Source organism: Nansenia antarctica (assembly GCF_963989245.1).
Source record: "Nansenia antarctica genome assembly, chromosome: 1".
In the NCBI taxonomy this organism is placed as follows: Eukaryota; Metazoa; Chordata; class Actinopteri; order Argentiniformes; family Microstomatidae; genus Nansenia; species Nansenia antarctica.
The window spans coordinates 56,822,084-56,947,083 of NC_137674.1; the positions used below are offsets into that span (position 1 = coordinate 56,822,084).

A 125,000-nucleotide genomic window follows, 5' to 3' on the forward strand; every position below is an offset into this window, starting at 1 on the left:
CACTGAATTATCCCAACTTGACTTGTAATGCATGCGCATAATTATCTCAAATCTATGTAAAACTATGCATTTATGTTGACAGGAGACAGTAACAGTCCCAGGCTTGTGTGTATCTCAAGGTAGGATTCTCGGTTTCTACCCCCCATGAGACAGGATTCAGTGTTCTGTAATGGGTCTAACATAAATCTGTCTGTGTAACAGGAACTCACCAGGATGGTCAGCACAATGTTCTGGAAGTGATCCCTCAGGTCCACAGCGTATGTGCAGAACAGGACAAAGTTGCTCTGCACCAACTGGAGATAAGATATCATATTCAGAAATATGCCGTCTATGCAACACCATCCCTATTTCTTTGTCTTCTGTGCCAAATCATTGTAGAAGCTGCTGACAGAATTCTGCCCAGTGTCACTGTGGCTACATTCGTAAATTCGCTCTGGAAATCTGGTCAGCACTCATGCTTCTTGTCCAATCAAATTACTTGGTCCCTTTATGACGTTGAACCAAATGTGCACTCCCGCGCTCTCAGAGCGAATTTACGAACGCAGCCATTATCTATGAAATAGAGCACACTCACTCTTTCTGATGAAAAGTGCAAAGTAAGGAAAGGTACGACCTTGGATTTAAAACGGTTTAAGTGTGTAGAGGTGATGAATAAAAAAACTAAAACAAGGATGGTGTGTCACTAAATGAGCAGAAGTAAATTCTGGGAGAATTCTTGATGAAGTCCCATGAAGGATATGTTATTGTTTGATGTATTATGTATTATAGACAATAATAGCATATCCTAATTCCTGTAATAATGTACTTTCGCTGCATCATCATGAGTGGGAGTCAGACTTGAGAGGTGCTCTGAACATATGGCGTCCAACACATTGAGTGCTCTGCTGGCCACCCTCTGATTAAATCAAGATTGAGCGGCAGCTATTCTGGAGCATTTCTGATCGAGACAGGGCCCACTTACGCTGGGAGTGTGATTGTGTAATTGTGTAAAAAGTTATGAGTACCTGAATAGCCACGGAGATGAAGAGGAAGGCAGCGGTTAGGGTGAGGTACGGCCCGTGTCTCATCACCAGGATGAAGCCCTTGTGGAAGGGGATCTGCTTCTCTGTCTTTGATGTGTAGGGATCTGAAAGGATATATACATCTACGGCATAAGGATAGGGATAATATACAGAGACTCATTCCCAAACTATATGGCCGATCTTTGCTGATAGGCTGGATTTCCCTGTCAATCTGGCAACGTTGCTGCATTGCAGGGTATGCTCTCTCCCTCTGTGTTCCACAGGGGGTTGCCAGTTGCCAGTTGCCTTAGCTTAGCTGACCCTGACAGATTCTAGGGGAGGGAGGTCAGCAGTACAGTGACACCCATCCCTGTGCTGGGAGAAACACAGGAGATGTAGGGCATTGACTTGGTATCATCCTCCTTGTTTTAGCAGGCAGCAGAATCACATTAGATCATTGTGTATAAGCAGAAGCTCAAGGAGTGAGTCTTTAACAGAAATAATGTTCAAAAACAACAGAGACTGAGTGCTGCTTAATCTACCGTTCCTTTTCTAATGAAGTTAGTGTGAAACAGGAGAGTGGAGAGAGAGCACATTTCCAATTACAGAAAGCACACGCACGCGCACACACACACACGCACGCATGCACGCACACACACACACACACACACACGCGCGCACACACACACACACTCACACACACACACACACACACACACACACACACACACACACACAAACACACATAGCATAAGCACACACTCACCATCTCGTTCTTTGACTCCCATGAACATCACCACAGTGCAGATCAGGAACACTCCTCCTATGATGCCAGCAGCAATCATATACACCTCTTTCTACATGAGGAGAGGTAAAACAGTCAACACCTCCGTTTGCATGTTGACAGGCTGAACATTGCAAAATCAGCAAATATGTGACAGCAGCTGGTGAAAGCGGGAACAAGTCGGCAACCAATCAAAATGACTTTTATTCCGAAAAATGTAAATAAATGTCAACGTTGTTGAATTTATAAAAACATTTCTGAATAAAATTCGGAACATTGTTCCCGCTTTCACCAGCTGCTGTCACATATGTTACAAGCCTCCCTTTGTCTCCATGTTGAATTCCATCCATATCTAAACTCTATCTGACTGACTGCTTGTGATATTAAAAACACGTGAATGTGTTTTCGGTGCTTTTCTTGCATATCGTTTAAGCAATTGCACTAGCAGATACCAGATCCCACACTTTTACTCTACAGATAAAAGCGGATACACAAATTCTCCATGTAATGTTGATCCTAAAATACACCCTAGACGATTTCATGTTCTAACCCCAACAGGAACTGCTCTGCCCTAAACAACATGAGCTTGTTTGCTGTTTTTCCATGTGGCCTAGCAGAGCGGTTTATTATTATTTTTTTACATCAAACGTTTCCCCCCGTTTCCGAGGGCCGGGTGAGCTGCGCCCAGACGACATGCCACCCTCACCCGCGACCATAGAGGAATTTAGCGGGTGACTGCAGCGGCGTGGCAGAGGGCTCGGTGTGGTGAGAGGGGCCACCCCGTCACGGTTTTACCCAGAATCCTTTTGGAACAGCACCAGTCGAGCCCTGAATAGCTGCGGCACGCAGGCTCAGCCTCACATGGAACAGTCTGGGCTGATTCTGCGTTGACTTTGTTTAATCTCCCCCCCAAAAAACCACCTCTGGATTCACAGTAGGGCTTTGTGGCTGTCTCAGTCCTGTTTACGCACTGATCGGGAATAGCTAAGGAGATGAGAATTCGTAGATGAATGAGATATTTCCATCTCTCTCAGGTCTGGCTTTGGCTGGTTTGGACTTGAAAAAGATTCTCAACTTTTTCATCCCCCCCCCCCCCCCCCCTCCCCCGACTCTGACAAACTGCATGAGTTTGGGGTCTGGGGTTCCTTCATGTGTTTTTGAATGTGATAAAAATATCCATAATCACATCCAGACTGTGGCGGCCCCTCAGAGGGGGTTGATGGGGGAGACGTCGGGGAGGAACCCCTGTTGTGGTCCATGCCGGGAGGGGGGGGGGGGGGGGGGGGGGGGGCAGGGCTTTGATTTCACCCCCGCTCTCTCACTTCAAATCCATGATTATGACTGATGTGAGGCCCTATTTCTGTTGCTACGAGACAATCCGCAAAAATAAACCACGCAGGATGCAGCAGTCGTGCTACTCGGTCACCACTTTTCACTGTCCTGGCGCCCCGCCAATAATACTGTAAGTAATTCTTCCTTCTTCTAGCATTGTAACTGCCAATGGCCCCTGGTCATAGCATAGATTTACTTTTTGTTATGATGACTGATGGATAGATGATTGACTTACTTAGACAAATGTATTTGTTGAAATAAAGGCTTCTGCTCAATGCCAAAAATGTAAAAAAATAAAAATAAAAAAATGTTTTCTTTGTAAACCAGTTTTCTTGTATCACTTTCTTTATGCTCTTTGGCCATCTTCCAGTCCTTTCAACTTTGAAGTTCAGAAAGGTTCAGTACACAGAGAGATCCACAACATCAAATCCTAAATTAGTCGGACACTAGGACACTGATGCCAGTGTCAGTTATTTTCAAATCTGATCACCATGGTTACCCCTCAGGTGGGTCCATCGGGTCATCGTGGTGACACTTACAGCGTGTGACAGGAAGTCCTGGGAGTGCACCAAGCTCTTGACGATCTCGGCCCCGCTGCTGTTGCCTAGGTGACCGGCGGACATGTTGTGTTGTGGACAGTGCTTCAGGGTGTGGGCACTCGCTACAATCTGGCCCTGGATGGCAGCGCCCACCAGAGTGCCCAGCACCTCCAGAGTCATCCCTTCAATACAAACACATCACACCATCACAAAACAGTGATTAACTTATGGTTGGCATAAGATTACTTTAGTAAGAGACCCACTATGATAACAAGGGTAGATACTTATTCACCAAATCCCAAGCAAAAATCGATTTAGGTCTGGACAGAGACATATAGGCCTACGATACACCATTACGACCTCACATTTAACCTGCATGGCACATATGAACATACACCTATGGCATATTTGTATTTGGCATACTGAAGGACCTACGGTAGGCGGTGGCTGAGTCCCTCTCCTTCTGATCAGTGCTCAGGAACATGGTGAGAGCAGAGTAAGGCACATGGAAGCACTGCAGCAGAGCAGAGAGAGGGGCCAGGGTCAGGCAGGAAAACCACACAGCATAACACAGGGGAGTCAAAGCAATTTAACCAATGGATGATACAAGCATGGAAACATCAATATTAATGACCGTAAATCTTAGCCTTCCTGTGTTTCCCCGCCACAAGCCACCTTGCACAGCAAATTAGTAAGCGACTCCAGCCTTTCTTCACTTTGTAATTTACACAACAGCCAAGTCAGCGTTGTGGCTGGCTGACCCGACGAGCATCCAAGGAGGACGACAGAAATAAACATTGTTGTGAAAGTCTCTCCCAGTCCTTTTCTCTGGCCTGTGATGCTACAGCTAGCGTGGTCTTGCTGGCACGCCGTGTTAGACCATTTATGAAACTGTCCGGGGCTTCCCCCCTCAGGCAGAAAACAGAATCAGCTTCACGGCGGGTGTTGATCAGATAATTACATTGGCTCAAGGGATATCAGTGTTTTTTTTATAACCTTTGTTTACCCAAACGCACTAAGACCCTGAAGTGATAACAGCTGTCGCTTCCCAGCCTCATGTAGAGAGACAATGAAGGAGGCTAAAAGTGGTAACCAGCATTTACCCACCCAGCGGTCTCTGGCAGGGCTGACCATGTATTTATCAAGTAGTTAAAATGACATGTCATTACTGTCCACCACATTGTGGCCATTGTGGCCTCCTCCATGCTCTGTTGCACATGTTAGCATGGCTAAACCCAGAGCAGAGAATAGAGAGAGAGAAAGATAGATAGAGAGAGGTTTGGGCTGGAGCTTAGAAAAATGAAATTCAAATAAATACACATCCCCCCTTTGAGGGCCAGTATCAAAGTGTATCGATGTCAGATCTGCTCCACCCCAAACGCTGGCAAACATTTCCAAATCACAAATGTGTAGCCTACAGGTCAGGAGTTCAGGACCACAATGCCAATCGTTGACTGTCTACGACTAGACCAAGTTGGGGACCAATAGGAACACAGTATGAGAAGAAGAACCTAGTCAAAACAAACAGGCACCTGTGAGAAGCGTCTGTACTCACTGTGATGAGTGTCTGGTAGAGGCAGTAGAAGCCCAGGTACCAGAGGAACCTTCCGTTGGTGAAGGGGGGAACAAACCAGAGGTAGAAGTACGACACCACCACAAACGGAGTGCAGCCCACCATCCTACAGAGAGAGGTAGTTCATTTATTAGCTAGTTAGTTAATTAGTTATTTCATTTCATTATCTGTTAACGCAACATCCTGGAGAGTGAAGATGGGTGAGTCACTTTGTACACTTTTATGTTAGTGTGAAAATCTGGTCTTAGTTCTGTTCAAGCAAGTGATTGACTGGTGTGTTTGTGTGTCTTAGAGGAATCTGTCCTGGGTGTGTATGGAGGAGACCGTAGACCAGAAGACGTATCCCCCTCCACCACAGGATCGCTAACCCACACGACTAAGAGCTTTCAGGATGGGACATCTCTCGCTTTCTCACCCTCACGCACACACACACAGACACACACACACATACGCACACACGCACGCACGTACACACACACACACGCACGTACGCACACACACACACGCACGCAGACATATGCACACACGTATGCGCGCGCATGCACACACACACAACACACACACACACACACACACACACACACAATTGGGGCAGATTCATCTGTATTCTGCTGTTTTGAGGATGTGGGGAGATGTCAGCCACTTATAATACATATGAATACAACTGATACATATCATTATGGGCTAAAGGAGCAGATGCACATTTCATTGTGGAGAGAGGGAGGAAACTGTGGATGAATGCAATGTTAAGTCCACAATGACTGTCAAGTCCACAATGACTGTCTAGTTTATACCACTGCATCGTACAATAATTGCCATTGCCAAAGTAATTTCAACTAAATACGCACATCTATTATTTTTGTATATATTGAGTTTTTGTAATGGATACACAATTTGCAGAAATCTTTTTATAAAAAATATTATTTTACCAAGTTGACTTGGAACAGTAGCATTAAACCCCGGAGAAGCTGAAATCACAGTATGTTGATGACTACGACAAAACATCTCCACAATGGTAACCTTTGCCCTGATAGGACCCTAAGGTGTTTGACCCCACCCCCTCCACTGGCTAAGCCCCGCCCCCACTGCTCTGAGAGCTCTAACCCCCTGACCTGCTCTGTGCTGCTGGCATTCAGCTCAGCTCAGAACAGACAGAACGAGAGAGAAACAGAACAGGGGGGAGAAAGAGGCAGAGGCAGAACAGAGAGAAAGAGGGAGAAAGAGGTAGAGAGAGGCAGGGAATGGTGGGTTCTGGTAGCGTCCAGCCTTCCCTGTGACACAGTGACCAGTCCCTCTGTCTCTCTAAGTGATTGTTAGGAAGGACAAAGGGCCTGCAGCATCATCGCTGGGCCTGCAGTATAGGGAGGCTGGTCATGGGAGGCATGAAAGCCACATCAGACTGAATGGGGGAGTTAGAATGTTAGAATGTTCTGTAAGATGGCTCACAGGATCTGTGGTGCACATTGCACGGTGGAACAAAAATCCACCGGCGGCACTTGGAGAGGGAACAAAGGTAAAACATGCATGAATGCAAACACACACACACACACACGCACACGCGCACGCGCACACGCACACGCACACGCACACGCACACGCACACACACACACACACACACACACACACACACACACACACACACACATTCCTAAACCTCTGTCATCTGAAATATCTGGTATGCTACTGTATAATTAGCAGTGGAGCAGGTTGAGAAAAGTGCATCAGAGAGACTGACACACACTCCTGTAGGTAACACAGGGGAGAAGGCAAGGGGGATTTTGTGAGAATGTTCCCAGATTTGGAGAGAACTTGTTATCTCAGTGTTCTTCTCTGTTGGTGTGGCTCTAGGACAAACAAACAGAGTGACCCAGCGGTACCAGCTGGGCAGGGCCCCGGTGTTCTGTCACATATATCACTCAGGACACAGATACAGATCACTTCCTGTCTGGCTGCTGATGTCACACCCGAGGGACAGGGGGACTTCCTCTCGGAAGGATAAAGGGGGTTTCCAGGGGGTATAATCTGAGGGTCTGATTTTCTCACGGCGGTCATTAAAACACACACACACACACACACACACACACACACACACACACACCTGGTGGGAGGGTCTGTCGTTCTCTGTATAGTAATCAAAACTAATTTACTGACAGTCATCAGCATCTGTCTGTCCTGCGCCCAGCTTTGCTCTAAGGATTTTCAGACTGTCTGTGTGTGTGTGTGTGTGTGTGTGTGTGTGTGTGTGTGTGTAATCTTTGGCTTATACAGCACTCAGTCACACATTATAGATTCACTTCTAAGTACTCTCTCTGTAATTACAGTAAGAGAATGATGTCGTGCCAGTGTTACGACCTTCCATTACACAGCCATGAGCTGAAACACACACACACACACACACACACACACATACGTACGTGCGCACAGCTGTGGTTTGCAGATCAAGGATCAAGCTTTCATATGATCAAACATGATACAGAGGTGTGAAGTCAAAATGTACCCTAACATTTACATACGTCCATGTTATCATGAAGTACTAAGCATATAATCATCATCAGACACTGAGAAGTAACTTTTTCAGTCTACTGCAACAGTTTATAGGTCTAACAATTATGGTGAATTTACATCCCCCCAAAAAGATTGAAGAACATAATCTAATGTAGAAAATTAAAGTTTGTAATTGTATCACATTATGTTTATTTTAAATTCATGTAAGCTGTCAACATAATCTTATGGATAACGTAAAAGAGAGGTTTTGAGATCATTCCTACTGTAAGTTCTGAGTAAAACAGCTTTTTTGCTGATTTCTGTGCATTTACACACAACAACAAAATGTTGCCCTAAGATCTGAAAATGTGGCCCTAAATTGAAGGTCATAGGAGGAGGAGGAGGAGGAGGAGGAGGAGGACAAGAATTAAGATGAGGGGGAGAGAGTGATATAGAGTCAGAGGAGAGTGATCTCACCAGGGCATGAGCCTGCCGATCTTGGTCCATTTGCTCTTAGTGATGAAGAAGCCCACCACAGGATCTGTCACCGCACCCCACGCCTTCCCAATGAACAGCACCATGGACGCCTGGAAGGGGTTAATCTAAGGATGGATGGACAATGGTATTAGTATACAAAATAAAAACACACACACACATACACACGTGCACAGTGCACACACATACACACACACACACACACACACACATATACACACACACACACATATTCACACACACACACACACACACACATTCACACACACACATCTACACACACACAGACACACACACACACACACACACACACACACACACACACACACACACACACAATGAGACACATTACTGTACCTGGGCAACATCAAGCAGGTAGATTTGCAGGAAGAAGGCCGTAGCGCTTCCAGCTACCTGATTGGGTGCTCCTCCGATAGCGAAACACAGCTTACTGCACACTGACAGTTTCTGGTTGAGGTCTGTCTGTGAACACAAAACAGAGAAGTTACATCACTTCATGAGTATTAGCCTGGGTACCAGTCTTGGATAAGGGTTTGAAAGCAATAGAGAGCTGTTAAGCTCCTACAGTTCAGCAACTTTACCATGGAAAAAACAGGATGCACTTTGTTGACCATGAATGCATTGCCCAAGAAGTTAGATTCAGATAATATATATATATATATATATATACTGTATATATTCACCGGGTGAAATAAAGCATTACTGTAATGGTTTTGTCACAGAGACTGGTGTGCCTGGAAAGCTGGCTTCAAATAGTCACATTTTCTTTGTTTCTCTTTATTTAGAATTCTATCTTTAGAATTCGATTGCAATGTCACAGTGGGTGACTCACACAGTCATTCTGATGATATTGGGGAAGACAGAAGGTGATGTCAGAGGTGTCGATAGAAAACTGTGTGACTACTGGTAGACTTCCTTACTGTTAGTGGAGGCTGCAGCCAGCATGGCCCATCTGCTTTTTCACATAAGGCCCCTCTATGTCTCTTCCCTCCTCAACCATTAATCATCTCTCACCCTCTGACAATTTCTATCTGTAGCGCTCCCCTGTGGTGTGGGTCACAGTTGATGTGTGAGATACAGGATCAGAGAGAACACCCCTCCCTGGTGTTTAGTCTGCGGTTGTCTGGTGGAGACTCTGGGGCACTCTCACACTACATGGCCTGTTCACCTCACACAGAGATCCGCAGCAGCACTTCCTTTACCACCCTCTGCTCAAACCAATGTGTGTGTGTGTGTGTGTGTGTGTGTGTGTGTGTGTGTGTGTGTGTGTGTGTGTGTGCGTGTGTGTGTGTGTGTGCGTGTGTGTGTGTGTGTGTGTGTGTGTGTGTGTGTGTGTGTGTGCGTGTGTGTGTGTGTGTGTGTGTGTGTGTACAGGGAGAGGATGATCAGAGATCCTTTCATCCTCATACATGAATAGTGAGACAAACCGCCTCCTGGAAAGTCCAATATTTACAGCTTCAGGAAGATCTCAGGGCGAGGCAGACAGACAGACACACAGACAGGCAGACAAACAGACGGCACAAATACACGGCACAAATACAGCTGCATCTGTGTAGATCTCCAACCTCGCATCCCCTTCTGTGTCTGCTCCTGCATCACCCCACTCTCTCTCTTTCTCTAACCTTTGTTGTTTATGGTTTATGGTTCCACACACACACACACACACACACATACACACACACACACACACACACACACACACACACAGCAGCAGGGTTACCCCGTGGCTATAGGTCTTTTGGGTTTATGAAAGAAGTCAATCACCAAAACAACCTCAGACCAACCCCTTAAAAGCACACTATCATTATGAGTGCATTTTTCTCTTCCTATTTTTTTTTCCCCTCATGAAAACATTGATGGTTTCTAAAATGACAATTAGCAGGAGGGTGCTGTATAATTATTCAAACGTGAAACAAGAGGGTCAAAAGTAAGTAAAGAGTGCACGTCGCTAAACTTCAAAACTCTCTCCTCTCCCACTCTCACTGCAATTACTTCTAACTGGAGAGAAAATAAAGTCTTTGGTCTCAGGAGAATGCTGGTTAACTGATGACAGGCAAAAGTCCTCTGTCTATCCACATACAGTACATACAGTACTGTGCCCCATCAGTCACTTCAAGTATATATTACTTTATGCCCTTTTCTAGCTAGCTCGACCGACTGCTTATGTAGATAGGTACAGGTACACACGCATGCACACACGCACGCACGCACGCACGCACACACACACACCTAAACTCTGTCTCACTCCCACTGCTCTCACCCTCTTAATACTGTATGATTGTAGTGTAATTGACAGAGGGCTTATCACCACTTATCACCACAGACATAAACAGGATGTCCTTTGTGCTGTCTGGACACACATTATCTAGTTTCCTCACTGGACATAAACACACACACACACACACACACACACACTGATTAAACTAAAGGCACTACTTAACAACATAGAAAACAGCTTCAATGTACAGATTGTCAGCAAAACCTGGAAAGTAAAAGACTAATTAGACAATTAATTAGGTCTTTATTGATGTAAACAACCGGGGGGGGGGGGGGGCACCATGCAGTATGTGCCTTGGTTGGCAATCCTCTGCTTTGTGTATCTGTGATGCAGACAGAGGATGAGATAGGATTTGATGCATTCTTCACCAGTGGCCTCAGAGTAGACTGTGAACAGTGTACATGAGTGTGATGACACTGGACAGATGAAAACATAAAGCAGATGGAAGGTTTATACCGAGTAGGATTTTCGCAAACATTTCTCATTTGATATTTGCCCTCAGATGGCACACCCTCTACAGTACCCTCTGTACCCTCAGTCTGTCGCCAGATGAAGGTTTTGGACTCTACATCTGCTGGATAATGAGGGGGTGTGGAAAAAAGTGATGTTAGTGTTGTTGTAAGATTAAATTAAATGAGAGAGATCAAGTTGTATTGTTATAATCAGTGTTTTATAGTGATATGCCAACTTCCGACTTTCTTGTTGATGTTGTTGTTGTTGTTGTTGTTGTTGTTGTTGTTGTTGTTGTTAAAAAACAACATTGGCAAAGTCAGTGTAGAAATAGCATGAATGGCTCATATCAAAGAGCCACTGGTTATTTCAAGATTATAGAAGAGACCTTCTATTCTAGGAACAATGCAACTAGCATGGTATTGACCAGAAAACACTGGATAGGTGAATAAGCAATGGAGGATGCTCCCCAGGTGCTGTCACCCTTGCATTTTTTAAACATCAGTACAAATGAAGGAAGGGAGATGAGGACAAAAAGCCTTGACTATCAAGATGCACCCTAGGAGTAAAACACACAGATCATCACTCAACCTGCTTCTCCTGTCTGGATTTGTCAGCTGTGCTCCCATGGGTCACCACTAGGGGATCTCTGAGCGAGGGACTGACAGTGAGTGCTGAACCATTAGTGAACCTCTGTTTAGCATAGTTCACTCAAGCAATAAACATTTCAACATTTCTGAGCTACATCACTCAGCCAACAGTGAGGCACCTGTCCTACATACTTCTAATATGACACCTGACAACTCATTCACTCATCTACTCATCCACACACACACGCACACACACACACACACACACACACACACACACACACGCACGCAAGCAAACACACACACACACACACACACACACACACGCACGCACGCACGCACGCAAGCAAACACACACACACACACACACACACACACACAAACACACACAAACACACACACACACAAACACAGCTCAAGGTTGTCTTTCAGACAAAATGTAAATGGATACCAGCAGCATCAGTTGTATTTTACCTACTCTTGTATATCTAACAATCTTTCAAACAATGTTTGCTCTTTTGAAGAATACTGCCTGTTTTTCTGCCTTTTCCAGCAAATAAGATGTCTAGGTAACCAGGTCTGCCTGATGACATGCTATATATATAGTTAGTAACACATCCATTATAAATTCACAGATAGTACCTATCCCTAAGGGACCATGTACAGTATGAAGGGTTGACTCTTCATCTTGCCTTGCCTTAACTGCCCCTGGGCATGTGCTCTGGAACACCATCAATAAGTAAGCATTCCATTTATTCATCTGAGACAAGGCTTCACATACTGTACTTTCACAGGCATGGCACGGCACACACATACTTACATATATGACACACATTCACACACACACACACACACACACACACATACACACACACACACACACACACACACACATACACACATACACACACAATGACACACACACAATGACACACACAATGACACACACAATGACACACACACAATGAAACACACACACACACACACACACACACGCACACTCCCTCATGCATACTTTTGCAGGCATGGCCCCTCACAGTTATGCAGTCTTACTGATACCTAAAGCACTCAAGGTGAGCTTTCAACAAAGCAATGTCATTTAATCCAGTGCCATTTAGACAGCTATTGAAAGAGAACCCATCATCTTTTGTACTGAAGTCATCTGTAAGTTGTATCTGGTCATAAGCTTTACTCGTGATCACATTCACAAGACTGTCAAATAATAATCAGATAATTAATCATCACAGTCATCATAGTACCAGACAAACCATCTTTTCACTTTTCAACTGTGTCAGAGACATAACTCACGAACAGTTTGAATTAAGGAATTAACATCTCAATTCACACGCTAGCCTAATGTCAACCTAATGAAATCAGCCGTGCCTACATAGTTTCTCTTTCCCAGGGTGAATCCAGAGGTAGCAGCAGTCCATCCTTACCTGGTTGGGAGCTTTGGTGAATGCTGGTTCTGAGGGCTTGATGAGCTTTCCCGCTGCAGCCGGCGGTACCCTCTCTCCCTTGGCCATGGCGCTGTGACTGTGTGTCTGAGTGTGTGTAGTGCTGTGGCTCCAAGTGTGAGAGTGAGTGAGAGTGTGTGTGTGTGTGTGTCTCTGCGTGTCGTTCTGATGGTGAGTGTGTGCGTGTCTGTGAGTGACGGGGCCAGGGACAGACGCGGGGAGCTCCTGAGCCTCTGTGGCGACTGTGCTGCTCTCGGCTGCCATTCACATGCTGTTCTGGTCTGGAACAGCGCCAGGGAGGGGAGGGCACTGTCAGGCAGGCAGTCCCAAACACACACACACACACACACACACACACACACACACACACACACATACACACACACACACATACACACACACACACACACACACACACACACACACACATATACACACACACACCATGATGTATGATTAATCTCAGGAAATACACACAGGGGGACATGGTGATGACACAACAACATCATTGAATGATGTGATTGCCTGCAACCCTTTTCTGTATTTTCTATGAGTATTTAATTATTTAATTAATGTAATTATTTAAAAAAACATAATTAAACATTTCCCCAGTCACATTTCCCCAATCTCTATCACTATCTCCATCTGCCTCTGATGTAAAGAACAGCACAGAACAGAGGATTGGCTTACCTGTGGTTTAGAGAGAAGAGTAGAAGCGGTCAGTCAGTGAGAGGACCGGAGGCTCATTCCAGCAGACGAGGAGAAGGAGACTGCGGAGGTCGACAGTGCGGTGGCACTTCACTCCACTGCTTCTCTCCGCCGGATCAAAAAGGAAAATGCGCCCTCCAGTGGTTGCCAGTGGCAGCGCAGTCACTGAGGGGGACAATATCGTAGCATCAATATTGATCTCATCATGCATAACGCAGAAGAGGAAAAAACGAACGCATGCAAATATATAGGTCGTGGTGGATGACTGACTTGACCATTTGACCTTGAACTTTAAAGAATGTAAATAGATTAATAAAGCCAAGGTATCCTCTTATCAGTAGGCTAAAGCATGTAAATCTCTGTGCGTGACTAGATATAATTTGGCATGAATGTTCAATCATCATAACTCATAAGTCTACCTTTGCTTTTCCCACAGTATTAATGTGTCATTTGTTTCCGCTTTCCCCCGTGATCTATGTGACAGTAGCAATGCCAAATCTGGGTGACGACAGTTCGATGGATAGTGTTTGAAGATAGTGGCATGAAAAATGCAGTCTGACTGGTTGTTTTGACTGAACAAACGTTCCCGCGATGTTAGGTGTGTGTAGGCCTACATTGTCGAAATTACCGTGCGACCGCGACCGCGACCGGTCAGGGGCAGGTGCTGTGGGTGCGTGACGCACCGTGGGAGAGATACGGCTGTGGCTGGATCATGGCCAAGTAATAACTAGTCAGAGCTTGTGTGATCATATATCATTTCGATCCATTTCGAGACTAATGTCTCACTAAAGAAGATGGACAATAACGTTTTCATCTATATGGCCAAACTGTTGATGTCGCTTAATTAGGTCTAAAACTCAGGCTATTTATGTTTTAGCATCATCATCATCATCATCATCATCAGACCATGCCACTTGACCAAAATATCACGCACGCACGTATATACACACACGCACGCACGCACGTATATACACACACGCACGCACGCACGCACACACACACACACACACACACACACACACACACACGCACACACACACACACACACACACACACACACACACACACACGCACGCACACACACACGCACACACACACACACACACACACACACACACACACACACACACACACACACACACACACACGTCAAATAGTAGATTATTGTGTGTGTCAACCCAATATGATTCTATTACCTCGATCATTGGAAAACTCACCAGTGTTTGTTCAATAATTCCTTAATAACACAACCTGCCCCATCGCAGAGTATCTGTTCTCCCCGCAGCATCTTATCCAGAGAAAGATGACAAAGTCGCAGGACCACAGTCAACTCCACTCTGTGTGTGTGCTGTGCCAACACAGCCAGGTCATGGAATGAAGGTCTGAATCAAAGAGACGGCCAAACGCTCAGACTTCTTCACAGATTCCAAACATTCAGCTAAAACGACAAAAACCACTGGTAAATATCACCATGGCGAAATCAAGCATATGACCTGCATTACGCATTTATGTTTCAGATAACGTTGCGTGAAAAGGAATGCGCAAAGGAAAGGTTGCTAGTGGTTCAGGTAAAGAGACTCACTTTGAGAGGAGATGTGGGAATTAAGGGAAAGTAATTCCATGCGTGCTTAGTCTTATTAAATATGTAGCAGAAAGGAAATGTGTCCTATTTTACTCCAAATCAGACCTCTATTGGCAGCGCACCAGGTCAATCCATAGCCTAAAGAAAATACCCAAGTGGGCATGTTTACGTTTTCTCTCCCTCCAGGTATAGGGTAATATTGACAGTGAAAACTATTTTTTAATTTTAATTTAAATTTATATTTAGTTTACTCTGCGAGAGCTATACACTTGCCTGGTACATTGAAGGATAATTTTGCCCAAGACTGAGCCCTGGGGCTCATGTTGCTCTTCTTGAGCCCTCAAACCCTGCACGTTTCGTGTCCCCTCTCTTCTGAGGTTTTAAATATTGAAGATGATGGATATGTGGCATTCATCTTCCCGAGGGCAGGCAAGGAGCCCACGGCGGGGAAGAGCACGAGCTTACTGTACATACACAAATCACTCAGCTGAGAAAAAAACTAGGCTACAGCATGTAGAGCGTAATTACGTAATTGAGTTTTTATGTAGGCTATAGGCTTTTTATTTTATTTTATGTAGGCTATAACCGCTACTTTATATAAGAATATATATATATATATATATATATATATATATATATATATACTGTATATAAATCAATGTTTGGTAATAAATGCATCTTATTCTAATGGTGTCTCTAACCGCAAAACACCCCACATTCAGTTGAAAATAGGTTTTATTGCAGCAAGATTAAATATTACACTAGACAGTTCGAGGAGGATGATATGTAGGCATATTATTGTGCACCAGCAGGTTTGTTCTCTGATAAATGCATGAGCAAACTACCAAACATTGTAGGTAGAGGCCATCAAATTAAATCATTTTGACATATGTGCTTCCAATGCTGATATAATCAAAAGACTGCATAGTCAACATGATTAAACATTCCATTCTATGACAGATGAGTAACTTCCTTTTTATTTGCACCTGTTCTATGGCATGATGACACACTGATATAATTACATGACATTCTTGAATTACAAGATTCTTTTCTTCATCACCACTCCCACTTAGCATTTCAGACGTTAAATAAGTGCATACAAGGAGTGCATATTCTTACTAATGGTCACAGTGAAGGAAGACTTGACATCAGCTGAGGCTGAATCATAGATAATAGGCAGACATACAGACAAAAAGAGAGACAGACAGACAGATAGAGTTCAATAGGCAGCATCATTGGGTTTTGGGGGTTTTACTCAGGTGTTGATGGCACTTTGAAAGGGGCCTCCCGCTGTTCAAGGAGTAGTGGTGTCAGAAGCCAGCAATAACAGAGGGCACAGCGTTAGTGAATTAGAGGTCTGTGTGACTGTGAGCAAAGGTCTCTCTGGGTGTTCCCCCTTGTCAGTTGCTGAAAGAGAGAGGGTGGGACGGAGGGTGTTTCTCTGGGGTGACCAAGATAGGGAGGCAGCGTGAGTTAAGGGTCTCTGTGAGCATTCTCATTGGTCAGGAGTGTCCAAAGGGGGGGTGTGTGTTCAGGGGTCTCTGGATGATGACAGCATTGGTTAGGTCCGCTTCCTCCAGACTTAGCTCCTCCTCTCTGAGCTCTCGGAAGGGAAGGGATGTTGTCAGGATGAAAGGTGAGCAGGTCCTTTGGCAGTGCGCCACAAAGTCCCGAACATCTCTGATCCTGAGGATGACAGGGAGAAGAGAAAATATGATGCAATAACTTATTATGGCATAGGCAGAGACGCATGCAACATGTTTGGACAACCGCCGATCCTGTGCGGAGAACATCGTAGCGACAGCACACTCCTGCAGATTCTTCCTTTACAACATCAGAAGGATACGACCATTCCTCACCAGAGAAGCAGCGCAACTCTTGACCCAGTCACTGGTCATCTCCCGCCTTGACTACTGTAACGCACTCCTGGCCGGGCTCCCCGCCTCTGCCATCAGACCTCTGCAGCTCATCCAGAATGCTGCTGCCCGTCTTGTGTTCAACCTCCCCAAATGTTCTCATGTCACCCCTCTCCTTTGCACCCTGCACTGGCTCCCGATAGCAGCTCACATCAGATTCAAGACCCTGGTGCTTGCCTACCTTCAGTTTTGAGTCAATAATTGTCCCAAGGGAGCGCCCCGCGGTGGTGTAGCGGTCTACGCACTGGCCGCTAGTGCATGCTGCCCACCGGGGCCGGGGTTCGTATCCCGGCTCGCCAGATCCAGATATGGCCGAGGCACACGGGAAGCGGCATATTGGCCGGCCGCTTCCGAGGGGGGTATAGGAGTATTTCTGGACTAGGATCCGTCGCGCAACACCGCCCCCTGGGCGCCGGAATAACGGTACTGGGCTCGAGGAGCCAGTCAGCCTAGTCTGCCTGGCGACCTCCTCTGGGACTGCCGGCCACGGGGTCGTGCGGCGGATCCTATGCAATAGGCAGGGGATAATTGGATGCTACGTTGGGTTAAATTGGCTACCAAATTGGGTGAAAAAGGGATAAAATCTGAAAAACAAATTAAAAAAAAAAAAAAATTATTGTCCCAAGGGGGCGCTTAGGTGGCGTAGTGGGTTAAGCGCTGACCATGTAACCGCAGGGTCCCCGGTTTGATTCCGGCCGGGGACATATCCTGCATGTCATCCATCCTCTCTCTCTCACCCATCCTTCCTGTCATAATCTATACTGATCTGTCAATAAAAATTAAAATATGAGTGGGACTGCCCCACTCAGAAAAAATAACTTAAAAAAAAAAGTGTCCCAAGATCAGATAATATTTGTAAAATTGCACACATTCCACTGTCTGACCCCTAATGGTCATGGCTTCATGTGTGTTGGCATTTATCATATATTTTGTCTTAGATATGTTTAATTGAAGCTAGGACTCCTAACACCACTTGACAATGTCTTCGAAGACCTGGCCGTCTGTCTACACACCATTTCTCTCCACATTTATATAATTATTTATATTATCTATTATACAGGCAACATCATTTGTTATTGACTGTAAAACAAATGAGGAGAGTGGAGGCAGAAGTCAGGGGTCGGGCAAATTGTAATACATGAAATGGAACGAGGAATGGTATATTGCTGATCATTGAGGCCATCCTCCGTTCTCTACCACCACCAGCCTCTACTGCTTTAAAATCCCCACACTAAAACCACCCAATGGTTATTCTACAAACTCTCATCCTATAGCTCTGGGTTCAATCTTCTATTCCATCTGAGTTACACAATCCCTCTCTAGGGATTTTATAGATCCACACTGTCGCCATCTCTCAGATTATGTTTTCTACAGGCCCATGAACATGTAGTGGGGGGGGGGGGGGTCGGGGGTTGGGGGATAACATGCACCATGCTGCACTCTCAGCTCAGGCCCTTGACCACACTGGGATAATCCATTATGTCATCTCTATATCCATGCCTGCATCGGCTGTGACATAACATGCAATATGACAACCTCGGCCTGGCTTATAAGGTGCCCACTGCTCTCAATAACAATCAAGGGCATAGAAATCAACTGCTTATAGTGGTCAGAAAGAGCAGGGCAGAAACATTCCTGTACTTCTATATTAACACATTTTACCACTATTCTTAAGTTGCTGCAGTGCACCTGTATAATGAATGAATGAATGAATGAATGAATGAATGAATGAATGGTCTTTATTGTCATTAATACAGTACAGGTACCATACAACGAAATTTAGTAGGGGGGGCTCCCCTGTGAAATAGCCCTTACAAATAGGCCCGAGACACCATCAGAAATATACTTTATACACTGCTTCATCTCTAACCCGGTCAGTACAACAGCCCTTGCTCATGCTTCCTTATGAAATGTCTCGAATACCATCAAATACATGGAGCTGAATACCATCAAATACATGGAGCTGAATACCATCAAATACATGGAGCTGGCGGTAATTCAGGCAGGGCAGGTGTCTGTCATCTGTCAGTCCGTAGCATTCAATAGCACTTGTGACACAGTTTTACTGGCTATGAGAGTTGATTTTGTGTGGACGTCCCACCCACCACCCCCAGCCTCCATCCACACGGTTGCTCTGTATGTAGCCTCCCCAAGGAGGGTTGGATAAGTCATGCGCTCCCTGCCATACTTTATACTTGGTGGTTGTTTAGCTCCAGGCAGGGAGCTTTACAGAGCGGAGCCATCCAATTATGTCAAGCTTAAATATATTACCATTTTCATTTTATGAATGGTAAAACTGACAAGAGTGTCCGGACTGAACCAGTATTGTTATAGCAAACATTGCATTAAGTCACTTTAGACAACAACAACAACAAAAAACTGTTAATTCTAGCATTTTTATGTCAATAAATTGTTATTAATTATTACATTATGTGATAAATAAATTGATATATTAATTCATTACATTAAGGGTTACATAGGCATAGGTACCCACCGGTGTGAGTGGTTGAACCTTTGAACCAGCCTCCTACCATCACTCAACCAGATCTGCAGGGAGGTGACAGGCAGGGCATGGTCCAGCGTTACCATGGGGACAGGAGGAAATTCCCCCTCCTCGTGCACTGATGGAGACCTGGCCACCACCCTTGGAGCAACACTGTGGGAGGAGGGGAGAGAACATTTATTTTTACATTTTTACATTTAGCAGATGCTTTTATCCAAAGCAACTTACAATTAGAGATTATAGGACAGTCTCCATGGAGAAAGTTAGGGCTTAGTGCTTTACTCAAGGGCACACTAGTCGTGGTGTTCCCAGGTGGGATTTACATTTACATTTTAACCATTTAGCAGACGCTTTTATCCAGAGAGACTTACAATTTGAGATTACAGGGACAGTCTCCCTGGAGTAAGTGCTTTACTCAAGGGCACACTAGTGGTGGCATTCCTAGGTGGGATTTGAACTCATGACCTTCTGATCACCAGTCCACTATCCATTAGGCCAGGAGTGGGCAAACTACAGCCTGCGGGCCAACTGCGGCGGGGCATAGATTTAAAAAATAAAATGGAATATGGCCTGGATCCTGCATTGGATTTCTTAGTTTCAACACTAGAAGTCACAACCATTTTGCAGAACGACTAGACCGACCGTTGCAATGATTTCCTACCATTGAAAACTTTGACCTCAGTCCCCAAAAAAAAAAGTTAAAAAAAAATCCATGAAGGGTCGAACATGGCGGAATCAAAAAGACGGAAAATAGCAAGTGAGTGCCGAAAATTTCAGGCACGGTGGGAAAATGAATACTTTTTCACAGAAGTGAAGGGAAAGTGTGTTTGTTTGATTTGCATGGAATTTGTTGCGGTGATGAATGATTATAATATTCGAAGACACTCTGAAACGAAACCTCAGTCCTACATTTTGTAAACTGGCACAAAGCGAGTGCAGAAAGTTAAACATCTGACAGTTAGCACAACAAGTATTTATTTTGGGTACAGTAGAGGAAAATGCCACAATGGCTAGCTACGAGGTAGCTCAGCTCATCGCCCATGTGTCCAGAGAAAATTCAAGAATTCAACTACAACGTCAGTATGTCCAGAAGAACAGTCACTGCTCTCATTGAGGGAACTGCTGTTACCATCATCGGTGAGTTAAAAATGCACCACATCATTAGTATTTGATGTGTTTACAACCCCAATTACGTAAGAAATGTAATCAATCAAATTTAATAAAACTATATTTAACAAACTTTACCCTTTTTGATATGCTAATAAGCACATTTACTTATATTACTTTATTTACATAGGCTACATAATAACAAGCGTACGCTACAGTTTATTTACCCCTCCCTAGCTTTTTAAACACTGCTTTTCTACATTGTTTTTACATTATTGAACTTATGGACCACCGGCAATACCTGTTCTGTAACTATACAGTATATTCAGTATTTTTTTGCGTTGTGAAAGACCTATTCACAATAATTACCTGAAGAACCAGTCTGAATACTTGCTATACTGAATACTTTGTGGTGGAATGTTGTAAACAAAGGAACATGATCCTTTCTTGATCTTTTCTCCTTAGTTTTTAATTTGCACTTCTTTTTGAAAGAGAGTTTTATTGTTTTAATTTCAATTTAAGATACAGAAATGCCTACTGTAATGTGTGAATACATCAATAAACTACTGTAATGACAACAGCTAAACCGTTCAGTGGTGTTGTATTATTTTGATAATTCGATGGCACAGGGGTTTTCTGGTCTAAAAACACAGTTTAATTTATTTATTTATTTTACTCTTTGTTTTGACTTGTCCGTCAGACAACTGCAGGAGGAAGTCCACTTGTCTGAACATAAAATGTACTTTTTATGTACAAGCGGACAAGCCTTAATGTCGAGTCCTGGTACACATCTCGAAATACAATGTACACATCTCGAAATACAATACGGCTGTATTGATTTCATTTTGGCACAAATATTCAGTATTTTTGCATTGTATTTAGTGTTACACATGTATTGGATTTCGACGTGTGTACAATTCATCCTCCATAGTGCTGTGCCCTGTCACTATCAAATCAATAGCAGACCTAAAGCCTTTTGCACATTTTGCATGGACACGAAAACTGAGGTTCTCAAATCTCAATGCCCACGGCTATTCTAATCAGTTCATCTGACAATACTGAGTAGTAGGGCCACCTAGTGGTACAGTTTAGAAACACATGATCATCAAGACATAGTCGTCAAATGTCCACGGACATGTATCATTGTACTGTATGAATATTAGCAGTCTCACCTGCCCAGTCTGTAACCTCGCCCACTGAAGGATTGGAAGGTCTTCTTCTTGGGGACATACATCTCCTCTGTCATGTCCTCCACGTTGACCTCCAGCTCCTCCTCTTCAGCCCTGTTTTCCAACTCTGCAGGCAGCTCCCTGGAATACAGGACAGATAGTCACAACAATCAAGCAATTAACCCCTCAAATAATCAACCAATGCCACTGGAGCTTCTGAGAGAGAGCTGTGATCTCAATCCCTAAAGTATTTTTCATTGACGTGACACTGATGGCAACGCAACTGATACGAGTAGAGTATCTAGGCTGTTACTCCTCATGTCTTGAGGACTTCAGCCAAGATTTGGCAAATTTGGAATTAGTTTGGGTATTACTTTCATGCTATAAATAATAATACGATCCCTGGCTATATTAGGAGTATCGTTAAGGTCAAAGGACCAACCCTGGAAATATAAAATACAGGTTCTCTACTGCATATAGATGTGTCAGATATATATGACAGCAGCTGGTGAAACCGGGAACAAGTCAGCAACCGACGGACTGCTCTGACTTTTATTCTGAAAAATGTCAATAAATGTCAACGTTGTTGAAAATCAATAACACACTTGCTAGTCAAGGCTAAATATTGCAATGCAACGGATTCGGTGAGTAATCCCCACTACTACCAAACGTTTAAATTTATTAACATTTTTCAGAATAAAAGTCAGAACATTTTGATTGGTTGGCGACTTGTTCCCAGTTTCACAAGCTGCTGCCACATACTGGCAACGCAGGTCTTAGCTGAGGGTTCTAACAAGGGAGTCACAAACCTTGTTGCTAAAGCCCTACGCAAGGGCTCTCCCAATTTATAGTTCTGCGTTGGTCGGTCTGGTTCGCGTTGGTCGGTGTACTCATAGCGGCATAATAGCGATTTTGTTGGTATGCTTGTTGTAAAGAAAATGTCTATAATGCATAAATGACATTAAACTAAGATAATAAGATGGTTATCATTATTTTTCAAATCTTTATTAATGAGTAATTACAGAAAAAGTTAATGACATTTCTGTCATGGCTTCCGCAGTTTGGCCTACGAGAGAGTCGGAATCATGTCGGAATCATGTGCTACCAAGCGGACCAATCACAGTGCTTACGGTCTGCGTAGGCACTGCCGCGTAGTTACATTTTTGGAGAGGTGCGCGTGAGCCTACGGCGTAGATTTTACGCAGAAGTATAAATTGAGCTTTAAGCTCACCCTCGTTTGATGGTCTCCAGGAAGTCTTGGTTCTCTTGTATGGAGTAGCTGCGAAACTCCTCATCATTAACAGTGAACCCATTCTTCCACAGTCTCACCACCATGTCAACCTGAAACACCAACCATCACAGTCAATCCATGAAAATAAATACAGTTCCTCTATGATTAAAAAATGTTTGCAAGGAGAAAAAACGTGAGGTTAGTCCCTAATAACCTTTGAGCTCCCAGAGGCGACATTGCTGATCTTCTCCACCTCGTCTAATAGGTCCTCTACAGAGAAACTGCGTCTCATAGGGGCCTCCTCCTCCTCATTCTCTTTGCCATCACACCTGCAACAAAGAGTAAATAATGGGCCCTAGATCTCCAGGTGTTTCTATGACAGGCATAGGTCGAGTTCAGTGAATATGACAATATATGACCAACACAAATGCTTTGGTGTTACTACATTTAGTAGCTTGACTTAGCTTATTCTTATTTCTCATTATATGGACGGTCAATACCTTCATGAAATGAATTTGCTTGCATATAACTTGGATAAGTGGTGGTTGAACATCAAACTTGATATTTGCAAATATATCTTGATTCTTGCATATTAGCAAATTGACTACGGTTTTCACAAAGTCAAGTAACACGAACTCACCAGTTTTCATCCATCTCGCTCTCTTTAATGTCAATATCTTTCATGATGTATTCTGCTTTCCATCTGGAGAGAAGAGGGGACACGAAACTCTATGACACGAAGCCTACAGGCCTGATGATCATGCATCAAATTAACATTCATATCGTCATTCTTTAATAAAGTAAAAAAAACTTGAGATTGGGTATAGATGGTTTGGCCACAGTGGACCACGGCTATTTGTTACAATGTTGATGAATCAATACAGTGATGTTAGGCTACGCATTTTTTTTGCAACATCATTAAATTCGCGTGACTTAAGGAATTAATCGAATACAACCGTTATGGTGCTTAACATAAAACAGAATCACACACAGTAGGCTACGTATATGGTTGATACACGCATTACAACTGTGCGTCAAAATTATATAAGACCACTCGCAGGACGATCATTTCACTACGTGATTTCTTGAAATAATCATAGAGTACGCAAACGAGTACAATGTATCGAGTATGCATCGAATATACACAGACATGTCTATAATAGGTTCCTGCTTTACCAGTTCGTATTCGTGTTGTTGTAGTGTGCGGCCATAAGTTTATGGTTGGGGGTGATGCTGCTGAGCGACTGCTTTGACGTAAGCGCGCCGTCAACTCGTGACGTTAGAATTATAAGGTTCTATCTCAATTTTTGTCAAAATTGAGTTTTTTACATAATCTGATCCATTAGGTGTTTATTAATGCCTGTGTGGTGTAATTTTTAAAATGTAGACATTTTTGAGTTAGTAATTCATAAAATACAAAGGTTCCATCTCACAAAACATAATGGAATGTAAAAACTTTGACGCTCAATATCTCTGAACTACCCTAAACGGAGATAGAACATTATAATTCTAAGCTCACGAACTGCCGTCATGATTTCACACGTTTACTGGCTGTGCGCTCGCTCCCTTCTCTTCATAGACTTAACAGGCAATGACTGGTTTAAGAAATAAGGTTGGAACACCCTTTAGTCGTGCTTAAACCAATCCAATCATTTTAAATCTGAGGGGCAGAAAGGCATTTGGGAGAAAAGAGAGACCAGCATACTGAGTATGGTGAACTGTCACACAGCACCTTTTTAAAATGTACATTTCATAATCGATGTTTTTGTAATTTACAAAAATATATAGCTCCCTCAGCCTAGTCGTGCTGCTCAAACACCCATTCACATGAGAGAAACAGATGGTCAGCTCATCTGCTGCACCCCTAGTCCAGCCCATTGGGGTCTAGCCATACACACACGTTAGGGAAATCAACCAACTGGTACCCACTGGCACCTGCATCTAGGAATACGCTTTCAATACAAGTTGCAGATAGGATTTGCACGTATAGTCAACCAAAATGTAGCCTAGTCGGCGTTTTGATAGGTGAATTGTTTTGTTTGTTTGTTTCACATTATTTGTCAATTCAATCAATATACAATCTAAACATAAATTGGTCGCCTTGCTGTTAGGCCCATACGCTTTTAAACATTGTAACTAGTAGCTACCCAAGTAATATCCTAATATTTATTGCAAAAGAATACATGCAATCAATGTAACATTTAAAAACATGATATAATTGTATATATATATGTTCAACTCAATTTGCATTGCATTGAATAAGGCCGAGTTGATCATCTAGCAGGCTGGAGAAGAGAAGGCCTGCATTGCACTTCCTAAACCAAAACAAACTTCTCCCGCGCGCACGTGGCTTCCCGACGACACATTTTGACAGCCTAACTAAGCTAGTTGATTTGTTTTTATCAAGTAAAGTACAGCTATTCCTCTTACTCAGTATTTGTTATTTATGGAACAAAAACCGTATAGATGTCTTGAGATGAACGAAGTGAGCTACGTTTTAGCTTATTTAAAAACGAGTTAACTAGTGTAGCCCTGGCTTAAGCCCTTTTTCTGAAACATTATCGTTATTGCATATGATATTATTTCACTTCACACACAGCAGCCACTTGCTACGACACACTGGAGGGGTACACTTGCAGGTTATAACGTGAAATTATAAACAAATATGTGTCAGGCCATGTATGCATTAACGTTATATTCCTTACAGCAAAAATGTCATATGTTCATCTTCGTAACTGAAGCGGTTTGAAGTACAGTGTGGTACAGCGGAAGTGGTGAGTGTGTCTGCTGACAGCCAGGACTCTGAAGAGCTAGCCAGCAGCTAGCCGGAGAGAAAGAGAAATGGCGCCTCAATGCCGTGCTCACTGATGCAGTGTTAGATACGAACGAATAGACCAACTCAACCAGGGCAAAGATACGGAAAAATAATGGTGAACACAAGAAAGAGCTCTCGGCACGAGCCAGGCAGCCCCTTCATCTCCTCCAGGACCAGGTCGTCCGCCAGGAACATCCCGGACTGTGAGGAACATGTAAGAGCCGGGTTCTTCTCTCAGTAGGGTAGCTATGCTATCTAGACAGCTCTGGCCTCGAGCTGTTTCTCCTTGCCTGGTTTTAAATAGAACAACCAACACTATTTGACACCGACTGAATCGATTAAACAAACAAATATGCTCTTGCGTGCGTTGGTTTATAAGCTTGCCACTTGCACTGTCAGCATTGCACGGCTCACACCTTTGAGGTTAGCTTTGCTGATCATGGCTAGCTCTAAGTTGAGTTCCCTTTGTGTTGTCCTGTCTACCGGCAGGAGAGGAATTAGCCTGCTAGCTAGCTTTGTCGTGCTTGTCCGCAAACAACAGCCCCACACAAAGACAGATCGGGGATAGATACTTGTTGTGACTAGGTTATTGTCACACGGAGATTGAAGTCACTGTCGTGTTATTTGTAAATACCTAAACGGGGCTGGTGGTAGCTAGCGGTGGGGGAAGGGAACCAGATCTGAACCCCCTTGTGGTTCACAACAGTTGCCTGGCTAGCGTCCTTTATTTAGCAAGCTGGGGAGTTGAACTCGGTGAACTTTTGTATTGTTTGAAAGTTCAAATGAATTGCATGTTATGAGGCTATTATTATTATTTTGACATTATGCTTATTGACAGTAGTCTGTTGAAGATGAGGACGTTTTTTGGGGAGACACTAACTTGTCTGAATCAACTATCAACTAACAATAACAATCTTAGCTGTTGGAGATGTTATGGCATAGTTAGTACAAGACTATAGCCAGTTACCTGAGCGAAGATACCGTATTTGAACAAGAGGAGACCAGTCTTGATACTGGCTTTCTAACGGTTTTATTCCCCCACTGTATACAGTCAGCCTGAGCAATACGCATATCATATGAGCTTCATCATAGCCCAATGTAGTAGCTGAATAAAGTCTAGCTACTTTATTCTAAGCCGTAATTCCACAAGTACACGCCCACTTACATAATAGGTTGAGCTTGACAGGACTCCCCCTTACTAGGCATCATTGTTTACATGGTTTCAAAGCTAAGTGAACCTGGCTTTTAGCTGTTTTACGTTAAAATAAGCCACATTAAGCAACAGTCAGTCTCTGTTTTTTAACAGATAGGTCTAAGTGAGCCTATACACAGAAGAGTAGAGGGAAAAACGATTTGTAATGAACAGTGAGGGAATGTTGAGAAAGAACAGGCACCAAAAAGGCTGCCTGTGCACAGCCATTGATGTGTGATGCAAATCCCTTGTCTTGTCTAGCTGATTGTCACGCTAACCTCTCTGCAGGCTGGTAGTATTGGTCTATGACGGCAGAAGGGTTATGATGTTCTGTCAATAAGGAACTGAGGGTTAAAGACTGTGAAGAATGTGAACATCAAGGACATGGTATCTTCTCCAATGCTCCTCAGTGTGTTGTTAGTAGATGCGTCAAGGAGTGTAACCCTGTCTCTTAGATACCTCTTGCTCCATTCCGTTCCCCTTACCGTTCTGTTCGAATACATAGAAAATGCATCTCACACCCCACCACTATACTTACTAGTTTATTTCAGTCATAGAAGAAAGACATATCAGTAAGGCATTAAATGAAATATAAAATAAAAACAGAAAATTACTGAAAAGGTGTAGGTTGAAGCAAATAGCTTATAGTGCCTACCCTTTTACATGTTATATTTGAAAACCAAACAGAAGCACTGACTTAAGAAGTTATTTCATATGACTGGATTGATTAAGTCTATAGTGGAATCCCTGCTTTCACCTCAAAACATATGTTGAATCAGTGATTACTCCAAGTAAGTATTGGAGAAAGCTCTGCCTCCTCTTCTCTTTCTTTTTTGCTAGCTCTCACGCCCTCTTTCTTTCACTGTATAAGTTGTTCTCTCTCTCGACCTTCTCTAAGAGCTGTGTTTCGCTCCCCTCCTCAGAAGGACCTTGGTAGTGATGTGAGCAGTCCGAGCAGTCCGCACTTGTCCCCCCCTGTGAAACGAACACGCAGGCAAGCCACCCCTAGCTCCAGTGACACCTCACCCTCTCCAAAGGCCAAGGGCCAGAGGGTCAGTTGGGGCATGCCCACCTATCGCACCAGGTGAGCTTGGACAAGTGGACCAGTGATGTCCCCTCAGTCGTGGGTTCAACTTCAAGTGTCTGTGGATAAGGCATTTGTTTCTAATGTGCTTGTATTTACACATTTCACTTTCTCTTTTCAGGTTGTCCTCAGGAGCCCTGCAAAATGGACATGGTAATGTCAGACTTTGAATCCTCAGTTAGTGTGTGAATGTTGCAGGGAGTTGAACTGTCTTGTTTTCATGCATGTTTTGACCTCTTGTTTATGGTAACACTTGCAGCCCATAAGAACCAGCGGGATGAGGAAGATGGGGGAGGTGACCACTCTCATATGAATGGACATGTGGAGCAGAAGAGGAGCTGCAGAGTGAGGAAGAGCCAGTTTGAACACCTCAACCAGAGCTTATTGTTTGACCAGCTTGTCAACAGGTACCACACACACACACACACACACACACACACACACACACACACACACACACACACACACACACACAGCTCACACAACTCACAGTCTGCTATTTGACCAATAATTTGACCAGTTAACAGTCTGATTCCTCTACCAGTACTTAAACAGTGTGTTCCTGTGTTCAGTACAGCGGAAGCTGTTCTTCAGGAGATGGACAACATCAGCAGCATCAGACAGAATCGCGAGGTGGAGAGACTTCGCATGTGGACTGACACTGAGGTGGTAAGTTTTATTGTCACCGCTGGAAGACTTGAAGTCACATTCTTCTTGTGTCTCCAATGCCCAGTCGAACATAAGATACTACTTCCTAACCCTAGACACCTATGCTAGATTTGAAAGGATTATATGGGTGTAAACAGGAGCTTCACCTAAAGAGATCTGATGATGGCTCCACTTAACCCTCTGGTAGACTAGGTAGAGTTTCCACCATGTCTCATACCCCATCTGATCTTCTCAGGTCTACAAGAAGTCTATGAGTAGGAACTAGGATTTGATCTCAGATTGGGCACCAAAGATTGTTTGAAGAGTTGTCTACAAGTATTTGTGCACCAATCACCCTGTACAGCTCCTGGACTTCCCTCTCATCCAATGCCCTTCTTTTCAGGAAAACATGGATATGTACTCGCGTGTGAAGAGGAGGAAATCAATGCGGAGGAACACCTTTGGTATGCAGACACACCACAAAGTCCTGGGCAAAACGGAGGAGGAAGATGAGGAGGAGGAAGAAGGGACAGAAGGTCCGTCTTCTGTGTTGCTTGTGTGAATTAGTTTTGGGGATTTAAATGACGAGTAAAATGCACTTATGAAGCGTAGGGGTTAGGTCCCTTCAAATGGAAACTGAGCACAACTCTTTTGATGGGATGATCCCTTATTTTCTTATATTGCTACAAGTTGTGGTTGTTCACACATTCTGAAAACATTTTGAATATCCGGTTGTGTATATATTATAATGATGATGTTGCTTACTCTCAGAATCTCATGAGGAGGGAGCGGATGACGAGGATGCAGAGGGTGATGATGATGAGGATGATGAAGGGGATGAAGCCGAGGAGGCAGGAGAAGAGAATGACAGGCCCTACAACCTGAGGCAGCGCAAGACTGTGCAGCGATACGAGGCGCCCCCTATTGGTAACGATGAGCTATTGTTGATTTATGTTCACAGTTAGGCTTGTAACTATTTCCTGAGATGCTTCTTTTTTCTTTTCTTTCTTTTTTTATACTATTTTTTTTTTCTGAAACATTTCAGGCATAACATAACACACAAACAGAAAAACATCATACATAAACAAACAAAGAACACAAACTTGTGGGGCAGATATCATGAGCTGAGATGGTTCTTATGTATGTTTATATAACTTGAAAAAAGTATTCAGATACCCTCGTCAGGTTTTATTTTTTATTATTATTACTATTATTATTATTTTTATTTATTGAGATAGAGACAGTAGAGATTGACAGGAAGGATGGATGAGAGAAAGGCATAGGTTGAAGGATGGATGACATGCAGGATAGGTCGAAGGCCGAAATCGACCAGGGACCCTGCGATTACGTGTCCTGCACCTTGGTGAGCTACGCCACCCAGGCGCCCCCCCCCTCGTCAGGTTTTAAGTCAATGTGTCAGACCATTCTATTATCTATTATCTATCTCTGTTGCGGCTACTAGAAATTATCGTAGTGTGCCATGATGGTTGATACCTCAATAACAGGCCTTGTGCCCTTATGTTTGCTTTTCAGAGCCAGTGAACAGAAAGCAAAGCAAGACCTCTCTGTTTGACACCCATAGATCCCCCGCCAGAAGAAGTCATATAAGGTTGGAATCTTAACAGTGTAATTCATTCAGTCACGAAAGTTTGGGAAACAAACACTATTTAGGTTCTTTAAAAGCTATTTACCCAGCACCTGTGAAATCTCTGTACCTGTAAATGTCGAGTACATTCCAGCCGTGGCATTTAAACTGTGATAGATCAGGGTTTTCTGACACTCAAGTAAGATTGTGTGTTATTAAGTGTGTTTTTTTTCCCTCACTCATCCAGAGTGAAGAAGCATGCCATCCACAGTAGTGACACCACGTCATCATCTGACGAGGAGCGATTTGAGAGGAGGAAAAGCAAGAGCATGACCAGGGCCAGGAACAGGTGACCGCCCCCCCCTCTGACCTCTTTGATCTCAGGCACTTATTTTTCACACTTGAGATAACAAGTCTGGTGTGCTATAATAACAGCTATCATTTAGCTGTTTTGTTTCTGTGTTCGCTGTAATGTATACTAGCGCATTTGTTTTAATTGTCACTTAATAACGAAATATAACCAATCAATGATGATGTTGTTGGTCAGGTGTTTACCTATGAACCTGCGGGCAGAGGACCTGGCTAGTGGGGTGCTGCGTGATCGGGTGAAGGTGGGAGCCAGTTTAGCAGACGTGGATCCCATGAACCTTGATGCCTCGGTGAGCACTGGGGACCCTTGCTTTTTTCCCGTTACATTCAACAGTAGTCCATAGAGAAGTGATTTGTTCAAAAGGAATTTTAGCATTTCTTAGGTCTTTTTCTGGTTTTCTATTTTTGTGCCGATCCCTGGGTTCTCATTTATCTATGCATATTAATATGAACACCTTGCTGTCTCTGAGTGTGTTTACCACATGGTTTCTCTCCACAGGTGAAGTTTGACAGTGTGGGAGGCCTTGCTAACCACATCCAGTCTCTGAAGGAGATGGTGGTGTTTCCTCTGCTCTACCCAGAGGTCTTTGAGAGATTTAAGATACAGCCTCCCAGGTCAGAAGAGAAGACACTTAAAACATTCTGTTGAGAAGTAGAAAGTATTGAGCATCTATTTGTTTAAGTCATAATTATATGATAACAGTTTAGAGAGATGAGAGAAACTGAATGTGTGATTTGATAGTATTTGTTTTTGTGTTGTAGTTATGAGCACTCACCTTCTGTCACAGAACATAGGCCTAGGTTGACTTATTCAATACCAAAGGAGCCCCCAGTAATAGACCATGTTCCTTTCATCTTCCTTCTCCCCCCTCCTCCCCCTGTAGAGGATGTCTGTTCTATGGCCCCCCGGGGACAGGGAAGACCCTGGTGGCGCGGGCGCTGGCTAACGAGTGCAGCCAGGGAGACAAGAAGGTCTCCTTCTTCATGAGGAAAGGAGCAGACTGCCTCAGCAAGTGGGTCGGTGAATCAGAACGACAGCTCCGCCTACTCTTCGACCAGGTCAGCCAATAGGGAAGGGAGGGGAGATTATTTATTGGACAGGCTCCCGTCAGTCTTCCACTTGTCAGTGTTGTGGTTGTATGACTGTTGTGTCTGTCTGTAGGCCTATTTGATGAGGCCCTCCATCATCTTCTTTGATGAGATAGACGGGCTTGCCCCTGTACGCTCCAGCAGACAGGACCAGATACACAGGTAAGGTTTTGTTTTTATCTCCATCCTCGTGAGGTGTTCATCTGTTCGTGCTAGTTTAGGTTTTCCACCTCTCGTGCACATTTGTGTGAAGTCTACAGTCATATACAAACATATTGGCACTTCTGTCAGATAATGCACCACTTCTCCCAAAAAATTGCTGCAATTACAAATGCTTTGGTGTTCACATGTTTATTTCTTTTGTTTGCATTGGAACAACACAAAAAAGCAGAGAAAAAAAGCCAAATCTGAGAGATGGACGGTTTCCAATTTCTTAAACCGAGAAATCGCTAACGAAAATAATCAAGTTTTTCCGGTTAACCGGGATTCAAACTTCACTGGTAACTTCAAAGGTAACTTCAAAGAGACAAAGCAGAGATTCCTTATTTCACACCATCGAGAAAACACAGCAAAGAGAGTCTGCCCAACCAGGATAATGCCAGCACTCCAAAACCGGTAATCAATCAGCCAAACAGCAGTGAATATGCAAGCCGTATAACATCCATTAATACACAGCTTAATGCACACACACTGGTAAGCCTACCTGGCTTCTGTGATTGGCTTTGGCTGTGGGTCCCGAAGTAGTAATAGTTGACAGGTTCCGTGATTTATCTCCGATAGTCACTTAGTTAATCTCCTTCCATATGATCCTTCATCCAATGCGCCATCCGATGTTATTGCGTTTTCACCCCTATGGCTTGATTTGCGCGTTCACGTTTAGGGGGAGGGCTATCCCAATTCATATTTCATCGAGCCATGGCTTCATTTAGAGGGCTAACTATGACTTTGTTTCGAGCGATTTCAGGACCAGACTAGCTTCGAAGCCATAGGGGTACGCTACCCCTTGATTCCAGGATGCATTGCGAATCATCTACAGAAATGTTATGTCGCTCTATTCAATGCGGAAATGTCATTTTACTTTCTCTGTAATTACTTATTAATAAAGATTAGAAAAATTATGATAACCATCTTATTATCTTAGTTTAATGTCATTACAATGCATTATAGACCTTTTATTTATAACAAGCATAACCAAAAAATCGCTGTAATGCCTGATCACTTCCATTAGACTACTAAAGCAAGACACCGGAGCACTCATATCTGCGCGTTTGTCACAGGCTGACAGTCACCCTGTTCCTCTGCCCCGGCAACTGACCCATAGAAATGTGCGCGATTAACATTTCAGAGATGTACAATCATGAAATAAATTGTGGTGTTTGACAGCGGATGATGGTAGACATATTTAATGTAAAGTTATCTATCTAAAGTTTTCTATCCACAGGCTGATATGTGCATGATAGGCGCGAATTCCCCCCCCTCAGTGCAGACTGGCAGGGTAGGAGCACAGGTTTCATACAGGTTAGAGCGCCGTTATTCTGTCATGGTCTGACAATGAAGCATTGTTCTTTTTTATTTGATGACTTGTTTGATCGATTGATAGCGTAAAAGTGAAGTTGTGAATGAGTTGCGAGCGTCAATGCTTTTCTACGATACTCCTGATGACGTATCAGTCTTGAAGGGTTGTCCCTCTTCCATGATTTCTCAGGTGTGTTGATATTATAATAAACAAAAAAAGATGCTTATAGCAAGCACAACAGAAATAAACACAGCTGAAGAAGGCATTGCGAGATGTGAGAATTCGCCGGCAACATAACGCGTCACCCGTACCGCGTCTATTTAAACCACTGCTGATGACGTATCCGTCGTGAAGGGCTGTCCCAATTCATAGGGGTAGATTTCAACCCCTATGGCTTGTGGCTCTGTTCGAAGGCCTTGGCTTGAAATCGAGTCACACTCGAAAACGAGCCATAGGGGTAGAAAAGGGAATCGGGATTGGGCCCAAAGCATACTTCAAAAAGCACCCAGAAATGGATTAAGACAAAGCGCTGGAGTGTTCTGAAGTGGCCAGCAATGAGTCCAGATCTAAATCACTTTTAAACAACAGTTGAGAAAAGAGCTGTTGGCTAAAGAAGAGTAAAAAGTTCCTGTAGAGAGGGGTAAGAAACTCCTTCATGGTCACAGGAAGTGATTGATTTCAGTTATTCTTTCCAAAGGGTGTGCTACCAAATATTAAGTTAAGGGCGCCAATAATTTTGTCCAATGCATTTTTGGTGTTCTTTGTGGAATGATATCAGATTTGGCTTTTTTCTCTGCTTTTTTGTGTTTTTCCAGTGCAAACAAAATAAATAAACATGGAACACAAAAGCATTTGTAATTGCAACAGTTTTCTGGAAGAAAGAAGTGCATATTTTTGGCCATGACTGTTTGTATATAACTTTTTATGAACAATGAGTTGTCATCTCATTCAATGGGTTGACCATAAAACTGTCTCTCGCCCTCTTCTCCCCTCCATCCCTCCATCTCTCCCCAGCTCTATAGTGTCCACTCTGCTGGCCCTAATGGATGGGTTGGACAGTCGAGGGGAGATAGTGGTCATCGGTGCTACTAACAGACTTGACTCTATCGATCCCGCACTCAGGAGGCCTGGCCGATTTGACCGGGAGTTTCTGTTCAACCTGCCTGACAAGAAGGTGGGAGCAAGTCGAATAGAATCCAGTTGCAGTTGGAGTTCTCTCTCTCACATAGGCCTTTCACACTGGAAAGGTTCTGTGCCGGTTCTGGTTCCGGAACCTAATTTTGAATTGGCCGGCGAGATCAGACCGCAAATAAATTAGTTCGGAACCTGAAAAGTTTGTTCTCAGCTAGAACCAAAAAATAGAACCGTGACGTCGTCAGTGGGTGTGTCATATTCTAGGCTGTGAAGATGAGCAATAGAGTAAGAAGGAAGGAGACAAAATGTAATGTAATCTAAATCTAATCATTAATGATAAAAAAAATATATCAAAAGTTTAATAATTTTCTCTATCTTCCTCACATGCTCAGCAAACACACGCACGCACACACGGCACAATTCATTTATATTCTAATAAGAGAGTAGCTGGCTAGTAAGAGAACGTTTTTTTCTTACAAAATAGTGTTTATTTCAGTTACTGTAGTGGAAGATATCCTCATTTCCAGTGAAGTAGTCGCCATCTTGTTGTGACATTTTTGTTTATCCGGCCCCTCCGTTGATGACGTTGATGGTTCCGCTTAAACTGGTATGAACGCGGGCTAGTTCGCCAGAAAGCACCACGGTTCTGAGACTCCAGAAAGGGAACCAGAACTGGCACGGAGCCTTGCCGGTGTGAAAGGCCTAATACAGGTGTCCTAGGTTGGAGTTTCCACATGTTTGTGGGTTGATGTTGGACTGGGCGATAGTGTGAGTGCATGATTGAGTGCATGTTTGAAGGCCTGTTCTAGACTAGAGCCTTACTTGCCATAGGTGTTGGAAGAAACATTTTTGGCATATTATTCAGAAAGTCAAACTGTGTAGCTAACACAAACCTGGGGGCTTTTATTTCTCATTGTGTATTTGCCAAGCAATAACAGCATACACTTTACAAAGAATGCACTCTCAGCTGGAGCCATGTTGAGGTAATTCAGATTAATTATTACTCATAGACTCACCGTATTATAATCAGCAGCCCTCCAGCTATCACTCTGGCCCCTGAGACTTGCTTTGTGTTTGGGATGTGAGACCAGTATGAGTTTTTTTGTTTAGTTTTTGTCACTTTGAAAAAAGAAAAAATATATAAATGGGACCTTTCCTATCAGTATGTTTTATATCGTTGGTTCAGTGTCATCAGAATTAATATAGTGTATGTCTGTGAGAAACGTGTGATTTTGCGTCAGCCTCAGAATTGCTGTTGGTAGCGAGCCTCTGTTCCCGGAGAGCCTCTAATTGGTCGCCTCCTATAGTTTGTCCTCACAGCGGGATTGTGGGTAATTAAAGCCGATATCTGTGTTGTAGTCAGCAAACTACCTCAGCGAAGAGCCCTCACTGATCACAGACCTGCTGCTGTGGGTTACATTTTTTACATTTTACATTTTAACCATTTATCAGTCCCTGTAATTATATTACAGGGACAGTCTCCCTGGAGTAATTTAGAGCTGAGTGCCTTACTCAAGGGCACACTGGTGGTGGTGTTCCCAGGTGGGATTTGAACTCATGACCTTCTGATCACCAGTCCAACTCACTATCCAAACCACTGGTTTGGAGCAGTGTTCCTCACTCCTGGCCCTGGAGGGGATAGTGTGTGCAGGGTTCACTCCCAACCCAGACCACCACCAACCCAGTCAATATAATCAACTAATCCTCTAGATATTGATTGGCTGAGTGATGAAAGATGGTTCAGGGAGAGTGTGTGCGTTAGGCATGAACATTTAATTTAATTTTGCTTTCGACTGACCTACCCACATTAATCAGTTACAAATGTCCAAAATGTAAAAGATGGACCCGCAAAAAGAACAAATGCATGGGCTTATTATTACTCCTTTCACCAGCAGCTGTCACATAATACTGTGATCCCATCAGTTTCCAGTGATCGCTTAGCTCACACTTTTATTTTGAAGTCACGAAAACGGAAATCTTAATGTCGGAATGTGCCTCTCGTTGTCGTTCAGAGGACAGACATGTTGACTGCCGACATGTTTGCTGTAATTATATGACTTGGCAGTAGGCAGTCATCACTCAATGCTTGTCTCATTCACAGAACAGGATGGGTTGCTTGCACTGTTTGATCGCGTCATCAAAAAAACAAATTTTTGTACCATTGCATAGCTTTTTATTCATGCTTGTATGCTTGTAAAATTATAATTCTCAAAATTATGTGTTTGAAATTGTATATACTTTGTTACGGAATATTTCCTCATTTCATGAAATATGTAAAAATTGTGACAGCGGCTGGTGAAAGGTGGAACAAGTCACCAATCAAAATTATCAGACTTTTATTTTGAAAACCAAAATACATTTCAACATTGTTGAAAATCACATCACATCACACACTCGCTGGTCAAGCCAAAATACTACTGCTACCTAGTTAACTCTAACACTACTTTACATTGTTAGCAGGCTCACAAAACAAGCTGTGTTAGTTGACTAGCGAGTATGTCATTGATTTTCAACAACGCTTAGCAACACTTTTATTTCGATTTTGCGAAAAGGAAAGTCAATGTCGGAATGTGCCTCTCGTTGTCGTTCAGAGACATGCCGATATGTTTGCTGTAATTATATGACATGGCAGTAGGCAGTCATCACTCAATGCTCATCTCATTCACAGCATGGGTTGCACTGTTTGATCGCTTCATTAAAAAAAAGTATCGTATTCGCTAAACATTGTCTTCACACTGAATGGCCAAATATTGAATGTGCTTTTTTTTGCTATTTCTGGCCGAATACATTCGGTGGCCGAACTTTCGGTACATCTCTACTCACACACCCTATTGGGCAGGATAGCGGTTGAATACAGATACGGATGCAGTATCAAACGTGTCATTTTACACTGTGATCTCACACACCGTATCGGGCAAGATAGAGGTTGAATCTATCGGATCTTATCTCTCTGAGAGACAAAACACTTCCATGTCTTTTTATTCATTATCTATTAACTTATTCAATGTCTATCTATTTATTTCTTGTATATCTATTCTTGTCGCTTTTATTTTCTTACTATTCTCCTCTCTTATTTTAATGCTGTATGTAAAGCGCTTTGAATTGCCCCTGTTGTATGAAATGTGCTATACAAATAAACTTGCCTTGCCTTAGAATAGCATGAAATACATGTCGGTCAAATCTGTTCTCGAGCCATGAAAATACAAATCAGCGAATGTAATTCCGCAAGATGAGTAATTTAACTGACAAGGTGTGTGTGTGCGTGCGTGTGTGTATGTGTGTGTGTGTACGTTGAACAGCCTGTCTTGTCTCTTCCCTCTCTTACAGGCCAGGAAGCACATCCTGGACATCCACACGCGGGAATGGAGCCCCAGACTGGCCGAGCCCTTTGTGGATGAGCTGGCAGAGAAATGTGTTGGTGAGAGAGAGAGACGTTTCTTTACTCTGCTCTTCGACCGCCAGGGACCAATCAGCTTGCACAACGTAGCCTATATACTGTATCAAAACTGGCAGTCGTGTTAATGTCCATCTAGGATCCCATCTCAAGATTCAGCATGTCACGGTTTCACTGTGTCCTGATGGTTATGAATAGAAGGGTGTAAGCGTATTCTAGTGGTAACATCTAGCTTGAGCCAATTCATCACCACCACCCAAAACCACTGCCATTAGAGCAAGACAGTGTTTATGTAACTTACTTTAGCTACAGTGTCTAACCAAACTGAGAAGATGTGTGTTTGCACAGAGAGGCATCGTCTGGCCTGACATGGTGCTATTCACCTGTGCTAGGACACAATTCTTCTTCTACTAAACACAGAGGAAAGTTGAACCGGTCGGATGATTCCATCCAATCATATCATGATACATTCCTGTCTGAACTTTAACCCCGTCCCTGCCCTCGCCCACACCCAGGCTACTGCGGCGCAGACATCAAAGCACTTTGCACGGAGGCTGCGTTGATGGCGTTGCGGCGCCGCTACCCTCAGATCTACGGCAGCAGTGTGAAGCTGCAGCTGGACGTGTCCTCCATCGTACTAGGGCCCCAGGACTTCAGCCGAGCCCTCCGGAACATCGTACCGGCCTCCCAGAGGGCCCTGGCCCCCCCCGGCCGAGCCCTGTCCCCCACACTGCGCCCCCTGCTGGCCAACGCACTGTCAGAAGTGCTCGGATCCCTGCTCCGGGTCTTCCCCCACGCTGAGCAACGAGACTGGGACAACATATGTGGTAGGGCTTGGGATGGATGTGTTTAACCCAATATCCACATTCTTATTCACGATATTACTATCACGATACACGATAACATTGTTCATTTTGTTCAAGTATGGTGGAGACATGCCAGTATGAGTAAATATGAATGAACTGAAGCGCATAGTGTATGTCTGGTGTTGTAAATAGTCTGGTGAGACATGTTTTCACAACATATCCGGAATTACATTGGTTGGAGTGTTTTTACAGTCTTATTTTCTATAAGATAACAATATCACAATATGCTCAACAACAATATTGTGATCCAAATATAACACTCTGTCTCTCTTTCTTGGTCTCTCACTTTCCCTCTCTTTCACTTTCTTTGCCTGTTTCTTTTAGTTGCTATCCTCTCTACCACTGAGGAATAGTAGATATTAAGGCTGACACACCAGGGTATCTGACTAATTTGTGCTCCTCTTTCTTTGTTATAGCACTGAGAGGTGATAACTGGCCTGCCATAACACTGCACAGTAGCTCTGTGTTAACTGAACTCTCCCTCCTGTCAATGGGAGAGTGGCTACAGTAGATTAGCCACAGAATGAGGTTTGGCCAGTGGGAGATTTCTGCTGGGAGTTTATCTCTCTTGCTCCTTTAATGACTTCAATTTACTACACCGCTCTCTCTGTCTAATAGCTCGTGACATTATTTTTAATAAGCCCCCCCTTTTTTAATGTTATTCTGGAACGATTGCTGTTCTAAGGCTAGAAGTGGAGGAGTTTTTTTTTCTTTAATTTGAAGCACTTTAAATCTTGCTTTGAGCATATTATATATATGGAAATGATGTTTCAAATGTGTTATGTGGATTAAATTGGAAATAATTATAATTTGCCCAACTCTGTATATCTCAATTTGAAGTTAACTAATTGACCAAGGATACACACACACACACACACACACACACACACACACACACACACACACACACACACACACACACATATGTCTGACTCTGGTCTTTCTTCTGATAGATGACAATCAGCTGATAGAAGAGGACTACAGCGATGAGGACACTGAGGGTGGAGCTCCCTCTATCTACGACGTCCAGCCAGCATCCCCAAAGAGACCCACTTCCTCTACGGCACACACACCCTTCCTACATTTCACCACGTGAGTCTACTGACCAACCAGAACCCTCCATCCCAGCCCTGTATTAATCTGCTGGTCCTTGGAGGACACAGAGTGTACAGTGTTCAGTTTAGCACAAACACACCTGTTTCAAATGATAAAGTAATAATCAGAAATGTGATTAATCTGGTGGGTTATCACTGGGCTATAACAGAAAACCTGCACACCCTGTAGCTCTTCAGGATCGGGAGTAGAAAACTGGCCCTAGCACTGACTGCCGAATTCTAGAAATTAGATATGATTAGCTACTATTGTGGTGTTTTGCTGCCACCTTGTGGACTCAAGTAAAAAGTGATTTGACAGTCAAACCTTTTGTCATGACTGTGCTGTCGTCAGTGTAACAGGAAAGAGTAATGTCCATCACCAGGTTCACATCAGTCTGAAAGGCAGGTTATCTGATCTTTATAGAGTAAAAGGGCCAACATAAGATATGACCACGGAGCAGTAATCATCTGCCATAGTTAGGGGTTAGTGTGTTGAATGAAAATATTAGAACATTCTACATCAATATGCTCGTACACGTATCATGATGTTGGTGTTGATGATGATGATGTTGATCTCACTCAACCCCCCCAGTTCCGCCCTGCACCAGCCCACGTCGTATCGGCCCCGCCTCCTGTTGACCGGCCCCCCAGGCTCAGGGCAGAGCTCCCACCTGGCCCCCGCTCTGCTGCATCACCTAGACAAGCTCTCAGTCCACCTCCTGGACCTGCCAACACTCTACTCTGTCAGTGCCAAGACCCCAGAGGAGTCCTGCGCTCAGGTAACACACACTCTACCTTAGACACTCCAGGGTCGTATACACACCGAGAAATCGCTCGGTCGAGTCGAAATTGCCAACCGTAACACCCTCACACACCAGTAGCTTTTAGTAGCTTGAGCTTTGAGCTCATTAACACTGTGCATGTCCGTGTCTAGGTGTTCCGTGAGGCTCGTCGGAGCGTGCCCAGTGTGGTGTTCATGCCGCACATCTCGGATTGGTGGGAAGCCGTCAGTGACACCACGAAGAGCACCTTCTTCACTCTGCTACAGGACGTACCCTCCTTCACCCCCATCCTCATCCTCGCTACCGCAGAGAGCAACTACACACAGCTACCGGAGGAGGTACACAGACACATCACACTCTTTGTTTTTCTTTCTACCCACCGTGTCTACTCTCCTTCATTATCTGCCTCAAACTGCATCTCCCTGGGTATCTTTCCTTTTGTCTCAGTTCCATCTCTCGCGTCTTGCTGGATATATGATTCCCTGTGCCCACCATGGCGCGTGCCAGCCAGGCCAGAGTCAGTGGGAGTTGGGGAGGAAAGAGAAAGGAGACAGAGAGTAAAGAGAGGCTCTCTGTAGTAGACAACAGACAGGGTTTAATTACGTCTGGGGGTTGGCAGCCTGCGCCCAAGACACGCACACACACACACACACACACACACACACACACACACACACAGACAGACAGACCCTGGGACACCGTTGAGACCTTCCAGCAGCCGGCCTTACTTGCCCTCCTGAGGTGGGGGTGGGGGGGTCGTACTTTGGCAAAGCGCTTGATCATGGCCCTGCTCCAGGGTGAGAGGCTTCTGGGTTGATTCTCTCTCTGTGGTCTTCTCATTAGCACCTGGTCTGCTGGATAGACGGAGAGGCCTTCACCCCCCTCCCTCCCTCCCTCTCCCTCTCCCTCTCCCTCTCTCTCTCCCTCTCCCTCTCCCTCTCCCTCTCTCTCTCTCTCTCTCTCTCTCTCTCTCTCTCTCTCTCTCTCTCTCTCTCTCTCTCTCTCTCAGTACTCATTAGTTCCACAAGCTAAGCCTATGTTTCTGACATCATAGATCTATATATTCTCTGTTATCTTCCATCCTAGACTCCTATAAAAGCCTCTATATAGCTGTCTCTTTGAGATTTACCCTATCAGTAAGTCTTTAGAGCCACTAGGTATGACATCTGTCCTTTGAGGGGATTCAACTTTAAAGTGACGATTCCCTTTTCTCAGACCTGCCACCTTGTTTCTTACAAGGTGATTTTCTCTGGGGGACAATGGAATATTTTCTTTGGTCTGAGGAAATTGCTTCATGACTTGTAAAGGGGAACAACTGCAAATCTGGGAGCTCAGAAAAGATGACAATTTGAACCTGCTCCCCAATATTATTCCATAAAATGCATATGGAATATCTCAGAATCAATTGGGCTTCTGGATCATGGACTATTCGCTGTGACGGAAGGTTTATGTTCATGAGATTTGCTTTGTTCTACAAAGTTCTGTCTAGCCCTACAGGTTGTTTCGAACAAGCCCTGAGAGGATTCAATGATTCAAACCTCTGGGGTGAGAGTGCTCTCAAGCTGAGCTCTGAGGCTCTTCTCTCCTGAGGTGTGTGTGAGGGTGAACTAGTGCTGGGCAATATGACCTAAAATATACATTCACGAGCACTTTATGAACACTATACTAATACTGGGTAGGGCCTCCCTTTGCTCTCAAAACAGCCTCAATTCTTCGTGGCATTGATTCCACAATGTGTTCGAATCATTCCTTTGAGATTGTGGTCCATGATGACATGACTGCATCACGCCAGATTTTTCATGTGCACTTTCAAGCGGTGAATCTCCCGTTCTACCACCTCCCAAATGTGTTCTATTGGACTCACATCCGGTGACTGGGAAGTAGGGCTGCAACAACGAATTGATGAAATCGATAAAAATCGATAATGAAATTCGTTGGCGACAAATTCCATTATCGATTCGTCGGGTCTTGTTCCATAACAAACCTACTTCCTGTTGACGCACGCCACGCTGTCTTGCGGAGCCGCCGCGGCGGCTACATTTAAATCATGGCGGAGGCGGAGAAAACGACTCGACCGAAATCGTCACATTAAAAGCTACCCTCAGCAGGGTAAGTTATACGAGTTTAACGTTGGCTGTACCCATGCCATACGTTGCGTTTTGAAGTGAGGATCATTCGTTTCACTGGCACAGCTGTAGGCCTAAGTTAGTTCTTCTCGTTTATCTAATAGATTCTCCCTCTTAATGACCTATTGTATTTTTAGCTTGCTATTCGCATTCTATGCCTTCAGCACCGGAGTATGCTCATAGTCACTTGTATTAGTAAGGAGATGCACTTGTGAGTTCTGGCGAAGCGTCAGCTAAATGACTGTAATGTAATGCGATAGCCAGTGAGTGTTTGCTCGCATTCATGAACTCAATATTGCATGACAAGTGTATTTAGCTAGCTTGCTAACGTCAGTGGTAGAGCAGAGGTGATAAGCTAAAGGCTAGCTAGTGGTAGCCTACCAAGCTACCCGTGAGTTAGAGTGAGGCACTGACTGTAGCCTAGCCTATTGTATGGAGTGAGAGGACACATTGCATTGTTTTGGAGCATATCTGTTATATAAAAACATTAGTGTCTTGTCTGTAGCCTATATTGCACTTTGGGTTACTGACCTTTACATTAAGCAAAGTTATTACCTAAAACAATGCATGTATTGAGCTAGAGTTCAACTACTTTATTGAAACAATCTACCGCCATAGTCCATGGCCTGTTGTTAAACCTATTTGATGTAGCAAAGCCTTTTTTATTTATATTATTTATAATTTTTTATTAATACTTATTCATTTTGCACATGTATATGTATAGGCCTGGCTGATTTAGAAAACATAAAATAAAATTTGCAATAGAAATCTGTTTTTCCATTTTTATCAGATTAATCGGAAAAATAATCGGCAGATTAATCGATTATCAAAATAATCGTTAGTTGCAGCCCTACTGGGAAGGCCACTGAAGAACACTGAACTCATTGTCATTTTCATGAAACCAGTTTGAGACTACTTTTGCTTTGTGACATGGTGCATTATCATGCTGGAAGTAGCCATTAGAAGATGGTAGGGCTGCAACGGTTCAGTTGGCCCATGGTTTGGTGTGAACCTCGGTTTTTGGGTCACGGTTTCGGTTCGGTTTCTGGACGTGTTTTGTGAGAAAAAAATGCTAAAATTTATTTACAAACTGTTACTTTACTTTATTTTGCTTAGACTTATGGAACTTTAACATTCAGACACATTCCAGAATATGACTGGTATATTGTATACTATAAAAAGTATGAATATATATAAACAAAACAATTACTTTAAAAAAATAAACTTTCAAATATAAAAACTATTTATTAACACTTTCAAATTTAAAAGTGCCTTTTAGCCTTGACTACTGGTATAGGAGAGGAAGAAATAAATGTAAAAGTGCACTTTATCCATGACAGCTGGTAGCTATACACATTATGCGCATATAATAATAAATTATATTTATATAGTGCTTTTACGAGGCTCAAAGACGCTGACAATATGGGAAAAACGGGCAACAGCAACAGATAACATGAGCGCATAGAATTCAGAGTTAACGAACGGGGAGGGGGGTGGCAGGGTTAGGGGAGATGGTTAGGGGTAGGGGAGGTTGTATGCATGGAAGAACAGGTAGGTTTTGAGGTGGGATTTAAAAGTGGAGAGTGAGGGTGAGTCTCTGAGTGCTTGAGGGAGAGAGTTCCAGAGGCGGGGTGCAGCTCGTGAAAAGGCCAGACTGAAGGGGTTCTTACAGGTTGTTGGACTGGAGGTGGGAGTGAAGTTGGACAGCGTGCTCTAGGGTTTTGGAAAATAATGATTGGAGATCGGGCGGTAGTTGGAGAGGTTGGCTGGGTCAAGAGTGGGATTTTTGAGAATGGGGGTGACAGCGGCGACTTTGTATATTGAGGGAACGTGGGAACGTGGGATAGTGACTGATTGAAGAGGGCAGTGAGGTGGGGGATGAGGGCAGGGAGGCAGGCCTTGGTCAGGGTGGTAGGGAGGTGTGGTACGACACGTGTGAAGCAATGCTTGCAGTAACGCTTCTGTTCACTGTTTTCCGTTCCCTCGTCATTATGTTCAATGCCAAAACCGAAATGATCTAGGCCTTCCTCAAACTATTGCCATGTTCTCAACTCCGCTCGCAATGAACAAACATTTGAACAAGAAGCAACTACGTTCCAGGCAAACTCGACCTCCGACTTTCAATGGAACGCAGCATAAACCGAAAAACCGACATTCACTAGTGCAGGGGTCAGCAACCTGTGGCTCCGGAGCCGCATGCGGCTCTTTTGCCCATCTTCAGTGGCTCCCTGTGGCTTTGACCACAAATTATATGGAAATTAACAACGGTTATTTATTTTTTCTCTCTCCTTGAACTTACAACTCCCTGCTTACGCTGTAATTGTTGTACGAGGGCCAATAGGATTCGGATATGATGGCACAAGACTAGTATTATACATTTTGACTGGACCCAACATGAGACTGGATGTGATGTTTTTTCCGAGAGTAGACCTATATCCACAGGGATTGACAGTACTGCGGCAGGCAAAGCAAGAAACTATCCACATTGTCTACAACTTTGTGGCTAGATTTATATACAGACATCGGCGACGCACATGAGCTCACCGGTGAGCGCTATTTGCCTACTTTTAAATGCAAAAAACGGCTTGTCTTTAGCTGAAACCGTTTCCGAATTATGAACTTCTAAAGAAGGTATGATATTTGGGAGCGCCGGCGCTCCCGTGCTGCTGAGAGCGTTACAAAGCACGCAACTGTCGCGTCTATCTTTTCATGGCAACTCTACATTGTGATTTACAAGAGATATTAACTAATGTTTACATTTTGCAATTGATCCGCGGTACACATGCGTGCCGTACCGTGGATGGCGAACCGTACGGTTCAATATAAAACCGAGAACCGTTGCAGCCTGTCTGGCACCAACAATCATGGCACGGTCCAAATATTTTGTCAACATTACCTGAAGCTGCTGGCCTGTATCCGCTGGATTTTATGCATTGTGCTGCTGCTACACCATTGGTTGATTAAATTATTGCATAAATGAGAAGTTGTAAAGTTGTTCCTAATAAAGTGCTCAGTGAGTGTATATCTCAATATTACCAGACTTTGAGAGGGACACAATATATCTTGATATTCCTTATCTTTTCTTATAGCTGGTATGAGGCTTAACATAAAGTTAAAATACACTCCATATTTAAAAGAAGCACTCTGCATTTATAATGTACAAGTCATTTGTATGTTTGTTTTGTTTTGATTGAACACACCAGCAGATTATTTGAAATAAGGAAAATTATATAATTATAGTTTATTTATACGAGGGGTAGCCTACCTTGTTTAGAGTTTTACTAACAACCTAGATAGCTGAAGCAAGCACACAAACTTTCTTTAACGTCTAATTTTCATTAAAAGTAAATAGTACTTTTTCTGCAAGATGTATCTGCTATTGTTTGTTCTTCGTCTTCTCCCGTGAACAGCAGTCAAGCAATCCTCTGCTCTTCTCTGGAACGTTATGGTCGGATGGCCACGGTTCCAACAGAAGAGGGTGAAAGGGCTTTACCAGACTTTGCGGTCATTGCATGATTTGTACACACACACACACACACACACACACACACACACACACACACACACACACACACACACACACACACCATTGAGCGCTCACAGCAGCCGACCTTGTCTTCCTGCTCCACACGGTGGGTGGGTGGATGGGTAGGTGGTAGTGTGGGGTAATTGACAAGGCCTTGCTCATGGCCCTGCTCCTGGGTGAGAGGCTCAGAGGGTGGTTCTCTCTCTTTGGTCTGCTCATTAGCACCTGGTCTGCTGGATAAGCTTGTACTGCTATCACAATTCTCAAAACACACACCATCGTCAAATGAGGACACCCAGACTCTAAGCACTAGGGATGTAATGATACACTCAACTCACGTTTCGATACGATTCACGATACTGGGTTCACAATACGATTTTCTCACAATGTTTAAACAAAATTAAATGTCAGAAAATGTCATAGAAGTAGGCTAAGTGCTTTGGCCCCTTTTTCCAGGATTACTTCAGCTTTCAATATATGGCAGTTATTTAACATTACTGCATGTTATGAGTGTGTAATAACAGTTTAAAGGGAAGAAAAACTTAAATGGAATTGGATTTTACAGGTTTTTTGTAAAGTGGAAAGTGTGATTGCACATAAACAAAATATTTAGCATGTTCAATTTGAAATATTATATCTGTCCAAGAAGGTTTGAGAGCCTAGGGCTTTTATTTTTTATTTTTTGCCCTTTCATTTCTCTAAGAATGTCCAGGCGTTTTTTCTAGCTACAGACGGGACCGGATGTTACACTCCTCACACTGCTACTTTTGCATAGTGCACTGTCGTCGCCCCATGCTGGCTCTCTGGGTTTTGCCTTTTGGGTGGTTTGGTAACACTAAATGATCTTCGTGACATTTCACATATGTACATGCTCTTGCGAAAGTATTAAAAAAACACAGCTTGTAAAACACCACTAAAATATGCTCTCTCGTAATGCCGCTTCTCTCTTCAAATCTCCTCAGGTCTCCAAAGCTAACGTGCTTTGAATTACCATAATAATCTATCGGTAGAAAGTGCAGCTTCTCTGCTTTCAGGAACCGTTGGAATTGTTTCAATAGCACATAGTTTAGGAATTACAGTAATATTCCAACGTTTGTAAAATGCTGTCAGTTTTAAAAGAGTATCGCGATTCGTTTTTCATTTCACCGATTTTAATCGTCTCATTTGTATCGATAATTAACTGCGATGCATCGTTACCTCCCAAGTCCCGACTAAGCACACCAGGTGACAGCAGAAGATTTCCTCTGCATGATCACAAGCCAAATCTAGTGGCCTATCAGGGCTGCCAAGTTTCACCAAAAGTTTGGAGTGAGATTTTTTGGCGGTGGAGCGACGTTTTGGCGGCCCCTCTCTCCCACCCAATTATTTGTGCTAGTTTCCTGCAATTGTACATGTTGTTTATAATAAACCAGCACAAGAAATGAAAATAATTTACATTTTATAAAACAAGGAAAAAATATATATTTATGAAATCTTAATAAACAAATACAGTAGCCTACAGACTCTAAAAGAAAAATGGGCCCCATCAACAGGACTCATCCCCTTGGTCAGCAGCAGAAAGACCCTTGGTCATCATCTTATATACAGTGCATTGCTCATAAATGACTATCATGTTATACAGTACATAGCAGGGTTTTTCCTGGGTCAGAACGAGGGCTTGGTGGTTGATCTTGTGCGCGCATAGCGCGCCCACATTTTTTTGGAGGGACCCCCAATTGTTGTATTTGTATTGTAAATTGTAATTATTATTAATTATTATTATTATTAATGTACCTGGTTATGTTACAGTAGAGAAACAAAAAACAGTTACCAAAACTGAGTATTTACTAGCTAAGATTGGCAAAAGATTGGCGTGGTGCAACCGAAATTAGTAAACAACTAGTTTGAAACTAGCTAGTAACAACTAGGGGTAATGACTTACGCCAAATTGGTGCAACCCAGTCCAGTAGGCTACCAGATACGATGTTGTAATGTATGCACATATTTTGCTACCACGGTTGCCAGACGAAATTGACAATGTCCAGCCCAACCGGTCTAAAAGCTGCCGAATCCAGTGTGACCAAAAGTAGCCCAATCTGGCAACACTGCTTGCTACGTTCTTGCAGCTCACGTGAACCACAGGTTCTTCCATCAGCGCTTGCCTGCCACTTCGATTGCAGACTCAAGTTAACGCGCGTGCAGAAAGATGCCACGAAACTCATGTCCGGTAGCTTTCTTTCAAGGAATTTCAAAAATAAAAGTCCCGTAAAACAATTGTTATTTCTCGCCGTGAGAAATAGAGGTGAGACTTGGCAGCTCTGGGCCTATTCAATTAGCAAAATTAACCGAGGTAGTATTCTGTCATGTGCTTCGCAGTTAATGTTGAATTACATTTGAAAATGACGTTTATATTTTTTTACCTACATAAAACTTGGCTCAATGTTACTAATGCTCGCTAACTGGCTACACACATAAAGCCAGCTCACGGTGCACAACGCACACATACACACTTGCTTCTTGGAAATTATAGAACTTTTGTTGAATCCAAATCCATCTTCTGCCATGATCAAGACAGGTCGCTTCACACTTTTTTCTCTCTCTCGCTGGCTACTGTAGTAGGCTAAACATGGTCACAGTTTCACTGATCAACATTGTATTATCTATCTATTCATTTCACAAATTGGTGCGCTTGGTGGATGTAATGCCAAAATAACGTTGAGGTGGGAATTACACCGGTGTAAGATTATACACCATATGCTGTTGGTAAAACCTTCCACTGACCATTCAATAGAGACATTTTCAATTCACTTTCTTAATAATAATCTTTAAACTATAATTGCCAATTGTATGATTCTCTCAAAGGAGTAACCCTCATTACCGCCCTGGACTGGCTCACCTCTTACCTCATTAACAGACAACAGACAACATCTCCCTCTCCGGTCACACCTCCACCTCCTCCTCTGTCACAGGGGGTCCCCCAAGGACATACTCCCCCTCGGTCACATCATCCACCAATTAAACCTGGACTTACACTGTTATGCTGACGACACCCAGATTTACATCAGCACAAAATCCACCCAGAACCCACCCCTCAGTCGCATTGAAAACTGCATTTCAGCAATAAAAACCTGGCTAACCCACAACTTCCTCAAACTCAACAGTGACAAGACAGAAGTCATCCTCACCGGCACCAAATCCACTCTCAATAAAACCGGACCCATCACACTCCATTGAGGACACCACCCCCTCTCCCCTGGCTCGCAACCGTGGCTTCATCCTGGACCCCACCCTCTCATTTGATCCCCACGTCAGCTCCATTGTCAAGACCTCCTATTTCCACCTCCGAAACATTGCCAAAATGAGACACTGCCTCTCCCACCCCAGCTGCTGAATCCCTCATCCACGCCTTCATCTCCTCCCGCCTTGACTACTGCAACTCCCTACTCATCGGCATCACCTCTCGCTCCCTCCAGATGGTCCAAAACTCAGCCGCCCGCCTGCTCTCAAACACCCAGTCCCGTGACCACATCACTCCTGTCCTCCACTCTCCCCACTGGCTCCCCATCAAAGGACGTATCAAATTCAAAGTACTCATCCTCACATACAAAGCCCTCCATAGCCTGGCCCCCCCCTTACCTGACTGACCTCCTTCTCCCCCACCACCCTACCCGTACCCTCCGATCCTCATCCACTGTTCCCCTCACTGTCCCACCCTCAAAACTCAAATGCTTCGGAGACCGTGCCTTTTCACGAGCAGCACCCCGCCTCTGGAACTGTCTCCCTCAACCACTCTTAGGGCTTTCACACCGGCAAAGAACCGTGCCGGTTCGCGTTCGCGTTCGGAAACCTCCGAACGTTGGCGCTGTCTGGCGAACGAGCTCGCGTTCATACCAGTGTATCGTTCGCCAGACAGCGCCAACGTTCAGAGGTTTCCGAACGCGAACGCGAACCGGCACGGTTCTTTGCCGGTGTGAAAGCCCTATCAGAGACTCACCCTCACTCTCCACTTTTATATCCCACCTCAAAACCTACCTGTTCTCCCATGCATACAACCTCCCCTACCCCTAACCATCTCCCCTAACCCTGCCACCCCCCCTCCCCCCTGGACATGCATACAACCTACCCTACCCCTAACCATATCCCCTAACCCTGCCACCCCCCTCCCCGTTCGTTAACTCTGTGTTCTATATGTTCATGATATTTGTTGCTTGTTGTTTCTGTGTTTTCCATTTTTCCCATATTGTCAGCGTCTTTGAGCCTCGGAAAAGCGCTATATAAATATAATGAATTATTATTATTATTATTATTATTATTATTATTACTATGCCTACTACATGCACTCATCTGTCTGGCATCATAGATCTATATATTTTCTGTTATCCTTCGTCCTAGAGATTTTTCTAGAAGCCCATATAGCTGGCTCTTTTCATAGCAAAAACCATATAACTCCTTCACCCATTCAGAAAGTATTTAGAGCCACTGGCTATGACATTGACTTGTTGACATCTGTCCTTTTGAAGGGATTCAACTTCAAAGTGACGATTTCCTCCTCAGACCCTTCAGGCTGCCATTTACTGTTTGTTACAATGTGGTTGACAATAGAATAGTTTCTCTGGTCTGTGGAAATGCTTCTGACATGACCTTTAACTTTGACAGCTTTCTGGGTTTGAAGCTTGGAAATCAATCAGATGACCCCACACCTCTGCTTCTACCCAAACACGATGACACCCATTTAAATCTATTTGAGATTGATCTATTTATTTCATTTCGCAACATGCCAGAACCTTTTGCTAGATTTTTCTCTAATTAACCAGGTTGTTTTGAGCGACCCCGGAGAGGGTTCACCTGATTCAAACCCCAGGGGTGAGTGTTTTCTGGCTGAGGTTAGGGGTTCTCTTCTCCTGAGGTGTGTGTGAGTGTGAGCCTGGTCTCTTGCCTGATGAAACGTATCATATTTAATCCCACTCTCAGTTCTGAGACAGCAGCAGGATCATTATGGGTATAGGGACACACACACACACACACACACACACACACACACACACAGCATTGAATTAACACACACTCTGAGCAAGGGGGGTACACAGAAACACACACACACACACACACACACACACACTCAGCAGGGGGGGGTTCACAAAGACACACACACACACACACACTCAGCAGGGGGGGGTTCACAAAGACACACACACACACACACACACACACACACACACGACAGGGGGTCTTCTGTGGAGAGGCAGATCAATAATTTAGTGTAGAGCAGGGAACAAAGTTCTCTAACTCATTCATTTATCTGGACTTAAGCAAAGTTTTGGAGAGGGCTTTGAATCATACAGTGTCCAATCTGGGAGACTTGTGGTGTAGAAGGCCACTTGGGGCTACGGCTGTGATGCCTACATCGGTTACACAGTTATACTTGGACGGCCTTCCAAAAAAACAACTGCATTAACCGTTTGAATACATACAGTACATATTATATATTACATATAAATATCCTTTACCCAATAGCAGGAATGTTAAGTAATGACTAAGAACAATTGCATTGCTAATCTATCAACTGTCTCCCATCTCCTCCTAACGGGAGCATGTAATGCGTTATTTTCACATATGTTTACGTTCACGTCACATAGGTTCATGTGTGCACTTTTATGCCAGATGTTCTTGCTTTCTGTTCAATAAGTACATAGGTCTTCTATCTAAAATGGTGTGTGTCGGCCTACGTGCTGCTCAGTAATACCCTGGTGAAGTAGTCACTGACACCCACACAGACATGTAGGCTGCAACTCTGACATGAAGAAGGTCATATTTGTCTGCTCCCACCATAATATAATTGAATATTTATATGATATTAATATTTATTTTTAAGACAGTTATAGTGACTATTTGCATGAACCACAATCAACACCCACCTTTTGCAGAAGGCAGGGTTAAGAGCATTACGGAGGGTAGATTTGTGGATAGTCTAGGTCTGTGAAACAAATGGGCCATTTGTTTGAATTTGGGCTAGGGTTTGCGATTTAACCCATGTGTATGTTCTGTAAGTAGTTTTTTGGTGGGGTTAGTGAATATATTTCAAGATGGAGTTTTTATCAGGTGAGATATTTGAGTAGAGATGTGAGATTTGTTTTGTGCGTGGGGTTAGTAAAATACAGAGAGTTGACATGACAGCATGGGTTAGTTGGTAATACAGAATAGGAGGATGGTTGTCTAGGTGGGCTGAGGGTTAGTTGGTACTACAGAATAGGAGGATGGTTGTCTAGGTGGCTGAGGGTTAGTTGGTACTCTAGTACAGAGTAGGAGGATGGTGAGCTGGAACATGCTGGTTTAGAATATGTGACAGCAGCTGGTGAAAGTATTTTTTTATTTACAATTTTCTGAATAAGTCATTATTACAACATTTTGATTGGTATCCCGCTTTCACCAGCTGCTGTCACATATTATGTGTTTCTCTCAGTTTGTTGTGTGTTATGGAAGACAATGGTTTAGAATATCAGTGTGTGTGTCAGTGTGTTTTGTAGCTCTGGCATACACTGATGGCAGCTGTCCTCTCAGCAACACTGCTCTGCACCACACTAGTCTTGAACTACACCACTCCTGAGTCCTGCCACCCCCCCCCCCCCCCCCACACACACACACTCTTTCAGAGAGAGAGAGAGAGAGGTCCAAGCTGCCAGTCTCCAGCATACTCCAGGGATCTATGTACACACCAGCATCTGTGCTGGACTTGAGGTGGCAGTAGGGATGGATAGCATGTGGAGGTAGGAGGTCTCTGAACCCTATCAGACTGACCCTGCTCTGGGCTTCAGAGCCAGGCACAGCACCAGTGTGTGGGCAGTCGAGACCTCTGCCAGGACCGGTACACCTCTGTGAAACCATTCCTACTAGGGGTGCACTGATTCCACTTCTTTACATTCAGCCACTACTCTTCTTGGGGACCACATAGAACATAAAAAAACATGACAGTACCGAACAGCTTTAGACAGAACAGTTAAGAACAACATACGATAATATAACAATGAATTAAAGATAATATAACAATGAATTAAAAGTAAAAACAAGATAAGACAGTCATACATTGGCAAGACATCAAACAATTGTTGGGAGCTGTCTTGGTCCCTTGCTATTTTCCATGTATATACTTGTTGTAACTTTATAGGTTACATGATTGATTAATATGTTACACGATTGATTGACAGTTAAAATAGATCACATCCGAGGTTATTGATTCTCTTAATGATGCCGACATGTTTTGCACAGTTGACCGAGCATCTGAACAATACATATCAAATCAAATGGCAGTCCTTATTAGTACAGATCAAAAATATTTTGGGCCACTGGTTGGTTTTGTGGAGCTGTTTCGACTTTCAGTAAGTCACCAAGGGGAGAGAGTAATCTCCAAGGAATCAAGTCTGCAATATGCAAATACAATTTTCTTGCATTCCGCCCGTTTTTTCTTCAGACCCATTACTGTAATATTAATCTACGTGTAACAAAACAGATAGGCTAATAATCATGTTTATACATGGGATGAATTAACGTTCAATTTTAAAAGATGAAAATGGCAACGATAGTTCATGAGTATCTATTGTCAACATCACTAAACGTAGCAACAGAAAGCTAGCTAACGTCAACGTTAATGTTAACACCATAACGTAAAATTGTTGGCCGCCAGCTAAATAATGGTAATGTTACTGTTGGTGTCCGGCATGTTTACAGTTAGTTTGTTAAGACTTTTAACTGGCTGTTCGTAAATTAACTGATTTTAGAGCTCTCTATGACGTTGAAACCAGAGTATTCTGAAATCAGAGTGTTCTGAAACCAGAGCAGATTTCCAGAGTGTATTTACAAATACGAATATGTGTTTATTATTAAGCTTCGTCTTTTGATGTGCTTGCTGCTTATAGCACAACTGTATGCTTGTCAAAAGATGCTAACTGCATAAGAAGAAAACACTGACAGTTTTCAGCAGCCAGCTGCTCAAGCTCATGATCAGCTTATGTTCAGATATTATACACTGTGTTCAGACCTACTTTTTTTCTGCACAGAAAATTGATCAGGAATCGATAAAGAATCGAACCGATAAGCAGAATCAATAATGGAATCCGTATCAATAACATCGTATCAATTCCCATCCCTATTCAAATGCAAAGCACTTTGAGCTGCAGTCTCAAGTCTCTCTTTTGTATTCTAGCAGCTTCTCGATTTGGGTTCTCTATAGACTTGAGGAGGAAATACAGAGGAGAGAGCAGGAGGTTTAAGTCGGCCCCTCCAGACCAGGATTTGTAGTTGAGCAAAGGCCTGGTTTGACTTTGGTGTTGTACTGCTGTGCTCCACTGATCATCAGCCAGGAGACCTCTCTCCCTCCCTCTCTCCTCTCACTCCATCTATCCCTCCCCAGGTCTCACAAGCCTTTCCTCCATGTATCCCTACATATCTACCCCTCTCCATATATCAGGCCATGTTTCAACGACCTCCTGATGACAGCAGATACTGGCTCCACATCACTCCTCATTCTCCTGGATCTAACAGCAGCATTCAACACCATGGACCACAACATCCTCCTTCACCGTCTGCACTCCACCATTGGCCTCTCTGACACTGTCCACAACTGGTTCACTTTATACCTCACTGGCAGAACTGAGCATGTTGCCCTGGGAAAGACAACATCCTACACCAACAACGTCACCTGCGATGTCCGTCAAGGTTCGGTGCTGGGCCCCACCTTGTTCACACTCTACATGCTCCCCCTTGGCCGTGTCATCCGCAGTCATGGAATGTCATTCCATTGCTATGCGGATGACATACAGCTCTATCTCAAAGCTAATCCCACCTCCTCTGCACCCCTGCCACTATCCACACTGACCACCTGCCTGGAGGAGATAGAGGCGTGGATGAAGCTCAACTTCCTACAGCTGAACAGCTCCAAGACTGAAGCCATTCCACACCAGGTCCGGTCATCCACCATCACCAGCATTACCTTCTCTGGCCAGAACATTCCCCTCTCCACATCAGTCACCAGCCTGGGCGTCAAAATGGACCCTCATCTCACCTACGAGACCCACATCAGACATCTGTGCAAGACGTCCTTCTACCACCTCAGGAACATCGCCAAACTCCGTCCCACACTCACTCTGGCAGATGCAGAGAAGCTCGTCCAAGCCTTTGACTCCTCCAGGTTGGACTACTGCAATGCACTCCTCATCGGGATTCCTAGTAACTGCCTCCAGAAACTCCAATACATCCAAAACAGCGCTGCTAGGGTCCTGATGAGGGTGCACAAATATGATCACATCACCCCCATCCTCAAATCACTTCACTGGCTCCCCGTCTCACTCAGGATTTAGTTCAAGGTCTCCCTCCTCACCCACCAGTGCATACATGGAAATGCCCCCCCCCACCTCAAGGAACTCCTTACCCCTCAGAACTCCTCACGTACCCTCCGCTCTGCTACCACCAACCTCCTCAATACCCCCAGAACCAAGCTCCACATCATGGGGATCGGGCATTCTGCTCGGCTGCTCCCAGGCTGTGGAATGCTCTCCCCGACCACCTAAGGGCGCCACAGACCGTGGATGCTTTTAAACGAGGCCTTAAAACCTACCTTTTTATTAGAGCCTTTTATTGAAAATCTCACCTCATTGTCAGTATTGTTTTTTCTTTTTTTGTTTACCTATTTTTTTTACACCTTATGCTGTTTTTAATCCTTAGCACTTTCTTGTTTTTTAATCTGTAGCACTTTGAGACCTGCATATGTAAAGTGCATTTCAAATAAAATGTATTATTATTATTATTATTATGTTTCAGCCCAGCAGTCTTGTTTAGTACAGAATAAAATCACAATCTACCCCTTACACAGTCCTTCCCCTCTCTTTCTTTCTCTCATGCTATCCTCTCCCGCACTCGGTCCTTCCCCCCTCTCTCTTTCCCTGCGTCCTTCTCCATCACAGTCCTTCCCCACTCTCTCCCTCAGTCCGTCCACCCCCTCTCTCTCTCCCTCCACATAAAACATAAAAAACATGGTAGTACAGAGCAGATTTAGACAGAACTTTAGACATATACACGAACAACATAAGATAATATAACAATGAATTAAAGATAATATAACCATGAATTAAAAGTAAAAACAAGATACGGTCATACATTGGCAAGACAACAAACAGCAACATTTTTTATACATATTTCATATGTCAATATTCATATTCTTATCTACAGTTCAGTTAAATTAGAAAGAGGAGAGACGCTGTGATACAAATACAATTGTTGAAGATCAATTTGCTTTTTATCTTAGTAACTGCTGGTGGCATAGCTCTATATACATAACTGAGCGACGCAATACATCTGTCTTTGATTTGGGTATGACGAAACCCACAGCAGAGTATCTGGTGGGGTATGCATGTCTGTTTGAAGTGCAAATAGATTATGGAAGTGGTTAAGAAATTTCAAGACAAGGATGTTTCTCAAAAAGACTAGAAGTAATCACTTAGTTTGAGTGTATTCAGGTTGAGATGACGGGGGGTTGGGGGGTTGGGGGGGGGGGTCTTGCTTCCACTCCTCATTAACGAATACATGATTTTGTGAAGGTTTTTCTGCCCTCTGAAGACATGATTCAACCCTGCCATAACTCACAGCACCTACTGACTACTCAATCTACTCAAATATTCAAGTATTCTCTATTTTCAACATTTGTTTAGACATCCAGTCTCTCTTTTGTATTCTAGCAGCTTCTGAGTTCGGGGCTCTATAGATTTGAGCAGGGAAGAGAGAGAAGGAGGTGCGATATGTTGCCTCCAGACTTTCCCCCCCTCCTCTCCCTCACTCTGTCCTTCCCCTCTCTCTCTCCCCTTCACACTATCCTTCCCCTCTCTCTCCCCTTCACACTATCCTTCCCCTCTCTCTCTCCCCTTCACACTATCCTTCCCCTCTCTCTCTCCCCTTCACACTATCCTTCCCCTCTCTCTCTCCCCTTCACACTATCCTTCCCCTCTCTCTCTCCCCTTCACACTATCCTTCCCGTCTCTCTCTCTCCCCTCACACTATCCTTCCCCTCTCTCTCTCTTCCCTTCACACTATCCTTCCCCTCTCTCTCTCCCCTTCGCACTATCCTTCCCCTTTTTCTCCCCTTCACACTGTCCTTCCCCTCTCTCTCTCCAACACACTATCCTTCCCCCCTTTCTCTCTCTCCCCCTCACATTATCCTTCCCCTCTCTCTCACACTATCCTTCCCTCACTCTGTCCTTTCCTTCTCCCCCTCCTCTTCCTCACTCAGTCTTTCCCCTCTCTCCTTCCCCCCCTCCTCTCCCTCACTCTCCTTCCCCTCGCTCTCCTCCCCCCCTCCTCTCCCTCACTCTGCCCTTCCCTGCTCTCTCTCCCTGCATCCTTCTCTCCATCAGTCATTCCCCACTCTCTCTCCCTCAGTCCGTCCACCCCGTCCACCCCCCAATCTCCCCCCCCTGTGGAGAGTCCCGGAGATGCCTAGAGAAGGGAAGAAAGAGGCACCACAGAGCATGATGGAGAGATAAACACAGGGAGAGAACAGAAGGATAGGATCAAATAGGATCCCGATGGAGGAAGTGTGGGGCTGGGCTGTGTCAGTAGTACGGCCTCCTGCTGGAATCACCCAGGGCTGTATCTCTTTAGATCAAACCCTGAACCTTGAGCCATCCAGTCCCCCAGTCCAGATGTACATCTGTAAGGATGGGCTAACCCTGTCAGCAATGAGGGACAGGGATGGAGGAAGCAGCAATGAGAGATGTTCTAGTACTAGTACTTTGGCTATGCTCTGACCAACCTGGTATGCAGGAGTTTATGTTGGGTGATTCCTGCTTCAGGTCACAGTGTTTTAGCCCCGTTAGTAGCCCCGTCGGGGCTGAAGTTGTCTCTCCTGTTGAGGCAGTAATCTCTACAAACGTTCCCAGGGGGCGCTTAGGTGGCGTAGCAGGTTAAGCGCTGACCATGTAACCGCAGGGTCCCCAGTTCGATTCCGGCCGGGGACATATCCTGCATGTCATCCCTCCTCTCTCTCTCACCCATCCTTCCTGTCTAAATCTTCACTGTAACTGTCAATAAAAAAAATGAAAAATATGACTGGGACTGCCACTCAAAAAACTGACATACAAACGTTCCCAGACAGTTCGATTTCTCCGAACTGTCTCATCACATTCATACAAACAACAGCCCTTTTGATGTGTACGGAGGGAGGGACACACACTATCACCGTCAGCACAGATTTCAGGCGGATTTCTATTCCACATGCTCTACATTTCACTCCAGAAAATAAGGATGAACAACCAGGATAAACCACACTCAACTCTATATACGGCAGTATATACTATGCTGAAGTTGGCAAACTAGCATCCAGGTCACGATAGTTGTGAACAAGATTAGTTACTCAAAGCTCTGTGGGCCTTTGAGGTGGGGTGGAGGGTAGAATAGGAAAACGGAAGATGCTGTCAGTCATACTTTGTTCCTGCAAGTTAGCAGACAGGAACGGATGGCTCCCCACGAGTTGAGCTCAACCACTGCATTAGCTGTGGCAGACACACACACACACACACACACACACACACACACACACACACACACACCGGGATTGCAGTCAGACTCAGACAGGCAAGGGAACACGGTCGATATCAGAACTCCTTCAACCAACTTAATGGAACAGTGCCTTGTTGTGTTTCTCTCCACTTATCCCTCATCTAGAATTCAGCATGTTTCAAAACATCAGAATATTGATATCGGATCTGTCTGTCTGTCTCGACTTGTGGAGCTCCGTTGGGGGAACAGACTTTTCTGAAAAGTAAAGTCGAACTGTAGAAAATAAGATAACTATGTTGTTGGCAGGTGTTTGATAAGGAGTAGAGGGAATGGATGTAGTTTTTTTCAGAGATGAGTCACTGCAATGTGTTAGTGACTGGATGGATTGATCCAGAAACCTGATTGTCCCTGAGGGGAACATAGTCGTGGATACACTGTGTTTCTGCATGGCATGTTATTAACTGGCTGTGTTGTTGTTGTTGTGTTTCAGGTGAGGAGGATGTTCCAGAGAAGCTACGGTGAGGTGGTGAGTCTTTCTCCGCCTGGCGAGGAGGACAGGAGGAGGTTCTTCACTGACCTCCTGTTGGTGCAGGCTACCAGAGGGCCACCACGCAAGAGGAGCACAGGTACAGACACACGCACACGCACACACACACACTCACACTCACACACTCTCACAATCTCTCTCTATACACACATGTGCATGCATGCACTCCATGACATTGCACATGTCCTGTGGAATGATCTGCTTCACTGGGGGCTGATACTATACTTTCCCATTGTGGTAGGGTTAGCTGCTGGGATACGAGAGGGTGTTGGTGTACCCTGCCTCAGGACTAGCCCTAGAGGTTCATTTGAGAATCTGTGGTGTTTTCCTTTGTCTGTGGCTTCATGCTTTGGCGATGTTCTGGTGATCTTTATTGTCTGGGAGAGCTGAGATGCAAACCAGTTTAGAGTCTCTTTCCTAGAGGGCACTGTTGTCTTCTGCTCATCCCTCAATGCATTTTCTGTCTTTTTAAACCATCTTTTATACCCCCAATTTCCTTGTTTCTTTACCCGTTACAAATCACACCAGTTTAATTCCGTGTTGAGACGAACCGAATAGGTCACCTCTGTCTCTCTGGGTGCATCACAGTCGTCTGCAGCATCTTCCTCTCCCCCGACGTCTCTCTCCGTTATCTGTGCTGATCTCAACAGACTGGATAGGTGAAAGCCACATGATGTAGGCAATCCATCTGGATTTGATTTGACCTGTCCTGATTCCTCTGCTCCGGCGAAGGAATGAAGGCAGCGGAGTATTGTTACGGTGGCTTCCAGCCTGCTGATTTGGGTGCGGCTGATCTTGACTGGTTAGGTAAAGAGCCAGGTTTTGCTCAGTTTTCATTTGTTTTTCATTTTTACTGTTCGCTAAGATTGCAGAATGCCATCTTGGCACTACTTCAATAGCGCACAGAGAATTTTCTCTTACCTCTCCATCTCCATCTCTCTGGTGTTTTCTTGGTTTGAAGCTTTTTCCATGTTTCGTGTTATGAATTACCCCTTCATGAAGATGAAGAGGACAGACGTTTTTCCATTACTAGGCCAAGGATCTCCGTAGAAGAGCGTAGGATTAGCACAGTGTGAAGTCTGTAGCCTGCTGTTGTTCTCCACACCTCCGACAAACGTATGTTACTCTCTCCCCCACCCTACATATATTATTCTCCCTTCTCCATCCGCCTGGTCTCAGCGTGCTGTCCGTCAGGGCCTTGTTCGCTGGCAGAAGCCTTTCAAATGGAAATGTTGCTCGTCGTTGGGCCTGGATCCTCATTGATGCGAGGCAGGGGTCCCCGCTCCACGCTCTTTGGGGGTCCCCCTGAATAAAACAGCAGACTCCCAACTCCCATCACAGTACACTTGAGGAGGAGGCATCCGAGGGACTGGGGAGAGAGATCGGTGCTATGAAACTCATGCTATGTTACTCATAATTATAGTCAGGTTTCAGATGACGGCTAGCAAGCGGAGCGGCTCATGCTAATGTTTAGCTGGGCTAACGATGTTGACAGTTTCCTGGCCTGGGGCTAGGGCTGAGGGGAGGAGAGGAGAGGAGAGGAGAGGGCTCTGGTAGTACAACATACTGCAAGCGAGAGGCTTTTCCCTCATGGGCTGATATGTTAAGAGAAAGCCGATGGGTGTTTTATTTTGTATAGCATGATTGTTCATCATCTGCACACGAGTCTGTTTTGGTAAGTGAGAGTAGGAATGTTGCATCACTCACTCACCTCTTCAGTGCTGTGGTGTGAGAAGATGCTGTCTGTAGTCAGGCTTCTGTGTGTGTGTGTGTGTGTGTGTGTGTGTGTGTGTGTGTGTGTCTATCTTACCAGTCCACCTTCTCTTTTTCTCTCCAGTTCTGCAGCAGTGTGAGGTGGTGTTGCCTGTAGCGGAGCCTCCTGGCCCCAGGGTCCTGTCACCAGAGGAGCAGAGGCGTCTGGCTGAGCAGGAGGACAACACCCTCAGAGAGCTACGTCTGTTTCTCAGGGACGTCACCAAGCGCCTCGCCATCGACAAACGCTTCAACATCTTTAGCAAACCTGTTGACATCGAGGAGGTGGGCCAGGGGACAAACAATCACCCACACTTGCGCGCACACACACACACACACACACACACACACACACACACACACACACACACACACACACACACACACACACACACACACACACACACACTCCTCCCAGAATACAGTTTACTTGCAGAATAACATTTGTGTAGATATAAATTGGTTTGGGATGGATCTCCAATCTTATTATGATGTTGCCACAACATAGAATAGGTGTGTGTCTAAATAGATACAGTATTGGAAAAAATTAACAGACCACTCATCTCTACATGTATGGCAGCCATTCACCTGTGTTTGTTGAATTACAACACAGACACATGTAGAGATCTGAAAAATATGTGTACGTAAGCAGAAATTACAAGTGTATTTTCTTTTGTTAGAGAATTATTTTTGTAATTTTCTTGTTTAATTTTGTATTTTTTGGGGGAAAATACTGTGGAATCGGTCCTGTTTTGCTTGAGTGATGTGCCCAATCAGATCACTTTAGAAAGATATATGTTGAGAGTTGGAGGAAGTGTACGGGAGCGGCACAAATGAATGAGTGAGAAGTAAACAGATACACCTGTGGCAGAGGGGCTGTGTTGGAGAGCATGCGGTAAAACCAAAGTTTAATGTCGGATTGTTTCAGTTTAAAGTCAGTGTTAGCCCTGTTTGTTATTGTTCATTGCTGTTGGAAAAGTGCCGGGTAGGACAGTTAGCAAGAAGCAACTTGTACTATTAAAGACTGGAACCCCGAGGATTGTTATTCATTATTGCCGCCAGAAGGACCTAATCCGCGGGCGCAACGCGTCACAACAGTGCCATTGCACCTCGGCGCTACCGCGGATGCTTCAACTCCACCTTGCCTGGTTCTTGCTGCATGGGATTTACCGTATCAGCGATACAAAGGAGTTGTTTTTCTCCCCTTTCATATGTGCACCAACAAACAAATCCAAGCACTTGGTAAACTTTGAACTTCCTTTATTATTGTTTTTACATTCACACACACACACACACACACACACACACACACACACACACACACACACACACACACACACACACACACACACACACGCACACACACAAGCTTACATACAAACACATACACATAGTATAGCACACAGACATACAAACCCATACACATAGTATAGCACACAGCATACACATATATATATATATAAAATAAAATAACCATATTTTTGTTATTCTCTCTAAATTGCTGTCCTGTATTTTGTTTCTTCTTAAATGGTTTATATACTGGGGACATACAATTACAATTACATACACTTGTATATCTGATCTGATCTATTTGCAAACAAGAAAAGTTAGCCAGCTCACCATCAACAGCTAAGACTCAGAATCCTGTTATCTCTTAATAAATTGAAATATTACCTCAGGGGGCCATTCCACTAAAGGTGGATCAGTATAGCGGCGATATAAATAAATGCGGCGATCAGGCAACTCGAGATTGGAATTCAAGCCTCAGGTGATTCCTCGAACGAGGATCAGCCTTGTGTCATCAGTGTTCACAGAAGACAGGCTTACAAATCTTCGATATGGGCGCGTGCACGCAGACATAAAGATCCCCGAAGAGTCGATCTGTCGAAATGAAGATACTCCACTCTGCAGGGGTCCTACATTTGCGCAGCATTCCCGAATTATTGATCTTTATGAAGACGGAAAAATAAGATGTAAAATAGTGCAATACTGCCGCAATTAACAAGGCGAGGGAAATGGTTTGGCAAGAAATTGCTGACCGATTAAATGCGTAGGTCATACTAGCCCCAGTTATTGTTATATGTTCATATTTTAATAAATGAATATTACTACTGTGGTGATATCAGCAGCAGGCTACAAACCGCCATAACGCCACAATGGCCTAGTGGTATCGACCGCTGCCATGGGATTTATTCATAATTTTTAGACGTGGTTCGAATCCCTCTTCTGACACACTTTTTACTGCATTTCGTTGTCTGAATCTAATCTAAAATCTCATCTAAAAAAGTATGTAGGCTATAAAATTATGGTGCAGGCTAATTTACAAGAACTGACACGATTACAATGGTGTTTGAAGCCTTTGCATGAAATCTTCGGTTAAATGTAAAAAAATAATAATTTACTTAGTCAAGTCTCGAACTCGCAACCTTTGGGACTCCAGCCGGCTGCCTTAACCACTGCGCCAACCAGACCGCTGTGATAACAGCAATGCAAGTTGATAGACATGCCTATTCATTTTATTTTATTTTTTACACTTTTTAATTTATGTATCCATCGATCTATCTATCTATCTATCTATCACACTTTCAAAATATCTAGTTATCTATCACACAATCAAACTATCTATCGATCGATCACACTTTCAAATTATCAAATTATCTATCTATCACACAGTCAAACTATCTAATCTATCTATCTCGTGTGAAGTGGGAACTAATATTTCCTAAAAGACACAAGAGGAACTGTCGTTCGGGGTTTAGTTTCCGCCTGTGAGCCTTTTTTGACGCGCGTCTTACTATAGCCTGTGTTTTAGCCTGGTCGCGACCTAATTATATCTGACTCAGAAGGAGCTCAACCAAGCAGCGAATTATTTGAGCCACATTGATGGCACTTAATTGATGGCAAGCTAACATTTTCGAGGCTTAGAACTTTATCGAGGCTTAGAACTTTATCGAGCTTCGTGGAATACCCCCCAGGAGAGGGTTACACACAACAACAACAACAACAACAACAACAACACAAAACTGATTGATTTTGAGGTATGCTTCGGGTCATTGTCTTGCTGGAATACCCAACTTCTCTTCAACTTCAATTTCTGGACTGACCTTCTAACATAAGCCTCTAGAATTTCTTGATATTTGGTGGAATACATTCTTCCTTCCACATGCACAATATTGCTTGTGCCCCCAGCTGCTACACAACCACAAAGCATAATGGATCCACCTCCATGCTTAACAGTTGGCAAGGTGTTCTTCTCTACAAATGCTTCACCCTTTTTTAAGGTTTCTCAAGGTTTTCTTTTGCATACTTAAGACGCTTAATTTTATGTTGAGGTCGTAGGAAAGGCTTCTTTCTGGAAACTCTGCCATGTAGGTGTTGTTGTTTAAGGTACACTGTATTGTTGTCCTATGAACAACTAGACCGGTGTCTGCTACTCTTTTTTGCAGCTCTTTTGCAGTGATGTGTTGGTTCTTCTGAGCATTTCTCACCAGATCTCTGGCCATTCTACCTGAAATGTTTCTTGGTCTTCCAGATCTTGTCTTGACTTCAATTGTTCCACTTATTTTCCATTTTCTGATGATGTTTCTGACAGTGGAAATGGAACCTGTGGTTTGAAACGTTGCAAGAGTTTTTTTGTAGCCTTCAACTTGATGGTGGAAGTGAACTATCTTGATTCTGACATCCTTGGAACCTGTGGTTTTTAACACCAGACACAACAGCCACCGCAGTCGGATACTTTAGAAGGCATGGAGTCACCTGACTCATTGAAGCCCTAACAAGTAAATCACCTTGGTCTGGGCCTTTAGTAATCATCTTCTCAAAAGGGTTCCCAAAACTTTTGCACAGGGCCCTTTTCCTTTTTTATAATTTAAAAACTTGTGTTCAGGTTTGCTTTCAATCACTTGGAGATTAATTGTAACAGACATTTAAACCAGGGGTTCCCACATTTTTGCACCCCACTGTATTAATGTTTCAGTGGAGGTATCAGAGAATGAGTGTTGGAGACGGGAGATGGTTTTCAGATGGAAGAAGGCAGACTTGGTGATTGACCCTATGTGTGGTTCAAAGGAAAGGCTTGGGTCCAGCAAGACGCCCAGGTTCAGATGGAACAGCCGTCAATGATGAGGACGAGGTTACTGATCTTTTGAAGGAGGATTTTGGGTGCAACAACCATGAGTTCTGTTTTATTGCTGTTGAGTTTGAGAAGGTTGGTGGTCATCCATTCTTTGATTTCATAGAGACAGGAGATGAGGGAGGGGGGAGGGAGGGCGGCAGAGGGTTTGGTGAAGAGGTAGAGCGGTGTGTCATCAGCATATGTGTGGAATTAGAGGCTGTGTTTCGCCAAGTGGGAGGAGGTAAGTGGTGAACAGTAGCGGACCTTGAACGGAGCCTTGAGAGACACCTTGTCTCACTACTGGTGCGGATCTGGACCCCTCAAGGGACATGTGCCACCTGTTGGACAGGTATTATTTGAACCAAGCCAGGGGTGTTCCAGTGATGCTGAGGGCTCAAGTCGGTCCAGGAGGATCGTGTGTGTGAGAGTATCAAATGCCTCAGAAAGGTCAAGGAGAATGAGTATGTTGACATTGCCATCATCAGCAACCAAGAGGAGGTCATTGACCGCCTTGACCAGAGCTGTGTCGGTGCTGTGCTTGGCCCTGAATCCGGATTGTATTGGTTCAAACAGTTGGTAGTGTGACGTGGTTCACTGTGGCAGAGGCAACTGCACATTCTAGAATCTTGCTGAGAAAGGGGAGGTTTAAGATGGGTCGGAAATTACTGAGGTTGTCTGGGTCCAGGATTTAGGATGGGAGTGACAGCAGCCAGTTTAAGTGCAGCGGGGACGGAGCCATGAGTAGATGAGTTGATGATATCGATCATGAGGGAGGACAGGCAGGCTAGCCTTGACCAGCAAAGTGGGCAGGGGAGTCCAGGGGAAGGTGGACGGGTGGGAGCCAGAGACCAGCTTCATGACAGTCCATTTCCACAGGGAGAAGGCAGAGAGGGACAGGGAGATGGGGGTGGAGGAACAGTTGCATCAGCCCGAGGGATAGATGAAGAATGAGGGGGGGGTGGGCTTGAGTTGCTGATAGATGCCATCAATCTTACTTTGAAAGTAATCGATGAATCTGTTGCAGAGATCAGAGGACATGGAGTGGAGGGAGTTGTCTGGGGGATGGAGGAGTCTATTAATGTTGGAGAAGAGAACTTTGGGATTTCCTTGACCAGTGGATATCAGATTTGAGTATTAGGAGGATTTTGCTTGTGAGGGCAGATCTGTATGTTGTAATGTGTTCTAGGTACACCTGGGTATGAACGGTCAGACATGTTCTTTTGCAAAGTCTCTCCAACTGGCGACCCTTGGCCTTTATGGCACGAAGCTCAGTTGTATACCAGGGGGTGGTGTGAGAAGGTGACAGCGGGTTTTGAGGGGTGCCAGGGAGTCCAGGGTGGCAGATAGGGCTTTGTTGTAGGAGTTTGCCATCTCGGTGGCAATGAAACAAACATTTTCATTTCACTGAAACACATACGGTGCTGCTTTTTTTCTGGCTTTTCTGATTTTCAGCCACTTTCTTTGCTGTATCACTTGAATTCATTGTTGCAAACACAATTATGGATATGAGATAGATTTTGGCCACTTGGATATAGACCAATTATGTAGAGTGACTGAGATGACGTCTCATCGATTGTGCTTTTTCATCTCCACCATTCAACTTTGTAGATTTTTGTCTCCCGTTTAGCGTTGCATTCCTGAGCAGTTTTGTTCCTCTCCATTTGCTCAATTTATAATGACAACCTGATCCACACAGTGTGTAATTAATTCCTATGCAAATCGGAGACTGTATAAAAACAAAGATATTGATTCCAATATTACATTAACTATTATCCTTGCATTAAGATGGACTCAATTCAACTTATTGAGTGATTTGTTGATGACATTTTTGCTTTTTAGCTCATTTTAAGAGTGTCATAGCAAAGGGTGTGTAGATGTATGCACATGAGGTATTTTTGTGTAAAAAATGTTAATACATTTGCAGAAATTTCTAATAACTTGTTAAACTTTTAAATTGAGTCTATATCACAGCAAAATGTGGAAAATGGAAGGGGTGTGTTGACTTTCGATAGCCACTGTGTGTGTATGTATGTATATATACATATACATATATGTATATCTATCTATCTATACTGAAGAACTCATCATGTATACTGAGAACTGAACAACCCTTTGCTTCTTCTGTGTCAGGTGTCAGATTACTTGGAGGTGATTCTCCAGCCCATGGATCTTTCCACAGTCATGACCAAGATCGACACCCATAAATACCTGACTGCCAAGGAGTTCCTGCTGGACGTTGACCTCATCAGCAGCAACGCGCTAGAGTACAACCCAGACAAGGACCCGGGGGGTGAGAACCGATAGTGGTATATTTATGGTTGACTTAAGTGTCTTGAAAAGAGCTAAAAAGCCTGCTCGCTGATGCTCCCTCTAAAACCTTTACTTCGATCTTCATCAGGTTGGCTTTTTTGTTCCTTGTATGGCTATTCTCCCAACACCTACTGTACACACTAATGTATCTATTACTTTCTACTTGAATGTCTTTCAGCACACACACACACACACACTGGTGCCATGGCCAAGTACTGCATATGGGTGTCAGATACATTAACTTGGGTAGATATTGTAGTGTACCATTTGGCTTTCAGGGTCTGTGTTCAAACTAATTAGACTGAACGGTTATGTGATTTATTCATTATGATTTATGAAAAGTGCTCCCAGGCATTGGAAATTACAGAACAAAAAATTGGTTTCTTACAAACTGTAAACTTTAAGATTCTAATTAAATAAACTGTAGACAGAGAGGCCCTTAAAAGTAGCATTGCTGCAGCCTAATTCCCGGCCTGTCTCTAAGTAAAGCAGCATATGCATGAAAAATTAATTGTGTCTCTTTCTTGCATTTGATCCCATTTTTATCTCAACCGAGTCCCTGGCTGGCCATTCCGACCACCAGTGTAGCCAGATAATAAGGAACTATTAGGAACTATCAGCTATCAACTATAAGGAACTGTCAGCTCCCACACACAGGTACAGAGCAGAGAGACTCCTACTCACAAGAACAACTTAAAAATCAGTTAGAACCACATCCATTCTCCTCTGTTCATGTTTACATCCACATCCATTCTCTTCTGTTCATGTTTACATGAAAGTGAAGATCCCATGTATATAGGCCTATGCATTGATTGACGCGTATTAATAATTTACCGTGTGTGTAGAGATGAACATGATCGTCCCCTAAGTTCGAGAGGGGAAAAAGGAAACGCTTCAGAATTGAATAACAATGCTGTAACATTAATTGAAAGCCGTATAGATACTCTGCTTCCGACTATTCAATTAAAATGGTCATTTTATTTCTCAGTGTGCTGCTCTCGCCCCCTCTCCCTCTTTCCCCAGGATCTGCCAAGCTACAAAAGGGAGCCTCAGTAAATGTAGCTTTTCACAGCTGGCGAAATGAATAAATCATATCTGTGGGTTTGCAGGCAGAGGCCGGGTCATTTGTTTGAATGCAGGGTCCACAAATGATGCACTAAAGGGGAGAAATGTAATTAGGTAGTTTAATAAGGAAAGCCTAGCAGACCCCCTGGTCCACTCATCCTCTCAGTCCCAGGGAATAGACTCGAGGCCCTGCACAATTACATCTGCTGTGGAGTTCCTTCACTATCTGGAATGTCGCTTAAAACACCCATAATGTCTCCATCCTTCAGTGAGCTCGCTCATCTTCATCTTCATCATCCCCTCTCTCCCCCCTCTCTCCTCCCCCTCTTCTCTTTTCTCCCCCCCCTCCTCTCCGCTCCCTCTCCCTCCCCCCCCACCCTCTCCTCTCCTTCCTTCTTTTCACCCTCTCCTCTCCTTTCTCCCCTATCCTTTCTTCCCCTCTCCTCTCTCCTCCCCTCCCAGACAGAGGTGATATGTGGCCCTATGAGACAGCTGACCCTGTCTTACCTTTCCACCTGGCCCATGTCGACCCTTTCCCTATTTCTCTGTTGTATCCCATCTCCCCTGCCACACACACAAACGTATGCATGCATATATAACACACACACGCAGCCATAATTAAGCTCATCCTCCAATTAAGTAAAGGAAGTTGACAGATTGTGACCTCACTAGCCCTCTCAGTCTGAACCCTCTCACTGTGCAGCGTAATGAGAGACAGCCTGCTTACAGACACAACTCTTCTCTTCTCTCTCTTGTTATTCTCCCTCAGTGAAGGAGGCTACTGGCTCCAGGGATATAGACAATTTAATGATGGTGTACAAGATAGAAGAAAGGTGTGTGTGTGTGTGTGTATGTGTGTGTGTATGTGTGTGTGTGTGTGTGTGTGTGTGTGTGTGTGTGTGTGTGTCTGTGTGTGTGTGTGTGTGTGTGTGTGTGTGTGTGTGTGTGTGTGTGTGTGTGTGTGTGTGTGTGGTAGAAAGAGATGGGGAGGCTTGAGACTTGGAGTAATTGTAAGATGAACCTCAAGACTACACCAGCTCACTCCTCTTTATCCAAGCACTGGCAAAGTCAGCTTTCTCACACTCATCAGGCCTACACAATTGGTAATATGCATATGTACAGTATGTATATACAGTGGGGGAAAATAAGTATTCAACACATAAAATAAAAAAAACACAGAAATGTTAATGTTCCAATCCATAAAAAAGCTATGTGCAATAAAGCGGAATGACATGATGTGGAATGAAAACAAGTAATTTGTCACCAAGCATTCCTACAAGAAACATTACATGATGGATAGAGGCAAAGAGCTCTCCCAAGACCTTCGCAACAAGATTGTTGAGCAGCATAATAATGGCACTGGCTACCAACAGATTTCTCAACTCAACTAAATGTTCCTATAAGCACCATTGGTGCCATTATCCGAAAGTTGTAGGAACATCACTTGACCATCAACCGGCCATGTACAGGAGCTCCTTGCAAGATTTCTGACTGGGCAGACAGAAAGTTAGTCTGAAGAGTAGCCCAAGGACCACTCGAGCAAAGCTCCAGAAAGACATGGAAGCAGCGGGTACAGTTGTCACAAAGAAAACAATAGGCAATGCACTCCACCTCTACGGTCTCCATTCGTGATCATCCTGGAAGACTCCATTGCTGAAGAAAAGGAATGTTGAAGCTGGTTTGAAGTTTGCTACAGAACATTTAGAAAAGCCTGTAGATTACTGGGAGAATGTAGTCTGGTCAGACGAGACAAAAATCTAACTTTTCAGCAATAATACGACACGCCATGTTTGGAGGAGAAATGGCTCTGTATGTGATCCTAAAGATACCATACCTACAGTGAAATTTGGAGGTGGAAGCATCATGGCATGGGGCTGTTTCTCTTCACATGGTACTGGTGGAATCCAAATGATCAAAGGGAAGATGAATGCAGCCATGTACCGGGAAATTCTTGAAGAAACTTTCGCCATCCACCAGGATGATGATGATGAGACTCAGGCAGATCTTCCAGCTGGACAATGATCCAAAACATATTTCGAAGTAGACTATTGTTTCAAGAAGAAAATAAAGGTGTTGGGCTGGCCTTTTCAATTGACTTAAATCCCCCCCAAAAATGTGGAAGGAACGGAAGATCAAGATTTACCAGGGGGCCCCCTGGAATCTTTTATTCTGTATTGAACAATGGGCCAAAATCCCACCTGATTGGAGCATTACAATTTCTTTAGCTGTGTAGTTTTATTGAGTTAATACCAATGTCTAGTCTGAATTTCATGTGAATAGATGCAGTGGAAATATGTTGAGTAAAATCTTTTTGTTGAATACTTCCCTCACTGTATGTGTATTAATGTGTGGTGTATCTCTCCCGCCTCAGATAAGATTATCAGACACAGAGCCTGCAGCCTGAAGGACACAGCACATGCCATGTTGGCCTCTGAACTGGACCCCGAATTCGACCGCATGTGTGAGGAAATCAAGTCACGGAGGAAGATGGGTCAGTAGACAGACAGACACACACACACAAACACAGTGATCTTTTCTTTTCGACTAGAACTCTACTTCTATGGCTGTTCTAAGCCATTGAGGACAGTGCCTGCTGGAGAAAAGCTAGACAGAACAACATATGTTCACCTTGCATGCCAGACAGTGGTGAAGCAGCCCGCGGCTACACAGTAGTGCAATAGTACCTTATGTTCCGATAGTGTACACTACAGTATGTACTCTGCTTGTGTACCCACCGAACACCCTTGAGTAGTCTGTAATAGACTCCCAAGACAGGCTTATTCATATGTAAACTCTAATCATGAACATATAGCTAGGTCTGGAAATATTTGGACAGTGACACAATTTCCGTAATTTTGGCTCTGTATGCCACCACAATGGATTTGAAATAAAACAATCGAGATGCAATAGAAGTGCAGACTTTCAGCTTTGATTCAAGGGTTTGAACAAAAATATTGTATGAAACGTTTAGGAATTGCAACCATTTGTATACATAGTCCCCTATTTTCAGGAGCTCAAATGTAATTGGACAAATTAACATAATCACATTTGTAATACTTTGTCGAGAATCCTTTGCAGGCAATGATTACCTGTCTGGAACCCATGGACATCACCAAATGCTGGGTTTCCTCCTTTGTGATGCATTGCCAGGTCTTTACTGCAGCTGTCTTCCGTTGTTGTTTGTTCGTGGGCTTTTTGCCTTTAGTTTTGTCTTCAGCAAGTGAAATGCATGCTCGATTGGGTTGAGATCAGGTGATTGACTCGGCCATTGCAGAATATTCCACTTCTTTGCCTTAAAAAACTCCTGGATTGCTTAAGCAGTATGTTTTGGGTCATTGTCCATCTGTATTGTGAAACGCCATCCAATCAACTTTGCTGAATTTGTCTGAATCTGAGCAGACAGTATCTCCCTAAACACTTCAGAATTCATCCGTCTGCTTCTGTCTTCTGTCACATCATCAATAAACACTAGTGACCCAGTGCCATTGGAAGCCATGCATGCCCATGCCATCACACTGCCTCCATAATTTTATACAGATGATGTGGTATACGTCGGATCATGAGCCGTTCCAAGCTTTCTCCATACTTTTTTCTTCCCATCATTCTGGTACAGGTTGATCTTATTTTCATCTCAATGAATGCTGTTCCAGAACAGGGCTGGCTTTTTTACATGGTTTTTGCCAAAGTCTAATCTGACCTTTCTATTCTTGAGGCTTATGAATGGCTTGTACCTTGTGGTGAACCCTCTCTATTTGATTGTGTGAAGTCTTCCCTTTATGGTACACTTGGATAATGATAAGCCTACCTCCTGGAGACTGTTCTTCACTTGACTGGATGTTGTGAAAGTCTTCTATGTTTTCCATGGATGTCCAGACCTTTCTGTGGTGCCAAGCTCACCAGTGCGTTCTTCTTTTCTCAGAATGTACCAAAATGTTAATTTGTATCTCTGATGGATTTTTGGGTTGTATTTGCAGCCTAAGGATGGCCTGTTGCACTTGCATTGAGAATTCAGTTGACCACATCTTGTGCGTGTACAGCAACAGCTTCCAAATGCAAATGCCACACTTGGAATCAACTCACCTCACTTACCTGCTTAATTGATAAATAAATAATGAAGGAATAGCCCACACTGGCCCATGAAACAGCTTTTGAATCAATTGTCCAATTACTTTTCGTCCCTTGAAAAAGAGGGAGCTACATATTAAAGAGCTGTAATTCCTAAACCCTTCCTTCAATTTGGATGTGAATACCCTTATCCTAAAGCTGAGAGTCTGCACTTTAAGCCCATATTCATTATATAACTAACTTGGAACATGTTTTGGTAAACAGCTAAAATAAGAAAAATGATGTCCAAATATATATGGACCTAACTGGACCTAACTCAAGGAGGATGCATAGGTATGTGGCTACATGTATCCAATATTTATTCAATACATGTATGCATATATAGATTTTTATTTTTATTTTTATAAATATGCACATAGGCAACCAGGGTGATGATCACATGGGGTACACAACATTATTATCTCTTTTCCTGAATTTGCACTAATGTGAACAGTAAAGTAATTACCAGATGAGCATCCACAATATTGCTCTCACCAATCCTTTATTTTAATTTTTTATTGAACGTTGAGCAGAGGATGCCATTAGATTCCAATTCTAACTACCTGGTCTACCTATCCCCACTGAGACCACCGTAGCCTAGATTCTCTGGTTTCAGCCCTACAGGAGGAGAGCAGTCATGCTCATCAAAGGTGAGGTCTTCTCCAGGGGTCACTCTCCAGCGTCCGATTTCCTGTCTTAGCGGCAAAACAGCGCAGCGTGGAAATTAATATTGCAGGACCAGAAGTCAACTGCCTGAAAGGGAATACAGCTGTGAATATTTCATGCACCAGTAGAGATGCTAAAGGTATCAATTTGTACCATCAGGTTGGACGGTGTTGGGTTGCGTTAGCAAACCGCATCTGGTTTGATGACTCTGCCGTGGATAAGAGCAGAGGTAGGGAGTGGGGGTGGATACATTTAGCAGAAAGCTACATATCAATTGGTGTTGGAATTTACATTTCTGCTCCCTCAGGCGATGTTGCTTTGCAACCTCCCATCCATCCCTCTTATTCACTGATGAGCGCAAGCACACATGCTGACACACAGACACACTTAGGAACACACACACACACACACACTTAGGAACACGCACGTGGATACACTGACACACAGGAAAGTACCTGTAGTGGTCTATCTGAGAAAAGCTTGTTTGTATTCATCCATCCTCTTTGTCTTCCCCAGTGTTTCACACACACACACACACACACACACACACACACCTACACACACACACACACACACACACACACACACTGTACTGTGTGTGTCATGGTGGTAACTGATCCTCTCTGGCACCTGCAGACCTCCAGACGCCGGCCCAGCCGCCTGCAGCCCCGGGTGTCGTGGTAACCAGGAAGCCCGCGGGAGAGGAGCATGCTGGGAGCAGCACTCAGTGCGAGGGAGGAGACAAGCACTGCAGCAGTGAGTGTACACACACACTTGCGCACACACACACACACACACACACACACATTCCATCTTGTTCACCTCACACTCTCACTCACACACACACACACATCTTATTCACCTCACACTCTCACTCACACACATTCTGATTCTCAACAAGAAACTGGACAAGCAGTGCACCAGGGAATAGTAGACACAAGACTGTAGTGAGTGCTAACAGAATTCATAGTATGAAGTTGTCATGTGGACTAGAAGAAGATTTTGTCTGTTCCACTCACTCTGTTTCTGTGTGTGGATGGGTGGCTGGGTCTGTGTGCGTGGGTGGGTGTGTGTGAGACACTCTGCTCTGTGTGTCAGGTACAGAGGGGACAGTTCAGCATTTAGCTGAGAGCAGTGTATGCCCAACAGACACACACATGCACACATACACACACACACACACACACACACACACACACACACACACAGCAGCAGCCATGCTGCATCAGAGCAGCACAACCAGTGGCTTCCAAGAAGCACACTCACACTCTCTGTCTTTTTCTCTCTCTCACACACAAGCACACATATGCTCACTCTCTCCACACTGGAGAAGCAGCACAGTGGGCAGCCTCATTAGAACCACTCTTCCCTTCTCTCCTTTCGGAGCGTGACCACACCACAGAGCAATTACACGCCCACCTGCAGTCTGGAGCAGGAGCACAGGGACGAAGGGAGGGCCAGGTGCTGGCAGGGGGCGGGCAGATGAGGTCTTTACCTGAATGCGACAGGTGCACTCCACTGCAGATGGGAGCGGGGGGGCGGGGGCAGGGGGGGGGCTGTTACAGTGAGTTTTTACAGCCGTACAATAGAATGCTGAGAGGTGGCTGGGGCACTGGTGCAGACCGCAGAGTAAAACAGTCAAGCTCTTGAGTTGAGTCATTATTTGTTTATTGGTCTCGGGGGATCTGCACCATTTTGCTCTATCCCAACACTGGCACCCCTGACTCAACTAATAAAGGCCTCAAGCAGTTGAGTCATTACTGCTGGCCTTGGACGCAAAAATAATGTGCAGTCCTTTCTCCTATGGGGCACCAGGACTGGGGTTAAAAAAACACTGGCCTATATCCGTCTGTGCTGTAGTTCCGTGGACCGCCACAGGGTGGCACTTGTCTCTCAGGAGGCCAGCAGTAATAGGCCTCCTGCTGTGTGAGTAAATCATCTCTTCCCAGGGAGAAGGCAGCCTTGAGAGATGAGAGATCCTCTTTGGCACCATAAATACTGTAAGATGCTGTGTGTGTTTGATTTTTCGAGCTTTGCCTTATTAATCTGGGTGAGGCCAGTCTGAGTGAGTACGTAGTGGGAAGGGGGAATATGTTGCTTTATTGCACAGTAGCTGTTCCCATCTAAATACGAGCAAAGATTTACTGTGTGGGCTCAGATCGATTTGCCCCATTTCATGAAGATCTCGTGTGTGCGTAGATGCCTAGAGATTTTTCTTCTCCTTTTCTTAGTTTCTTAGCACTACAACCAACTACAGCCATGTACATTTGTATTGAATCATTTTCTGCCGCTAACCTTTAAGTGGTCGTCAATTGAATGCAGTAGTAAAGCAGATAATTTTTTCTCCATTTGCCGACCAAGCCAGTGATGTTGTGTAGGGCACCATTAGTAGGACGCTATTAGCTTTTCTTCTTTATCTTAAGAGCCAAAAAGGGTGATGACCGTGGGTCACTAATTCAGCTGCTCGGGGGAGGCCCGGTTATCACCGTGTTCCAGAGACTAATTAATTAACTCTGGTAATTAATTTGAGAAAGTCATCGGCAACCAATTGTCACCTGGAGCACCGCAGCAAGGCAACTAAATGTCTGTGTAATGGATCTTGAAATCAATTATTTATAGGAATATGACAGGACCCTACACACCTCACTGCCCTGTGGGACTCGAGGCTGGGAAGCGCTAGCTCACTCCGAGTGACTGCAGATGGAGTTTGACCCTCATCTAAAAGCCAGTCTGGTGTTTTTCTGCCCCATGGTAAAGGTTAGCTAGGATATAGGCAGGGCAGGTTAATACTAGATATGGGCCCAAAGGCAAAGCTCTATCTGGAGACCTCAAAGTGACTGGTTCTATAGGGGTTTTTATCTGAGTGCACCCCTTCTGCCACTGCTAGCCTGGAGCAAGGGCCACTATGTGACTTCTAGATATAATGAAGGTGAAGGTTGGAGAGGAAATGCACTACGACAGGCAGCAGGACAAAATCGGAAGAGCAGCTGTTTGAAATAAGGTTAAGAAGATAATAAAGTTAATACTCTAAATAAGATGTAGAGTATTCACTAGCCCTGATCCTGGAGACCTACGATATGCGCAGACTTATGTGCCAGTCCAGCACTAACACTGATTACTGATTCAACTTACTAAGACCTTGTGAAAAGTGATCTCACATCCCTGTACTGTTAACTGTCCAAGAAGACCAGCGTTGGGGACCACAACCTCAATTTAGATGGGGTTGCAGTGTGGCGATGTGGATGGACTAGTCTTCGTTTGAGTGTAAGGGAAAGCTGGAGCCATTATCTAGTAAGATTGGCCATGGCCAGGAGTTCATTCTCAGGGCTGTCCCAGGAAAATCCAGTTCATACACTGTATCTTCCCCTCATGCATAATTTACTCGCTCATACTCTTACTGCATGTTATACAATGTACCCGGTTTCAGTATTTGAGCTTTATAGATGCACATTGTAGACCTGTATAATTATGATTCATTTACGTAACACGTTGTAAGCTGCCACTGCGTTCTTTTGAATTGGCTACGGGTTCATGGTCAGCCTTCCTCCAGAATCACTTAGCTCAATGAACTGAGCTGAACATCCCAGCATGAAAGTGAAGCACCAACATTGCTACCATGTATTGGAGCGAGTTTGCTAAAGGCTTCACTCCTGCATGGTTCAACAACACAGTGAATTCAATAGGTGCAATGTGAGGATGGTGAAGCAATGTACAGTTCTTAGATATTTTCACATGTATAGTTCTTAGTTATTTCCCTATGTATAGTTCTTAGTTATTTTATTCTGTTGGCTGTGTGATTGTGTGGCTGTGGGCTCATGAAGGTATTCTCAAGCAAAAACAGTTGTGTTCTTCCCTTCCAGTGCTGCTGCTTCTTGGTTTTTCAAGGATTTCTTCTCCTCAGTTTATGTACTGTGGATCGGTGTGTTCAATCACAGTAGTCTGTTAAAAGAGCAGATTCCCACCTGAATCGCCCCTACTTTGGTTTACCTTCACCTGCTCAGGGCACAGTACTGTTTGACTCCTCGTAGAAAAAAACATCATTACCTCATTCCCTTCGAGATGATTTTCTACCATGTCAAATCAGGTTCTCGGGTAATGATGTTTTTACTTGCTATTCATCTCTCCTCTATCGGAATGGGACCAGTGGGGCGGACCAGTGCAGCAGCAGCCTCATCTCTGCTCTGGTTCTGGAGTGGAGTGCCGCAGGCTCTGCCGGTCAGATCCCGTGTTTCAGTGGTTCTGGAGTTGAGAGCTAGAACATGTGGACAGGAAGGCAGCTCGCAATCCAGACACACACCAGCTGCTGCTTTTATGTAAACCTAGGATTAAGACCAGCTGACCTGCAAGACCCTCAACTGGCGTGCATACACACACACACACACACACACACACAGATGACGGATTTAACGGGAATGCGCAATGGGATGGGTGTTATTATTATAGACAGACCATTTTATTGTGTTCCGTAGTGCCTTTGAATGAACTCGAAAATATGACCATTATAAAGGTTTACTCTCTTTCCGGATCCCCGGGACACAATTGCTTTGATTGTTGAAAGTGTAGTTTTCACCTGCGTGCCTTTGAGAGGAACATAGAAGAAATATTTCTCGAGATAATGATCTAGCTCGCTCACAAAGAGTTTCCCTCAGCCAGTTGAACGTACCAAGAAACAAGAGACGCGAGGACAAGAGGACACCAAGAGACATTTTTAACAGCCCAAAACTTCTAAAGGAATGTTTTCAACCCAAAAGCACCAGGCAGTAGAGATCATCAGAGGAGGTAGAAATTAATCTGGACCAGGTCAGATTGTGTTTTTCAATGCCCTAACTGGATCTGGTTAGTGGCCGGGGGTTAGATAGGTCAAAGAAACTTCCACCTCCCGTCTTGATTCCTAGTGAGGACACGAAGAGCCGTCGGACCAAATGTTAGGCCCTGCACAGGCCTGCTTCTTTTGCACGCCCCTCATCTGAATGTAGCCAGCACTTATGGTCCAACTGGTTATTGTGAACAACAACAACAACAACAAAAATAATCTTGAACAGAGATGGCAGTGAGTGTTAACACTGTTATTAGAACTGGACATGAAGATTCACACACAGTTGTGTCTCCCCAACCCAACGAAAACTATCAGAGCCACACACTCTGACGCCCTGTGGCGTTCGCTAATGAACCCCCCCCCCCCCCCAAGCCATCATCCAATGAGCTCTCAGCCTAAGCTGCCATTTTGTGGGCACAGATGCCTGCTGGAACATTGTGGCACCAAGCGTGAAATGAATGTAAAATCAACCATGATGCCTTTCTCTTCCGTTTATTGTTTTAGGGTGCAGATGAGTCGACAACAGTGAGAACAGCCCTCAGAGGGCTCTCGCTCTCTCTCTGCCCATCCCATCTCTCTCTCTCTCTCTCTGCCCATCCCATCTCTCTCTCTCTCTCTCTCTCTCTCTCTTTCTCTGTCTCTCTCTTTCTCTGTCTCTCTCTCTCTCTCTCTGCCCATCCAATATCTCTTTCGCTCTCTCTCTGCCCATCCCATCTCTCTCTCTCTCTCTTTCTATCTCTCTCTTTCTCTGTCTCTCTCTTTCTCTGTCTCTCTCTCTCTCTGCCCATCCAATATCTCTTTCTCTCTCTCTCTGCCCATCTCATCTCCCTCCATTGTTTTAATTCGCAGCACGTCATGCAGCCTAGTCATTTGTCTCTTGGACATGTGTTAAATCCACACTTCTTAGAGTCGTGAATCCTCCCGGGTTTAATATCTGCTGTTTATTGACATGCAATGCAGATAGCGCTGCTGTAAATGGCTCACTAGCCTTGCTGTTTGAAATGGGACGTGAGAGCTGAGTTTGAATGATGGAGTGTCTCTCCGGTTGATGCCTGCTTGCATGCCCAATGAAGTCAGGCTGTGCTGCCTGGGGGCGCCAGGCAGAGGACGGGAGGCTGCAGTAGAGCAGCATAAATAATTGTTGAACAGAAGGGTTCGACAGTGCCGTCTTTGGTGAGATTATGATTTGTGGTTATTGCACCCTCAAAGCTTTGTCTCTCTCAAGTGTTATTTTGAAGACGTCTAGGCGAGGGTCGTTGATATCAAACAGCGTGGAGAGTGCGGTCGGTGTCCTTGCCAACAGCGGTGTCACAGTTGCGTCTAGTCAAGCCGTTGTCTGTATGTAGTGATCAGAGATGCCAGGTAGTTTGACATTTTCAGAAGGTACTTTCTTTACGTTACACGGTGTAACTTACACCTGACAGGGATTTAAGGAGGATGTGGAAAAAACTGTTCTTTTTCATTTTACTTTCTTGATGAACAAGTAGCCGGCCTTTCTGATTAACCACTGCATTTTCCTTGCCATATTGAATGAGATATTTATTGTTTTGGGAGTGTTGTTGTGAGTTGAGGGAAATCTCAACCGCCCCGAATTACATTCCGAGACTGTCAAGATACTGTGGACTGGCTTTGGGTTTTTCAATAAGTTTTAGCTGCTGTTAATTAAGGCGGTTCTAAGGCGGCAGGGTTGTTTTTGATGAACAGGCGCTCTTCAACACAAAAGAGCAGCCTTACCTCTGGGCGGTACGCCACAGACAGGCCCACGTCTCCTCCAGGGCATTCACTCATTGTTTTGTAATAAAGCCTGTTAGCCAATTTCAGCAAGCATCAAAAACATTAGTGCTTAGAGGCTAAGAGGAGAGTTCCCCCTCTTTGTGAGCTTCAGATCAGTTCTGACTGGGCTTTGCACAGACATGATGTGTTCCACCAGACATCTGCATTTTCTCAATTTTAGGCCCAAATTATTATTGAGAGCCTGGGACTGAATCCTCCCTCTTCTGCTCGCCCCCAATCTGTTGAATCTCAGAACTGGTGTCTGTGATAGGCTAACGTAGCTCAAGCTGTCTGTCTTTTTATGTAGAAAATTGTGAGATATCCCAAATCATGTGAAGTCATCCCATCTGGTATCAGAAAGTCTGCGGTGGACAAAGTTGGCCCCTCGTCCACATCAGGCCCAAGGAAACAGAACTTGAGGTACTCCAAAAGTTATAATTTCCATTGTCATAACTGAGTTACGGTTAAGTAAGAAATGAGCCTCGGGTTTTAAATGCTGTGTCTGGGTCTGTATTATGCGTCCTCTATCGCTCTTGTTTCCTGTGTCTGAATAATTAAGGCGCTAATGTCTCTGCGTTCCATGGGGCATATTAACTTCCCTAGCCACACACACACACACACACACACACACACACACATCCACCCACCGACCACGACTCCATGGCGGTTGGAGAGGCGCATTAAGCGACATGACTCACATTAAGCCTTGAAAGAACAGGAGCACAGACAGACGCATTTTAATTATATTAAATTACTCCTGGAGCCGCACTCGACAAGGCTAAACTCCATATCTCCATTAGTAGGCAGAAAAGATACATTTACTCGAACAGAGCAAACTAACAACTCATTAAGCTAGTCATCTTTAGGTCCAGGGCAGCGATGTAATCCCCCATTGTACCCGCGCAGATGCGTGCACCATGCGGCTGGATTTATTTATCCACTCATCTTCCATGTAATGCCGTATGACTGACGGCCCCGTGTTACAAAGGCCCAGTGAGTGTTCCTCTGAGAAATAAGGATGCTGAGCGTTTTAATACTTTCATGAGTGTGCTGTGTCTCGGTTCTGGTGGGGAGCAGAGCTCCATCACGCCACTCTGGGCTCTCCGTCACGAGTAAGTGCCTGTAAGTTGTATGAGCAGTGTTTCATAAAAGTGTCTAGTCTGTCGGTGAAGGACACTGTGTCATCTCTTAAAGAGAGACCAATCTATTTTACATTCATATACACTTATTTATTCATCTCCATTAATATATTTTTGGACATTTCAAAACAAGCTGTACCTTTTGGAAATTCTATTATTACTAAATTCTATTCTTTCTTTTCTAAGTGGGTTTTTATCTTGCTTTGAAAGAATACAGTTTTTTCCTCCCTATTCCACCTCATCTTAGAAACAGAGCTTGATCTGGAAGCTTCTACGGATCTACAGAATTAGCAGTAAAACTTTCTGGAAGTGCCGTCGGCTTTCAACCTGAGCAGAGGGAGAAAATCCCCATTTGTTCCACAGTATTTAACTCCCAGCGCCTCGTCAACGACCCCACTGAGCACAGCAGCTAACTGAGGGGATGGGAATCTGAGGCAAGTCGTATAAACATAATGAAATCCCTCCATGTGATACCCACTTATGTATTCCATCTTTTCAGTTGAACACGCAGTAAAGGCTGGCGTAGGTAGAATCGGTGGGCATGTTTGACACCGTTCCTCATTCCATTCCATGCATTACGATGAGCATATCACCTCCCCACCCGTTCATAGTGTACACACACACAACTCTAACCCACACTAGCAGCCAGCCGGATCAAGGCCTTTGGCCCCTAGTTTAGTTTTGTCGCTGTCCCTGTCTCTGTGTTTTTTCTGCTCTGTCTGTCTGACATTCTGCCTGTAGATTCTGTAAAGCGTCATTGGGTTTGTGAAAGGCGCTATATAAAACCAAGATATTATTATTATTATTGTTGTTATTATTATTATTACTCTATGTGCTCCATCACGTCTCCTCTGCTTCACATCAGGTTGTTAGGGGGTCAAACCGACCTTTAGCCTGTCATCAAGGGCAGCCATGTGTCCTCATCCTGGGGCGACAGAAGAACACAGACTGACCTGGTATTGTTGTGTGGTGTTCAATGTTTTGGTGTTTCACCCGCTGTGGGTGTGTGTGTTTGGGCACGTGCGCTGCGCACGTGTGTGTGAGTGCGTGTTTGTGTATATACTTGCACTTTTACCCGTTACTATTTCTTATCTCCAAATTTTTGGTTTTTGTTCTTTGTTTTATTACTATGTCTATTTTTCTTATCTCCTTTCTCTTGTTTTATTATACGGTGGTTTATTTACTATAATTTTTACGTTCAGCACTTGGAGTTGCATTCAATGCATGACGTGCTGTATAAATAAACCATCTCCCAATGGGCAGCCTGTCAGCCTGGCGTGAAGGGGGGCAGAGTGCTGATAGCTCACACCAAGCCCAGGCTGCATCAGTGAGGCTGCCACAGGCCTCCTGTCGGCTTGGGTCTGTGTGCCAGGGACTAGGCCGCTCTGGCCCTCTGAGCGTTGCCCAGTTGAGCCTCTAATGTTCAGGTGGGAGGTCCGAGTGCACACATGCACACGTAACAGCGTAGTGAGGAGTCTGTGGCTGCAGTGTCATAGTTGTAGTAGTCTACGACGCAGGCGTAGTAGGAGCCACATTAATGCGAGGCGTGTGTGTGCGCGTGCCTGCGTGCAGGGGGGTGGGGGGTGGGGTGGGGGGGGCTGGGTGAGAGTGTGTGTGAGAAGCGTGACTGATCTCCTTCATTTCCAGGAGCAAGGATGGGATCATTTATTGATCTGGACGTTTCATTAAGTGTCAGCGTGTGGAGACACGTGAGGTGACAAACCGCTGTCTCCCTTTCATCACTGAGAGGCCCTGGGGCCTGCTGGTGTGACAGCCAACTCTCTCTCTCTCTCTCTCTCCCTCTCTCCCACTCCCTCTCTCTCCCTCTCTCTCTCTCTCCCTCTCTCTCTCTCTCTCTCCCTCTCCCTCTCTCTCCCTCTCTCTCTCTCCCTCTCTCTCCCTCTCCCTCTCTCTCCCTCTCCCTCTCCCTCTCTCTCTCCCTCTATCTCTCTCTCTCCCTCTCCCTCCCCCTCTGTCAGTCTCTCTCCCTCTTAAGACATGAAGACTTGAGGGAACAGTCATTTCAGGATTGAAATTGTGCATGCTGAATAGTTAACCTTAACAAGTAGAGTTTTTGTAATTGACTCATCTACATTAGAAGGACTAATCAGAACAGAATTCTTATATATATTGTGTATATTCGCACATACAGGAAATGTACTTTGTGTGGTTAAAGCATAGGACATAAAGATTATTGCAAGCCCTAGCCCCTAGTCTGACCTTTTACTCATTGGGAAACCTATAGTCTAGATGCCCCATGTTGACTTGCTTGAGGCTCAAAATGCTCACTGCACTTTTTCTTGTACCATCAACCATACATAGCATGCATTACTATGATGGTTTTGAAAAGATAGATGGACATGATGCTATTGCCTTAAAGAAATATATTTTTTGCAATCTCAGCTATGAGGCAAGAACACACCATTGCATCAATACAGTTTCATATACAAGTGTTTTATTCTCTGAACGATGTAAGACCAGCTGCTCCCAGATGAAGTGCTTTAGTGTTTTCAAGATGGCCGCCATACAGTGCCTTGAACCCTGACCCCTAGTCCCTCCCCCAGTAGAGGCTGTGACGAGAACACAGTCAGATCAATACTTCATTAATGTAACAAGACCATGGCAGCAACCCCAGTCGATTCCAATGAACCTCCATGTCTGGAGCATGCTGGGAATGATGCAGGAAGGGTGTATTTGGCGTGTGTGTGTGTGCGCGCGCGTGTGCGTGCGTGTGTGTGTGTGCCCGTGCGTGCGTCTGTGTGCAATAGAGGGAGAGAAAGTGCACATGACTGTTGGACAGAGTTTGGTCTGGAGTAAGGACTGTGTTCCACTTTGACAAGCCTGTTTTGAGTGAGTGTTTGTCATAGCCAACGTCTCTATCTCAGGCAGATGGAGCTCCCCCTGTGGGTCAGGTGAGAAACTACACCCCAGTATGGTGGATTGACCTGAACCTCCGCTGTGACAGACCCTCTCCTTTCTCAATTTCACACTCTCTTCCATCCTTTGCTGTTACACACATGCACTCTCTTTCTCACTCACTCTATCACACATACACACACACACACACACACACACACACACACACACACACACACACACAGAGACACACACACACACCGTACTCCACCCTGCCGTCAAATATTGAATATCATTCCCAGTGTGGGACCCCGACGGCTAACCACAGTCAGGCATGCTTAAACCACAGAGGGGCATTAGCGACAGGGACGCTACCGGAAGGAAAGTAAGTGGCTTACTGCTACAAAAACACACACACACATAATCTATTTCTCAAACAGACATGGTTAGCCAGCGATAAGGTGTGTGTGTTTATTATGTTTGGCAGATGGTGGATCTGAGTTGTGTTCCTGCAGACAGGAAGCTGGTTAGAGCTGGTATGGCCTGATGCCCGAGAGGCTGGGAGCCTCATTACAAATAGACCTCGAGGTCCTCAAGTACTGCTTTCATCCCTCAAAGTGTGTGTGTGTGTGTGTGTGTGTGTGTGTGTGTGTGTGTGTGTCGTGTGTGATGTCTGATGTGCGAGTGACCTATTGTAATGTGGTTGCTTGCTACTGTACTCTGTCATCCCTCGTAAAGGGTTATGGAGAATGTGATACCTATTTTGAAATGTGTTTGCTACGATAAATCTAATTTTGATTGGCCAAATGGACAAGGTGGATGGCAAAAGATAGGGGAAGGTGGTGTGAAATGAGTTGTTCACTAGTGTAGTGTATAGATAAATGCTTGAGGCTAAGTGTGTTAGCAGCTCTTGCCCTAAATATCTCAAAGGCACCCAGGATAGGGTAGCGGTGCTAAAATTGGATTTAATTGAGATTACATTATGTGTGTGCATTCGTTCTGGTCGATGCTGTAAAAGGGAATGGGTCCTGTGCTCCGTTCACCTCCCTTGTAAAGTCGAGGTCATTAAATCCAACACACTTCCTCCCAGTGCCCTTGAAACGTGGCATAGGCAGTAGGTAGGAGAGACTCTGAGATTAAGCGGTAGCTGGATCGATCGATGGATCAACTGGACTATCCCTACAGAAGCTCTCCCACTGTCTGAGCTGCAGAAGACGATGGTGAGGGTCAGTGTTCATCCCTTCTTGATCTTCATAGCTCGAGTTCAAATGCGCACCATCCATGAAACGCGAGCGAACGTCGAGGGAAGAGGCATCAGCATCTTCGTCTTCAAGCGGGGTGTTGAGACCAGCCTCGGGAGAGCACGCAACTTTTCTCTGAGTGTCGACGGTCGTCTTGGTTCCGTTTCTCCGGCCGGGTTGGCAGTAGCCCCATGCGTGCCGTCACCTCATTGGATCACACAGCTTCAGTCCCTCCCTTTGTCAGATCATTGGTCAGTAACTTAATCAGGTTTTTTTCCAACATGTCGGATCAGGTGAAGACATATTGTCTGTCTCCCTCGCTCGCTCTCACCTTCTGGTTCTGAATGTGGATTATGACCTGTTCAAACTGATCAACTGTAACATTGTCAAGACCTTAGTTTAATCGGGTGTGTAAGTGCTAGGCTAGAAGAAAAGCATGCCAAAGAACTAGAAAGGAACACTGATATGGATTGATGCCCATCCGTAGTGGAGAGACTATATCAGCAGTTACTTCTTTCTGCCCCCGGGCTCAGATAGTCACTTTTCATTGCTCATAAGTGTCACTTCGCTGATTTATTTATTTATATATGCTGATATCACACTCTGGAGAGTGTTATCCTGGGGCAATTTTATTTCAGAGGTGTGTGTAGTGTGTGTAGTGTGTGTGTGTGTAGTGTGTAATGTGTTGTGTGTGTGTGCATGTGTCCTATTCTGTCAGGTATCTACAGGGGGGCGGCTCTAAATATTTCTGCCGGCACATGAATCATGCATGCGTTGGTGCTTTTAATTATTACAAAGTGCTGTGCTATTCCAAGCAGAGCCCCCCCCTCCTCATCCCCAACCCCGGCCTCCCACCCTCCTATATCTACTGTCTCTGGCTCTCCGTTCTGCTCCAACAATTCCCATGCATTATTTAAGAGCTGAAGATGACGACTCATTTGCTGCCACTCTGTCTCACCTTACCCTCCCGTAGGAACAGGCTTCATAGAACTGACCCCGCCGAGACTTTATCTCTCTTAATGGGTCATGACTCCAAGGGTGTGTGTGTGCGTGCATGTGTCTGTACGTCTGCGTGTTGCATAATGGACTTAAAAAAACAGGACCAGGAAGTATCAGGGAAAGAGGGGACTGCAGGTTTTGCTCTTTTAATTATTATCTGTTTGATGAAAAAAGAAAAGTCTTTTCAAAATCTATTTCCTGAGTGCGATCAGCAGAGAAGATTACTGTACCTCAAGTACAAGCACAGCTATGACTAATCACTGTGCAAAGCAAGGTGACATTTATAAATGAAATCTATATTCTGAAGGGCATAAACAAACTGGTGATCAAAGATGTGGTTTGTTGCTTGAGGAAAAGATACATGAGGCGTTACACTTGCATGTACAGTAGGCAGGGGCCACCTCGTGCACGTGTGTGAAGTGCAGCCAAAAGCCACCACAAGGTGGTGAGAAGAGTTGTGAAGGTTCTTTGAAAAGAGAATGGTTTGCCTCATCTGATACATGTACTGTCGTTTGGCGAAATCAAGTTTATTATAGCAGCTCATGAATTGCAGATCATGCATTCTCTCACAGCGCATAGCAACAGGGGAGATGTTTTAGCACAGTCTCTTATGAATAAGCATGAGTTATCATAATGGAACAGAATGATTACAGAATGAAGTTAGGAGTTTTCAGGAGTACATCCCTGGACAAATAGCCAAAATGCGAGGGTGATCAGATCAAATTGACATAGCCTACTTAATGTATGCAATGCTCTCGTGATCAGAGCTGTTTCTTTTCTCATCATTGCACATGGCATGTACATTACATTTATATTTTTGGGCATTTAGCAGATGCCTTATTCCAAAGCGACTTACAATCGATACATGTATACATTATTTAGATTTTTTATTTCAGAAAATTACGAGCTGCGCTCTGCTATGTGAGCTCGCTGTGTCCCTATAGTGTAGTCTATTACTGCAATGCGCAGAATCAACTGAGAAACTCATAAGCTACTCTACAAACATTAATTATGTGAAAACATACTGTAGCACAATGCTGTCATGCATAGCTGTCATGCTCAACGACGCCTCCTGGTGGTTGGTTTGACAAAAAGTCACCAGTGCTATCATGACACCGTCACACCGGCGGCTCAGCTCTAAACTTCGGCTCCTACTGCACACACACACACACACACACACACACACACACACACACACACACACACACACACACACACACTTTGCCTTCAAAAGCTCCAAGAGAGCACTGAGCTGTCTCTCGCTCTCTCTCCCCTCTCTTTCTTCTCTCTCTCTCTCTCTCTCTCTCTCTCTCTCTCTCTCTCTCTCCCTCCCTCCCTCCCTCTCTCCCCCCCCCCCCTCCCCTCCAACTCCGGTCCCCTGCCTCCAGCAGAGTAGCTCTGTCATGCTCCAGTCACGCGTGACGAAGAGTAGCAGCTCTCGCCCCGTTCCACACACCGCTCTAGGTCTGAGTGGGAGGTAGTAACAGCCCAAGCCGCACCTCCCCTCAAACTCATCACCGTGCCAAAGGTAGACCACCCCTGCTTGGGAAGGGGGCACAACATGGGGCACCATGGCCTGGAGCCTCTAGTCTCTGTGGCACGCCTGGCACTAGGCACCTCTTCCTACCCTGGCCACTCCTCCTCCTGCCCATCTTGAAAGGCAGGTTGATATTAAAACCCCGGCTCTGTGTTATCTGGTGCCAGGTCTGGCGTTCGTAGATAAGTGGCGATAGTCTTTGTTTTCATCTTTTTCGATGAGAGTCCAGCCCATCTCCCTAGGAAGGATATTACAGCCTGCTAGAGTCAGGCCTCAAGCAGACCTGCAAGGATGCAGCAGTGCAATATTTTTTCCGGTGAAAGAAACGACTGAAAGACCTTCTCTCTCTCCCACTCACACTGTCTCCCTCCCTCCCTTTCTCTCTCTCTCTCTCTCTCTTATGGATGCCTCTTGTTGTTATTGCAAAGGTGAAGAGGAAGACGTATCCTGCTTTATTGTTGTTGCCTTCTTATTCAACACACATTTATGGTGCTCTCACCAATGACGCACGTGTATGGTGACGGTGATGGCTGCACATGTAGAATACTAATGGGTAGTGCACACGTGTAATGATCTATGATGATGTATTGGAGAAAATGTTCTCTTTTCAAGGTTGTGTTGTGCCTTTTGTGTATAGCCACATGAATAGATTCACTTTACACAGTTGACACGGTTTGGAGTCTTGTTTGACTGAGACAGGAACTAAAGGATGTCTGGACTTTGTACAAGGCTGGCAGCAGCTATGTTACCATGGCAAGCTAAGGAATTCAGAGTTGAAAAAAGCACAATGAACAGGAGAGAGCTGTGATATATTTTATTCATTCAATTTATTACATTTGTATCTGTTGTTTCTTGAAAGGCTAGCTAGCTCAACTGGAGAGGACAGGACGGAGACCTTGACTGGTCGACCCACGTCAGACCTGTTTACCTGCAGAACTGTTCCAGTCTTCTTTCTATGGCATAACATATGAATGAATTCCCATAGCTTACTTGGGGCTTAAAAAAAATCTATAGACTGGCACTGTGGATATTGAGTTGTTTTTGCACATACAATTTTAGCCATTGATTTGTATTCCATCTCCCACATTTTTTTTCCCCTCCTTTCTTTGTGTTCTAGCTAGGCAGTATTTTTATATATTTTTTGGTATTTTTGGATATTTGCTCAGTTGTCCTTTGAAAGTACACACACACACACACACACACACACACACACACACACACACACACAGACACATACACACCACACACTCACACTCTTGGTCTTTGTGGCACTAATTGCATGGCATTAGCTGTTGATGAGCTTGAGCGTAGCCCTTTGTGTGCCTCCCCCTGATGTGATGTGTGATGTGTTGTTGTGACAGAAGAAGGCAGCAGTCAGCTTGCTGTCTGATCACTAAAGAGGCGGAACAACACTGCCCACTCAACACGCTCGGACATAATGGCCACCTTGTTCTCTCTTTCTCTAAAAGCTGAAAGATCTTCCGTTCTGTGATATTTCCCCTGGAGATATGGTTACCTTGCCTACAGGATTCATTTCTGATTCCCACCGAAGAACAGCATGCATCTTCTCCACGTTTGAGCAACAGAACGTTGAGAAAAGGAGGAGAGACAGAGAAAGGGGAAGTTTGTTACAGAGAACAGGCTCGAGCATTATGACGTTCCCATCGAGGGGGGTGTAGTAGTAGTGCATGAATGCTTCAGTGGCTGACCTAGTGTGGGATCATGATGAATCAATGGAGTGCATTGAGACATAGCCTCATTCTAAATCTATTATGATATACTGTAAATAATGTAATACGGTCCTAATAATTTACTGCTGTGAGAATAGGCCTTGCATGGAGTATTGATTCGGCATAGGATTCCTCAGCTGTGGAGCTAGATCACGTCAAAGGACCTTGACACTAATTCAATGGATGGAGTATTAGGCCATAGATGAGTGTAAGGCCCCAGTTGAATCACCACAGACCATGCAGGTGTTACCTCTGAGGTTTCACTCGCTCACTCACACGTTACATGTTTCTCGGAGTGATAGGAAAATCAAAATGTTCATGCAGCGTTAATGTCTGTCTTGTCCCAATGAAGGACCTCCTGCTTTAAAGGCTGTTTGATGCCGAGACCAAAGAGTCTCCATGGGGTTATGGCAGCCAGTGACTGACAGGTCATGTCAATTCAAGGCCAGGTCCAAACGCTTGTCTCTGCAGGGGCCTGACACACACACACAACCTGTCTCTTTCTCTGTCACACACACACACACACACACACACACACACTCGGCCCGTTAGCTTGGCACGCACCACATGTCTGGGGTTTGGAAAGGGAGCATGTGGAATCGACCCCGCTTAAGTTTCACTGCATCAAGCCCACACGCCAGCTCGCTGTGACACTTTTACTGCACTTTCTCAGACGGCAGGCTTTCCTCTCTCTCCCTGTACCCCCCCCCCCCCCCCCTCCATTTCTCTCACACCATCTGGTGTCAGTCACGTCCCTGCAGCAGTAGCTTGGCTTCCACCTCAATACCAACTGCCTTTCTCCCTATCTTTCTCCCTCTCTCCGCCTGCGCTCTCTGATTACAGCCAAAAGGGGCACCAAATGCAATGCAATCAACATCTCACACACTAGAAACAATTTCAAGCAAGACTTCAGCACTGCAGGGATAGGAGGGGTGGCCAGTCCTGGACCCACCCCCCCGCCCCGAGAGGCAGAACCAAATCTGGGGCTGCTTTCAATTGTTTTCAATTAGAGGTTTGAGATCTTTCTCTCTGTTCTTTGCCCTTGACTCTCCTCACCCAGCAATCACAGCCAGACAGGCTTTCTTCACGTGGGGCTACCAGCCCTCTCTTCCCCACTGAGTATGTAGTAGGCAGTATGTTAGTATGCTATTTTGAACACAGCCAATATGTAAACAAGCACACCTGCGAATGCGAAGTAGCTACAACTCGTCATACAAAATAGTTTATTTCAGATACTGTAGTGGATGATATCCTTATTTCCACTGAAGTAGTCGCCATCTTGTTGTGACATTTTTGTTTATCCCGCCCCTTCGTCACCCTCCGTTGAAGATGTTGATGGTTACGCTTAATCTGGTATGAAAGTGGGCTGGTTCACCAGAAAGCACTAAGGTTCTGAGACGCCTAACAGTGGATGGACCCCCACAATGAAGTGAACATCTGACATTTAGAGCAAGCAGCATTAGGCAACTCAGTTGCTAGGTGTAAGATGTGGTTCATTGAATTTGCCTTTGACTGTCCATATTCAACTCAAGCCACCTTACACACAAATTAAAGACATAACCAATGCACATTATTATGTTTAATTTATACAATCTGTCTTGGAAATACATTGTTCATTGGAGTGGTGATGTAAACGAAATAGTACTTGATAGAGGCTGTACTGTCTCCTAACAACTGAACTAATCAAATGTTGTCTCTAATTTCAGATCACATAAAACGAAAAGCTAGACGGCGGCCATCTTGGGGGCGGGGCATAATCAGAAAAAAGAAGATCTACAAGAAGGGGACCGAGGAGGAGGAAGAGGAGCAGGAGGAAGGTGCTCAGCCTGGACCAGCGGGGCCCAGTGACTCATGTCTGACCCATGATGAAGATTCCTCCTGTGACACCATGGAGCCCCAGCAGCCCAACGGCCACCACACACACAGCCGCCCCTCCACTGAAGAGGAGAGCTCCAACGAGCCCCCCGTGTCTCCCCGAGGCCCTGCAGACACCCAGACAGACCCGACAGAGCCCCGGCCCAAGGAGGAAGCCCTTCAGTCCAAGGACGAGGGCCACACGGCCAAGGACAAAGGTGAGTTGCCTGAGTCTAAGGATGAAACTTCTCCATCCGAGGGTGAAGGGACCACTCAACCCAAGCAGGACCACCCCCTGGCTCAGGAGGAAGGTCCTCTACAGCCCATGGACGTGGGGCCCCAACTCGAGGAGAAAGAGCCCCAGCCCAAGGACGAGCAACTTCCAGCCCCCACACCTGCCGCCGTGGTGGTGCTCCCAGCCTCCCAGGAGGCGTGTGTGAACGGGGATGAGTCTATGGACAGCCTCGACTCCCAGGCCCACAGGAAGAGCTCTGAGGCTGAGGAGGAGACCACAGAGGTCATGGCAGAGCAGTCTGAGGCGGCTCAGGAGGAAGAGCACAGAGACAGAGAGGCAGCAGGAAGCAGGGGAACCCTGGGACACCCTCCTCGGGATGGGACGACCGAGGCAGAGACAGGAGATGAGGAGCAGGAACGAGAAGGTACGTGTCAAATAGAATTATGCTTGCAGAGATTAAGTGAGGGATTGTCCCCCGGAGAGCATGCTCTCGTAGTGTTTTCGTAAATAATAGTCAGTCTGAACATAATTTTAGCTTTTTCGTGAAACAGGCCAAATGAATAGGCCAAATGACAATAAATCATTTTGTTGATCTCAATCCAAGACTTGATTTGGCTTGTTAAATAAGAGAACATGAATAATGTAACACATATGGCTTATGAAATAGTACCCTATCACAGACCAGCAGAATTCAACTGAGTTCTAAAAAGCCTGAGAGATTGTGTACTTTTTATAGAATATCCAAACTCTTAGAGATTTATCCTTAAAAAAAAGGGGGAAAAAAGTTTTACTGTGAAATTTCACAAGGTTGGCTTTTCCTTCCTATCCCATATTTCTCTTTGCCTTGAACTGTTTGCCATTGATTTAGTGGCGTGTAGTGTGTGGGACAAGCCAATAGGCCTGTGTGTTTGATTAACGGGCAGCACTGGGCTGGGGATTATCAGAGGCCATCTGGAAGCCTAGGCTTGTGGTGGAAGAGGGAGCAGAAAACACAGGCTGCCACCACGAGACAACCTCAGATCAGACTGCTGAACAACAGTAGTGGGCAACTGTTCTGTTTCTCTTTGACAAGGGGTTGGAGTCAGGCCTTTGCTTCCCGCTAGTCTTCCGTGGTGATTGTTTGAATAAGAAGAGACTTGAGGTGTGTCTGCGTCCCTCATACCTTTCTCTCGGTTCCTGCTATAGGCGGGTCCAAGGCGAGGAAGTGCAGGAAGAGCCAATCAGAGCAACTGAAGAGATCCCCTGACAGGACAGAGGTCATCCCTCCACCTCCTGTAGTGGTGGACCACCAGCAACTATCTGTAAGGAGTGTGTGTGTGTCTGTGTGTGTGTGTGTGTGTCTGTGTGTGTGTGTGTGTGTGTGTGTGTGTGTGTCTGTGTGTCTGTATCTGTGTGTCTGTATCTGTGTGTCTGTGTCTGTGTGTCTGTGTCTGTGTGTCTGTGTGTCTGTGTGTCTGTGTCTGTGTGTCTGTGTGTCTGTGTCTGTGTGTCTGTGTCTGTGTGTCTGTGTCTGTGTGTCTGTGTCTGTGTGTGTGTGTCTGTGTCTGTGTGTCTGTGTCTGTGTCTGTGTGTCTGTGTCTGTGTCTGTGTGTATCTGTGTGTCTGTGTGTCTGTGTCTGTGTGTCTGTGTGTCTGTGTCTCTGTGTCTCTGTGTCTCTGTGTGTGTTTTTGTTTTTTCACTGAGTACAGTGCATTGTATAGGCTGTTGCTAGGAGATGCTTTATTCTCCAAAGTAATTGAAACAGGCCTACAGTTAGGTCAGTGTAACTTTCAAGATAAGCTACTACAGAACCAGTGGTAATTTTAAATTAAGATTACATGTATTGCAAAGGGGAGCGAGAGTCTTTGGTTTTCGGGATTGGAACCTTGCTGTTTTCAGAGGTTGGTATTGAGAAAGGCTACCCATCATAGGCATAGGGGAAGCTAAGCTTCCTCAAAAGTAAATTGTAATAAATTAACCAAAATGATAGAATTACGCCTGCGAGTATAATCAAAGTCAGTAATGTATTCTCATACTGACTTTATTGTTATTCTTGCAACCATTGCATTCCTCTCATTCATCACCATCATTGTCAGAGTAAGCTACAGGACCGATGGATTTTCCAAAACGATGTGCTCACCAAACTTGGCCGGCTATAGTTTAACCGCAAGACTGACTATCTTTGGATTTAGAGATTAGAACCTGCTCGGCCAGGCGGCTGCACTGATCGTTTGGGTCTGTATTCACTATTAGAAATTTAAGGGAGGATTGGATTCACTTTTCTCGTTTGCCGTAGGCTACCGGTAAGTGATAATGACTTGTAAACATACTTTCGTTTTAGGACGTGTTCAAAAGCAAGGACTGTGTGTTCATCTAGTTATGTGTAGTTATGTGTTTTTAGCATGTTCGTGTTCTCTCAGCATGTTGTGATGTTATTAAAATACAGTTTAGACGTTCATACCGATGTGCTTTGTTAGCCGCTAGCTGTTAGCAGCATTTATAGCTAGTGGTTGCGTTTAGTCACTTTTCTCCCATTCAGTGTTTGAGGTGTACCAACATTCAAATACGCCTGTCGTGTACATTTTTTGTACGATTTCAATGTATGACACATCATTTGAAAGCTTACAATCTGTAGTTTCAGCTTACAATCTGTAGTTTCAAAAAACAGAAAAATGACTTGGGCGTTTGGTTTATCCTTTAACCAGCTGGTGTCACAAATGGGTGGGGGAATGTGAAGAGGGAATTCAACGTTGAGAAACACGTTTTGCGCACTATTGAGAATGCACTACATAGGCATCTTGGTCACAGCCATGGGAGAGGAAAACATTTTGTTCGGTCTCGCATGTTAACTCCTTTAAAACTTTATTCTGTAATTCATAGAATCAAATCAAAATGTTCCCACACTGTTGTGTGCTGTGCATATGAGAATGCATGGTGACTGCAACAAACAATATGAGAGTAAAGAAAACAACCCACAAGTTGCGTCCCTGTGAACATAACTTGATAATTAAACAATTTCCACTCTTCATGCCCCTATAATTCATGATCTGATCTGCTAATTAACTCTGCCAAATATAGGATATATTCTGTTGTTCTTGCAAGGTGTTACTTAGCAAGCTGATTAAGCAAGGCTCTGCAATCATAAACTATTCTCTCTGTTAATGTCAGCACTGTCAGTAATTTCTACCACAGAAGGATGGATCTTTTAAACATCTTTCACAGCTCTTGCCTCCACGGTACACGTCTAACTACTATCTGCAGTAGCGGCAATGAGGTCATCCATCGCTCCGATGTTAACATGCATATTCCAATCAGTGACCTACTGTAAATGCATTTTCTTTTGTTGAGTAATCTAGAATTCCTTATTTTGAAACCTAAAAATCATATGGAAAGGTCCAGTATATAACATTCAAGCTTTCTAAAAAACAACCTAATGATTATAATGACTGTTTAATCGGTAGCGATCAAGGAATGAGATATATTTAATTCACTGTGTGGGGAGGGGAGGGGCCATCGGGGAGGGGCCATAGGAGGTGGTGGGGGGGAGTGGACTTACTGATTTTGCCTTTCTGTCTCTGGTGGCTATTTCTCATGCTGACACAACACAACAGCTAATGTCCATTTCGGGGGGTTATGTTATTATGAGAGAGAATATTGTTGTTTGGAAAATGTAACTGAATTTCACCACAATGGCCAGAGATGGCAGATTTCTGACGAACTTTCGCCTGCTTCTTTAATGAGCCATAATTTCTGCTAATTACATCCCTTAGTATAAAAGTCAAGAGTTGGTGGTGATAGCAGTAATAATGTAGCGTTAACACAATGCTCTTGCATGGCTTAGACCTACTCTCTTATGAGAACCATCCATTCATGTTATCTTCAATGAGCCAGTTTAGGTACTGCCAGTGTCCCAGTAATTTCCTGCCAGCATTATAACTGGCAATGTCCCCTCCCTAATCCCAGTCACACACTACACACTTGTCTGAAAGGCTTCCCTGCGAACCACATTAATCCATCCCTTACTCTAAAGAAGCCTCTGTTCAGCCGCCTCCCTGCCCAGAACACGCTGCTCCCAGAAGTAGCCAATTTTGGGGCTGGGTGAGAGAAAATCAACCAACATTTTAATGGGCCCTAGTCAGGCCTGTGAGGCAGCTGATGAGGTGGAGGTGGTGGTGGGGGGATGAGGGATGCGGGGGATTTAGGGGTGGAGGATGGGGCGCATGAGGGTGGGGGGGCTGGACTCAATCATGGGTGACTGCCCCTAAGCCTCCCCAGGCTCGATAGGCCTGCTCTGGCAGTGCTGGTGTCATTCTGTCCTTCTCAGACGGATGCTCCTGATTTCCCAGACTAATATCTTCTCTCTGTCCTCTGGCTCTGTCGAAAACCCCTAACCTCGCCCCCAGTCTCCAGCCAGGCACACTCTGCATCACTGCCATCCCAGAGAGGGAACCAATTTAAGTGGCAAGCGCGTCTCTCCACATCTCTCAATCAACAGGTGTTGTTCCCCCGCCATCTTAAAGGGTGCAAGGCCATGACTCAAACATGAGCGCCTCTCTCCATGCCTCTCGCTCCAGCAAGTCAGTTCAGGATTGATTGACAGGATATTAAGAACGAAGGGGGGAAAAAAGAGGAATGTGAAACGGTTCTCTGACACTTTGCACAGTCACGCTAGTGTTCCACCTAATACCCTGGGTGTAAATTGGAGCCGTGACCAATACGTGCTCCTCTCTTCTATCTTCACTCTCTTCAGAGCGACTCCACAGACTGACCGGCTTGGTTAAAAGGCGCTCGGTGGGGCAGTCTAATTGGTGTAAAAGTAGTGTTCCTCTGACGTGCGCTCTGTTCTGCCCCTCCATCCCACAGTGGCATGGCGTGGATATCAGACCGCCGTCTCCTCGCCATTACCCCCCCCCCCCCCCCCCGGGATTGGGAGGGTCGGGGCCTTGTCTCTTCCCACCCCGTCTGTGTCTCTGTCTGATTGACAGATCTGGTCCCAGAGGGGTCTTGGCTGACGCGCCAAAGAGTCTCCAACCGGCCACCCCAAGTGAACCAACGCACACCGTGCTAATCTGAATTCTTATATGTTAGCCGAGGAAAGAGTGGAGATATCTTGAAGAAACAGATCGTGAAAAGAGGGCACTGTGAATAATTGCTTTTTTATCCCTGGCTTACGGAACAAATTGAATTTCCGGTGAGCAGGGTGAGACTTGTCGTTTAAGCAGATATCTCCTCACTGGTTTGGGCTGGCTCGTTGCCTGATGCGTATTAGGAGAAGTGTGAGTGGTGTGGCGCTCTCCCTCCGCCTCTCTTCTTTCATTCATATTCATTGATTGTAGAAGTCTCATTACTTACCGGTACTGGCATTTAACTTGATAGCAGAGACCTGGAATCCCTATGGCATTAAATACTGTTAGAATTCCGTTAGTTTGTTCACAGACCTCACAATGAGGACCTAGGCCTGAGATTGTAGCTAGGGATGCCCGATCGATCGGCCAGCAATCAGAATCGGGCAATATTCAGTAAAAATATGAGATCAGGGAAATCCGATAATGCTTTCTAGTCGCTGACCACGACAACCAATCAATGACGCAGACAACGTGAGCCAATTCATTGTTAGAATGAATGGCACCTGTCACTAAAGCTACAAACACAGCCTTGAACGGTGTGGACCTCAATTATTTTGCCGTCTTCCTCTTATCCGAAATATCCATAAGTTCCATCGCTTCGAGGTAGACTGTAAGGCTTTCTATCCATCTCCCCCACGGAATCAGAGGCTCGCCTGGCAGAGACAAGAAAGACGCTGGTGGTGGTAGTGAAAACTCAGCCATCCTCGTCGCCAATGTTATATTCCAGAGGCATGAAAGTATTCAGGTCCACACAGTTCAATGCTGTGTTTGTAGCTTTAGTGATAGGTGCCATTCATTCTAACAACACACACACACACCCTAAAGTATATAGCACACATACCGTATGTGTAAATATGTTGGCGGTGTCACACGTTCATATTCATATTCATATTCATATTATTATATGATTGATTTATTTTGTTTGCAATAATGCAAAGCGGTTCCAAGACATAATAATGTCATATAGGCTATTATGATGCATTGTTGAGGCAATATTACTTGTAATAAATAAATAATGTGTTATTTAATTCACTATTAGTTTTCTTGAATTAATATTTCTTTAAACACCAGATGCTAATTAAAAACACAAATCTTCATTAAAAATAACATTTTTAAAAAGATCGGTATCGGCAGATATTGCTCATAGATGATCGGTGATCAGTAATGGTGACAAAAAACGTTATCAGTGCATCCCTAGTTGTAGCTACATCAGTGTTCTTCAAGTCTTGCCCTGGGGATCCACTTGGTTTGTTGTTCTATCCCAGCACAAAGACAACAGATTGAACTAATCAAGTGAATGATTAATAGTTGATGAAGGTGTACCAGCTATTGCTGAGCAGAAACAGAAGTCTACACACCCTGTATCTCTCTAAGACCAGGACTGAAGAGACCTATGTATACATTGTGAACCCCAGGCTTCCTGTGTCCCACCAACGCTTAGCAGTTTTGTCCCATGAACTATAAGCCACATGTTCACAGATGGACTGGATACGAGCTCCTCATAACCCACCTAGATTGCAGCCAGTATCTTCTATCAAAGTCATTGAGTCAAATCTAGTCCTATTATTTCTACCCACCACACCAAGAACATGGATGTGTAACAGAAGGGACGGGCAATTTTCTTTTAGATTTGTTTTACACATCTGCAGATGTCCAGGGTGCATTGATACGCTGTCACAGTGAAGGGGCCTTTCCTTGACGCTAGACTATTACAGCATGTCAAGGTTTCATCTCAGAGCTACCTGTCCACAGAAATGGCCCCATTTTCAGGATGTCATCGCCTCCCATTTTCTGGACTAATAATAGTGGACCCCTTCGACGAGGCAGCCATTCCACACCACGTCTGTTTATGAAGAAAACTGCTTAACCGCCTTGCTGGGCCAGCGTTTGATTGTCAATAAAAAGAAATAACTTTTGGAGTGCTGCTTTCATTTTTATTCATTCCTGCAGATGTCCTTGACAGTGTGACCATTTGCATGTGATTACAGCCTTTCCGTTTGCCTCTATCGAAGTCTGAAAGGCCTCCATCGACGTCAGAATAAACAACATGTCAGTCAGTTGCTTCTCATTTCCAAAACCACTCTCCTTGAGTGACTCGCACACACTGAACTTGCTTTTTTTCCACCACTTCGTCCCAAAAACTTTTTGGGGAGTGCCGTAATGTGTTAATTCATGTCGAAGCTGTCAGGTTAGCCCTAACTGCCTGCCTTTAGGAAGTGTTGGTTTTTCTTTTTAACAAAAGACTGGAGAGTCGAAGAGAACAGCATAGAATAGATTGGTTTTCAAAGTTTTCCCCGATAACGCAGGCATGTCTAGTGCTTAGCAGCCACTCTATAGAGAGGCTAATTGCCTCACCCACTTTGGAGCCTCTTATTCTGGCATTAAGGACTTACACCAACCACAGCAGTATAGTCTGTCAGGGCTCTCCTCATCAGCATCACCATTGTATGTCAGCAATGCTCTTTGCGGTCGAGTCCAATTTGAGCAGAAGAGTCAATAGTAGAATCCAAACACTAAAGAGAGACAGGGTTTTACTTTACTACGTGAACAATCAATGGTTCAATCAATGGTTCACTACGCTGTGGATCTGTTGTCATCCCCACATCTACAGTATGTAAACTATAGTTTACTAAATGTTTCCAGTTTATTCCCCCCCTCCTAACCTCTTTAGAATAATTGAGATGGAGTGTGTTGATAAATGCTTGGCGGTTTAAAGGTTGCCAAAGGTGTCAGCATCTTTAATCTCACACCGACCTCCAACTACCGTTACATGAGGCTAATATCCGTTCCAGATGGAAGTTCAAGCATCTCCACCTGTTTGTCATTAGTAAACCCCATCTGACCCGTGTGTCCTGTTCTCCATCATGTTGAATAAGTGAGAGTCAACTGCTATCGCATGGCCGGGGGTTATCCACCATGACTTGTTTTGGAGATGAAGCCGCTGCATAATTCAGAATGGAGTTAGTTATCCATTCCCCCCCCACTCCCCCCCCGGTGTCTACCAGAAGAGCTGTGGATGGCCTTTCATTTGCTGTGACACTGAGTTGGTTACTACACTGCAGAATTTGATTCCCCAGTTTTGATTCCCCACATTTGTCATGACAGGCAGCCAACATCTGGCCTGTCATCCTTACCATACTCTGTCTTGTGTTACGCAGCAGTATGTGTCCTCTCTCACCGCCAGACAGTCCGTGTGACTTGGCACCGTCCTCTGGCGTTTCACCCGTTTATTGCGTTGCAACGGTTGCAAATCACCTCCCTTGCCTTCCCTCATCTACCCCTCTCTCACTCTTTTACCCTTCTTTCTCCCTCTCTCTCTCTGATCATTTCCATACTATAGACTTTCTCTCTCTCTTTTTCTGGCAAAGCACGGATCATTTATAATTCATCCCTTCCGTAGTGTTGCCGAGAAAGATTACATTAAAATGAGAAGGAAGGAGAGAGGGGTTGAATTGCTCGCTCATTTTGAGAAAAGCTTAATAACAATTTGGAAAGCTTAATAACATCCCTGTTGATGGATACTGTGGAGCATGAAGTCCCTCCCTCTGTTTCCCTCTCTCTTGGTGCGTCCCATTAGTCGAACAAATATCTCCTTTCCACTACCACTTTCTCCTCCTGACGCGCAATTACATTTTCTTGTCGCCATTTTGAAGTTGAAGTCGTCTTCGGCGGAGGAACCAGTAATGGATCCTTCAGTGCACACTTCACTCCTGTGTGACATCAGCCACCCCCACCTGATATCTAAATAACAACTCAAAAGTTCCCCTTGCACCAGTGCACAAAATGAATTGTGAATTCACAGTTTAGCGCTCATCAATATCATTATATAATCAAGTCCACTGATGGCGTGTTGATGCCATTGGTGGTTAATTGGTTTATTCAACTGTTTCAGGTCTAGCCTGTCAAATATCAGTGGAAATAACAACAATAAGTATGCTATGCAGCATAGGTGCATGCATGTGTTTGATATGTTAAACACACATATTAAACACACATATTATTGTTTTAGGTCTAATACTTTAGCCTGCCCTCATTGTTCCCAGGTTAACTCAAGGCGTGTGATGTCCGTAATGGCCACTGGACGGTGTACAAACCTATGCAGTTCTGATCAAGCCATTACACCACATTACATTACACCTTGCAGGCACATTACACGTGCGGAAAATTGTATGAGCGCCCCGGCGTCCCGACGCTCTGGGCAGTCCAATGGAAGCATCCAGGCAACAGCCTTCCCATAGAAATACACCATGCCATCGGAGCGTGATTCACATTTCTGCTCCAGAACAAGATGTACAATCCTGTTTATTTAGAAATTAATTCTTACCAGTGGTGTTTGACAGAGGATGAAGGTAGACATATTTAATGTAAAGTTATCTATCTAACGTTAATTTGTGCATGATAGTCGTGCGTTTTGACTTATTTCCATGTCGCATTTTCCCCCTTTGATGGCTATAGCTGTGGCATTTAAACCAAAACACACCATCTAATCCGAGCAGTTGTTATTATGTAATATTATTGATGGTGTGGAGAGCAGTGAGCGGGAGACTGAATGTGAGCAGTGAGCGACACCAGACTCAGTGCATGATAGCAGTGATGGGTTTTATCATGTAGCTGACTAATGCCATGGACAGCGGCTGTTTCTCCAACGTTCCTGTCACATCGAATCTTGGAACACCATAAAAATAAACCTACGCAGATGTCTAACGTTATCTATCTAGCGTTACATGTTTTAAGGCTGATTTGTGCATGATAGTCGTGCATTTTGTCATATGTGACGCAGTCTGGTGAAATGTGCAACCAGAAGGCAAAGTCATTTTTCCGTTTTTTACATGTGCTTAAACTACAGATTGTAAGCTTTCAAATTATGTGTCATACATTGAAATCTGAGAATGTTGGTACACCTCAAACACTGAATGGGAGAAAAGTCACTCTAAGCGCAGCCACAGCTATGAACGCTGCTAACAGCTAGCGGCTAACAAAACACATCGCTACGAAGGTCTAAACTGTATTTTAATAATGTCACAACTTGCTGAGAGAACATCGACATGCAAAAAACACATTACTACACAACTAGATGAACACACAGTTCTTGCTTTTGAACACAACCTAAAACGAAAGTATGTTTACAAGTCAAGTCTCCATTACCGGTAGCCTCCTGCAAAGGAGAATAGTGAATCCAATCCACAAATTATATATATTTAGTGATCGTTAAGCTGTTGTTTATTATATCGAGTACTTTAAATCGGTACTTTAAAACTTCAAGTTGGTGTTATGAAAAAAACCCGAAAACTAGATATTGTTGACACAATAAGTTTCACTTTCACTTTTTGACCCCGAGTGAGCGTGTTGTTCGCAAGTTCACCAGACCGCGTCGCATATTTCCATGTCATTCACCCCTTTCATGGCATATGACGCCTGAAATTTTACTTAAGTTCAGCCGTGAAGTTGTTGCACTGTTGTCCTATATCAGTGCAGACTGGCAGGGGTGAGCACAGGTTGCTAGCCTACAGAACACCGTTATTCTGTCATGAACTGGCCTGATAATGAAGCATTGTTCTTCTTTATTTTATGACTTTTGATCGATTGATAGGATGAAACTTAAGTTGTGAATGAATCGCGAGCGTCAATGCTTTTCTACAACACTTCTGATGACGTATCAGGGTCTGGAAGGGTTGTCCCATTTCATAGGGGAAGATTACAGCCACTACGCCTTGTGGCTCTGTTCCGAGGCCTTGGCTCCAAAGTGAGTGGCACTCCAAAACGAGCCGTAGGGAAGGGAAACAGGATTGGGCCCTTCTCTCTTCTCTTTCTCTCTATCTTGTTTTTGCTCTTGCTCTCTATCTCTCGCTCTCTCACTTGCTCTCTATCCCTCACTCGTTTTCTCTCTCTGTCTCTCTCTCCCCTCTAGTAATCCCTTGGCCATAGAGGCGGCCTTGGCTTGTTTCTCACACAGTGTTTCTCAACCTTTTTCGTCCCTGGGACTGGCCAGCTATGATCCATCCTCCCTGGAGAATTGACCAAATGTGACAGAGGAGGCAGTGGCACATTTGTCTGTGTGCTCTCTAATGGTTTTACTGCACTGACCAATCCACATGTTTTTCTGGGTTGTTGAGCATAGAAGTCAATTCAGACTCCTCTGAGTTTGGTCACCGCGAACAGCGCTGTTAAATTAAGTCATTTCCTTCTTGATTGATAGTCGCGATATGTATTTAATGATCACATAATGTCAACGCATGACCTATTTAACTTCAAAGCGTATTAGAGGGGGGTGTATTAGAGTGTATCATGTTAGAGCTGGTTTCTCGGTAAAGGGATCAACACGGCTTTGGATGGAATATCAACGCTCTTATTTCCTGATGAACACCAACTCTGCACAGCGAGGCATTTACACTGATGGAACACCAACTGTTAAGCTGTTTGCACCCATGCCGTGGCTATTTCTGTACCCCCAGAATAAGCTGTGCCCGGGTCTCCATTTCAGCCATTGCTGGGTCCAGGATGAAGATCTTAATCGTAGCTCCAGTCCTGGGTTGGGTCAGGATTGGGTTTTACATCTCAGCATCCCAGCCAGCCTGAATGTTCCGCCTGTCAGCCAGCCATCTTGTTAGCTCGCCTTAACAGGCAGAAGCATGTGCGGAATGCTGACGCGTTAACGGTGTGTATATAGAGTTGGCAGGTGTGTGGGCAGAGAGTTGGCCCGCCCAGGGAGTCATCTGCCTCATAGGTCAGGAGGGTGAATGTCACCTCATGTGACACCTCATAATGAAGTGTCTTGTCCTGTTCTGTCCTGTCCTCCCCTCTCCTCCCTCTCTCCACCCCTCCCTCCCTCCCACTCCCTGCCTCCATCCCAGCAGAACCCAGTTTATCTGCGGTGCTGTAGTCAGTGTTCATCAGTCGCAGCCTCTCTAAAGCAGAGGAGGGATAGAGATGTGAGCTGTGATGGGGTTTGGGGAGAAGGGAAGGGGAGGGGGGGTTAAATGGTCCATGTCAGCAGCACCCTTTACCAGGCAGGATTACTGCTCCATTGTGTGCTGTGAGCTCACTTACTCAGGGGGTTCACTAACCCCCCACCAATTACACACACACGCACACACACACACACACACACACACACACACACACACACACACAGCGCGGGTACTGGACAAAGGCGAAGGCAAAGAGCGCCCTTTTTTTTCAGATGGCCAACAGGGAGACAGGAACAGATTGGATGGAGAGAAGGAGTACGGGTGGAGACATAGGAAATGGCAGATAAGTGGGGGGAAAGAAAGTGATTAAGAAATAAGAGACTGTGAGATTGGCAATTGGAGGTTAAGACCCATTTCTGTGATGCAGATCCCTTGTCTGGTCTAACCGGCTGTCAGGCTGACCTCCCTGAAGGCTGGTAGAAGGCTGGTAGCATTGGTCTACGCTTCCAGCAGCTAGTAGTAGATGTCTCTGTGACTCATAACACACAACATGAGAATTGTTTGAGTACTCTTAAACTCATAAACACAATTCCAACCAGACTTTGTCTAGATTCTGTAGTGTTCTGTAGCACTGGTTCTGTTCCTTATGGGTCACTCGATCCCACTCAGAACATCTACAACAGAATAGGTATGCAAGCAGGGCCTTGGTCACTGTTCAGTCTTCATTGTGAACATTTTGAACACAGCATTCAAACAAATGTCCCTGTAGCCTTGGGTTTTGTTGTCTTCATTGGCAAGTGAAAGACGCTTTGACAAGTATCCCTATTCTGAATTAATCCTGATGTTTCTAGTGGCCCATGCCTTTACTTTTTGAGTGTCTCTCTCACACACACACACACACACACACACACACACACACACACACACACACACACACGCACACACACACACACCCGGGGGGGGGGGGCATTCTGATGAGCCCTGAGTTTACCAGGACCGCACGCGCACACACACACACACACACACACACACACACACACACACACACACACACACACACACACACACACACACACACACACACAGGCTTACGGTTGGCAGAGGAACGGGTCAATTGAAAAGGCCTTTGACTGTTCAGATCATTTTAATTAAAGTAGAAGTGAAATGTAAACATGGTGCTAATTATGATTAGCCTTAATTAGCTGTCACTCTGATGTTAATTGCTTTTAAATATATCTGAACTGTATGCGTGTGCGGACGTGCGTGCGTGTGTGTGTACTGACACCACCACCTCCATCTAGTGAGGGAGAGTGAGTGGTGTAAATGTGTAACCTGTGTGTAACCTGTGTGTGTGTGTGTGTGTGTGTGTGTGTGTGTGTGTGTGTGTGTGTGTGTGTGTGTGTGTAGGCTCTGCTAGAGGAGGTGGTGAGGAAGAGCGAGGGCTACAGTGTGGATCAGCTGGAGAGGCTCTTCTCTCTGCTCAGTCAATGTGTCTACCAGCACCGCAAAGACTATGACAAGACCCGGCTACTGGAGGTGAGATATGCACACACACACACACACACACACACACACACCTAGCCTCAACATCTGAAATAACACAAGTGAACTGAAAGCTTCAAGATAGTTTCGTTGTTTCATTTTCTGTGAACCAACTGTGTAAAAACATGTTCGGAGGAAGACATATGGCACATCATTTAAAAGACATTAGCCATAATAGTAGATCATCTAGGTCTGTTTTATTTCCTATCAGTCTGTCTGATGGAGAAGACCCTGCTGTGTGTGTGTGTGTGTGTGTGTGTGTGTGTGTGTGTGTGTGTGTGTGTGTGTGTGTGTGTGTGCGTGCGCGTGCGCGTGCGTGCAGGAATAATCTTTGCCACTTTTTACACTGGGTCACTCACAAGCACACAGATGGAGCCATCGCCGGGGCACAGCAGTGCTCAAAGAGACCGCTCCATTAAATATTTAGCAAAGATACACTCTTATCAGTGGGGAACTGTTGATTCCTCCTCTCTTTCTCCCTCTGTCCGTCCCACCAACTGTAAACTTTGAGGCTAAGGCCAACACTGAGTTGGCTGACTGACAGACAGGCAGACAGACATGCAGACAGGCAGGCAGGCAGGCAGGCAGGCAGGCAGGCAGGCAGGCAGGCAGGCAGGCAGGCAGGCAGGCAGGCAGGCAGGCAGACAGGCAGACAGGCAGACAGAGAGAACAGACAGACAGACAGGATAGCTGCATACTGTGAGATGCTCCTCCAGTTTGAGAGTACTGTAGGGCAGCTTCTTCACTGCAGACATGGTGCAGACAGGAGGCCGGTAGAGGAAGATAGTATGGTAGCTGGTGCGTGCTGGAGGTGAGTCTGTACAGCCACGGCAGAGTAGACAGGTGGTGCTGTTGACAACGCCGGCTGCTGGAGTCGCGAATGTGTTGGTGTTTGTGTGCCGAGACAATGTCTATGTGAGTGATTTGGTTCTGTAGAGCCTCTTGTGTTAGAGATGCATTGCACGTACACACACACACACACACACACACACACACAGACACACAGACTTATGGTGGTTGTTAAAGAAATATTTTCTGTTGTTGTCCTATACGGAGTGTGTGTTTTGACGGATTGAAATGGCACAGTACACGAGAATCCCCCCTATGGGCTTCATATACAATCCCTTCTGTCTGGTTCCGTGATGTTCCCAGCAGAGCGCCGGCTGCCTGACCTTTCTGATGATGGAATGTTCTCTGTTTGAGTGTGTAAAGCCATAGAGACCCGTGCTAGTATGGAAATAGGCCATTTCCCTGTCAGAGGTAAGGCCACACACTGTTTGAAACGGATTGTAACCACGTGGAAATGTTTTTCCCTTGTGGCTATTTTAAGATGCGTGTTCCTGAGACTATAGGAATGCTCTTTGTAGTTGTGTTGTAAGGATGCTGCGGCCTGTATGACACGTTGTCTTCGGTACCTCAGTCTGGAATTCCCTAGTAAATCTTGTCTGGAAACACACTGAATCCGTTAAACTGGTTTCACTGATTCATTCTGTCTATGTCTTCATTTGAAGTGTTTGAGCCTACCTCTTATGTTGTGTTGGAGCGGGGAGGAGATAGGAGTGAAGGAAAGAGAGAAGGAAGGAGAGAAACAGACAGACAAGACACCAGAGGAAGGGGGTGTGTGAGAGGGTAGCAGGTGAGTAGGGTTAGGATGTAGATCTAGCACCTCAGCTCTCTGACCGGAGAACACGGGTGTTAAAAGCTCTCTGTTTGTTGGTGAGAATATGTGTGAGTGTTGCTGGTGTTAAAAGCTGGATTGTCGTTTCTGAGAAAGTCAAGCTTTCTGGAACTCTGTGTAGGTTCCTCGACTTGGTGTATCATTGATGGATTGCTTTTCTACCACACTTTTTATTTTTATTTTTTTATTGTGGGCTGTAGTATTGGAGGGGGTTGTGAATTTGTGCGCTTCCCTTCAAATCTAACACACACACACACACACACACACACACACACACACACAGACAATTGTAGATGGTTTAGAACAACAATTGCCTCCTGAGAGCATTAATCATGAGCTGGTCAGACGTAAACATCAATTTATATTCCTCCCTTTCTCTTCAGACGGCCAGCCTTAAATGCTGCCTTCCTCCTGACACCAGGATGGAGACCACTGGCCCATTTTACATGACCAAGCCTCTAGCCTGGGGAAGCTCTCTAGTGACAGGGCTGTGTGGATGTGGAATGCCTGGGATCGGTGTGATCTATATTAACCTGTATGTTTTGCTGCCTTTGTTTCCAGGAGATGGAGAGCCGAGTTCAGCATTTTGAAACATTCCTGTGAGACACAGAGAGCCTATCCGGTTGATCCTGATCGGACTCGGACCACGCGCACACACACACACACACACACATTTGAGAGAAAGACCAGCCTTTGAGCCAAGTCCTTACACACAGAGCAGAACACAGAGCCCTGGTCTTAACGTGAGCCGCAAGGGAGAGGGAGGAAGGGAGAGGAGAGAGACGTTCTATGGTGCTATTGTCTCAGGGTACCTGGTCAGGTCCAGTCTACGGAACCAAACTCAGCCTCCCGGAGGTGGCCGTGTCAGTCACACAATCACTCATGCCAATATCTACGGACAACAACTGGTGCTACTCGGGTGCTAATCCTGTATACTGTTTCCTTATCCATGCTGCTCTTGGGATTTACTCAGAAAATAACCAACAAACAGATGATGGTGATGTCATATATCCCAACCTAGCCGCCTCTTTTGCCAGGAATTGGCCGAGCACACACGCATAAACATGTGCACGCACGCACACACACACACACGCACATAAACACGTGCACACGCACACACACATAAACACGTGCACACGCACACACACACATAAACACGTGCACACACACACACGCACACACACACACACACACACACACACACATTATATCCATACACAAGCACACACACCGAGTAACCACAGACACAGATCCTCACCAGCAGCAGTGCAGCAGTGTGAATGCTGTGTGTCTCTAGGAGGTTGGGACGATGTTCTCTCATTGAACCACATTGCTGAGCCCATCTCGTCTGTTAGTTCAGCACATCAGAGGCCAGTCATCTCATAACCACGTCAAACCGCAGCTCGAACCATTCAAGCACCTTGATTTGATTGGTATCTGGATGTTAGCAACCCTTAAGCATTCTCGTCCAAAACATATGTCTGTATTAGAGGTCCTTGTGTGAAGATGTTGTAGGCTAGCACTGCAGGAGTGTAGAATAACGTTCAAGTTGATACCGATTCTACAAACAAATTTCAAGTTGGTTATTTGGGAAAATGTCTTAGTGAAATGCATCAACAGGGACTGAGGAAGCTTTTATTGAGATGTTGGCTGTAAGCCTCCCACTGACATCCACTGACAGGCTCTGGCCTTCACAGTCCTAGCAGACTGACATGTGCTAGCGCCAGCTGAATCACATCTCTATACTCACACTGTAATGTTTTCTCTTCCACACAAGCTGTGCCCTGATAGTTTTATTTGCTATCGACACCTAGTTGGAGAAAACTGGAAGCAGTACAAATCTGGCAACAACAAGGGAAAAAATCAGTAGTTTGCACTGCCTAGCATGTGCCTTATTTATTTGACCTTAAATCATATTTCTGAAAGGGTGTTTATTTTCTATTTACGACTCCCTTCTACGTGATGCATAGCAGGCTCAAGGAACAAGTTGTCTCCTAACCGCAGATCTAGCGTCAGATTACACTGACCCTAACATCTTCCTGGTCGTGTCACGGCCATGGCAAACATCTAACCAGGGACCAGTGGGTAGGGGCAACTCCTACCTTATTGCAAAACACCCAAACGTATAGAAAAACTTTTGTTTAAGTCTCTACCTGCCCAGAGGGAACCTGTAGAGAGATGTGTTGTTGACAGCAGAGTTTGTACTGCTTTCATGTGGATGAGTGTCACAAATCAGTCACAGCCGTCTTTGTGCCAATTTTGCCCACTCAGTCAAAATGGTGCTGAGCTTCATATGAGTTGGTATATTCACAAGAAACACATTAACTATGTATTAAGTTGTGCATTTGTTTGATTATTTTTCTAAGCGTTTTTCAATTTTATACTTTGGAAATGATGCTCGGATTGTTGGTGCATTGATTATGAATCTCATTATGAGAAAGGCTATTCTAGGCAGTGTCCCCTATTGAGGTGTAAACAGCATTATATTGTTGCTTTTTTAAATTTGTGGAAGCTTATATGTTTTTTGTTTTCTACGCCTAAAAATAGTTGGGGGTTTCCTCTAGTTGGCTCTGGTCAATCCATGTTCCCCTTTGTGGTAAGTCTATGTATGCAGTTTAGCTTTTGAACTTTTTTGGCTTTCCTTGGCCATGGATGAGATGATGTTTTGACCAGATATATACAGCAGAAACCCCTCTACTCTTTTACATCACGCTGTGCAAATGCTCATCCAAACTCTAACCTCTGGTGCACTTCTCACCACCCCAGCTCACCTCTGCTTTCTCTTGGATTCCAGGTGAAGATAAGAAAAAAAACACAAAAAACACAGTATGCAAAGTAGCATTTTGAGGAGTTAGCATTGGACTACTGCAGATATAGAGAAACAAGGCTACCTCAGCTTAATTTATTTTAATGATAAGACAAACCGTTTACTGGGCACAAACAGTATTTGTCATGTTCCAAAATATCGTTGCAACTCTCAAAAACTAAGGTACTGGATCATCAGCACGAAACCTGTGGTTGCCGCAGTAATCCAAGAGTGTTTGGTTTTCATTCTTTTCTGTGTTTATTGTTTGTTTATTTGCATTTGAGCCGAGTTGAAAAATACAGCATTTAATTTAAAGGAAATGTCACATACTGTATATTTCTGTTTTCCTTTCCTACACCAATGTCCTGGTGGATTTTCTTACAGATGGCTCTACGCTTTGTCACAGGCTATTGAGACACGCTGTCTGTTCATCAACCATCTCCGCTTTTTGTTTAAACTTAATTGTGTGTTTGGTTTGCAGACTGTCATCTCTCTTTTCTTGTGGTGTTCTATTTCTTTGTATTTATTAACATAAATTTAAAACATGCTTAATGTTCATAAGAATTAAACTTGTCTTTTTGTACATTTGAAATTAAACAAATTGGAAAGAGGTGTTACTCATGTTTTGAAATTAGTGGTAAAACACAGGCTTGTGTAGCAGGTTGTTGCGTGTGAGGGGAATAAAGGGTTTACAGTGTAGCGGTGTAGTTATTATTTACCTTACCGACCACATCATGACGTTCATCTTACAACTTTGTAGAAGAAAAACCAGATCAGTTAAGTTTGTCAACATTTTCTTTGTTCATGAAGTCCTGTGCCCTCCCTCCCGTCTAAGTAACTTAATGTTTTTTTTAAATTAATTTGGGAATACAAGATTTGGGTAGTGAGATGTCATACATTTTGGTCATCCTCTCTTGTTATTCTTGCCTATAAACGTTAGTCAGTTTGGACAAACAACCAATTTTTGTCTGGTAGTTAAAGGCGATTTAGTCCAGTATGCAGAATGAGCAGGATATTTTTCATCACAACTTCATTGTTTTTCTTCTCATTTTTACTTTATTGAGTTTTACTTTTTTTTGATGAAATTAATTTAGTGTTGTTTTTCATAGCATTGCCATGTTTTATGATTTCTGAGGTCAATAAAAGTGTATTTAACATCCTCTACCCCTTTCAAGTGTTACTTTAGTGTAAGTTATAATTGAAATTAAACATTTACTGTATTTCTGAAATAAACTGCTGTGATATACTTGAATAAAATTACTTTTGTGAATTGTATTAATTTAATGTATTTCTTCAGTAGAATGACTTCAGTAGCTTCCTGGCAAATTAATTGACATAATTGAATCTTTGAAACAGTCTTTCCTTTTGCGCACCTGAAGGTTGTAATATGAACAATAACTTGATTTGCCTTGTGTGTGGGTGTACAAGCCTGCCAAGTTCAGGCTTTATATTTGCAAATGTAGATGTGTGCATATTTCCCCCCATATGTTTCACTCAAGACAAAAAAACTCCACAGTTTCATCATTATTCTGGTATATGTATTATGCTTTAATAACATTTGTTATTTTTCTCCTTTTGGGTACAGATTTACAGACATACCTTTTTTAATCCAACCTATCAATTTTTTTCTCTAAAAACAATTATACAGAATCACCTTCAGGTTTTAAAATATACATATTTCCTTCCCTTATTTACAGAATAGCCCCCAACCCCCACCCAACATTGTGGCTTGTGGGTTGTGATGAAGTGAAAATAAAGGATTGAAAAAGAAAGATAGAGACAGAAAAAAACCGAAACTGATATCAAGTTGAAATCTTTGATCCTTGGAGCCTCTATTGTGCTTTGGCTGGGTTTAGGGGATTGGCCCCTGTTGAAGTCTCTCAGATGTCATGTGGGAAGGGAATCCCCACCTACATGTAGGTTCATGTCCAGCAGTCTCTGACCCAGAACGAGACAGCTAGAATCACACCTTGCCCTCAAATCAAAGAAATGTCTGGGAAAAAACAAGGCCCCTCACCCTCAAGCATCACAGTATGAAGTTTGTTTCCTGATATGTTTCTAAAACCCTGCAAGCTCCGACTTCTTTCCCCTTGAGACACTGAGACAACTGCCACTGGACCTCCTGTCCTACTAGTGTCATTACTACGCGAACCTATGAACCAGAGTGGCCAGTCACTCTCCTAGACGTCTACCTCACAAGCAGAAACCACAGGAAGAGTGACAGCACCAGGAGTGTGATTACTTTACCATACTGACTGAGGAAAACAAGTAGAAAAAGGGGGCTGCCAGTTAAAAATGTAAAATATGAACATTGAACAAATGATTAAACCAAGAAGCTGGAGTTTATTCTGAGAGGCCCTGTGCCTATAGGCTAGCAGGTGCGCTACACTCTGATACATACAGTAGCTTAGGCACCAGTGCCTGAGATGGCCGAGTGGTTTAAAATGTCTACATTCTGCACGGGGGGATTGGGTGGGGGTAGGGGGTGGTAGATGGATGGACGCTGGCATTGAGTCCTGGAGGTGCTGACCGACCCCAAAGCTGCACTCAGAGTGACTGAAGTGGTCTGATCCGGGTGGAGGCGGTCTCAGCCGCTCTGGATGTACTTCTTGATGACCACACAGCCGTGTCTGAAGAGCGGGCAGGGCAGGGACTGGAGTAGCGTCCAGTTATTGGTGCAGGGGTCAAACGTCTCCATGTTGCCCAGCGCCGGACCCTCGCTGCTCACTATGCCCCCAGTGGCATAGATCTTACCGTCCAGGATCACCGCACTGTCAACACACACAGATAAACACATGTCATCTACTACATCAGTTGTGTCATCAGTATCATATCATTTCCTGTTGATTACTTAACATACATGACATTAAACACCAAAACACAACAACAAGATTTTTGACAAAAATGACATTTTCCAACTGTTGAAACACCAGCATATGACAAATAATTTGACTATAAAGGTGTTAAACAGAGTCATACATGAATCAAATATCAAACATAAGGTAGAGTATAAACAGATACATTGACTGCTGAAACTGTTGCTGTGCCTGACATTACTTTGCACAACTGTCACCATTTCTCCACAGCTGTGATGAAAATCATTAAAATATCCCTTTGTGCAGAGAGAGAAAAATAATGAAAAATATATTTACATTATGCTCATTTGATATGAGAAACGGAAACAGAGTTTGTGTGCAGAAAGGATTAAAACTTGTAGGCTGTAAGCTGATTATGAGTATGTAACCCCGTTGGGGTTTTGAGCAATCTCTATTTACATAAGGTACAGTACACACACACACACACACACGGTTCACTGATGGGCCCCATGAGAATATTACATTTACACAGGAAAAAGGAACAGCTGATCCAAAAAGAAAATAGTTCTGGGTAAACTTAAACCTAAACAGAGGGAGAATACATTACATATAGAGACATGGTCAGAGGAAGGAGAAACTAGTGCCTATAATGGCTGCTGGTGCCCTACAGACACCCTACAGAGCTGTGTGTGTGTGTCTGCGTGTGTGCGTGTGCGTGTGTGTGTGTGTGTGTGTGCTTGTGTGTATGGTTTGGTGCTTGTGCGCGCGTCAGACCTTAATGTAGCGGAACAGCTGGTGAGTGCGGGTGGGAATAGTTTATCAATATTTCTGACAACATGATTTATGTTACACATTTTGTACATTGTCTTAGATCTCTGACTAGAATTGCCTTCCAAATGTATTTATGACTATCATCTAGGGTGCTTCTTAAACAGTTGCCACTGGCCTGCACACCTGCCTGTTCATATCAACCCCATAAACTCCAGACTGATTCATATTGACCCCTAGGACTCTATTTTCAGACGCAGGTCCAAACGCAGGCAATTTGTGTTGGTGGTAACAGGTGAAATGACCACTGTGCTGAAGCACATTCTCATCTGCGCTCAGGTGGTTCATGTTCTCAGCTTTGCTGCACTTTCTCATCTGTGCATGGTGGCTTGATCATGACAGTTAGCAGGTGAAGTGCCATCACAAAAATTCTGGCCTTGAAAATAGCAAGCGCTGTTCATGTGAGAGGTGGTTCATGAGAGGTTCATGAGAGGTGGTTCATGTTTAGTGGTTCATGTGAGAGGTGGTTCATGTGAGGAGTAGTTCATGTGAGAGGTGGTTCATGTGAGAGGTGGTTCATGTGAGGAGTAGTTCATGTTTAGAGTGGTTCATGTGAGAGGTGGTTCATGTTAAGAGTGGTTCATGTGAGAGGTGGTTCATGTCAGGGGTTGTTCATGTGAGAAGTGGTTCATGTTTAGAGTGGTTCATGTGAGAGGTGGTTCATGTTAAGAGTGGTTCATGTGAGAGGTGGTTCATGTCAGGGGTGGTTCATGTGAGAGGTGGTTCATGTTTAGAGTGGTTCATGTGAGAGGTGGTTCATGTTTAGAGTGGTTCATGTGAGAGGTGGTTCATGTTTAGAGTGGTTCATGTGAGGGGTGGTTCATGTGAGAGGTGTTTATATTGGATTCTTACCTGCAGAACTGTCTGGAGTGGTTCATGTTGGGCCCAGCCTTGATGTTGCCTTTGTCAGGGTCGTAGATGGTGGTGGCGCGGGCGTAGGCTCCTCCCAGGATGAAGATGAACCCGTTTAGACTCACCGCCGGAGCGTATTTATTATCTGAATAATAAACAGACAGAAGAAGGAGAGAAGAAAGTTAAACAAACACTCACAAGCATAGAAAGACGTTACCGCTTCAATGATATTCTCCAGTGCTATCTCTATCCACTATAATGGCATCATTTTGTTTTCCATTTTAACCTCCCTGTCTTGAGCTGCATGCAAAATCACATCTACTTTCTAGTTATCGCTTTTTGGGGTTCGAGTCTGGAGATGTGAAAACACTTTATGTTTTTAGTTTTTTTTGGGCAAATGTGAATGTTTGGCAGCTGAGATAGTGGAACTCATAAATCACCTCCGCTTTATTTATTGTTTTGTGCTCCAAAAGTGTTTATAGTAGGATCCAATATAAAGGAGTTAAGTCGTAATAATTTACAATTGGATTACTCCCTATGACATTTTTGTTTTTCAAAAAGTATGAGGAAATAGCAGGGATATTGCAATATGGTATAATGTAATCACCTATACCTTGGTATCGTATAGAAAACAGAAACAAAAGTCCTGGGGCAACCCCACTGCTCCGCTGGGGGATTACAGATGATGCGAGACAAAACAAAACAATGTTGCTTATTGAATGGATCCATTTCAACCTATAGTGCTCTACTGCAGTATGAACGAGGAGGTGCTATCAATGTGCTCCATAAACAGGGCATCTCCCCAACCATTCACAGCAATCGTCTCCCAAACGACTACAGCTGGGCCAATTTACGACCGGCATGAATAATGCACATCGCCCGTGTTCCCGTTTGTTTTCCACCGCGATGGACGTCTCTCGTTTGAGGCGTGGAACGCTGAGTGAATGTGTAAACTAAACAGCCCTCTGGGTGTGATAGCTCCAAACTGAACGTGTGGGGTAGCTATCTAAACCCATCCGCTGCTCCCCGGTATGAGGCCTGGTGTGTTTCATTAAAGTGGTATAGGTGTGAGTGACAGCAGGCGACCACCCCTCTCTGTCAGTGGCACTCACAGCTGAGGCCCGTCACCCTCACAGGCACAGTGAAGAAGAGACCAGGAGCATTCATTGTTTTAGCTTGCTGGAAAACATTAAGAGACCACTCCAGCATCTTTACATGTATGGCAGCCATTCCATTCCAGTGTCTGTTGAATTCCAACACAGGCATACCTTATTCTACTTAGTGAGGTCCTGATTAGGTGATTACCTGAACCAAATCTTGAGTCCAATATTCAGATTTGCCGAACACCTGGTACTCTAATGGTTAGACGGAGACCTAGAGAGGCCTACAAGCAACAGTGTCTCACACCCACTATCAAATTTGGTGGAGGATCGGTAATAATCTGGGGGTGCTTCAGCAAGGCTGGAATCAGGCAGATTTGTGAAGGACCCATGAATCAAGGCATGTACATGGTTGTCCTGGAAAAAAATGCTTCCTTCTGCTCTGACAATGTTCCCAAACTCTGAGGATTGGCAAAACCAAGCTGCTTGATCTTTTGTGCCAGGACTGGCATAAAGTTACCCAGCAGCAATGTCAAAGACTGGTGGAGAGCATGCCAAGGCGCATGAAACCACCACCAAATATTGATTTCTGAACTCTTCCTAAGTTAAAACATAAGTGTTGTGTTGTTTAAAAATGAACATGAACTTTTCTTTGCATTATTCAAGGTCTAAAACACTTTAAATGACAATAGTTTTACTTGGAATTTGTTGTCAGTAGTTTATAGAATATATGTATTTATATATATATACAGTTAGGTCCATTTGGACACAGACAGAATTTGTGTTATTTTAACTGTTTACCAAAACATCTTCAGGTTACAGTTATATAATGAATATGGGCTTAACGTGCAGACTCTCAGCTGTAGGGTAAGGGTATTCACATCCAAATTGAAGGAAGGGTTTAGGAATTACAGCTCTAAAAGTAATTGGACAATTGACTCAAAAGCTGTTTCATGGGCCAGTGTGGGCTATTCCTTCATAATTTCTTTATCAATTAAGCAGGTAAAAGGTCTGAGTTGATTCCAAGTGTGGCATTTGCATTTGGAAGCTGTTGCTGTATACGCACAACATGCAGTCAACGGAGCTCTCAATGCAAGTGAAAAAGGCGAGTGGCCAAATTAACTGTTTGGTACATTCTGAGAAAAAAAGAACGCACTGGTGAGATCGGCACCACAAAAAGGTCTGGACGTCCATGGAAGACAAGAGTGGTGGATGATCACAGGATCCTTTACATGGTAAAGAAAACCCCCTTCACAACATCCAGCCAAGTGAAGAACAGTCTCCAGGAGGTAGGCATATCATTATCCAAGTGTACCATAAAAGAAAGACTTCACACAAGCAAATACAGAGGGTTCACCACAAGGTGCAAGCCATTCATAAGCCTCAAGAATAGAAAGGCCAGATTAGACTTTGACAAAAAACATTAAAAAAAAAAAACAGCCCTGTTCTGGAACAGCATTCTTTGGACAGATGAAACTAAGACCAACCCATACCAGACTGATGGGAAGAAAAAAGCATGGAGAAGGCTTGGAACGGCTCATGATCCGACGCATACTACATCATCTGTAAAAGAACGTAGAGGCAGGGTGATGATGACATGGGCATGCCTGGCTTCCAACGACACTGTGTCACTAGTGTTTATTGATGATGTGACAGAAGACAGAAGCAGACAGAAGAATTCAGAAGTATTTAGGGATATTCTCTAGGCTCAGATTCAGACAAATTCAGCAAAGTTGATTGGATGGTGCTTCAAATACAGATGGACAATGACCCAAAACATAATGCTTAAGCAACCCAGGAGTTTTTTAAGGCAAGTAAGTGGAATATTCTGCAATGGCCAGAGTCAATCACCTGATCTCAACCCGATCAAGCATGCATTTCACTTACTGAAGACAAAACTAAAGGCAGAAAGACCCACAAACAAACAACAACTGAAGACAGCTGCAGTAAAGGCCTGGCAAAGCATCACAAAGGAGGAAACCCAGCATTTGGTGATGTCCATGGGTTCCAGACTTCAGGCAGTCATTGCCTGCAAAGGATTCTCGACAAAGTATTAAAAATGAACATTTTATTTATGATTATGTTAATTTGTCCAATTACTTTTGAGCTCCTGAAAATAGGGGACTGTGTATAAAAATGGTTGCAATTCCTAAACGTTTCATACAATATTTTTGTTCAACCCCTTGAATTAAAGCTGAAAGTCTGGACTTCAATTACATCTCAATTGTTTCATTTCAAATCCATTGTGGTGGCATACAGAGCCAAAATTATGGAAATTGTGTCACTGTCCAAATACTTTCGGACCTAACTGTATATACACAGTATATATTCAAAAGTATGTGGACACAATTATCGTCTGGGGATGTTTTCATAGTTTGGCCTAGGCCCCTTAGTTCCAGTGAAGGGAAATCTTAATGCTACAGCGTACAATGCGATTCTAGAGATTTTTTTGGTGGCAACAGTTTGGGGAAGGCCCTTTCCAGTTTCAGCATGACAATGCCCCCATACACAAAGTGAGGTCCATAATGACATGGTTTGCCAAGATCTTCACTGGCCTACACAGAGAGCTCTGACCTCAACCCCATCGAACACCTTTGGGATGAATTGGAACGCCGAATGTGAGCCAGTCCTTCTCGCCCAACATCAGTGCCCGACCTCATTAATGCTCTTGTGGAATGGGAGAAAATCCCCGCAACCATGTTCTAAAATCCAGTAGAAAGTCTTCCCAGAAGAGTGGAAGCTGTTATAGCAGCAAAGGTGGGACTAATATATATATATATATATATATTTATTTATTTTATTAATTTTACTCAAACACATACCGGTACCTATAAATAGTAAAACCAGAAAAACCGATAATTTTGCAGTGGTCTCTTAATTTTTTCCAGAGCCGTATACCTACTGAGTGTGTGTGTACTTGTGTTTGAGTGTGTGTGCGTGTCTGTGTGTATGTTTGTGTGTATGTGAGTATGTGTGTGTGTGCGTGTCACTATGTGTGTGCGTGTGTGCGAGCGTGTGTGTGTGTGTGTTTGTGAGCGAGATGCCACAGAGGGGTATCTGTCTCCAGAGGCAGAATAACAATAGACACAATTTCCCTGCTATAACTGAGCCTCTTGAGGATATACTGTAGCACCTCATTGAGCACTCGGAAAATAACTATATACTGTATATATATATATATATATATATATATATACTGTATATATATATATAACTATATACTGTACACTCAAATCAGATGTATATAACTACGGTATATACTGTATATAACTATACATTGTACATTCAATAACTATACACTGTACACTCAACTCAGATGTATATAACTATATACTGTACACTCAATAAATAACGATATACTGTACAATAAATTCAGATTTATACTGTACACTCAACTCAGAGTCAGACTCAAAGCCTGAAATTCCTTTATGCGGGGTACACACATAAGGAGTTTTTGGCCGGTTTTGGCACGATTTTCGGATGTCTGAAAAGGACAGAAAACGCCCGGTTATCAGATGGATCTTAAGCGGGGTACACACATACGGATTTTCTGCGATTTCAGCGATTTTCGGATGTCTGAAAACAACAGAAAACGCCCGGTTATCAGATGGATCTTAACATTTTCCTATAACAGAATCCTGGGGTGTGAGGTGTGTTAAGAGTCAATCTCTCCCGCAAACCTGCTCGGAAAATGGGCGTGGCCGACAATCGTAAATGTGAAATGTGTTCAATACTTCCGACCAGAAATCATAGGGTTGCCAGATTGTTTGGTGAAATTAGCGGTTTTAGACTGTGGTTAGGGTGGAAAATATCATTCCCATCTGGCAACCCTGCTCGCCAATCAGGAAGCGAGCTGACTAGTCAGGGTACTACGTTAGATAATAATAACTTTATTTGTATAGCGCTTTTCCTGCAAACGTTGCGGCTCAAAGTGCTTTAATCATTATATAATCTTAATTTAATTATTTGGTAATTTAAAGGCAATATTAAAAGGATGGGTTCACGCGAGATTTCTGGCTTGGGGAACGAGACTCTAGAGCAGGGGTCCCCAAACTTTTTTCTGTGAGGGCCACATCATTTTTCCTTTCTGTGATGGGGGGCCTGGGTTGGTCTCTAACATAAAATAATATGGAACGGAGTGGAATGGAGGCGGTTGCGCAAAGCAATTGCGCGCAGGAGAGCACTGGTGGATGCAAACAAAGTCTAAACAGTTGAATTTGGATGGAATTTATACCTATAGTGATATGTCAATGAAATATAATCAGTTTTACAGTCTGATACTTGAGGGAGGACCCTCATCATACACGGGGGGACCCATGAAGCAGGGCTGTCTGGGGGTCCTTAAACGAGCATCAAACACTTAATTTCTTGCATTCTGGTGAATTTAGATGCAATTTGTGCCCTTTCTGCATCAATTTATGGTGGAAATGTCATTATTTATGTAAAGGAAAACACAATATTCAGGCACCAGATGACCATTCAAAATGTTATGTAATATAATGCAATATAAGGCTCTCAGGCATTCTGTACTTTCAAATATGTATTCTCCTTGAGCAGTCAACATCAACTATCAGCTATTTCGCTAGCAAACACGAAAGCTAACTTATTTGCGAAACAGCGCCCCCGCCACCACGTCGGTGCAATGCCGCAATTGCAGGTAGAAATTACACGTTGTTCAAAGGGCCGGTCCAAGTGTGGGGGTGGGCCGTGTTCGGCCCGCGGGCCGTAGTTTGGGGACCCCTGCTCTAGAGTCTGGAATCTGTCGTTCCCCACGCCCATTTTCCGAGCAGGTTGAGAGTTGAGAGTTGATTGACAATTGAAGAGAATTGACTCTTAACACACCTCACACCCCAGGATTTTGTTATAGGAAAATGTTAAGATCCATCTGATAACCGGGCGTTTTCTGTTGTTTTCAGACATCCGAAAATCGCTGAAATCGCAGAAAATCCGTATGTGTGTACCCCGCTCAAGGCTGTTCAATCCAAGATTTTGTTTCTTCATGTGTGGGGTCTGTCTCAGATAAGATTTCGGTTAAGATTTTGAAAATCCTTATGTGTGTACCCCGCTTTAGCGACGTGGATGGAATACCCCCCAGGGCCCACTTTTAATTTGGATCAGAAGGAATTTTTGCTATCCTTGATCAGATGACTGATTTCCCCTATACTGCTCAGAATCTGCCAATACAGTAGATCTGATCATGGAGAGCAAACTAGAATCCGTATTATTCTGGTTTGGGGCACAAACAAACACTACTACTCCTACTCTGCTGTCCTGCATCCACATCCCTCCCACTAACTAACTATCTTGTCCATACATTTGTGTTGTTACTTCACCTCTTTTGTTGCAGCAGCCTGGTACATGCTGATTGTATCAACTACAGGCACTACCGGAGTGGTCTCTCTCACACACACACACGCACGCACGCACGCACGCACGCACGCACGCACGCACGCACACGCACACACACACACACACACACACACACACACACACACACACACACACACACACACACACACACAGAGCCAGATAAGATTAGCCTCTAATAAACACTACACAAAACACTGAGAACAATCAGGACAACATCACCAGTTGACTGGATGGAGAGGTGCAGTCAGCCAGTCTCCAGGGGCGACAAAACACATGTAAACGATCAGAGGACAGACTTGTCTCTGCCCGCAGTCTGATGGAAGCCCAGGGTTTGCCACAGTTCAGTGACAAACACAGGGGCAATGAATCTTTAGTGCAGGCAGCCAAGAGGCCAGATAACATGATATCACAAGAATGATCTCAGTAGGACGGTAATTAGTTCCAGGTTGTTTCCTAGGATTGCTTTTTTACAAGATGAGATAAATAAAGTAAAGTTGTAGTGAAACAAGGAGTGATTCTAAGATAGACCAGGATGATGTGGAGGAAACTGGATAGGGTAATGGCGCTGTTAAGCTAACTTTGGATACAGCTCATAGCTTCTCTGTATGTCTGACAACTCTAACTATGATTGCTCTGCTTTAAGGACCTCCCTCCCTTCCTATCCCCCCTCCCTATCCCCCCCCCCCCACACACCTCTAGTTCTAATGGTCCCCTCTTATTTGCACAAGTAATTGTTTTCGATCAATTCTGTAATGCTGCAATCTAGGGCCAAGGCTGGCCTTCTGGACACTGGGGGTGGGCAGTCAATGACAGCTTGTCTGCGTGCACACACACACACACACACACACACACACACACACACACACACACACACACACATTCACTCTCCTCTACGCTGTGATTTTTCGTGTGTGTGTGTGACAATTATAATTGTTTATTATAATTGTTATTAAGGTCCCCATTAGCTGACTCCGTAGTGTCCAGTGTGGAAGTAAAACAACATAACAAACAATTACATTAGGACATTACAAACCGGTAAAAGGTAGACATTAATAAATAAACATAAATACCAATTATAATATGCAATCTATTAAACACTGAGTGGATTTGTATCTGTACAATCACATGGTTGATCGCATTAGATGTTCTTTTAATGTTTTCTTGGCTCTGTATATTACTGTAGATTTGACCTTGGTCTGGGGAGTCAGATATCCTCAACTGGCCTGTGTGGTATGGTGGTTATGTTCATTGATAGTATACACTAATTGGTCATAGAAATACTGTAATTAAACGTATATATTATATTATACTGTGAAAAATATTACATTCCTAAAGAAAGTGAAAAGACTGGATACTAATGGATAATTGTTGTTCAACAGGAAGCCATGAGAGTTTATGGTGCATTCTGTTGGCATTCATATGAATAGAACAACAGAGAGCTAGCTGACAGCCCTGTTATGAGCGATTGGAGCTTTTTAAGATCTGTCTTCCATATGACATGACCATATGACTAGACAGGTGACCACATGAGTAGACAGATGACTATGGGACTACAGATGAGCATATGACTACAGATGACCATATTCAATTCAATTCATGAATTGGATTGGGCAGACGCAGAGTCGTACCAGACAATGATGGAAGATGTTAGGATGCTCTCTATGACTGCCCTGTAGAACTGCATGAGGAAGAACAAACGCTGCTGGCCATCTTGCTGGAGATGGTAGTGCCCAGAAACTTGAATTCATCCATTATCGTGACAGAGGAGTTACTGATGACCAGTGGAGAGTTGAGTTGGAGCCTTTTTCCGTCTTGGTGTTGTTGAGTTCCAGGTTATTGGCTGCAGACGAGGACACCAGGCGGCCGACCTCCCTCCGGTAGGCAGTCTCGTCATTATTAGTGATGAGGCCAACCATGGTGGTGTCATCTGCATATTTGATGGTCTTGACAGATGTGTCACCAGAGGTACAGTCGTTGGTATACAGGGAGTAGAGCAGGGGGGAGAGCACACAGCCCTGAGGAGCACCGGTGTTAACTGTGCGGGGCTGAGACAGATGAGGGCCCATCCTGACATACTGCCTTCTGTTGGTGAGGAAGTCAGTAATCCACTGACAGATGGAGGGGTGGATATTCAGCTGGGCCAGTTTATTGTGGAGGAGGTCAGGAATGATGGTATTGAAGGCTGAACTATAATCCACAAACAGGACTCTGGCATAGGTGTTCCGATTGTCCAGGTGTTGCAGAATATAGTGGAGTGCCAAGTTGACTGCGTCGTCTGCTGAGTGGTTGGGTCTGTATGCAAATTGCAGGGGGTCCGTGAGATGGTCTCTGGAGGCTTTGAGGTAGGGCAGAACCAAGTGTTTGAATGTTTTCATGACTACAGAGGTGAGGGCGACCGGTCTGTCGGTGATCTTGGGATTTTTTGGCACCGGGATGATGACAGCTGATTTGAAGCACGCAGGGACTCTACATGAGTCAACAGACTGGTTGAAAATGTGTGTAAACACTGGAGCAAGCTCACTGGCGCAATGCTTGAGGGCAGCAGGTGACACCCTGTCTGGGCCACAAGCTTTCCTGGTGTTCTGGTTTTTGAAGAGGGTCCGAATGTCATGCACAGTGATGGAGAGTGGAGCAGCTGAGGTAGCAGTGGTAGGAGAGGCAGAGTAGGTGGAGGGGGGGGGACCTGCGTGGAGCTTCAAACCTTGTGCAGAACACATTAAATTGGTCTGGGAGATTCGGGTCGGCAGAGGCTGGACAATGCTATGACTAGACAGGTGACCATATGACTAGACAGATGACCACATGACTAGACAGATGACCATATGACTAGACAGATGACCATATGACTAGACAGATGACCATAATGACATGACCATATGACTAGACCGATGACCATATGACTAGACCGATGACCATATGACTAGACAGATGACCATAATGACATGACCATATGACTAGACCGATGACCATATGACATGACCATATGACTAGACCGATGACCATATGATGACATGACCATATGACTAGACAGATGACCACATGACTAGACAGATGACCATATGACTAGACCGATGACCATATGACATGGCCATATGACTAGACAGATGACCACATGACTAGACAGATGACCATATGACTAGACCGATGACCATATGACATGACCATATGACTAGACAGATGACCATATGACTAGACAGATGACCACATGACTAGACAGATGACCATATGACTAGACAGATGACCATATGACATGACCATATGACTAGACCGATGACCATATGACATGACCATATGACTAGACAGATGACCATATGATGACATGACCATATGACTAGACAGATGACCACATGACTAGACAGATGACCATATGACTAGACCGATGACCATATGACATGACCATATGACTAGACAGATGACCACATGACTAGACAGATGACCATATGACTAGACCGATGACCATATGACATGACCATATGACTAGACAGATGACCATATGACTAGACAGATGACCACATGACTAGACAGATGACCATATGACTAGACAGATGACCATATGACATGACCATATGACTAGACCGATGACCATATGACATGACCATATGACTAGACAGATGACCATATGACATGACCATATGACTAGACCGATGACCATATGATGACATGACCATATGACTAGACAGATGACCACATGACTAGACAGATGACCATATGACTAGACCGATGACCATATGACATGACCATATGACTAGACAGATGACCACATGACTAGACAGATGACCATATGACTAGACCGATGACCATATGACATGACCATATGACTAGACAGATGACCATATGACTAGACAGATGACCATATGACTAGACAGATGACCATATGACATGACCATATGACTAGACCGATGACCATATGACATGACCATATGACTAGACAGATGACCATATGACATGACCATATGACTAGACCGATGACCATATGATGACATGACCATATGACTAGACAGATGACCACATGACTAGACAGATGACCATATGACTAGACCGATGACCATATGACATGACCATATGACTAGACAGATGACCATATGACTAGACAGATGACCACATGACTAGACAGATGACCATATGACTAGACAGATGACCATATGACATGACCATATGACTAGACCGATGACCATATGACATGACCATATGACTAGACAGATGACCATATGACATGACCATATGACTAGACCGATGACCATATGATGACATGACCATATGACTAGACAGATGACCACATGACTAGACAGATGACCAT

General features: G+C 44.3%; 4 protein-coding genes across 4 annotated transcripts in view; 1 reads left to right on the forward strand and 3 right to left on the reverse strand.

The window, feature by feature from the left end:
* Window positions 1-13,085, reverse strand: part of mfsd2b (MFSD2 lysolipid transporter B, sphingolipid) — a gene marked incomplete at its 3' end in the record, with an annotated part of 16,404 nt that extends 3,319 nt beyond the window's left edge. Inside the window, exons 1-9 of the mRNA XM_080540713.1 lie at window positions 12,987-13,085; window positions 8,566-8,691; window positions 8,191-8,315; window positions 5,212-5,335; window positions 4,092-4,170; window positions 3,657-3,838; window positions 1,768-1,858; window positions 1,005-1,126; window positions 210-293 (exon numbers count right to left, since the gene is read on the reverse strand). Coding sequence (XP_080396839.1) covers window positions 210-293; window positions 1,005-1,126; window positions 1,768-1,858; window positions 3,657-3,838; window positions 4,092-4,170; window positions 5,212-5,335; window positions 8,191-8,315; window positions 8,566-8,691; window positions 12,987-13,073 — 1,020 coding nt within the window. The 5' untranslated portion in view covers window positions 13,074-13,085. The remainder of the gene's footprint in view (window positions 1-209; window positions 294-1,004; window positions 1,127-1,767; window positions 1,859-3,656; window positions 3,839-4,091; window positions 4,171-5,211; window positions 5,336-8,190; window positions 8,316-8,565; window positions 8,692-12,986) is intronic.
* Window positions 13,086-16,796: 3,711 nt separating this feature from the next.
* Window positions 16,797-23,904, reverse strand: ubxn2a (UBX domain protein 2A; the record flags this gene model as incomplete). Its single annotated transcript, XM_080524367.1, has 6 exons — window positions 16,797-16,980; window positions 19,705-19,866; window positions 21,993-22,130; window positions 23,221-23,330; window positions 23,435-23,549; window positions 23,861-23,904. The coding sequence occupies 6 exons, from the start codon at window positions 23,902-23,904 to the stop codon at window positions 16,797-16,799; spliced, it is 753 nt and encodes a 250-aa protein (XP_080380493.1).
* A 2,243-nt stretch (window positions 23,905-26,147) lies between these two features.
* Window positions 26,148-107,677, forward strand: atad2b (ATPase family AAA domain containing 2B; the record flags this gene model as incomplete). Its single annotated transcript, XM_080524381.1, has 28 exons — window positions 26,148-26,249; window positions 28,151-28,311; window positions 28,433-28,464; window positions 28,571-28,718; window positions 28,884-28,980; window positions 29,363-29,495; window positions 29,731-29,886; window positions 30,493-30,568; window positions 30,792-30,893; window positions 31,092-31,203; window positions 31,413-31,528; window positions 31,798-31,972; window positions 32,076-32,164; window positions 34,533-34,692; window positions 37,980-38,070; window positions 38,562-38,873; window positions 39,866-40,004; window positions 40,599-40,785; window positions 40,941-41,126; window positions 59,450-59,585; window positions 61,344-61,543; window positions 67,503-67,662; window positions 71,119-71,238; window positions 74,154-74,273; window positions 91,315-92,121; window positions 92,883-92,998; window positions 105,119-105,247; window positions 107,493-107,677. 28 exons carry the CDS (start codon window positions 26,148-26,150, stop codon window positions 107,532-107,534), a joined length of 4,404 nt encoding a protein of 1,467 aa, XP_080380507.1. The 3' UTR covers window positions 107,535-107,677.
* A 4,647-nt stretch (window positions 107,678-112,324) lies between these two features.
* Window positions 112,325-125,000, reverse strand: part of klhl29 (kelch like family member 29) — a gene marked incomplete at both ends in the record, with an annotated part of 175,692 nt that continues 163,016 nt past the window's right edge. Inside the window, 2 exon segments of the mRNA XM_080540434.1 lie at window positions 112,325-112,508; window positions 114,234-114,378. Of these exon segments, the coding sequence (XP_080396560.1) occupies window positions 112,325-112,508; window positions 114,234-114,378 (329 nt within the window).